We start from the raw sequence: 113446 nt of genomic DNA, 5'->3' as shown, positions 1-113446 counted from the left end.
GGGGTTTCCCAAAGATTTGTAGTGGGACCTGTGCTGTTCAACATATTCAAAAATTATCAGGAAAAGGGAATAAGCACTGAGGTGGCAAAGTTTGCAGATGATAAAAAATATTCAAGATAGTCAAGTCCAAAGCTGACTGCAATGAGTTACAAAGGGCTCTCACAAAATGGGGTGAGTAAGCAAAAAAATGGCAGAGGAAATTAAATGTTGATAAATGCAAAGTAATGCACATTGAAAACATAATCCCAATATACAAGCAAAATGATGGTATCAAAATTAGCTGTTAACACTCAAGAAAAAGATCTTGGAGTCATTATAGATAGCTCTCTGAAAACATCCACTCAAAATGTGCAAAAAAATGTACAATGTCAAAAAAAGCTAACAATGTTAAGAACCATTAGGAAACAGATAAATATAATGCCACTATATAAATCCATGGTACACCCACAGTTCTGCTTGCCCCATCGCAAAAAAAGATATTAGAATTGGAAAAAGTACAGAGGGCAACAAAACGATTAGGGATTTAGAACAGCTTTCATATGAAGAGACATTTAAAAGACTAGGATTGTTCATCTTAGAAATGAAATGATTAAGGGAGGATATGATAGAGGTCTATAAAATCATGAATGGGTTGGAGAAAGTGAATAAGGGAGTGTTATCTATTCCGTCGCATAACACAAGAACCCCAGGATACCCTATGAAATTAATAGGCAGCAGGTTTAAAACAAACATAAGGAAGTACTTCTTCACACTGCACAGTCAACCTGTGGAACTCATTGTCAGGGGATATTCTAGATTTGATTTTGAGAAATAGGGAAGAACTGGTTGAGAATTTGAAAGTGGAAGGCAACTTGGGTGAAAGTGATTATGAAATGGTAGAGTTCATGAGTCTAAGAAATGGTAGGAGAGAGAACAGCACAATAAAGACAATGGATTTCAAGAAGGCAGACTTTAGCAAACTCAGGGAGTTGGTAGGTAAAATGCCATGGAAAGCAAGTCTAAGGGGAAAAACAATTGAAGACAGTTGGCAGTTTTTCAAAGAAACATTATTAAGAGCACAAGAACAAACTATCCCACATAAGAACAGCCATACCAAAGGTCCATCCAGCCCAGTATCCTGTCTACTGACAGTGACCAATGTCAGGTGTCCCAGAGGGAGTGAACCAAACAGGTAATGATCAAGTGATCTCTCTCCTGCCATCTCTCTCCACTCTCTGACAAAGGCTAGGGTCACCATTCCTTATCCATCCTGCCTAACAGCCATTAATGGACTTAACCTCCATTAATTTATCTAGTTCTCTCTTAAACCCTGTTATAGTCCTAGCCTTCACAACCTCCTCAGGCAAGGAGTTCCACAGGTTGACTGTGTGCTGTGTGAAGATGACTTCCTTTTGTTTTACACCTGCTGCCCATTAATTTCATTTGATGACCCCTAGTTCTTATATTATTGAAACAAGTAAATAACTTTTCCTTATTCACTTTCTCCATACCACTCATGATTTTATATACCTCTATCATATCCCCCCCCTTAGTCTCCTCTTTTCCAAGCTGAAAAGGCCTACCCTCTTTAATCTCTCCTCATATAGGACCCATTCCAAACCCCTAATCATTTTAGTTGCCCTTCTCTGAACCTATTCCAATGCCAGTGTATCTTTTTTGAGATGAGGAGACCACATCTGTACACAGTAGTCAAGATGTGGGCATACCATGGATTTATATAACGGCAATAAGATATTCTCCGTCTTATTCTCTATCCCTTTTTTAATGATTCCTAACATTGTTTGCTTTTTTGACTGCCGCTGCACACTGCTTGAACGTCTTCAGAGAACTATCCACGATGACTCCAAGATCTCTTTCTTGATTAGTTGTAGCTAAATTAGCCCCCATCATATTGTATGTATAGTTGGGGTTATTTTTTCCAATGTGCATTACTTTACATTTATCTACATTAGATTTCATTTGCCATTTTGTTGCCCAATCACTTAGTTTTGTGAGATCTTTTTGAAGTTCTTCAAAGACTGCTTTGGTCTTAACTATCTTGAGCAGGTTAATATCATCTGCAAACTTTGCCACCTCACTGTTTACCCCTTTCTCCAGATCATTTATGGACAAGTTGAATAGGATTGGTCCTAGGACTGACCCTTGGGGAACACCACTAGTTACCCCTCTCCATTCTGAAAATTTACCATTTATTCCTGTAATTGCTGGGATCACCTCTAGAGCCCTTTTTAAATCTTGGCATTACATTAGCTATCTTCCAGTCATTGGGTACAGAAGCTGATTTAAAGGACAGGTTACAAAGCATAGTTTCACATTTGAGTTCTTTCAGCACTCTTGGGTGAATGCCATCTGGTCCCAGTGACTTGTTACTGTAAGTTTATCAATTCCAAAACCTCCTCTAGTGACACTTCAATCTGTGACAATTCCTCAGATTTGTCACCTACAAAGGACGGCTCAGGTTTGGGAATCTCCGGGTATGTCTACACTACGGGATTATTCCGATTTTACATAAACCGGTTTTGTAAAACAGATTGTATAAAGTCGAGTGCACACGGCCACATTAAGCACATTAATTCGGCAGTGTGCATCCATGTACCGAGGCTAGCATCGATTTCCGGAGTGTTGCACTGTGGGTAGCTATCCCGTAGCTATCCCATAGTTCCCGCAGTCTCCCCTGCCCATTGGAATTCTGGGTTGAGATCCCAATGCAAAAACAGTGTCACGGGTGATTCTGGGTAAATGTCGTCACTCAATCCTTCCTCCGGGAAAGCAACTGCAGACAATCATTTCACGCCCTTTTTCCCTGGATTGCCCTGGCAGACGCCATAGCATGGCAATCATGGAGCCTGTTTTGCCTTTTGTCACTGTCACCATATGTGTACTGGATGCTGCTGACAGACGCGGTACTGCACTGCTACACAGCAGCATTCATTTGCCTTTGCAAGATAGCAGAGATGATTACCAGTCATATTGTACCGTCTACCATGCCATTGTAAATTGGCGATGAGATGACGGTTATCAGTCGTTCTGTACCATCTGCTGCTATCATGGGTGCTCCTGGCTGGCCTCGCTGAGGTCGGCCAGGGGCGCATAGGCAAAAATGGGAATGACCCGGGGTAAATAGTGAGGTAGCAAATGTCCCTGGGTCATTCCCTTCCTATGTTTTGTCTAAAAATAGAGTCAGTCGTGCCTAGAATATGGGGCAAGTGTACTAGAGAACCAGAGAGCACAGCCGCTCCGTGTCAGAGCTCCAGAGATCCCGCAGAAATGATGAGCTGTATGCCATTCTAGGGGGTGCCCCTGCAACAACCCCACCCGTTGCTGCCCTCCTCCCCCAACCCTCCTGGACTTCCGTGGCAGCGTCCCCCATTTGTGTGATGAAGTAATAAAGAATACAGGAATAAGAAACACAGACTTTTTAGTGAGATAAAATGAGGGGGAGGAAGCCTCCAGCTGCTATGATAGTCCAGGCAGGACATTAAAGGGTAGGTGGGGAGAGGAGACCAGCCTTCCACTGCTATGATAGTCCAGGCAGTACAGAATCTTTTCTTTATACATGACAGGGGAGGGGCTGATGGAGCTCAGCCCCCAGTTGCTATGATGAGGACGGTTACCAGCCGTTCTGTACCATCTGCTGGGAATGACCAGGAGTCATTCCTATTTTTACCCAGGCACCCCCGGCTGACCTCACCGAGGCCAGCCAGGAGCACTCACGGGCTGATGAGGAGAACGGATACCAGTCCTTCTGTAGTGTACCGTCTGCCACCGGGGAGAGGATGCTGCTGTTTAGCTCTCCAGCACCCCGTCTACCAGCAGCATGCAGTAGACATAGGGTGACACTGAAAAAAGGCGAGAAACGATTTTTTTCCCTTTTCTTTCAGGGGAGGGGGGTGAAGGGCATAAATTGACGACATACACCCTGAAACACCCGGGAAAATGTTTTGACCCTTCAGGCACTTGAAGCCCAGCCAAGAATGCAAATGCTTTTCGGAGACTGCAGGGACTGTGGGATAGCTGGAGTCCTCAGTACCCCCTCCCTCCCTCCATGAGCATCCATTTGATTCTTTGGCTTTCCGTTACACTTGTCACGCAGCACTGTGCTGAGTCCCTGCTGTGGCCTCTGGAGATTTTTTCAAATGCTTTGTCATTTCGTCTTCTGTAACAGAGCTGTGATAGAACAGATTTGCCTCCCCATACAACGATCAGATCCAGTATCTCCCATACGGTCCATGCTGGAGCTCTTTTTGGATTTGGGACTGCATCGCCACCTGTGCTGATCAGAGCTCCACGCTGGGCAAACAGGAAATGAAATTCAAAAGTTCGCGGGGCTTTTCCTGTCTACCTGGCCAGTGCATCTGAGTTCAGATTGCTGTCCAGAGCAGTCACAATGGTGCACTGTGGGATACCGCCCGGAGGCCAATACCGTCGATTTGCGGCCACACTAACCCTAATCCGATATGGTAATACCGATTTCAGCACTGCTCCTCTCGTCGGGGAGGAGTACAGAAACTGGTTTAAAGAGCCCTTTATATCGATATAAAGGGCCTCGTTGTGTGGACGGGTGCAGTGTTAAATCAGTTTAACGCTGCTAAAATTGGTTTAAACGCGTAGTGTAGATCAGGCCTCCCTAACATCCTCAGCCGTGAAGACTGAAGCAAAGAATTCATTTAGTTTCTCCACAATGACTTTATCGTCTTTAAGTGCTTCTTTTGTATCTCGATCATCCTTCCCACCCCTGCACGACCTGTTCTGTCCTTCCGATATATTTTGTACACCAGAATGATTGTGTCCCATTGATTGTCCCCACTCCGCCAGGTTTCTGTGATGCCTATTATATCAATATCCTCCTTTAACATGAGGCACTCTAGTTCACCCATCTTATTATATAGACTTCTAGCATTTGTGTACAAGCACTTTAAAAACTTGTCACTGTTTGTCTGCCCTTTTCTGATGTGTCAGATTCTTGTTTATGTGAATGTTTCTTGTCTGATCTGGCCCATACTTTATCCTCTTCCATCCTCTCCTCCTGACTAAAACCTAGAGAATTCTTTATCAATAGACTCTCCTCTAAGAGAAGTCTCTGTCCAATCCATGTGCTCCTCTGCAGCAATCGGCCTTCCCCATCTCTTAGTTTAAAAACTGCTCTGCAACCTTTTTAATGTTAAGTGCCAGCAGTCTGAATCCACTTTGGTTTAGGTGGAGCCCATCCTTTCTGTATAGGCTCCTCCTATCTCAAAAGTTTCCCCAGTTCCTAATAAATCTAAACCCCTCCTCTCTACACCATCGTCTCACCCACACATTGAGACTGGGATGGGTTGCAAGTGCTTTGGAGGATAGAATTAAAAATCAAAATGATCTGAACAAACTGGAGAAATGGTCTGAAGTAAATAGGATGAAATTCAATAAGGACAAATGCAAAGTACTCCATTTAGGAAGGAACAATCATTTGCATACATACAAAATGGGAAATGACTGCCTAGGAAGGAGTATTGCGGAAAGGGATGTGGGGGTCATAGTGGATCACAAGCTAAATATGAGTCAACAGCGTAACACTGTTACATCCCATAATGATGTTTGCTTTTTTTTTGTATTAGCAAGAGTACTGTAAGCAAGACACAAGTAGTAATTATTCTGCTCTACTCTGCGCTAATTAGGCCTCAGCTAGAGTATTGTGTCCAGTTCTGGGTGTCACATTTCAGGAAAGACGACAAACTGGAGAAAATCCAGAGAAGAGCAACAAAAATTATTAAAGGTTTAGAAAATATGACCTATGAGGGAAGATTTTAAAAAGTTGGGTTTGTTTAGTCCGGAGAAGAGAAAACTGAGAGGGGACATGCCAGTTTTCAAGTACATAAAAGGTTGTTACAAGGAGGGAGAAAAATTGTTGTTCTTAACCTCTGAGGATAGACAAGAAGCAATGGGCTAAAAATGCAGCAAGGGTGGGTTTAGGTTGAACATTAGGAAAAACTTCCTGTCAGGGTGGTTAAGCACTGGAATAAATTGCCTAGGGAGGTTGTGGAATCTCCATCATTGGGGATTTTTAAGAGCAGGTTAGACAAACACCTGTCATGGATTATCTAGATCAGACATGGGCAAACTACGGCTCACGGGACCGTCCTGCCTGGCCCCTGAGCCCCCAGCCCGGGAGCCTAGTCCCCAGCCCCTCCCCCGCGGTCCCCTCTCCCCTACAGCCACATGGGCCACACTCTGGCCTGCCGCTCCCGCTGGGCAGTGTGGGGAGCGCAGTTGGCTTTGTCCGGGTGTCATGGCTGCGAGCTCCTCCTGCTGGTAAGGGAGTGGGGAGCTGGGGCCCTGGGGGGCAGTTAGGGAGGAGGGGGTGGTTGGATGCGATGGAAGTTCGGGGGTGGTGGTCAGGGGATGGGGAACAGGGAGGATTGGGAGGCCTGTCAGGGGGAGGGGATGTGGATAGGGGTTGGGAGGGCAGTCAGGGGACAGGGAGGGGTGGATAAGGGGGTAGGATCCTGGGGCGCAGTTAGGAGCAGGGGTTCCCAGGAGGGGGTGGTCAGGGGATGAGGAACAAAGGACGGTTGGATAGGGGGTGGGAGTCCCGGGGGGGCTGTCAGGGGGCATTGGTGTGGATAGGGGACAGGGGGGTTGGATAGGCAGCGGGGGTCCCAAGAGGGGGCGGTCAGGGACTAGGAGCACGGGGGGGTTGGATGGGTTGGATGTTCTGAGGGGGGCAATCAGGGGGTGGTAAGTGGGAGGGGGCAGATAGGGGACAGGCTGTTTTGGGAGGCACAGCCTTCCCTAACTAGCCCTCCATACAGTTGTGCAACCTCGATGTGGCCCTTGGGCCAAAAAGTTTGCCTACACCAGTCTAGATAATACTTAGTCCTGCCTTGAGTACAGGGGACTGGACTAGATGACCTCTCAAGGTCCCTTTCAGTTCTATGATTCTATGTTGTGAAGGCATAAAGTATAACTGGGTTCAAAAAAAGAATTAGATACGTTAATGGAGGATAGGTCCATCAATGGCTATTAGCCAAGATGGTCAGGGGTGCAACCAGATACACTGAGTGTCTCTAACCCTTTGATTGACAGAAGCTGAGAGTGGATGACAATGGATGGATCACCTGATAGCTGCTGTGTTCAGTTCATTCCCTCTGAAGCATCTGACATCAACCATAATACTTAGTCCTACCTTGAATGAAGGGGACTGGACTAGATGACCTCTCGAGGTCCCTTCCAATTCTATGATTCTATGATAGTTGGAAGACAGCAGACTAGGCTTTATGAACCATTGGTCTGGCCCAGTACGGCCATTCTCATGTGGGTTACTCTCAGAACAGTTCACACCTCAGACCAGTTGCTCAAGGCTGCCTACAGACTCAGGCACACATCATTACATACAGGATGTCCAGGTCATGGTTTGAAGTTTTTAAAATATTTTTTTAAACAATCACAAAATCTAAACCCATTATTAAGTTAAGCACTGGAATAAATTGCCTAGGGAGGTTGTGGAATCTCCATCATTGGAGATTTTTAAGAGCAGGTTAGACAAACACCTGTCAGGAATGGTCTAGATAATCCTTAGTCCTGCCATGAGTGCAGGGGACTGGACTAAATGACCTCCTGAGGTCCCTTCCAGTCCTATGATTCTATGATTTTTTTTAATTGAACTTGAGATTCTATAATTAATCCGGTGATGAATCATAGAATATCAGGGTTGGAAGGGACCTCAGAAGGTCATCTAGTCCAAACCCTGCTCAAAGCAGGACCAATCCCCAACTAAATCATCCCAGCCAGGGCTTTATCAAGCCTAACCTTAAAAACTTCTAAGGAAGGAGATTCCACCACCTCCCTAGTAACCCATTCCAGTGCTTCACCGCCCTCCTAGTGAAAAAGTTTTTCCTAATCTCCAATCTAAACCACCCCCATTGCAACTTGAGACCATTACTCCTTGTTCTGTCATCTGCTACCACTGAGAACAATCTAGATCCATCCCCTTTGGAATCCCCTTTCAGGTAGAAAGCAGCTATCAAATCCCCCCTCAATCTTCTCTTCTGCAGACTAAACAATCCCAGTTCCCTCGGCCTCTCCTCATAAATCATGTGCTTCAGCCCCCTAATCTTTTTTTTAAAAGAACAGGAGTACTTGTGGCACCTTAGAGACTAACAAATTTATTTGAGCATAAGTTTTCATGGGCTACAGCCCACTTCTTCGGATGCATGGAATGGAACATATATTGAGGAGATATATATATCACACACATATAGAGAACATGAAAAGGTGGGAGTTGTCTTACCAACTCTGAGAGGCCAATTAAGTAAGGAAAAAACACTTTTGAAGTGATAATCAAGATAGCCCAATACAGACAGTTTGATAAGAACTGTGAGAATACTTACAAGGGGAGATAGATTCAGTGTTTGTAATGGCTCAGCCATTCCCAGTCCCTATTTAAACCTAAGTTGATTGTATCTAGTTTGCATATCAATTCCAGCTCAGCAGTTTCTCGTTGGAGTCTGTTTTTGAAGCTTTTCTGTTGCAAAATTGCCACCCGCAGGTCTGTCATTTTCGATGACCTCTGCTGGACTTTCCAATTTTTCCACATCCTTCTTGTAGTGTGGGGCCCAAAACTGGACACAGTACTCCAGATGATGCCTCACCAATGTAGAATAGAGGGGAATGATCACGTCCCTTGATCTGCTGGCAATGTCCCTACTTATAAAGCCCAAAATGCCATTAGCCTTCTTGGCAACAAGGGCACACTTGACTCATATCCAGCTTCTCATCCACTGTAACCCCTAGGACTTTTTTCTGCAGAACTGCTGCCTAGCCATTCAGTCCCTAGTCTGTAGCAGTGCATGGGATTCTTCTGTCCTAAGTGCAGAGTCCAGAGACTCTGCATTTGTCCTTGTTGAACCTCATCAGATTTCTTTTGGCCTAATCCTCTAATTTGTCTAGGTCCCTCTATATCTTATCCCTACCATCCAGCATATCTACCACTCCTCCCAGTTTTGTATCATCTGCAAACTTGCTGAAGGTGCAGTCCACACCATCCTCTAGATCATTAATGAAGATATTGAACAACACTGGCCCCAGGACCAACCCTTGGGGCACTCCGCTTGATACTGGCTGCCAACTAGACATGGAGCCATTGATCACTACCCGTTGAGCCTGATGATCTAGCCAGCTTTCTATCCACCTTATAGTCCATTCATCCAGCCCATACTTCTTTAACTTGCTGGCAAGAATACTGTGGAAGACTGTATCAAAAGCTAAAGTCAAGGAATAAACACATCCACTGCTTTCCCCTTGTCCACAGGGCCAGTTATCTCGTCATAGAAGGCAATTAGGTTAGTCAGGCATGACTTGCCCTTGGTGAATCCATGCTCACTGTTCCTGATCACTTTCCTCTCCTCTAAGTGCTTCAGAATTGATTCCTTGAGGACCTGCTCCATGATTTTTCCAGGGACTGAGGTGAGACTGCCTGGCCTGTAGCTCCCCAGATCCTCCTCCTTTCCTTTTTTAAAAGATGGGCAGTACATGAGCCTTTTTCCAGTCATCTGGGACCCTCCCGCCAATCACCATGAGTTTTCAAAGATAATGGCCAATGGCTCTGCAAACACATCCACCAACTCCTTTAGCACCCTCGGATGCAGCACATCTGGCACCATGGACTTGTGCTCGTCCAGCTTTTCTAAACAGTCCTGAACCACTCCTTTCTCCACAGAGGGCTGGTCACCTCCTCCCCATGCTGTGCTGCCCAGCGCAGTAGTCTGGGAGCTGACCTTGTTCGTGAAGACAGAGGCAAAAAAAGCATTGAGTACATTAGCTTTTCCCACATTCTCTGTCACTCAATTGCCTCCCTCATTCAGTAAGGGGCCCACATTTTCCTTGACCTCTTTCTTGTTACTAACATACCTGAAGAAAGAGAAAGTTACTCACCTTGCAGTAACTGAAGTTCTTCAAGATGTGTCCCCCTGTGGGTGCTCCACTCTAGGTGCTGGTGCGTCCTGGCGCTGTCGATCGGAGATTTTCGGTAGCAGTGCCTGGTTGGGGCACATGCACCCAGATGGTATCTCCCATCTAGTTGGAATCTTCCTGAGTTTGTGTGCCCCACACCCTCCTCAGTTCCTTCTCTACCGTGGAGAGTCATCACAGTGCTCCAAAGTAGAGGGGAGGAGGACAGGGAGTGGAGCACCCACAGGGACACACATCTCGAAGAACCTCAGTTACTGCAAGGTGAGTAACTTTCTCTTCTTCTTCGAGTGCTGTCCCTGTGGGTGCTGCACTCTAGGTGAATGTGTAGCAGTACCCACTATGGCTGGTGGGACTTTGGAGATGCGGCAGGGAGTACTGAAGATAGTACTGTATGGACTACTATTGTGTCTGCCGTGGTGTCTTGTGAGAGGGCATAGCGTTTTGCAAACGTGTGTTCAGATGACCATGTAGCTGCTTTGCAGATATCAGAAATGGGAACGTTGTGTAAGAAGGCAATGGATGCCGACATGGCTCTAGTGGAATGAGTTCTAATGTCGTCGGGCGGTTGAAGAGTCTTTGCACGGTAACAGGATCTGATGCAGTCAGAGATCCACTTGGATAGACGTTGTTTAGAGATAGCTGTGCCTTTTGATCTTTTGGCAATGGAAACGAAGAGTCATGGAGACTTGCAAAATGATTTAGTCCTGTCTAAATAAAAGGCAATTGCTCGCCTGATGTCGAGAGTATGCAGGGTTGCGTCCTGCGGAGTTTTGTGAGGTTTGGGATAGAAAGTAGGTAAATATATAGGTTGGTTGAGGTGGAAGGTCGATACCACCTTAGGAAGAAATTTAGGATGTGGTCTCAAAGTGATCTTATCTTTGGAGAAGATTGTGTAGGGAGGGTGGGCCATCAGGGCACTCATTTCACCAACTCTCCTTGCTGATGTTATGGCAACTAGGAAAGCTACCTTCATGGACATATGGAGATGAGAGGAGGTAGCCAAGGGCTCAAATGGAGGTTGCATGAGAGCATGAAGAACGGAGGTTAAGATTCCATGTAGCCACTGTTGGGTGAATTTCAGGGTAGAGATTTTGTAGACCAGAGAGAAAGCATTTAATGGTGGGGTGTGTAAAGAGTGAGTACCCATCCAATAGTTCATGGAAGGTGGTAAGCACCGCTAGGTGCACTTTGATGGAGCTGAGCGAAAGTCCGTCCTGTTTTAGTTTCAGGAGGTAGTCTAGAATGTTAGGGAGGGTCACACGTTGTTGGGTGCTAAATGTTTATGTGAGCACCAAAGAGCAAAACGCCTCCACTTCTGAAGGTAGGTTTTACGAGTGGAGTCTCTCCTACTGTGCAAGAGGACATATTGGACTTGCTCGGAACAGGCTAGTTCATGGGTTTGGAACCATGAAGGAACCAGGCTGTGAGGTGGAGCTTTTGGAGCTGGGGGTGAAGGACTCGTCCGTTGTCCTGGTAAAGGAGGTCTGGCCTGTTGGGGAGAGCCCGTGGGTGACGGGAAGACGTGCAGAGAAGGTAGGGGTACCACGTCTGTCTTGGCCAAGCCGGGGCAATAAGGATGACCTGGGCCTTGTCGTCCACGATCTTCCGAATAACCCTGTGTAGTAGAGGGATAGGTGGGAAGGCGTACAGGAGGTAGTTGTTCCATGGGATGAGGAATGCATCCCCTAGGGATGCAGTCCCGAGTCCCGCCCTGGAGCAAAACGGGGCATTTTCGGTTTCGGGTCGTGGTGAAGAGATCTATTGACGGGGTGCCCCAGTGGGAGAAAAGCTGTTGGAGTACTGCGGGGTGCAGTTCCCATTTGTGTTCTGTCGAGAAGTGCCTGCTGAGTGCGTCAGCAGTAGTGTTGTGGCAGCCTGGTAGGTAGGAAGCGATGATCTGTATTCGATGTTGTATGCACCAATTCCATAGTCGAATGGCTTCCATGCAGAGGGAATGTGATCGGGCTCCCCCTTGTCTGTTTATGTAATACACACATGCTATGTTTTCTGTTAAGACTTGCAGGTATTTGTTCTTTATAAGGGGAAGAAAGTGAAGGCATGCTCTCCTTACTGCTCTGAGCTCTAAGAGATTTATGTGTAGATGCGTCTCTGATGCAGACCACTGGCCTTGTGCCCTGTGTTCCCCTAGATGTGCTCCCCAACCAATCAGGGAAGCGTCCGTGGTGAGCATGAGCGTTGGGGATCGTTGCTGGAAGGAAACCCCTGTGCAGAGGTTTTCTGGACTTGTCCACCATTGTAGGGAAGTTATAACATTGGGAGGAGGAGTTAGCAGCATCCCTAAGGGATGTCTGCTGAGTTTGAAACTGGAGTTGAGCCAGCCCTGGAAGCATCTCATATGTAGCCTGGCGTGTTGAACCACGAAGGTGGTAGCTGCCATGTGACCAAGGAGCTGTAGGCAGATTCTTGCTTGCATCCTGGGAAGAATAGAGAGCGTGCGTATGAGCTGCATGATAGAGAGAAATCTGTTGTATGGGAGCGAGGCCCTGCTCAGGGTTGAGTCGAGATGACCTCCGATGAACTCGATCTGTTGCGTATCAGGGTGGATTTTTGGATGTTTATTTGGAGGCCTAGGCTGTGAAAGAGGCAGATGGCGAAATGCGTGGCTTGAAGTGTCTCGCCATAGGAGTCGCCCTTGATGAGGCAATCGTCCAGGTAGGGGGAAAGTGTGACCCCGTGTTTGCAGAAGTGAGTCACAACCACGGCTAGGGTCTTGGAAAAAACTCTTGGAGCCGTGGAGAGTCTGAAAGGAAGAACTCTGTATTGAAAATGATCCTGACCAATTGTGAATCGTAGGAAGCGTCTGTGAGCTGGATGAATTGATATGTGGAAGTAAGCATCTTGTAGGTCGAGGGCTGTGAACCAGTCCCTTTGATTCAATGCAGGTATTATTGTGCCCAGTGTGACCATCTTGAATCTTCGTGTCCTCATGAATTTGTTCAGTCGGCGTTGGTCTAATATAGGCCTCCATCCCCCGGTGTTTTTTTCTGCATTAGAAAGTAATGGGAGTAGAAACCTGTCCCTTGGTGTTGCGTTGGCACGGGTTTCACTGCGCCTAGTTGCAGAAGGTGAGCCACTTCTGTGCAAAGTAATTGCTCATGAGAAGGGTCCCTGAAGAGGGACAGGGAAGGGTAGGAGGGTAGGATATAAAAGGGATGGCGTAACCAGTCTGAACTATTTTGAGGACCCAGCGGTCCTGTGTAATCCACTGCCAGGCATGTTGGAAATACTGGAGGCGGTGGCCAAATGGACAAGGAAGTGGTGGAATCAAGGGGTGGTCGTGCAGACCCTCGACCAACATTTCAAAACTGTTGTTTATTGCTTGGTGGACAGAAGGTTGGGGGGAGACGGTTGGGAGAGGTACTGGTGCTCTCCACGCCAAATTTATACATTGGGAGTGAGAACAACAAGATAACAGATATAGCCAGAGGGGGACGGTTAGGTGTAAGGAAGACGGGGGGGACGGATACTAGATCTACAAGTCATACTGGAAGTACTGTGTCCCTACCGAGTTGGGTGAAAAGAGTGAGAGGAGCCCAACAGAAAAAATTAGGATGTTTGTTCACCAATGCGAGAAGCTTAGATAACAAAATGGAGGAACTGGAGCTCCTGGTCCAAGAATTGAAACCGGATATCGTAGGAATAACCGAAACATGGTGGAACGGTAGCCATGACTGGAGTACAGGTATGGAAGGGTATGTGCTGTTTAGGAAAGACCGATGCAAAGGTAAAGGTGGGGGAGTAGCATTGTATATCAATAATGAGGTGAAATGTAATGAAAAAACTAGCAATGCAATGGATAATACGGAGTCTGTCTGGGCAATGGTCACATTGGGGAAGAAAACTACCAGAGCCTCACCCGGGATAGTGATTGGGGTGTGCTATAGACCGCCGGGATCTAGCTTGGAGACGGATAGAGAGCTCTTTAATGTTTTTAAGTAGGTAGGTACTAATAGGAACTGCTTGATCATGGGGGACTTTCACTTCCCGGATATAGATTGGGAAACAAATGCTAGTAATAATAATAGGGCTCAGCTTTTCCTAGACGTGATAGCTGATGAATTCCTTCATCAAGTGGTTGCTGAACCGACGAGGGGGGATGCCATTTTAGATCTGATTTTGGTGAGTAACGAGGACCTAGTTGAGGAAATAGTTGTAGGGGACAACCTTGGTTCGAGTGATCATGAGCTAATTCGTTTCAAAATAAATGGGAGGATAATCAATAGTGCATCTGAGACTAGGGTTTACGATTTCAAAAGGGCTAACTTTACTAAATTAAGGCAACTAGTTAGGGAAGTGGATTGGACTAACATATTTAGGGATCTAAAAGGCAGATGACGCCTGGGGTTACTTCAGGTTGAAGTTGCAGGAGTTGTCAGAGACATGTATCCTGAGAAAGGGAAAACGGCTCGTAGGTAGCAGTTTTAGACTGAGCTGGATGAGCAAGCGTCTTAGAGGGGTCATTAAGAAAAAACAGAAAGCGTACCAGGAGTGGAAAATGGGAGGGATCAGCAAAGAAACCTACCTTATTGAGGTCAGAGGGTGTAGGGAAGCAGTGAGAAAGGCAAAGCGATGGGTGGAGATGGACCTAGCGAAGAGGATTAAAACCAATAGCAAAAGGTTTTTTAGCCATATAAATAGGAAGAAAACCAAGAAAGAAGAATTGGGACCGCTTAAAACTTTAAACGGAGTGGAGATTAGGGATAATCCTGGAATGGCACAATATCTGAACGAATATTTTGCCTCGGTCTTTAATGAGGCTAATGAAGGGCTAAGGAATAGTGACAGAGGGACCGATGGGAATGAAGATATGGGGGTAGACATCACGGTATCTGAGGTAGAAGCCAAACTTGAACAGCTTAACGGAAGTAAATCAGGGGGCCCGGATAATCTTCATCCTAGAATATTAAGGGAATTGGTGAGTGATATTGCTAGCCCGTTAGCGATAATTTTTAATAAATCTCTAAATTCGGGGATTGTACCGTTTGACTGGAGATTAGCTAATTTAGTTCCTATATTCAAGAAGGGGGAAAAAAGTGACCCGGGTAACTACAGGCCTGTTAGTTTAACATCTGTAGTATGCAAAATCATGGAAAAAATCTTAAAAGAGAGTGGTTATGGAGCATGAGGCCGATGGCAACTGGGATAGATTACAGCATGGATTTATGGAAGGTAGATCGTGCCAAACCAACCTGATCTCCTTCTTTGAGAAAGTAACAGATTTTTTAGACAAGGGAAATGTGGTGGATCTAATATATCTGGATTTCAGTAAGGCGTTTGATACGGTACCGCATGAAGAATTACTGGTTAAATTGGAAAAGATGGGGATCGAAATGAAAATCCAGAGGTGGATAAGGAGCTGGTTAAAGGGGAGACTGCAGAGGGTAATATTGAAGGGGGAACTGTCAGGTTGGAGGGGGGTTACCAGTGGAGTTCCTCAAGGTTCGGTTTTGGGTCCGATTTTATTCAATCTATTTATTGCTGACCTGGGAACCAAGAGTAGGAGTGGGCTGATAAAGTTTGCGGATGACACCAAGTTGGGAGGTATTGCCAATTCGGAAAAGGATCGGGATATCCTCCAGGGAGATTTGGATGACCTTGTAAACTGGAGTATTAGTAACAGGATGAAATTCAATAGTGAGAAGTGTAAGGTTATGCATTTAGGGATGACTAACAAGAATTTTAGTTATACGCTAGGGACGCACCAGTTGGAAGTAACGGAGGAGGAGAAAGACCTAGGAGTCCTGGTTGATCGTAGGATGACTATGAGTAGGCAATGTGATGTGGCCGTTAAAAAAGCTAATGCGGTCTTGGGATGCATTAGGCGAGGTATTTCTAGTAGGGATAAGGAGGTGCTAGTCCCGTTATATAAGGCGTTGGTGAGACCTCATTTGGAGTATTGTGTGCAGTTTTGGTCTCCCATGTTTAAGAAGGATGAATTCAAACTGGAACGGGTACAAAGAAGGGCCACTAGAATGATCCGAGGAATGGAAGGCCTGTCGTATGAAAGGAGACTTGAGGAGCTCGGTTTGTTTTCCTTAACCAAAAGAAGGATAAGAGGAGATATGATTGCACTCTTTAAATATATCAGAGGGATAAATACCAGGGAAGGAGAGGAATTATTTCAACTCAGTGCTAATGTGGACACGAGGACAAACGGATATAAATTGTCAGTCAGGAAATTTAGGCTTGAAATTAGACGAAGGTTTCTAACCATCAGGGGAGTGCAATACTGGAACAGCCTACCGAGGGAAACAGTGGGGGCGAAGGACCTCCATGACTTTAAGATTAAGCTAGATAAGTTTATGGAGGAGATGGTATGATAGGATAACGGGCTTAGTCAATAGGTCAATTAAGTGCCACACTGGTAAATAGTACAATGGGTCAATGATATGATATTCTTAACCTTTTTTCCAGAGGGTATGGCTGGAGAGTCTTGCCCGCATGCTCGGGGTTCAGCTGACCGCCATATTTGGGGTCGGGAAGGAATTTTCCTCCAGGGAAGATTGGCAGTGGCCCTGGAGGTTTTTCGCCTTCCTCCGAAGCATGGGGCAGGGGTCGCTTGCTAAAGGAGTGGGTGGATCGGCTTATGTGGCCTGCATCTTGCAGGAGGTCAGACTAGATGATCATAATGGTCCCTTCTGATCTTGAATTCTATGAAGGTGGTGGCTTGATTTTGATTTTGTCTGCGTTTGCGAGGTCTAGTACGATTCCTAGTTGTGTCGTATGGTCTGGATTGAGGACGATAGTACTGATGTGTGCGTAGTCTTTGGTAGGGTTGGTATCGTTGTCTCCTGGGAAGAGATGGATGAATGCCCAGGGTGTGCAGTGTCGCTCTCAAATCCTTCATGGTGTGGAGGAGTTCGGTTTTTTTCCGAGAAGAGTTTGTCCTTATCAAAGGGGAGATCCTCCACTTTGGTCTGGAGTTCTTTAGGAATGCCTGACACAGAGAGCCATGAGGATCTGCACATAACCACAGCAGTTGCAGTGGTACGGGCTGCTGTGTCCGCCATGTCTAAAGATGCCTGTAGGGCCGTTCTGGAAATCAGTTGTCCCTCAGACAGGATTGATTTGAAGTCTGCTCTTCTGTCCTCTGGAATGTAGGAGGCAAATTCGAAAAGCTTATTGTAATTGTCAAAATCGTAGCTGGCGAGGAGAGCAGAATAGTTTGCAATCCTGAATTGTAGTGTAGAGGATGTATAAACTTTGTGGCCCAGGACATCAAGGCGTCTAAGGTCTTTGTCTTGCGGGGTGGTTCGATATAGGGACTGTTTGGTCCTCTGTGCAACTGCATCGATGACAAGAGAGTTCGGTGGTGGATGAGAAAATAGGAAGTCTGCGTCCTTTGCAGGAACGTAGTATTTACATTCGGCCTTCTTGCAAGTTGGTACTAGAGAAGCTGGGGTTTGCCAGAGTGTGTCAGCTGGCTCCATGAGTGCTTCGTTTATAGGGAGCGCGATTTTCAAGGGCACAGATGGTTGAAGGATTTTGGGGAGTTTGTGTTGCATCTCCTGAACCTCTTCTAAGGGGATATCCTGACTGAGTGCAACCCTCCTAAAAAGTTCTTGGAATTGTTTGCAGTTGTCCACGGTCTGTGGAGGTGAAGGGAGGACGGCTTCATCTGAGGCTAGTGGAGAGTTAGGATTAGGTGAGTCAGGATATGGTGCGTAGCTCCCAGGCTCAGGAGGGGGTTCAGGCACCCTGGAAGTGGATGGAGCAGGAGATTGAGGCACAGAAGGAGGATGATTGGTAGGAGGATGTTGCCACGGGTACCACTGAGGCCAAGGCATAGGGTAGGAGAACCCAGGTGCTGCCCACGGGGGGGGGGCAAAGTAGGGAAACTGAGGATGCTGAGTTTGTGCCATGACCTGAGGTGGTAAAAAGTGCCTGTGGAGGAGAAGCAGGAAGGGAGAACTCCGCTTGCTGCTGTAGCTCAAGGTCACCATCAGTGAAAGCCAGTTCAGGTGGAGAAAGTGGCGGTTCAAGAAAAGAGTCTTCTGTATCTAGGAGCGGAGAGTGAGGCTCAGGTGGCACTAAAAGGTCACTTTGAGTGAGAAACTGCTGCTCCTGCTCCCTAGGCTGAGCTAAGCCTGCTCTCCGCTCTAGCTCGTTAGTAGGAGAGTGAGACAGAGAGTGTATTGCTGTATTGAGCGTAGAGGTGCCCTGCAGGGGGTCTGCTGCTGGTGCGCGGGTAGAAGAGTGGCTGGGTGTCAATGCTCTTCTTGGTGCTGAGGCTGATTGCGCTGTCGGCACCGCAGCTATTTTCGCTGCTGAGGCAGAGCACGCTGGCGGGACCGGGGCCGCTTTTGGCGCTGAAACTGACTGCGCTGTGAGTACCGTTGTTAATTTTGCTGTCGGTGCCGAACACGCTGCTGGCACCGCGGCCGTTGTCGGTGCCGAGGAAGAACGCGGTGCCGGTGCTGTAGACGAGCGCGGTGCTGAGGAGGAGCGAGGCGTCCGCGCCACAGTTGTTTGCGGCGCTGAGGGGACCAAATCAGCAAGTACCCTCCCCGCGCGGGAGGTCAGGTCTCTGCCTCTGTGCTCTGTCAGAGCCGTTGCTGAGGCATTAGAGGAGGCTGAGGCAGCTGTCTTTCCTGCTGTCAGCACAGAGGGTAGGGATCTCACAGGAGACCCCATACCCTTGTTAGAGTCTCTTCTGTGAGACTGTTGTGCTTCTTGCCTCCACTCCAGGGAGGGTGAAGCGACACTCCCCACCGGTTCCGATCTGGCTGGGGAGCGTGTGGGAGCAGGTTCAACCTTTCCCGTCTCTGACAGCGGCTGCAGGGATTTTTCCCATCATGATGATTTTGAGCCGCAGATCCCTGTCACGACGTGCTCTTGACTTGAGGCTCACACAATGTAGGCACTTCGCGGGGATGTGGGTGTCCCCGAGGCACCTCACACAATGTGAGTGGCCATCTGACCGTGGCATGGAGTCCTGACAGGCGATGCATCTTTTGAATCCTGAAGTTCCTGGCATCATGAATTAGAGATGGCCGAGGAGAGTGAGACAAGCCTGAGGGGCTTTTTTTTTTTTTTTTTAAACTAAGTAACTAACTATGTAACTATACTAAAGGAAGGGAAACAACTGGGAAGTAATTAATAATTATTTCTATGTTCTTTGTTACTGTTTCCTATAGAGACCAGGGAAGAGAAGCAGCACTGCCCCGAGTCCCGTCTTCAGCCGAGGACGGCTGAGAAGGAACTGAGGAGGGTGTGGGGCGCACGCACTCAGGAAGATTCCAACTAGACGGGAGATACCATCTGGGTGCGTGCGTCCCAACCAGGCACCGCTACCGAAAATCTCCGATCGACAGCGCCGGGACGCACTGTCACCTAGAGTGGAGCACCCACAGGGACAGCACTCGAAGAAGAACCCTTCTTGTTACTCGTAACATCTTTTGGTAGCTGCAACTCCAAGTTTGATTTGGTCTTACTGATTTCACTCCTGCATGCCTGAGCAATATTTTTATACTCCTCCCTGGTCATTTGTCCAATCTTCCACTTCTTGCAAGCATTTTTTTGCGTTTAAGATCAGCAAGGATTCCACTGTTAAGCCAAGCTGGTCGCCTGCCATATTTATTATTCTTTCTCCACATCGGGATGGTTTGTTCCTGCAACCTCAATGAGGATTCTTTAAAATACAGCCAGCTCTCCTGGACTCCTTTCTCTCTCATATTATTCTCCCAAGGGATCCTGCCCATCAGTTCCTTGAGGGAGTCAAAGTCTGCTTTTCTGAAGTCCAGGGTCTGTATTCTGCTGCTCTCCTTTCTTTCTTGTGTCAGGATCCTGAACTCGACCATCTCATGGTCACTGCCTCCCAGGTTCCCATCCACTTTTGCTTCCCCTACTAATTCTTCCCTGTTTGTGAGCAGCAGGTCAAGAAGAGCTCTGCCCCAAGTTGGTTCCTTCAGCACTAGCACCAGGAAATTGTCCCCTACACTTAAAAACTTCCTGGATTGTCTGTGCACCACTGTATTGCTCTCCCAGCAGATATCGGGCTGATTGAAGTCTCCCATGAGAACCAGGGCCTGTGATCTAGTAACTTCTGTTAGTTGCCAGAAGAAAGTCTCATCCACCCCATCCCCCTGGTCTGGTGGTCTATAGCAGATTCCTACCACGAGATCACCCTTGTTGCTCACACTTCTAATCTTAATCCCAGACACACCCAGGTTTTTCTGCAGTTTCATACCAGAGCTCTGAGCAGTCATACTGCTCTTACATACAATGCAACTCCTCCACCTTTTCTGCCCTGCCTGTCCTTCCTGAACAGTTTACATCCATTCATGACAGTACTCCAGTCATGTGATTTATCCCACCACGTCTCTATTATTCCAATCACATCATAATTCCTTGACTGTGCCAGGACTTCCAGTTCTCCCTGCTTGTTTCCCAGGATTCTTGAATTTGTGTATAGGCACTTAAGATAACTTGCTGATCGTCCCGCTTTCTCAGTATGAGGCAGGAGTCCTCCCCTCTTGTGCTCTCCTGCTCGTGCTTCCTCCCAGCATCCCACTTTCCCCACTTACCTCAGGGCTTTGGTTTCCTTCCCCAGTGAACCTAGTTTAAAGCCCTCCTCACTAGGTTAGCCAGCCTGCCTGCGAAGATGCTCTTCTCCCTGTTCGTTAGGTGGAGCCCGTCTCTGCCTAGCACTCCTCCTTCTTGGAACACCATCCCATGGTCAAAGAATCCAAAGCCTTCTCTCCAACACCACCTGCATAGCCATTCGTTGACATCCACGATTCAACAGTCTCTACCCTGGCCTTTTCCTTCCACAGGGACGATGGATGAGAACACCACTTACGCCTCAAACTCCTTTATTCTTCTTCCCAGAGCCATGTAGTCTGCAGGTCATTCTTGGCAGTATCATTGGTGCCCACGTGGAGAAGCAGGAAGGGGTAGTGATCCGAGGGCTTGATGCGTCTTGGCAGTCTCTGTCACATCGTGAATCCTAGCTCCTAGCAAGGAGCACACTTCTCAGTTTTCCCGGTCAGGATGGCAGATAGATGACTTAGTCCCCCTGAGGGGAGAGTACCCGACCACCACCACCTGCCTCCTTTTCTTGGGAGCAGTGGTCGTGGGACCCCCATCCCTAGGACATTGCATCTTGTGCCTTCCTATTGGTGGAGTCTCCTTCTGCTCCCTTCCCTCAGATGTATCACCTAGTCCACTCTCTGAATTAGTACCTGTGGAGAGAACATGAAAATGGTTGCTCACCTGTATCTGCATTGCTGGCACATGGATGCTCCTTTTTCTTCTTCTGGAGGTCACATGCTGCCAAATTTCTTCACCGTCCTTGTGTCCCTGCTGCGCAGCCTGCTCTGATTCAGGATTCCAGTAACTAGGGCTTTAGGCAGTTACCTAGAGTGCTATGCTTCAGTGCAGACCTTGGAGGCCCCAGGCACATTGAGGCTAAAGGCCTCAAGCATACACCTGCCTCACCACATGTATCAATGGTGACACTTGGGCTTTAGGGGGATATGCTCAGAACTTCCACACCTCAGCAGGCCTACACATTATAGTCAGGGCTACAAGGCACAGGCATTATGAATGCAGTGTGTGCTGTAGGTGGCATAGGTGCTGAGAGGCATTGAGTTGGGAAGTGCTACAGGGACAGCAAGTGGTGCAAACGTTGTGGGTGAGGCAGAAGGTAGTAGTGTAGTACCTGTGTGTGGGCCAAGCGATGCCATGAGTCAGAAGGAACTGAAACAAAACACTGCAGAAGGTATTAAGGCATAGGCAGTTGGCCTTCAAATGGAGCTTAACTACCAGTGCCTCAGAGAGAAAAAGATATTTTGGAAGCTAGAGGAATTACAGCTGGTGCACGCTATGGACAGCAGGAATCCAGTCAACATTTTGTTTTTAGAGAAACATTTTAATGTAGGAAAGGTTTAACAGCTTTGGGCAAAGGTAAGATTAGTAATAGAGTAAATACATATCTAATAAGTATAAAAATTGAAAGGAAAAATTAAGGGCTGGACTGGGATAGAATATAAGTTAAGGTATTTGATAAAGAAAAATATAGTGAGTGAAGGGTTGAGAAAGCAATAACCTGGGAAAAGTGATGAAAGGTTTTGTTTTGGGTCTGGTGTTTTTTTGTTTTTAAATGTATCATCTCACTTATTGTCTTCATTAGACTGAAAAGCTCTTCTGGGAAAGTACCATTTATTCATGTAATGCTCATACCATGCTGCTATTATTGTCATAAACATCAGAAGACAAAAAGTCACTCACAGGTTTTTGGCTTGTCCCACTGCTTATGCTTTCCAAAAATTATTTTAAAATGCTGTTTACACCGGGAGTTGTTTTTCAACCAGGGGTTCGGGGCCCCCTGGCGGGGGGGGCTGTGATCAGGTTTCAGGGGGCCACCAGGCAGGGCCAGTGTTAGATTTGCTGAGACCCAGGGCAGAAAGCTGAAGTCCTACTGTGTGGGGCTGATGCCCAGGGCCCCCAGACCTGCCACCTGGGGCTGAAGCGTGAACAACTTAACTTTGTGGGGACTCTGCGGTGTGGGGCCCCAGGCAACTGCCCTGCTTGCTACCCCCTAATGCTGGTCCTGGCTTTCATATGCAGAAAAACAGTTGTGGCGCACTGGCAGGGCATGGAGTTTTTGTAGCATGTTGGGGGGGGGGGCCTCAGAAAGAAGGTTGAGAGCCCCTGGTTTACACCCAAAATTTAAACACAAGTATTTTTAGTCTTCTCTAGGGAAAAAAATGGCCAAATAATTAATTCAAGCAACATAGTGATGAAAGCCATTTTAATTGATAGGGATAAATATTAGGGAGGGAGAGGAATTATTTAAGCTTAGTACCAATGTGGACACAAGAACAAATGGATATAAACTGGACACTAGGAAGTTTAGACTTGAAATTAGATGAAGGTTTCTAACCATTAGAGGAGTGAAATTCTGGAACAGCCTTCCAAGGGGAGTAGTGGGGGCAAAAGACATATCTGGCTTTAAGACTAAGCTTGATAAGTTTATGGAGGGGATGGTATGATGGGATAGCCTAATTTTGGCAATTAATTTGGCAACTGATCTTTATCAGCAGGTAAGCATGCCCAGTGGTCTGTGATGGGATGTTAGATGGGGTGGGATCTGAGTTACTACAGAGAATTCTTTCCTGGGTACTGGCTGGTGAGTCTTGCCCACATGCTCAGGGTTTAACTGATTGCCATATTTGGGGTCGGGAAGGAATTGGCAGAAGCCCTGGAGGTTTTTTGCCTTCCTCTGCAGCATGGGGCACGGGTCACTTGCTGGAGGATTCTCTGAAGCTTGAGGTCTTCAAGCCACAATTTGAGGACTTCAGTAACTCAGACATAGGTTAGGGGTTTGTTACAGGAGTGGGTGGGTGAGATTCTGTGGCCTGCATTGTGCAGGAGGTCAGACTAGATTATCATAATGGTCCCTTCTGACCTTAAAGTCTATGAGTCTATGATAGAAAGTCTGAAGAAACAGCAGCTGTATTGTGGCTTGGGAAGGTCTTGCACTTAAACCATGAAAAGTGCTTGACCTTAAAGACTAAACTCAGCTCTACTACGGGCGGCGGGTCGCTGGGGGTTCGATTTGGAGTTCGAACTATCATCGCTGATCTCTGATCTGCGTTAGTTCAAGGTGAGCTCGAGTTCGAACTCCTCTCTACTCCGCCCTGGTTGGAGAGTTAGAGGGAGACGCCTTGGGAGTTCGGGTTCAGCGGCGGCTGCTGTGGGAGACGAGTTTCGAGAACTAGGTAGTAAAATTCAGCGCTCGCTATCGTAGCTGGCTGAATTTACCCCCCCCTAGTTCGACCCCCATTCTTAGTGTAGACCAGGCCTCAGAGACAAAACACACAGTTTTCAGTTTTTGTTTTGGAATTTTTCATTCCAAGTACACCCAAACTAACTGTTCAAACAAATGTACAGATCAAAATAGGATCCAAACATTTATTGTAATACTCATTCACTAAGAATGTGAATATACACAGAACAGCTTCATCAGTATTACTTTTACATTTAGGTTAACATTTGGCAAGTCCAAACGAAACAAAATTGTTTATTTTTGTTTCCTCACAATGCAAACAAATAGTAAACTGGGAGTTTCAGAGAAGTAACGAGGAGGCAGCAATGTGGGCAAATGAGAACCCTTCATCTATCATTTGTAGCCTGCAATAACTTCTCCTCACAGGCCTGAGGTTTCTCGCATTCTACACAAACAGCAATTCAGATTAATTATAAAGCTCTGATATTATTTGCTTATTTGAACAAAAATATTTAACAGGTATCAAAAAAAGCAAAGCAGGAGGAAAATGGTTACTGACATAAAGGGATGATATCCTACAAAGATGACAAAAAGAAAGGGTAGTCTTATAACCAGACAAATAAACTAACTCAGAACTGGGAATAAACCTAGTCCTTATTCACACTTGTTGATTCATTAATTATAATTTACTCCAAATTATAGTCTATCTTGACTTTTCCGCCCCCACCCCACCCTTTGTGGCCTGGTGATTTTGTATATTATATACTTTTAATGAAATTCAACATGTAGAAAAAGAAGTAATGCTAATTTAGCCAATATTTTCTATAGGAATCTAATTACAGAACTGAGAGAGGAAAAAAGTACAATAGACGTGGTTAACTGTCATATCTTCATCAGCCAACACAAATCAAGCATGGTGAGGTTTGAGTCCAACCCTTCAACATAATGCACAGCAGCTGTGCTGATGGAAGCCTGTAGTGCTGTAGCCCTGCAGTGAGCAAATAATTAAAGATACAGATTCATTCTATATTTAGTTACGAAATTAACTAAAACTGATAAGGTCTGGGGGAAAGGAAGGCATTAGAGGCGCCTTGGCTCAACAGCACTGTATAATTTTGAGTGCATTTATGCTCTAAAATGATCCTCCCTTAATACAATCAACTTAAAACTAGCTGTTTACAAGAAGCTTTATCTGATACAGGGAAGGATACCGCTTTATTTCCCATCCACCCCACTGTGCCTTCATAGTTCTATTGATCTTTTACTTTGAAACAGACCTCTTAAACATCTGAAGGATTGTCTTTTGTTTATTCTTGGTCAACAGTGATTGGATATCCTTTGAGTCACAGCTGTTGACACAGTTCAACACTTTTCCTCCTCTGACACTGGGCGATTTCATCTGGAGCTTGCTGGGAGGCTGCCAGTTCTCATTGTGGGAGCTTCTTCGCGGTTTCCGATGACTAATTTCAGCTTGGCTCTTGGGAGATGTCAAGTCACTTGCCATCTTATTACTACCTCTCCCAGTTGGAGATTCCTCCAGACATGGAGATGCTTTAGGACGCAGAAGGTACTCATCTGGAGAGCCTTTCTTTCGGTTTAATGTCTTTTGCTCCCTGTTTATCTCTCTCTGAAGTTGCAGAGCCAGGAGCCTGTCTTGCTCCTCTTGCTTATGCCTCTCATAAAGCTGCTTCTCCAAATCTATATGCATTTGCACACTAAGATCATTTACCTTCTCCTCTTGGTCTTCATAAGTTTCTGGAAAAGTTTTCCTCCTTTTATCAATCAAGCATGAATCAACTGCTGATTCAGTTGGAGATTCCTGAGATTTTCTTTTTGGTGTCTCCTTACTGTTCTGTAAGGCATTTTGTTTCTTTCCTTCAACTGAGCAGTTTGCAGCCACTTCCATGAGATTATGGGATGCATCCCTGTTCTCTAATTTGCCAGACGTCACAGAATCAACTGCTTCCTGAAGAGAAGAGCTAGTTTCTGCACATTTTTCAGAGTCTATGTTTTCTGTACATGTAGAGTTATCGTTTTCAAAGGCACTTCTGGCTAACTCTCCACTGGAAGAAGAAAGTCCAGTATCAGGCCTTTCCTGTTTTGTGACACTGCGAAGTGCATTTGTAATTTTATCTACCTGATAGTTTGCTCCTGACAGACCTTCCCACTCAATGGGATGAGACCCCACTACAGGAGAGGTATTTAAATAAGTCAGACATGATTCTAAAAATGAATCCTTAACATTTCTGTCTTGAACAGTGGAGACAGTTTGTGGAGACAGCGTTGGCATTTCCTCGCTATCCTTTTCTTGCCACATTAAGATGTCATCTTCAGTGCTATTATTTTCCTACAAAAAAGATAAGGCAAAACTGAAAACAAACCAATCAAATACAGCTTGGCGAAAAGTTAATCTTCCATAAACTTTTACTTCTGTTCAGAAATGTTTATTGTCCTCTGATAAGTTTTTATATAAATAGAAAATCTGATAAAATAAAAAGCAAGTTTCATTTCTGTTGGCCGCATTAGCTCCGAAAACTAGAGGGTATTAAGCTGGATTCTTTTCTGGCCTGTGCACCAACAGAACTATTAACCAAGTCACCATTGTATAATCCTTGTTGGGGATGATGCACAAGTCAAAAAGAATAGAAGCTTGCCTTCCAGATGCCATGTTGAGTTTGCAGTTAGAATATTTTTTTTGGTCAGAAAAGTAAATGTCTCATACATAAGGAGAAATTACTCCTGCTTAGCAGACCTCAACAGTGAATTTTCTGGCTCCAATACTTGGTATCAGAGAATCAGAATACATATTCGGATCTTGCAATTTTTCACAGAGTAACAAAAATATATTTTGCCTAGTCAGTGATACAGATTGGATGAAATGCTTTCTAAGGCCATTTCTAAAATTCTATTTAAATACAACCTTTACCTTTTTAAGATGCCAGTGTGTTCATTTTTATGGTTATAAATGTACTTCCAATCTATATACCCTCAACAAAAAGAAAAGAACCTGCAGTTACTAATAAATAGTGCCATATATAACTTCAATATGGAGACATGGATTACCATAGAAAAGGAGTTATTCCTGCGTTTCTCTGCTTTTTTAGAGAGCGACATTGGTACTGAGGCACAAGGCGGCTTTGGAGATAGATACCTTAAGGGGGGGGGGAAAAAGCATATATTAAGACAAAACTTGAAGCATCAAATTAAAGTTTGAGAGTCCTCCACATTTCTCTGAACCTTCAGATCAGTGTAGGTGAGTGTCCCACTATTATCTTCCACATTATCCTGGGCTGAAATACTCTAACATTCAGTAGATTCCAGTTACCATAGATTACTTAAAAAAAAAAAAAATGGTATGCCAAAAAAGTAATGCAGTTCACTACTTGAATCTAAAGACTAAATGATAGCTTATTTTACAAATAAAAAATCATTTACCTATAGTCATTTTGAAGGTGATTTATTGCATCAACAAGAAACAAATGTTTGGCATTATACTTTCCAAGCCTCCTTGAAGCCATGAGAAATAGTTCATATTTACTTTAAAAGGCAACAGAGATTACGCAGTGTGGCTACCAGTCACAGCTGGAGGACCATAAAGGGTCAAGGTTCTTTGATCCTAACTGGAAGACTGGATGGCATACAAGTCTATAAGGACTGAATAACACTTCTCTGAAAAAGTGAACTTAAAAAAGAAAAAATGTTAACAGAAACTGATCTGCCAGGAACAGAACTAAAGTTGAGTAACAAAAGGGGCCACAGTGATAAAATTTAAAGAATATATCAACATAGAATAAATTCAGGTTAAGTAGGCCAATGAGACTACAATAGGATATCGAGGCAGAGCACAGTGATCTTAAAGTGAGGTTACAGTCGAAAGAGTCAACTATGCAAAGGCAGCACTTGTTATTCAATAGATCTATCTGAATGTGTCAAATCTGATCTGTTTACTGACATTTTCACTATTTGCATTGCAGCTACGGGAGAACAAGAATGATTCTATTCTTGGCCATACATCAATAGAATTACTAACTGAGCTCCAACTGCAGAATCTCTATTGCTATGTCATCTCAGAGAAAAAAAACAGCTTGACTTTCAGATTCAAGGTTGAATTTGCTCTCCTGACAATTACAAAATCCATCTTTTTATCTGTTACCTGAGCAAGTTTGATAAGGAAGTAGTTGAGAGAATCAACACAGAATGCCAGTGTGCTCTTTTACAGTGGTACTTTTCTAAGTTTAGAGTTTAGCCACACTTAGTTCTTTCCAAACTAAAAACCCTATTTCTCCTTTCACATGCTGTGTATTTTGTCGAAGTGTACCAACAAATCTTGGACAGAAAGCTGGATTACTTACCTTTGGATGTCTCCAGAGTTGCTTGATTTGTTTTTTGTCTTGCATGAACTAATTGGAGATGGGCCAGACGTGTGACTGTTTGCAAGTAAAGGAGTGCTGAACATGTGTTCATCGGTAGACTTGTTCTTTAATGCCAGGAAACATACAGAAATTAGACATAATTGAAAATAAGTGTGCTTCTGTAAACAGGATTAGTTATTTGCATGAATTCTTTGGAGCGAACAATAAGTATAGATAGGGAACTGCACTCAGCATGCATTAAATTTATCTGGAGGCAGTGGTATCAGGAGAAGAGTTTTTCATTAGTATTACCACAAAATGGCAGGTTATATCAAATACAACTGAGCTATGTACATCCCACATCTATATATTTTTCAATGGTTAGGATTCTTCTAAGTTACTCTCTCTCAAACACTGCCATTGCATTTTCCACTCCTAAGCACAGGCTACAGACATTAACCTCCTCCAAAAAAGCGTTTTTTAAATGATGGGAGAAGAGAGGAGCTCCTGGTATTCAAGAAGGTGGTTACTATGGAGGAGATTTTAAATCAACTACTGGTAAACAGTGTATTTTAAAAGTGGAAATTTTTATTCTCTCCTCTTTTTTGTTGGATTTTAAAACTCAATGCTCAATAAGTTATTTAAAGCACTGAATATTTAATGTTGGGTTCCAATCTAAAATTTGAAGAATTTTTTTGAAATTCTTCATGTAACCCCCAAGGAGATTACATAGATTCCTGGAGCTCTGTCTGCTGGCCACTCAGGGAGGAGGAGCCAAAGCAAACTCAGAGTCTGCCTGGCAACCAATAGGAAGTGAGATGCCCCTCCCAGGGAGCTGAGGAGAGGGGAGAAGCATTTTGAAGAGGCGGGAGCCAGTGAGGGCCAGGGCAGGACTGGTTGTGTGGGGATCTGGTGAGTCCCAGGCCTGCAAGCAGGGTTCCCCCTGCGAACTGGCCTCTAGGGACCCGACCACAGATCCCTCAGCTGGGTTTTCCTTCCCCACTGGTGATTCCCAATTGGTAGCATTTGCTGAGAAATTTCCCCAGCCAGGCTGGGTTCATCTCCAGCTCCCCTGGTGAGACTAGTCACCATGTGGTCAGCTCTGCTAGTCCAGGGAAGCTGCCTGCTGAGTATGTGACTAGAGGTTGGGCTAGGAGGCTACAGTTTGGATGTTAGGGTAGTTGTATAACCTACACCTTGAGCCCTGCGCCCCTTTGTGATGAGGGGAGATCCTAGGACCAACGCAGCCTGATTCCTGCTTGAGGAGGATCCCTGACAGCAGACAGCAGCCCCTCTGCAGAGGCTGAGGAGTCCAGCATCATCTTCAAACCTGAAGATCATTCATGGAGTTCGTGAGTGCACTGTCTTTAGTTAGTTAGTCAGGGAATTTGTTTTGGGGACCCTCTACTCCCTGAACTGTGTCCTCAAGCCAGGGAGTAAGGGTTTGAGGATTTTATAACCTACTGCTTATTACACCTGTGGAGGGATTCACCACCTCCTCCCACTTGTGGGTCCTTTGGGCTGTACTGAATCCAGTCAGCCACACTGCTAAACCACTGCAGAGAATTTTATAGGTCATCAAGGGCCCCAGCAAAGAACGCGTACCAACAGGACACTAATTTTAAACTTGTTACATCAAGTCACGGGTATTTTAAGTGTGGGCACCGGTGATCCTAAAAATAGTGTTTCACCCTGATATGTTGTATTTGTTGCCTGTTTAATATAATTGTCGTGTTGAATATATTTTTATGTGTTGTGTTATTTCTTGGAAGTCTTCAACTATCTGGCAAGTAAGTGGGGATTCCTCTGTAGTTAGAATTTTCCGCCCAAGCTGCCCTGGTGACCCTGCCAGGAAGGAGCGAGGGGGGTGGAGGCACCACCAAATAATTTCATAACAAAAAAAGAAAATAGATTCACCCTGCTGAGTGGGTGGCAGAATCCAAAAGAACCCAGACCTGTCCATCAGAACCTGTAAGCGGATTGCCATTAAGGAGGTAATCAGGTGGAGAGGGGCGCTACATTCATAAGGATTTTTGCATATGCTCTGGAAGATATAAAGATCACTCACTTTGAGAAACACACAGTCCTAATACCCCCTAGAGCCAAACTCACCAGATTGATACTCAGCTCCCATGCCAGCTCTTCATCTTGTTTAAGCTGTTCCTTCATCTCTCTTTGCCTTTCTTCTGCCAGCCTGTGCGCTGCTTCTTCCTCTGCTAACAGCCTTTGAATGTACTCCTCACTTGCTTTGCTCTCCTCTTGTTCATGTGCCCACCTCTCTGCCTTCACCTATAAGAGAAGTTTTTTAAAGATCTCAAATTAAATTTCAAGTGAACCTGCAGACAACACAGTGTTACACTAGAACCTATCTATCTTGCACTTCATTAATATGAACGTCCCATAATTCACAAAAAGGTACTCCATGTTTCTCAGCAAAAATTTAATAGCAGAGTGCTGTGAAACTTCACTATTAAGACTTCACTAATTTTAGCATATATACAGGATGCAATCTAGGATACTATTAAGAATTAAAGCTTCAGTAATCAAAAGAATTAAGTACACTAATGAGCTACTTTTTGGTTCTTACAAAACTGCATTTGTAAACTTGCTAATTTGCAAGATTCAGTGACTTGCAAAGGGTCTCCCAGTCAGTGTGAAAAGGTTATCTGCAGCGAGAATTCTCCAACTACGTGTATCTACAGAAAACCTTGAGAAAAACATGTGCCCTTGATACAACAGACTGGAAACCATCCATATTGCAATGACTGCTGAAGCTGTTCATTCTCTCATACAGCTAATCATTTAATGCAGGGATATGGAAGACGGAATAGCACTCATCTCTTTCAATTCCTTTCTAACCCTTTAGAGCACTAAAAAACTCTAACATAGTAGGGTGGATGAGTGTGGCTCTCTTGATGCAATATACTGAGAACTCCAGTTATGGGTTAAAATCTTTTCTTCCTTTAGGAATTACCTCTCCAGACTCTCTTTCTCGGGAGATCAGCCAGCAGAAACCACTACAGTCAGACTAAAGGCACTGTGTTTGTTCTGCATTACCAGGACTACAGACTGGAAAAGCTTGAACTATAGAGTGGAGGTGTAGAAGTGGCCCAGGGAAGAATATTTTAAGGTGCTCTTGAGTGTCTGACCCTGGCAAACCCTTGTAGGGCTCTGGGCCAAAGACCGGTGGAGTGGGAGGGCCCAGGCTCCCCTACCACCCTCTAACCACTAGGCACCATCTCTTTCAAGTGCCAGCCATTACAATCCTTCTCCATTCTTCCATTAATGCCAGCCTTGACATCCCTATAATCTCCTTCCACACATACTGTAAGAGGAAGGTCGCACATGATCACTGGGCTCGCTCAACTTCCTTGTTGCCATAATGAAAAACAATGCAGCCATCAGGAAAAGGTGCTACAAGAGCATTCAGACATTGGTTCAAATTGAAAACTCTATAAGCTTTATTAGTACCATGTTTAATTCCATTTAGAAGGGTCCTAAAGTCGAGAGTAAAAAAGAAGCAAGTGATCAAATAATTCCTGCACTGAGCCCAACAATTTGTGGTTGAACAAGAATATATCTTTAGAGAAACATCCAATCTTTATTGAAAGATAAAGATTGAGAAGTAGTCACATTCTCTGGTAAACTATTCCAATGGTCACCTACACTAACTTAAAATTGTACACCTTATTTCTTGTTTGAATTTGTATAGCTCTGACTTCCAGACATTTGATATTGTTATGCCCTTGTGTGCTAGATTAAAGAGCCCAGTAGTATCAAATGTACTCTCCCTGGGTAGCTTCTTATACATCATGATCAAGTCACCTCCTAACCTTCTCTTTAATAAGAAAAACTGAACTCGAGTCTCTCACTGTAAGGTGTGTTACCAAACCTCAAACCATTCTTGTAGCTCTTTCCTCCTCAATTTTCCATTACAGCACTAAACTTACTTTCTATTTTAAAACAAAGAGGAAAAAGTTATTCTAATTAAATAGTCAAACACTGGAGTCATTCTTTACATACAAGATTCAAATAAATCCATACTCAAGGCAGTCACTACTTTAAACAGGATTTTCTAGACTTACCTTGCTAATCTCTGCCTCATATTCCTGTCTCAGTTCCCCAGGCTTGCTTAGCTGATGCAGTGGTTGGGATATACAAACTAATCCACATCAAAAAAGAAGGGGAGTGTGGGGAAAACAAAATGATCACTTTAAATAGCTCAGATTTTTATAGATTATTTTCATACCACAGCCCATTACAATTTCATATTATCCTAGTTTAACTTAAACCTAAAACATGCAGAACACAACCATATCCAATACTGCACCTTAGCTCAATTGTGTCCACCTAGTGGGAACATACAGTATGTTCCAATTCGTTGAGAAAGCAAATGAATCTCTCAATCACTTCCAGCTTCCTTCACCCTCTATGAGGAAAATGACCAGGCTTCCTTACACTGTAGGATAGTGCCACAAGAAATGTAAAGATCTTACAAGCTGACCTTCAAAGGAAAAAAAAAGAAAAAGTCTGTGCTCTCTTTTGTTCTTTATAGTACACCTCTACCTCGATATAACACAACTTCGGATATAACGCGGTAAAGCAGTGCTCTGGGGGGTGGGGCTGCGCACTCCGGTGGATCAAAGCAAGTTTGATATAATGTGGTTTCACCTATAACGTGGTAAGATTTTTTGGCTCCCGAGGACAGTGTTATATCGAGGTAGAGGTGTATATAAAGACAGCCTGAAATGTGTGTTGCTCTGAAGCTCTTTAACAGGATTCTCACTCTTGGGTGTAAACATTTTTGACAGGATAGAACTCTCAAAGCCAATGTGTTGCAGGGCTTCACCCTCACATATCAGAGGGAACATTCCCATCCTGGACTGGCAGTGATACAGTTCACTGGCGTCCTCAAATGTCAGTTTCTTTTTCAAACAAATGGAAGAAATTTATCAATTCACAGCTGTACAAATAAAGCCACTCAAACTCTGATGGCAGTGAATGGACAAGTGAGATTCCTGTAAGAATATTATTTTCAAAGAAGCAAAATTAAGCATGTCTCCCTCCTTCTTGATGAAGGATATGATGCCCTGATTACTTGTTTGAAACTTCTGGGATATCAGGCTCTGAAGGTTCTCAGAGCACTCAGTACTGTCCTTATTTTGCAAACAATAATGTGCAGGTTTTATCAGTGCAGCAAGTTTATAGCATGTGCCTATAATTTTATTACTGCTTGATCTAGTGTGTATTGTTACTTTTTTTATTAAATGGGACATTTCTTGAGCTACTTACTTTCCAAAAGTAAGAGTCCCGTAATTTCCTTTTTTAAAGATACCATTATTATTATTTAAAGGTACCACTCTTGATTAAGTAGCTTAAGAGATGTCCCATTTAATAAAACATTCTCACTAGATCAAACAGTGATAACATTATAGGCTCCTGCGCAAACAAACCAATTTGATCTTTATTTAAAAAGAAAGAGAAACCAGGCCCTTTCAACCGCGTAAGGTAAATACAAATGTTTCAAGGATACTCTACCACAGGGGTAGGCAACCTATGGCACACATGCCGAAGGCGGCACACAAGCTGATTTTCAGTGGCACTCATGTTGCCTGGGTCCTGGCCGCCGGTCTTGGGGGCTCTGCATTTTAATTTAATTTTAAATGAAGCTTCTTAAAAAAACCTTATTTACTTTACATACAACAATAGTTTAGTTATATATTATAGACTTATAGAAAGAGACCTTCTAAAAACATTAATGTATTACTGGCACGCAAAACCTTAAATTAGAGTAAATAAATGAAGACTCGGAACACCGCTTCTGAAAGGTTGCCGACCCTTGCTCTACCATCACAATATATTTTCAAATTTGGCTCTCTCTACACTAATACTTTTATTCGCAAAACTTTTGTCGGGCAGGGGTGTGAAAAAAAGAAAAAAACCACACAACACTCTTGACCAACATAAGTGTCAGTGTGAACAGTGCTATGTCAGTGCGAGAGCATCTCCTGCTGACAGCTCCCGCCGCTTGTTTGGGGTAGTTTAATTATGCTGGCATACAGCAGCTACACAGGAGACCTTACTACTGTGCTGCTATAAGATCTATAGTGTAGACATGGCCTTTGGCTCAGCTAGAGAAAAGAGACAGAGTGGGATATGACAATATCAAAATTACGAACTATATGTTGTATAGAATCCTGCTGTACTGCATTCCAGACAGCTGCCCTAATTTGAGAAAGGTGTATAATATCTTGTTGAAAGACCATCACTAAGCAATCTGGGGCCACTGACTCAGAACAAACACTATGGAACAATGGTCTCTACACAGAGGGAGGGGCCCAAACATGAGAGTCGGATCTGGAGTTTCTGAATTTGAGCACATGGCACAGAGACAGAGGCCTTATTGAAGAGCTGGGTTTTGCTCCGTGCAAGGGGCTGACAACACATATGGAGGACTTACAGGAGAGGTGGCAGGAGGGACTCTGCCCAGCCTGAAATGCTGATGAACCATGGACTCACATGAAGGGGTAAACTCAGACTAGGGGCAAGTGCATCTCATTACTTTGTTATTTTCAAAGATATGTAATGCTCAAGTGTTTTAAGACTAAAAGTTACTGTGGCTAAGAAATTCCTTTGCTAAGCTTGTTTCCAGCCATGTTGTCTTTGAAGGAGTTAAACTGGAAGCTCAGAATACCCACAGTCACGGAGTGTGTGTAAGCAACTGGGAGCACAAGCAGTGCTTGATTACAGGAGGGCTTGGGGAGTCGGCCGTACTACCTTGTGAGGCTATCCCACTTCTGATTTATTCAAAGGCAGCAGGGCAGCTGTGTTTTGCCCCCTTACTTCTCCCTGAGTGGCCAGTAGCAGGGCTAGGAATGGCAGGGAGAGCAACAGCAGCAGGTGCTGCTCCCTATGGCAGGAGGGGGGCATTTCAAGGAGAAGAGACAGTCTACAGAGAGAATGCTGCTGGGAGAATGGGCCCCAGCACTACCACTTCATGGGGGCACCGTGAATGTCCTCCGACCGCAGCTGGTCCTACTTGCCCAGGCTCAGCGCTTCACTGGCAGATCCCAGGCTCTGATGCCCTGCTCTGCAGAAGCCCTTTCTCCCTGCCAGGAAGCACAAGGCACTGCCCAGTGTCCTGGCCAGCTACTTGGAAGAGATTGGCTCAAGCCTGCTGGGTCCTGTCTTGACCACTCTTCCTCTGGCAACAGGCTGGGGAAGAAAGATGGGAAAGAGTTGGGGGACTGGGTGAGCCCAGGGGGAGAGGGGACCATCCCTTTCTAGGAGCTCTAAATTGGGGAGAGGGCCCGTGGGATGGGAGGGGAGTCAGAGAGGAAGGAGGGTCAGAGATGGGAGTCAGGGGGAGCCAAGAGTGAAATAAGGAAGCTAGGGGGTGTTGGCTGGGATGATTTAGTTGGGTTTGGTCCTGCTTTGAGCAGGGGGTTGGACTAGATGACCTCCTGAGGTCTCTTCCAACCCTGATATTCTGTGATTCTATGAAAAAGGTGGGAGGATGCAGGTTAAAAGCAGAGGCAAAAGGCAGATGTGGGTATAATGGTCAGTGGCAGGTAGAAGGGATGCTGTGGTGGGTGCAGAAGGGAGAGTTATTAGTGGGGGCGGGGGCGGAGGCAGGTGGGTAACAGATAGGGGAGATGGGGATTTAAGGGTAGGGCAGGAGGGCGAATTAGGAGTAGGGGAGGCAGGGGCAGAAGTTAGGGGGCAGTTAGGGGTAGGGAAGAGGCAGTTAGGAAGGGGAGGAGGCAGGGCAGAAGGCGGGGGCTAAAGGCAGAGGGGAGAAGACAGTTTTGCAGCAGCAGTAGTTTAGGTAAGACAATATGCCTATAGGCCTTTTCTTATTTTAACATTTTCACTCTGTTTACTTTGTTCCTTTGGATAAACACTTTGTTTTGAAGAAGCTGATTTGAATCGCTCCATTTACCTATTTGTCACTAGTCTTGAAGAGAAGTCTTTAGCAGCAGTGAAAACCTAGATGACCCTGCTAGAGCAGCATAGTTCGTAAACAGGGACGCTCTGACCTGGAGACCTGGTTTAACAATGGAATGACTTGCATGCAGGATTCCAGCCTAAGAGCAAGCCTCTCACTTGGAAGGGTTGCCCATGGAAGCTCAGTGATAGCGACCAAAGGTACAGTTCACCGTGAACCATGACAAGTATCCCATACCCTAAGCTGAAACAAATTTGTTTCATCTCTCTCTGATTCAGAGATCACTCACATAAGGCTACTCAGGTTAGGATATATATCTGCAGATCCTCTTGTGGCAAAAAACCCTTTGATATCAGCGTATGACAACCAGAAAATTCCACAGGGTTTCTCCAGAAAGTTGTGATAGTCATGATGTTTTCACATGAATAAAAAAAATCTGTATAAAACAGTCACACATAGCCAGGAAAGCCAATTTAATACCAAGAGACAATTGGTGTTCCTGTTGCAGGCTTTACTTGGGGCCAGCGGGCCTAGTGGGCAGGCTGCAGTTCAACAGTTTTGGGATTCCCTTGTCAGGCAGTCTGAGGGCCTGGTTGTCAAGTTACAGTCCATCATCCCCCTGTGCTTCCTGGGTTCTCTCAGTCAGCCACCAGCGGAAGGAAGTGGTACCAAGGCCCTCCCCTTCCAATGGGAAAGTGGTGAGGAGGGAGTCTCAGACCCTCTTAGCTAATACACTAGACCAGCCTCCACTGGGCCACTTCCTACATCTCCTGTTCTTTGAGCAGGGGATTGGACTAGATTACCTCCTGAGGTCTCTTCCAACCCTAATCTTCTATGATCATCTGGGGCTTCCCAGTTCACTATCAGTGTCCAGTTGTTTCCTCTTCTCGGGGTGGGAGAGAAGGGAGTGAGGCCCCTGCCCTCCTGGTCAGCTCTTACTCCAGTCCAGACCTTTCCCCTGTAGATCGCTTTGTGCCAGAAGCTACAGGACCTTACCCCTGGGGGAATTCTGCGCCACTGCGCAATGCAGAGTTCTGCAGAAATTAATGTTGTGTGTCCAGAATTTCTTTTCACCCACAAAAATGGTCTGCAGTGCAGCTGGCTGCCACTGGGGTCCACTGGACCTGGCAGAGCCCAGCTTGCACATAGAAGATACTTCCCATCACAATCCCCTGAGCAACAAGTCTGTCTGCTGATATTTAAATACAGAAGAGCAAAGACACTGAAATAATTCATTGAAAATCCTGAGGAAACCTCAGGAGTAAATAAAATCAACTGATGTCACTGAAAGCGTGCAGCCCTCCAAAACTATTTGGTTGGAACTTCTAAATTGAATGTGAAGTTGGAGGGTTAACACCCAAGGCTGAGAATCCTGATGATGGTGTCTAAAGAATTTTTTTCACCTTATTTTTCCTGATATTTCTAAGGTATGTCAAGTTTGGTCTTCCCTGGTTTGACTAAAGAATTCATCATGGTTCTCCAACACATATTGATCATAATAGAAAGGATTGGTGTGGATGGAGGAGAGTTAAATCATTGATATTAACCTTTTCTCCTAAATATTTTACTTAATTAGGCGTCAAAACAACTAAGTTTTAAACAGTCTAAGGGCAAGTTACACTTAAAATGCTACACCGGTGCAGCTGTGCTGCTGTAGTGCTAAAGTGAAGATGCTCCTACACTGACAAGAGAGCTCCCCAAGGGAGGTAGCTATGTTGTCGGTCGATATACCTAAGTTGCTCAGGGGCATGGATTTTTGACGCCCCTGAGCAACATAGTTATTCCGCTATAGGTATGTAGTGTAGACCTGGCCTAAATAAAAATCACTCTAACTCTCAGTTAACCATTTTTCACTTCCTTGTGATTGTGAGGTCAATCCTAGTAGTTGTCAGAACCCTGGGCTCGAACAGATACCCACTGTTTTTGGGAAGCAGCCTAGGCCATCATGCCACACTGACACATTAGATTACATGGGAATTCACAGACTTGGTGGGCCAGCTTCCAGGGTTCCAAGACCTGCTTCCTGACTGGCCACAGGATCTTGACCCTGATTGGTTGGTGACTATATATAAACTTACTGCCTCCCTTTTGGCCTTGTCTGAGCAAGAAGCCATTGCCTGCTAGTTGCTACTCAGACCCCCGTGATCTTGCCTTGCCCCACCTGACCTCATCTGGCTGCCTCGCCCTGACCCCAGCACCCTCCTCACTGTACCTTCCCCCTGGTACAGTGGGAAGGTACACTAGATCTTCCAGCAATCCCTTGTGTTAACTCTGACCACCACTTGGGACTGCCCATTGACCTGCCCAACTCCCCGCCATGACAGTAGTCTATCCAGCAGTCTCCCAGGCTGTGCCTACTCTAAGAAAACTGGAACCTGGGGTCAGTAAAATGTAGACAGGGTTAAAAATACCCAAGCCATGTAATTCACACTACACTGGTGATCAAATAAAAAGACTGAACCACCATTTACAGGCTCCTCTATTACCATTACTGGTAATTTTCCTTGCATAGACAAGAGGCCCATTTTTTGTGTAAAACACAAAACAGAAAAACAAATGTGCACTTTTGAAAAAACAAACATACATGTAGCTTGCCTTCTTTATATTTACATAAAAAAGGGCACAAGCACATTTCTTTCCTTTGCAAATTACCTTTAATTTCCCAGATGATTCAATAATTTAGCTGCGCCAGCAATTACTTTATGATCTCACTTCATGACATCCAAGCTCAGTAATACCAATTACTTTCCTACAGCACAAACAGATACAAGACAAATGACTTTTACTTACTGTTCTCTTCCAGATCCTGTCCATTAACTCTGCGCTGGCATTCTTCTGGGTAATTCTTTTGAATCCTTTCCCACAGTTCCCAATTGATAAGAGTATTTTTGCGGGCATTATATCGTGCCCAAGAAGAGACCCACCGGCGGCAAAAAGGACAGTACAGACTTGCCTTCTCTACTGTCAACTGGAAACAAGAGTTACAGAGTGTGTGGTTGCATGGCAGGGTCACTGGCTCCACAAAAATGTCCATGCAGATTTGGCAAAGACAGTCAGTCAAGGAAAGAGGAGCCTCAGATTTCTTTGACATTTTGATTCCAAGCAAAAGAAGGAGGTTAATGCAACATCAGTACCTGCAGTCAAAACAAAAACCACATTTCTTACTTGGTACTATCAAGAATACAATTTAAAACAGAGTTTTAAATGTTTGCTGAATAATGTAGAAAAAGGCTTGAGCTATCAAAATGTGTGCTTAATCAGCTATTTCTGTTCATCATCGCCAAGATTCCAGATTTGCAGAGTAAACTAGAAAACCTTCTCAATGGCATTTACCATTCTGAAATGACTAAGACTACATCAGCAATCCATGTTACACAAAATGCTTGGAAATGAACTGCAAAGTTTTGAACAAATCCTGAATGCTCTATTATAAAATTCCAAAATAGGGGGGGAAAAATGTATGCAGGGCTTGAAAATTTACATGCATCCACTAGCTAGGGTGAAAAATACCTTTCCCAACACACCCCTTTTCCCCTACAAAGATATGCCCCTTGCAACACCACTTGTGGGATAGGGAGCATGCTTAACACGCAGGTGAGAAGACAAGCCCATTGGCCCTATTTCCCCAGCCATCAGTTCAAGGACAGGGAAGGTATTGGCATTTCTACCAGGGTGATTCCTTTAATTAAATGGCAGATGAAATTCAATGTTGATAAATGCAAAAGTAATGCAAAGTGGAAAACAATCCCAACTACACATACAAAATGATGGGATCTAAATTAACTATTACTAGGGCCCAACCAAATTTATAGCTGAGAAAAATGATTAACGGACTGTGAAATATGATCTCCTCTGTGAAATATGGACCCTAGCCAGCAGCTCCTATCCTGCGCAGGGCTTCAGATGCTAGTCCCCACTAGGGATTGAAACAACTTCTTCCCCTCCAGGGCCGCTCCCAAAGAAGGTCAGATGCACCTCTGGGATTCTCCCCAGCTGCAGGAAGCTCCACAGCTCCAGCTGTTACACCCTCCTTCCTTTCCCAGAGGCTGCAGCTCTAGTTGTCACACACACACCACCCAGGGGAGGCTGCAGCTCCAGCTGTCACCCCTCAGTGTGGAGACGCTGCAGCTCCAGCTGTCAGCCCGCCATGGGGGAGGGAAACTGCCGGAACCAGATCTATGGTAACTCATCCCCCAATACCCTGCAACCCTCACTTCTTTGCTGCTGCTGCTGGCGGCTTTAGAGATGGGTGCCCAGGCAACAGCCTTCCTCTTTGGCTGCCCAGCTCTGAAGACAACGCTCCTGCCAGCAGCACGGCAGAAGTAAGGGTGGCAATCCCATGATCCCCCTACAATAGTCTTGCGACACCTACTCCCTCCCCCCAACCGCCTTCTGGTTTTGGGACTGTTATGATTACAACACCGTGAAATTTTAAATACAGTAACTCTTTACTTAATGTTGTAGTTATGTTCCTGAAAAATGCAATTTTAAGCAAAATGATCTTAAGCGAATCCAATTTCCCCATAAGAATTAATGTAAACAGGGGGAATTAGGTTCCAGGAAAAATATTTTCACCAGACAAAAAGATTTTTTGTTTTTTTAATATATATTATATATACACACACACATATGCTCCAAAATGTCTGTCAATCTATAAGGTGCCACAGGACTCTCTGCTGCTTTTACATATACACAGTATAACTTTTAAACAATTTAATACTGTACACAGCAATGATGATTGTGAAGCTTGGTTGAGGTGGTCAAGTCAGAGGGTGGAATATTTCCCAGGGAATGTCTTACTGGTAAATGATGAACTAGCACATGGCTGAGCCTTCAAGGGTTAACACACTGTTGTTAATGTAGCCTCACACTCTACAAGGCAGCACGAATGGAGGAAGGGGAGACACCATGGCAGAGAGACAGACAGACACACACACACCTTGTATGAGAGAGAGATATGCATTGCCCTTTAAGTATGCTGACCCCCACTCTAAGTACACTACCTTTTTAAGTAGATAAGCAAGTTGAGACAGCAGCTGCAGCCAGCAAGCTCCCTCGGTCCTGAGCCCGGTCATGTCCCTCCCCTGTTCTGTGAAGATGGAGTAAAGGAGCAAGGGGCAGGAGACTGATTGGGGGGGGGGGGGAGAGACACCCTGATATTAACACCTCTCTTCCCCTCCTCTGCTCTCCCCCCGCCCACCGCACAGCAAGCAGGAAGCTCTTGGGAGCGGCTCCGAGGCAGCGGGCAGGCAGGAGCAGCACACAACAGCGGGAGGAGGGATAGCTGAACTGCCCGGCAATTGATAGCCTGCTGGGTGGCTGCTGCACAGGGAACTTAGGGGAGTGGGGCTGATAGTAGGGCTGCCAGTCCACCCTGGTTCCAAGACCCCACCAGCTAGTTCCAAGGGGCTGCTCTTCTTGCAAACAGTGGACAAAGCTGGCGGCTGCCAAACAACGTTCTAAGGGACAAAGAGTCCTGTGGCACCTTATAGACTAACAGAAGTATTGGAGCTTAAGCTTGTGTGGGTGAATATCCATGTCGTCGTAGTGGGTATTCACCCACAAAAGCTTATGCTCCAATACTTCTGTTAGTCTATAAGGTGTCACAGGACTCTGTAGCTTTTTACAGATCCAGACTAACATGGCTACCCCTCTGATACTTAACGTTAAGTAAAGCCTTTCCAGTTTACCTGAAACACATTTTTCAAAGAAATCACAAGTACATAATCAAAATTAAGCTAATATTGCTCATGGCACCTTCAACATTTGAGTATTTGCTAACAGAATATTTCTTTTTGCATCTGTATCCTAACGTTATAATTGTGTACACAGTTGGCAAAAGTATCACAATTGTTGCTTTGTGTTCACAAACTTGTGTCTTCCATTAGTCAAGGTTTCAAAGCATTGCATCCACATGTCCTTTAAAAGTTGCTACTAGTACAGTAACTCCTCACTTAACGTTGTAGTTATGTTCCTGAAAAATGCAACTTTAAGCAAAACCATGTTAAGTGAATCCAATTTCCCCATAAGAATTAATGTAAATGGGGGGGGGGGGGGTTAGGTCCCAAGGAAATTTTCTTCACCAGACAAAAGACTACATATATATACACATACATATTGTGACAAAGTTCCTCCTCTACCTTGGTGGGTCCTGCGCTTATTGGTAGATTTGCTCGCCTCAGAGATTCACCATGTGGGTCAGGAAACAGCCCAGAGACCTTCCTTTCCGGTAGAAGTCACAGTCCAGGTTAATTCCTCCTGTGTCTGATCAGAAGTTGGGAGGTTTGTGGGGAACCCGGGCCTGCCCTCTACTCTGGGTTCCAGCCCAGGGCCCTGTGGACTGGAGCTGTCTAGGGTGCCTCCTGGTACAGCTACAACTCCCTGGGCTACTTCCCCATGGCCTCCTCCCAACACCTTCTTTATCCTCACCACAGGACCTTTCTCCTGGTGTCTGATAATGCTTGTACTCCTCAGTCTTCCAGCAATAGGTCTTCTCACTCTCAGCTCCCAGTGCCTCTTGCTCCCAGCTCCTCGCATGCACACTATAAACTGAAGTGATGTCCTTTTTAACTCAGGTGCCCTGATTAGCCAGCCTGTCCTAACTGATTCTAGCAGTTTCTTCTTAATTGGCTCCAGGTGTCCTAATTAGCCTGCCTGCCTTAGTTGGTTCCAGCAAGTTCCTGCTTGTTCTGGAACTGCCCCTGTTACCTTACCCAGGAAAAAGGATCTACTTAATCTGAGACTAATATATCTTCCTGCTAACACTCTCCTGTAGCCATCTGGCCTGACCCTGTCACTCACTCACTATCTATCTATATACACACACACAATAAGTTTTAAACAAACAATTTAATACTATACACAGCAATGATGATTGTGAAGCTTGGTTGAGGTGGTCAAGTCAGAGGGTGGAATATTTCCCAGGGAATGCCTTAGTGCTGAATGATGAACTAACACTCGGCTGAGCCCTCAAAGGTTAACACGTTGTTAATGTAGCCTCACACTCTATAAGGCAGCACAAATGGTGGAAGGGGAGACAGCATGGCAGACAGAGACAGACACACCTTGTGTATGTGAGAGAGAGAGAGATGTGTATTGCCCCTTTAAGTATGCTGACTTCACTCTAAGTACATTGCCTTTTTAAGTAGATCATAGAATCTTAGACTTTAAGGTCAGAAGGGACAATTATGATCATCTAGTCTGACCTCCTGCACAATGCAGGCCACAGAATCTCACCCACTCACTCCTGTATCAAACCTGTGTCTGAGCCACTGAAGTACTCAAATCATGGTTTAAAGACTTCAAGGTACAGAGAACCTTCCAGCAAGTGACCCATGCCCTGCGCTGCAGAGGAAGGCAAAAAACCCCCAGGGCTTCTGCCAATCTGCCCTGGAGGAAATTCCTTCCTGACCCCAAATATGGCGATCAGCTAAACCCTGAGCATGTGGGCAAGACTCACCAGCCAGACACCCAGGAAAGAATTCTCTGTAGTAACTCAGATCCCATCCCATCTAACATCCCATCACAAGCCATTAGGCATATTTACCGCTAGTAGTCAAAGACAAATTAATTGCCAAAATTAGGCTATCCCATTACACCATCCCCTCCATAAACTTATCAAGCTTAGTCTTGAAGCCAGATATGTCTTTTGCCCTTTGCACAACTTTAAACAAGCATGTTCTCTAATTGATCAGCAACGTAACAACAAAACAATGTTAGCCTGGACGACTTTAAGTGAGGAGTTACTGTACAGGACCTCAGTTTTATTATCACCTAAAGTTAACCTTCAGTATTGTTCTGTGGATCAACAATGGTTCTTGCTCAAAAGGATAGTTTACTTGCATTCATCTGGTTGACTACCTAGGGCTAAAAAGCTGAAATGAAGTAATCAAAACTGAAAAGCCTGAAAAAAAGTGAAATGATATGCTGCATACCTTTTGTTGTCCAGTATGATTTGTGATATTTTTATGGACCATCCCATACCTTCCTCACAGCATTTTCTGTTTGCTCTAGTAGTACTGTGGAACACAAAATACATTTCACAGGCCCTGATTTAAAAAACCAAAAAAAACATATAGATCACTGATACTCAAACTAAGGATCAGGAGCACAAGCAGCTCTCCTGCACCTCTTTGCAGCACATGATATCAAAGCATCGTGTGATTTAATTAACAACCAATCAGGATGCACTTTTACTATGTTATTAACCAATTGCAGTTGATAAAATAATAATACTGTGTCATTTAGTTGTGAGAAAATATATCTATATATTCAAAATAGTAAATGAAACAATGAATTCACACTACGGTGGCTCTTTTGGGTAATGCTGATTGCTAATTTGGCTCCTGAACCATGGAGGTTCGAGTATCACTGATACAGATCAGAGCAGAACAAGTGACAATATGTAATAATGAATAAGTGTTTTGTAAATGCTCCAAGTTACAAAAGCTTAAGTTTAAGAAACCTCTCCCAATGATCTCCTCAGAACTACAGGGAACATTTATATAGGTAATAGTTAATCCATTCATCTTGGATCCAGGACACTCTGGCAACTAAAGAGGAGCACATAGAGACTGTTGGAATATCAAGTCCAATAACCAAGCTTTGGACATTCTGGGATGCATGCTATGAAATGCAGCACTCACTTTCAGAAAACATTATTTCAAAGACATGGAATGGACAATGATGGAAGATACTACCAACCACCTGACCAGGATGGTGATAGTGACTGCAAAATGCTCAGGGAGATTAGAGAGGCTATAAAAATAAACAACAACAATAGGGGATTTTAACTGTCCCCATGTTGACTGGGTACATGTCACCTCAGGAGGGGATGCAGAGATAAAGTTTCTTGACATCTAAAATGACACCTTTCTTGGAGCAGTCCTGGAACCCACAAGATGAGAGGCAATTCTTGATTTAGTCCTAAGTGGAGCACAGGATCTGAACCGCTTGCCTAAAAGTGCCACTGGGGCTATTAAAAAAAAAAAGAACCAGTGAGAGGCAAAAAGGCATCCTTTAAAAAGTGGAAGTTAAATCCTATTGAGGAAAACAGAAAGGAGCATAAACTGAATATCAGGGTTGGAAGGGACCTCAGGAGGTCATCTAGTCCAACCTCCTATTCAAAACAGGACCAATCCCCAAATAAATCATCTGGATTACTGTGTCCAGTTTTGGGCCCCCTACTACAGAAAGGATGTGGACAAATTAGAGAGAGTCCAGCGGAGGGCAAGAAAAATGATTAGTGGGCTGGGCCACAGGACTTATGAGGAAAGGCTGAGGGAACTGGGGTGATTTAATCTGCAGAAGAGACGAGTGAGGGGGGATTTGATAGCAGCCTTCAACTACCTGAAGGGGGGTTCCAAAGAGGATGGAACTAGGCTGTTCTTAGTGGTGACATCACAGAACAAGGCGCAATGGTCTCAATTTGCAGTGGGGGAAGTCTAGATTGGATATTAGGAACAACTATTTCACTAGGAGGTGGTGAAGCACTGGAATGGGTTACCTAGGGAGGTGGTGCTATCTCCATCTTTAGAGGTTTTTAAGGCCTGGCTTGACAAAGCCCTGACTGGGATGATTTAGTTGGGGTTGGTCCTGCTTTGAGCAGGGGGTTGGACTAGATAACCTCCTGAGGTCTCTTCCAACCCTAATCTTCTATGATCTTGGAGTCATTGTGGGTAGTTCTCTGAAAACATCCACTCTATGTGCAGCAGCAGTCAAGAAAGCTAACAGAGTTGGGAATCATTAGGAAAGGGATAGATAATAAGACAGAAAATATCACATTGCCTCTATATAAATCCATGGCACATCTGTATCTTGAATATTGCATGTAGATCTGGTAGCCCTATCTCAAAACAGATATTGGAATTGGAAAAGGTTCAGAAAAGGGTAACAAAAATTATTAGGGATATGGAACGGCTTCCATATGAGTAGAGATTAATAAGACTGGGACTTTTCAGCTTGGAAAAGAAACTAAGAGTGATGTAATAGAGGTTTATAAAATCATGACTGGTATGGAGAAAGTAAATAAGGAAGTGTTATTTACTCCTCATAACACAAGAACTAGGCATCAACAAATGAAATTAATGGGCAGCAGGTGTAAAACAAACGAAGGAAGTATTTCTTCACACAACACAGTCAACCTGTGGAACTCTTTGCCATAGGATGTTGTGAAGGCCAAGACTATTACAGGGTTAAAAAAAGCTAGATAAATTCATGGAGAACAGGTGCATCAATGGCAATTAGCCAGGATGGGCAGGGATGCAAACCATGCTCTGAAGTGTCCCTAACCTCTGTTTGCCACAAGCTGGGAATGGGCGACAGGGGATGGATCACTTGATGATTACATGTTCTGTTCATTTCCTCTGAAGCACCTGGCATTGGCCAATGTTGGAAGACAGGATACTGGGCTAGATGGACCATTTGTCTGATCCAATATGGCCGTTTCTACATTCTTAAGTGTAGAAGATAATCTGCCAGATCTGCTGGGCTTCTTTTCATTTTATGATATACAAGGAGAATATAAGAATATATAAGAACCTGAAGCATCCCTACACTACCATTAGAATAGCATTGGAAAGCACCTAGAACCGTGGTCCTCAAACTTTTGTACTGGTGACCCCCTTCACACAGCAAGCCTCTGAGTGTGACCCCTTTTATAAATTAAAAACACTTTTTTATATTGAACATTATTATAAATGCTGGAGGCAAAGCAGGATTTGGTAGTGGAGGCTGACAGCTTGCAACCCCCTGAGGGGTCACAACCCCCGTTTGAGAACCCCTGGCTTAGAAAGTCCATAGGTCTTTCTGCGGTACTCTCAGCTATTTCACTTTTGTATACACTGACAGGAGCAACGTATCGTGAGCCTCAAAGCTTCACATCATAGTAAATGTGAATTGTTACAATTGACTTAAGCCTCTTCAAGCTGGTGAAAGAAGCTTATACCAGTGAGCAAGGACACTGTCTCCTGTCATTTGATTCTTTGTTAAAGGAAACAGATTTTGTATATTTTTTGTAACAAACAGAGCTTCATCCAAGTTACCTGGCTCCATCATCAATTTCTCCTCCTATCTGTAATAATCTGCAAGACCCCAAATCTTTGACTAATTGCTCAGGTCAAAAGGACTAATAGAATGCTCAAAAAATAATGAGAAGAAAGGAAAAATAAGGTAGGAAGGTTGTGCAAAACCTTCCCTGATGTGATGCCAGTGCACTTGGCACTGCACAAAGAATGCAGCCCTGGCTCCATAGATTATAATCTAAATCAGACAAATAAATCAGCTTTGACTCAATACATAGTCTCAAAGAGGCACTGATTAAAAATCCAAAAGTAGAATAACCAATAGAAGGCTTCAAAGAAGACATTTTAAGGAAGAATCAGAAAACAAAGGGAAGTAGCTTGGCACATAAGGAGAGAGGAAGAGTTTTCTGAGTAAATGGAAGTTTAAAAGAGAGGGAATACAAGGAAAAGCAAGTTGCTGTGCTGGGACTTGAAGAAAATAAGCTTGAACTTGATGCAGAATGTGAGAAAAGGACAGTGAACAGGGAAGTGACACAATCAGAGCAATGAAAGAAGTGTAATTTTCACAGTAGCATTTTATACAGACTGGAGGTGAACAAGGTGAAGTCTGGTGAGGAGTCTATAGCAGATGATGCAAGGGATAACCAACACACCGACAAGGTCTCTAACAGTAGGTGTTAAGGATTTTAGAGATGCTGTAAAGCTTAGCTTTAAGGATACAGATCCAAATATTTTGGGCACTGTTCATTTTTTTTAAACAGGATAAATAATTTTTATTTGATCTTTTAAGTGCAACCTGTATTTTATGTTCACACTTCAACAGTTGAGCAGATTTGTTGGTAACTATTCAACTGATTCATTTACAGAAGACAGGCTTTAAGAGGAGTCTATGCACATGTTGCCATTACAGGTGACTGAACTATTCAGTGCCAGGATACCTGAATAAATGGACTCTCTTTTGATGAATATTTAAATGGGCAAAGCAGGAGAAAAGCATTAGATTTAAAAGACGTTCTAGTTTTGGATTTATAAGGATTTTTCTATAAAAAGCACAGCTGTGTATCCAGTATGATGTTCAGATTTATAGGTGTAAGGCACAGAGTGCTGTGATGTAAGTGCCCTTGAGGGCTGCATTGGCATCTCACCAGCAGCTGGGGGTTTGCTCCCCATTCGCATTTTTCAGATGCAAGCACTTGCCTGTATTTTTGACCACATGAATAAGAATGGGGTTTCAGCAGTTACCCCTCACTACTCCTCTTGGCCCCCCTCCCATGCAGGGCCTCCTTCCCCCAACCTGCCCCTCACCTCCCAGTGAAGTAGGGTTACCAACTTTCTAATTGCACACATTTGAACACCCTTGTCCTGCCCCTGCGCCCCACCCCTTCTCCAAGGTCCTGCCCCCAACTCACTCCATCTCCTCCTCCCTCCCCCACTCATTTTCACTGAGCTGGGGCAGGGGGTTGGGGTGTGGGAGGGGGCGAGGGCTCTGGCTGGGAGTGCAGGCTCCAGGGTAGGGCCAGAAATGAGGGGTTCAGAGTGCAGGAGGGGGCTCTGGGCTGGGGCAGGGTGGTGGGACCAGGGATGAGAGGTTTGGGGTGCAGAAGAGGGCTCCATGCCAGGGGCAAGGGGCTCAGAGTGTGGGAGGGGGCATGGGCTCTGGGCTAGGGGGGCGTTCCAGGGTGGGGCCAGAAATGAGAGATTTAGAGTGCTGGAGGGGGCTTAGGGCTGGGGCAGGGTGTTGGGGGACAGGAGAGGGTGCAGGCTCGAGAGGGGGGCTCAGGGCTGGGGCAAAGGTGCATTAGGGGGCACAGGCTCCAGGAGGGAGTTTGGGTGTGAGACGGGGCTCTGGGCTGAAGTGTGGGAGGGGGTGTGGGGTGCAAGTTCCAGGAGGGATTCTGGGCGTGGGAGAGGGCTCAGGGCTGGGGTGTGGGAGGGGATGCAGGATATGGGCATGGGAGGAGGCTCAGGGGTGGGACACGGGAAGGGGCTCAGGCTCCGGGACAGGGTAGGGGGTTAGCATATAGGGTGTGGGCTCTCGGAGGGAGTTTGGGTGCATGAGGGGGCCCAGGGCTGGGGCAGGGGTTTGGAATGCAGTAGGGGGTTCAAGGTGCAGGCTGTGGGCAGGCAGCACTTACCTTAGGAGACTCCCCAGAAGCAGCAACATGTTCCTCGGCTCCTGGGCATAAGGGCAGCCAGGGAGCTCTGTGCGTTGCACGCTGCCTCCACCTACAGGCAGCACCCCCGCATCTCCCATTGACCATGGTCCCCAGCCAATGGGAGCTGCAGAGCCAGCGCTCAGGCCATGGCTGTCCCTCCACCTAGCAACCAGATGGACATGTCGCCACTTCCGGGAGCTGCACAGAGCCAGGTAGGGAGCCTGCCAGCCAGGGCCATCCCTACCAATTATGGTGCCCTACACAGTCCGAGCACTTATTCCCCCCACCACCACCACCACCCGAGGGTCTGGGCTATGCTCAAGGCCTGCAGGGCCAGAGAGGCAGAAGCTGTGGGGGGCCACTTTGGGGGGCTCCACAGGCCTAGAATGACCCAGGGATTAGCAGGGGGCCTGGCATGGACAGCAGGAAACAGAACAATCTGGCCGCAGCCTGCTCTGCTCCACTCCCCCCACCCCAGCCGTGTCACTTGGGGGAGGGGGAAGGACCACCCCCCGCACTCACTGGCAGCAAGAAGTGGAGCAACACATCTGGGAGCTGGCAGAGTGGAGAGCTGGGGCCAAGTTGCTCTGCTTCCTGCCGCTACTGGTGAGTATGGGTTGATGGGGGAAGAGGCGGAACGGGGGGGTGGGGAGGGAAGACTAAGAGGCAAGGTGGAGGGAGTTGTTCCGGGCCCCACACCCCGCTAGGACAGCCTTGTCCCTTGCACTGGGTGCAGCCCAGGGGGGTGAGGGGCAGCAGGGGGATAGGTCTGGCTGCTGGAACTTCTGCTGCCACATATGCAGCACGTAGCTGTCTAGGGCACCATGAAATTTGGGGCAATTTGGTGCCCTAGACAACTGCGTATTCTGCATATACCGAGAAATGGCCCTGCTGCCAGCCCTGCACCAATGGGACTTTTAATGGCCCAGTCAGCAGAGCTGACCAGAACCACCAGGTCTCTTCTCAGCTGGGCTTTCTGGTCAAAAACCAGACACCTGGCAACCCTGGCAACTGCCCGGGACCCTCCCTGCCTGTGCCCCCAGTGCAGGGGCCCAGAGACCTGTTACTCCCAGGAAGCAACATAAGCTGGGTCTGAGGCCTCCACTATCCGCCGCCGCCCCAGCGCTACGGCCCGATACTCACCGCCCGCTTGAGCCCGAGGCCGCCCTCACTCCTAACCCTCTCTCGGGGTCAACCAACTGACGTCATCACGTCAGGCGCGCGCGGCCCTCACTTCCGGATCCCGCCGCCACCCGTCTTCCCCTGGCGCGCCGGAGGGCGGGAGCCGCGGCCTCGCTTCCAGAAGCGCCTCACCGCACGGGAGCGGTGAAGGAAGGGGAGGCCAGGCCAGGCCAGGGCTCCTGAGAGGAAGGGCCGGGCCCTAGCCCCGCCCTCTGCTTGCCTGGCTTCGGGCGCCCGGCCCGGCCCGGCCCTCGGCGGCGAGCAGAGACCTCTCATTTCAGGCAGGGCGGGCCCAGGAAAGGGAGCGCGGGGCTGAACCCCGCCGGCCGTGCCTGCTGCCGGGAGAGGCCAGGGCCGCGCTGGGAGCTACCTGCTGGGGAGGCACGTTCAAACACGGCTCCTCGTTGACAGGGATTCCCCTTCCTACACCCAGTCTGGGCCCTTAGCCTGCTCTGATACTGCTGGCCGGGGGGAGCGGGGGCCAGGCTATAGCTTGATTTTAGTCAGGCTTTTGTCGCAATCTCACATGACATAATTAACTGACCAGGAAAACGTGGACTAGGTGAAATTACTATAAAATGGGTGTGTAACTGCTTGAAAGACCATACTCAAAGTGGAGTCATCACTGGTATGTTAACCCTAACTACAAGGAAACTCTTAAATGCCCGCCCCCCATCAACAGCCACTTAAAGTATCATCTTTAGCTGGAATTAGAAACTTTTAACATTTGATGTAAGGGTATTATGATAATAATGCAAATTTTTAGACCCCATGCAAAAAAACCCTGGCAGATTAAATTATTTTTCTGGTAATTGGCAAATCTTTAGAAAACCTGGCCAGGACTGTCAAATACTGGCCAGATGGTAACCCTACCTGCAGGGGTCAGGCCAGGGTCCAATACTATTCAATATTTTCATTAATGACTTGGATAGTGAAGTGGAGAGTATGCTAATGAAGTTTGCAGTGAGACAAAGCTGAGGGGTTGCAATCACTTTGGAGGATGCACTTAGAATTCAGAATGAACTTGCCAAATAGGTAATTGATCTGAACTGGGACCAGTGCTATTCAACATATTCACTAATGAGCTGTAAAAGGGGGTGAACAGGGCCATGGCAATGTTTTCAAATGACACAAGTATTCAAAAATTTTAAGTCCAAAGCTTACTGTAAAGAGTTACATGGGGAACTAACAAAACTGAGTGACTGGGCAACAGAATGGCAGACAAGCTTCAGCAATGACAAGTGCAAATAATCTCAATCTCTCTCCCTTTATATAAAATGATGGCTTCTAAATTAGCTGTTACCACTCTAGAAAGAGATCTTGGCGTTACTGTGGATAGTTCTCTGAAAACTTCAGCTGTGTGCAGCAGTGGTCAAAAGGGCTTACAGAATGTTAGGCGCTATTAGGAAAGGAATAGAAAAGAAGACATAATATCATAGCACCAATATTTAAATCCATGGTGCATCCACACCTTGAATACTGTATCTAGTTCTTGTCTCCATATCTCAAAAGGGATATAGTGGAACTGGAAAAGGTTCAGAGAAGGGCAACAAAGATGATCAATTCTATAGAATGGCTTCCATATCAGTAGAGCCTAAAATGATAGGGCTGTTAAGATTAGAAAAGAGATGATGAAGTGGACATATGACAGAACTCTATAAAATAATGAACAGTGTGGAAAAAGTGAATAGAGACATGTTACCCTTTCCTACAATACAAAAACCAGGGGTTAGGCAATGAAATTAATAGGCATCTGGTTTAATACAAACATAAGGAAGTACTTTTTCACATAAGACACAGTCAACCTGAAGAACTCATTGCCATGGGATGTTGTGATGGCTAAAAGTATAACTGGGTTCAAAAAAGAACTAGATAAGCTCATGAAGGATATGTCCAGCAACTAGCAATGGCGATTAGCCAAGAGGGTCAGGGATATAACTCCATGCTCAGTGTGACCCTAAACCTCTGAATGCCAGAAGGTGAAGACATGGGTGGATCTCTCCAAAATTGCCAGTCAGAGTCAGGATACTGTGCTATATGGACCATTGGTCTGATCCAGTATGGCAGTTCTTATGAAATCAACAAAATGACATTCAGTAAAGACAAGTGTAAAGTACTACCCTAAGGAAGGAAAAATCAAATGCACAACTACAAAATGGAATAACTGGCCAGGGTTAGTGCTGCTGAAGAGGATCTGAGGGTTATAGCAGCAAAGAGTCCTGTGGCATCTTATGGACTAACAGACGTATTGGAGCATGAGCTTTTGTGGGTGAATACCCACTTCGTCGGATGCTTTTACAGATCCAGACTAACACAGCTACCCCTCTGAGGGTTATAGTGGATCATAAATTGAATATGAGTCAGAAGTGTGATGAAGTTGCAAAAAGGACTAATATCAGTCTGGGGTCTATTAACAGGAGTATCATATATGAAACGCAGGAGGTAATTGTCCTATTCTAGTCAGCACTGGTGAAGCCTCAGCTGGAGTAGTGTATCCAATTCTGAGCGTCACTTCATAAAAGATAGGGATAAACTGGCGTGAGTCCAGAGGTGAGCCACAAAAATAAGAAGTTTAGAAAACCTGACCTATGAGGAAAGGTTAAAAAAACTGCACAAGTATAGTCTTGAGAAAAGACTGAGGGGGACCTGGTAAATCTTTAACTACATTAAATGCTGTTGTAAAGAGGATGGTGATCAATTGTTCTGCATCTCCGCTGAAGGTAGGACAAGAACTAATAGGCTTAATCTGCAGCAAAGGAGATTTTAAATTAGATATTAAGAAAAACTTTCTAGAGTAGTTCAATTCTGGAATAGGCTTTTAAGGGAGATTGTGGAATCCCCATCATTGGAGGTTAAAGTACAGGTTGGACAGACACCTGTCAGGGATGGTCTAAAGTAGGTTTAGTCCTGCCTCAGGATGGTGGACTGGTCTTGATGACTTCATGAGATCCCTTCCAGTTCTATATTCCTAGAATTCTGTGAAAATACTGATTTTCCACAGAGCAGTACACACATTAAATGGTAAACCAAGGAGTTTTATTATAAGAAATTAGTGTTTGTTTCATACTACAGTTTACAGCTTTCATAGACATGCAATGAGAATACAAAGTAGAGCAAAGCAGATTTTATGCTGGAAAATGTTGTCGTTTGAACTCTTCAGCATTATGCAAGTGTCAAAATATTTTAGCTAAGAGACAGAAGAATCTTTCTGTCCCTCCCAGCAGCCTCTGGCTACACATTTGCATGTACATACTGAGCTTGTATATGATGGTGATGAAAATCTTATATGACTGCTGTATTGATTCTGGGAATCTGCCTGGCTTTTCAGACTCATGATACACATTGGTGTGTCATGGTTCAGAGCGTTTGTACATACGGATCTGTGTGTTGATATACACATGCATGAGTATGTAATTGCATGTTTATGTAGGAACCAGTTTAGGTTGTAAGCTTGTTTGTCCTAAGTGGGCAAGGGAGTTTAAGAAATCTGCCACATAGGTTATTTTTGGACAAGGGTTGCTATCTTTTTTGGATCCGTCTGTGCTCTGCGAGTCTCTTCCACCTGGACAGCACACAGCAGGCTCTGTCGAAGGATCTGGTTCTTCACCACCTTGGTTATCATCGTGCTGATATCACTGGTGTACTTTTGCCTCTGGTTAGCTGGGTAATACTGTGCTTCAGAGCAATGTATGATGAAAAAGGTGCATAGAGCTAAGACATCTCCTTCCTGCAGCCCCAGCATCTCCAGCACTGCTTCCCACACCAGTCTAATTCTCTGGTTCTTGCCTTTGCGCCTCATGACAGAGGCTAAGGTGGGGAGGCCTCCCGCCAGATCTGGCAGCTTCGCTCTGACACAGGAATGCAAGCAGCAAAGCATTTCACTGACATAGCTGTAGAAAAGATTTATCTCCACTGAAGTGAACCTGCCACAGAGATGGAGACAGAAATCACTTCTCAGACAAAAATACTTCCCATATACTTCAGTTTATTCCCATTTAGTTAATAAGTGGAGAATTCTGGTGGTCTGTAACCAGGGCCGGCTCCAGACCCCAGCGCGCCAAGCGTGCTCTTGGGGCGGCGTCCCAGCGGGAGGGCGGCAGGCGGCTCCAGCGGACCTCCCACAGGCGTCCACCGGAGCCACGGGACCGGTGACCGCTACAGCGCCCCCTGCAGCGTGCCGCCATGCTTGGGGCGGCGGAAATCCTAGAGCCGCCCCTGTCTGTAACCCCAGCAATCCCTGGTAATGCAGCCATCACATCACAGTAAACCTTCTACTTAAAAGGCAAACACACAGTTGTCATTTTCGTATCTGAAGGGGTGTTGTCAGGTTTCTTATAGTGTAGATGAGCTTGAATTTGAATGAAAAAGTGCGTAGAATTTCCATTTCCCTGAAGTCATTGTTAAGGTCAATTTCAGGGATCACTAGTTCATTTTTCCCAATGTACTTTTTATAGCCTTTTACAGTTTGACTAAGACTCCTATTGCATCTAGGGAAAGAAAGAAAGAAAGAGCTCCTGTCCTGAGTTTAATTATTCAGCTGAGTCTAAGAATTAGTTGGTTGAAGGCAGCCTTTTGAAACAGATTCTGCTGCTGCAGCTGAGCTCTGACCAGATCAGTTACCACAATAAATGTCAGGTTTCAAAGTAGCAGCCGTGTTAGTCTGTATCCGCAAAACGAACAGAAGTACTTGTGGCACCTTAGAGACTATCAGATTTATTTCAGCATAAGCTTTCATGTTCCACTCTATGCATCCGAAGAAGTGAGCTGTAGCCTACAAAAGCTTATGCTGAAATAAATCTGTTAGTCTCTAATGTGCCACAAGTACTCCTGTTCTTTTTACACAATAAATGTGTATACCTTAGATGTTTAGTGTACCTTTTCTAGTGTATACCTTAGACAATTTCCCTCTAGGCTTCCTGGAGGAAAAATACAAAAAAAAGTTTAAAAAGAAAGAAAAGATTGTTTTGCACTTGTGCAATAACACTGATCTGAACAAGTGTTTTCATAGAATCATAGGACTGGAAGGGACCTCGAAAGGTCATCTAGTCCAGTCCCCTGCACTCATGGCAGGACTAAGTATTATCTAGACCATCCCTGACAGGTGTTTGTCTAACCTGCTCTTAAAAATCTCCAATGATTGAGATTCCACAACCTCCCTAGGCAATTTATTCCAGCGTTTAGCCACCCTGAGAGACAGGAAGTTTTTCCTAATGTCCACTCTAAACCTCCCTTGATGCAATTTAAGCCCATTGCTTCTTAACCTCTGAGGATAGGACAAGAAGAACAATTTTTCTCCCTCCTCCTTGTAACAACCTTTTATGTACTAGAAAACTCATATCATGTCCCCTCTCAGTCTTCTCTTTTCCAGACTAAACAAACCCAATTTTTTCAATCTTCCCTCATTGGTCATGTTTTCTAGACCTTTAATCATTTTTATTGCTCTTCTTTGGACTTCCTCCAATTTGTCCACATCTTTCCTGAAATGTGGCACCCAGAACTGGACACAATACTCCAGTTGAGGGGCCATGCAGGGAAGAGGAAGTCCTCTCCCTCCCCAGCCGGCCAGGACTGGCAGCTCCTAGCAGCATGGGGAGATCAAACTCACCTCCACCCGCCAGGAGCCTCCTCTGACTACAGGAAGCTCTGTGGCTGCTGCCTTCAGAGCCCAGCTCTGCAGAGTGCAGAAGTGAAAGTGGTAATTTCGCCAGCTCCCTACAACAGCTTTGCGGACCCCACAACCCCACTTTGGGTCAGGATCTTCATCATTACCACACTGTGAAATTTCATATGTAATCTGAAATTGTGAAGTTGACCAATTTTAAAACTCTGGCTGTGAAACTGACCCAAAATGGGCTGTGAATTTGGTAGGGTCCTACATATGTTCTATTAAACTTAATACCACAACACCTAGAAGAAAAGAAAAAACATAGTATTTTGGGGACTATTCTGGTTTTGTTTCGGTTTTTAGTTGATGTTCAGCTCCTAGAGTAGTAGATAGTTTTATTTAGGTTTCTGCAGTATCAGAATCATACACCCAGTTTACTGATGGATAAACTGAGGTGCAGAGAGGTTAAATGACTTGCCAAGGTCACACAGCAAACCAATGTCTGTCCAGTGTTCTCACTCAGCTCCAGTTCCTGTTCTAACTAAAGGCACCAACTAAGGAGGAGAAGCTTAAGGGACACTCCTCCTAAAGGGAGTGAAAAGTTCTGAAAAGGATGTAGAATCTAATATTTTTGTTGTACTTGATTTTTCTCCACCAGAGCGATCCTGTTTCAACTAAAATCATTAGGTTCAAGTATGTGTTTTATGAAGTGCTATTTCTTTTTGTTGCAGTTATTGATATTAATGTGATATGCCTCCAGCTAAAAAATTTGCATTCATTTTTGAATGCAAATAATTTATTTAGGCCAAGATTTTCAAAAGTGGGGGGCCCAAATGTGAGCTCTGAAATCCATATTTATACCCCAATTCTGCAGAGGTTTAAGTATGTGTGTAATTTTACTCAAAAGTAGTCCCATTGAGTTCAGTGAGACTACTTATGTGCCTACAGTTACACACCTGTAAGTTTTCATAGGATCGGGTCAGAGGTACCTAAATAGCCTGTTTTTCAAAGCACTGTGCACTTACAGCTGCCACTGCTTTCCATGGGAACTGTGAGTAGTTCCGGATCTTTTAAAAAAAAAGCCTGTTATTTTGATGTCTAAATATGATTATGGGAGCCTAACTTCAGGCACCAAAATGTGAAAGATTCGGCCTTATTTGCTAGCAGAACAAAACCAGGGCATTAATAAGATTCTGATTTTTGCTGCTTATAGTAGGACACAGTTATCTGAAAGGTTTTGAAAGAGCATTTGGTGTCTCTGGTATTCTTAGAAATGGTGTGGGGTTTTTAAAGTTATAATAATATTTAGTGCATATTTAAAATTTCTTTAGAAGTTTTTTCACTTGGAATGGAATTTGCCTTGCATTTGCTGAGATCAACAAACTGTATTCTCTTGTGGTAAAAGGCAATTCAAAGCCACATCCCTGGATATAGAAAGAAAGTTGTATTCTTTTCACTCAGTGTAGCCTAAACCCATTCATCTTCACAGGCACATATAGAATGTTACACAAGTTTCTCAATTCTCTAGTCTCCCAGCTGATGCATGGAGGGGAAACTGAGCTGTTTTTTTCTTCTGTGGCTCACCTGTCCTCCAGTAAGGATATCCACATCTCATCCTCGCCCACCTGCTTCTCCAGAGTTTTATCCTGAAACTGCAGCTTCTCTGTCAGTTTCTCCATGGCAGAGTTCAGCTCTTTGAACTGAGTCTCCACATTCTGCAGCCTGTTTTCCACCCTGTGGAATATAAGAACCAGAGTCGTCATTAGAATCAGCATATCTGAACTTCTGCACTGAAAAAGGGCTCCACTTCTGCTGCATTATGACTAACTTCAGATCCAGTTTAAGATTCCTTCATTTTACTTGGAAGTCATTCTGACTCCTTTTGAAGGTGTTTGCCAGTTGAGCTTCAGTTGCTTGATGTAGTGTGGTGCAGAATTATATTGTAGAATGAATTATATTGTAAAAATAAGAATGGATTAAAGAAATGTTGTATGTACCTTTAAGCAGAAATAAGAAATGTTGAAATACAGGTGCCAGGAAAAGAAACATTAGGCATAAACAATGGTGCTAATGGTGAAACATTAACAGAAGATGGGTAATAGTTAGTAAGGAAATAAGATATGCATGCCTAGCCCAGGTAAACTTATCTGATTCTGCTTCCTTTGTTATCTTGTTAAGTTCTCACCCTTTTATCTGTATAAATAAGATAGTTTGTGTCTTGCATGGTGCTCACATTATCTGGGTGTTATTAGCAGAGCGCTGTGCTCATAAAACAGAGTGGTCTGACAAACTGTGAGTCCTGAGTCTAACTTTGACAGTGGGTACCTTTAGAAGTAGTCATCACATAGTCTTCTTCAAAGACAGTCAAGGTTATCTGAATTAATGTATCAGACACCCTCATTCTTATCATAAGAGATTAAATATCTACTAATAATGACCTATGAAGCTCAGTCTAATCACATTGAGGGTTTCATTTTAGGACCCAAATTGATCCTACATAACACTTAAATCAGCCCTGTATAAAACCTACCACAAACATATAATAATAGCTAATACTTCAATAATACTATACTTAAAACCAGCCTTTTTCTTGCCTCCCTCAGTACCATGGCTGGTGACTTCCTAGTTCCTACTAACTCTCCCTACATAGGTGCTAGAACTAGGGGTGCTACTACACCTCCTGGCTTAAAATGGTTTCCATCATATACATGGCTTATAGGGTGGTTCTATGGCTCTCAGCACTCCTGTCTCCCTATTGCAATGTTTTCTTTTTATAGGAACTTTTTTTCCCAGCATGCTTTTCTAGAGATGGCTCTTTAAATATGGCAAACCCAAGTAGCTGCAGCACAAAAAAGGGTATTTTGTAATTGGTAGCTGTATTGGTCTCTCTTCCAGCTAGTAAGTGCTTGTTATGTTTTTCCTTCTGATTTCTAAGAAAGTGGTATATTTTCATATTTCCTATGAATAATATAACTAAATGAGGTATCTTGATTTTGAAACAAAGAATCCTGTGGCACCTTATAGACTAACAGACGTTTTGCAGCATGAGCTTTCGTGGGTGAATACCCACTTCTTCGGATGCAAGTGGTGGAAATTTCCAGGGTCAGGTTTATATATGCAAGCAAGAAGCAAGCTAGAGATAACGAGGTTAGTTCAATCAGGGAGGATGAGGCCCTGTTCTAGCAGTTGAGGTGTGAAAACCAAGGGAGGAGAAACTGGTTCTGTAATTGGCAAGCCATTCACAGTCTTTGTTTAATCCTGAGCTGATGGTGTCAAATTTGCAGATGAACTGGAGCTCAGCAGTTTCTCTTTGAAGTCTGGTCCTGAAGTTTTTTTGCTGCAGGATGGCCACCTTAAGATCTGCTATTGTGTGGCCAGGGAAGTTGAAGTGTTCTCCTACAGGTTTTTGTATATTGCCATTCCTAATATCTGATTTGTGTCCATTTATCCTTTTCCTTAGAGACTGTCAGTTTGGCGATGTACATAGCAGAGGGCATTGCTGGCATATGATGGCATATATTACATTGGTGGGCGTGCAGGTGAATGAACCGGTGATGGTGTGGCTGATCAGCCACACCATCACCGGTTCATTCACCTGCACGTCCACCAATGTAATATATGCCATGATATGCCAGCAATGCCCCTCTGCTATGTACATCGGCCAAACTGGACAGTCTCTAAGGAAAAGGATAAATGGACACAAATCAGATATTAGGAATGGCAATATACAAAAACCTGTAGGAGAACACTTCAACTTCCCTGGCCACACAATAGCAGATCTTAAGGTGGCCATCCTGCAGCAAAAAAACTTCAGGACCAGACTTCAAAGAGAAACTGCTGAGCTCCAGTTCATCTGCAAATTTGACACCATCAGCTCAGGATTAAACAAAGACTGTGAATGGCTTGCCAATTACAGAACCAGTTTCTCCTCCCTTGGTTTTCACACCTCAACTGCTAGAACAGGGCCTCATCCTCCCTGATTGAACTAACCTCGTTATCTCTAGCTTGCTTCTTGCTTGCATATATAAACCTGACCCTGGAAATTTCCACCACTTGCATCCGAAGAAGTGGGTATTCACCCACGAAAGCTCATGCTGCAAAACGTCTGTTAGTCTATAAGGTGCCACAGGATTCTTTGTTGCTTTTACAGATCCAGACTAACACGGCTACCCCTCTGATACTTGATTTTGAAGTTTCTCCATGTGATCTCTATCAGAAAGTTTATATTATGAGGTGCTATTGTGTTGAACTTATATCAAAACACGTGGAGGCAGGGAGCATGCTTTATACTCATTCATTGCTGTTCTGTAGATGTAAAGGAGTGGAATATGCTGGTCACCATCCATTTTGATAGTGTTTCTCAAGAATAATTTAGGGTAATTTAGCTTAACTAAGATCCCAATTAAATTGCTCCCCTGACGTGCAACTTTTGGGTCTTTCTAGCATCTTGAAGCTGTTGAAACACTTTAGACTGAAAGGTTTTTTTGCCTAGGTTTCATACAGATAACAAGAGATCCCGCAATGGGCCAAGTATTGATTCATTAGAAGTTCAGTTAACCTTGATTTATTTTTTTTAATGGAATGAACTTCAGGCTATCTTGAAAAACTGTCTATGGCAACTAACAGCTATTGAATTGCAAGACTCTGTTCCATAGCAGTATGGTCCCTGGATATTCTTACTCCTGTTTTATTTGTTTTACGATAATGCTGAGGAGCCCAAGTCATGGACCAGGACCCTATTATGCGAGGCACCGTATAAACACAGAATGAAAAGACTGGCCCTGCTCCAAAGAGTTTGAGATCTGTTGCATTTGGTGAGCTCCCTAGACTAAAAGTATAATTCTTTGCCTTACAAATATTACATTTCCTGGTCTATTTTTTCATCTTTGTCTGATGTTTTTGAAATGCCAAAATATCTAGTAATTTTCAGGTCATAGGATAATCAGTCTCTTTTCACTTTAGATCGTAGGAACAATGCATACTCAAACCTATTAATAGCTGATTTCCACACCCTTTTTTTCTGTAATATATAATGATAATTTTTTTGGCAACTAACTTCAAATAACATTTTGCGTTAACCATGCTTACATCTCATTTTACTCCCTTGGGAGTATTCATAAAAGTGTAAACGCTTTCGTATAAATGTTTGTCAAAAGGGAATTTTAGGCCAGTAACAAGATTTGTTTAATCACAAAGGAAATTTATTTAATGAGAAAATGAAATTCATGTTGGGCAGAAATAGAATTAGCTTACAAAGGTCAGTGTAACTCATTTCAGTACCGTGGATCTTTGTCTCCTTCTAGTGGCTGGTTATCACACTTATTTCTTAATGTAATAGTCAGTACATCAGCTCCGTAGTCCAGGCCCATGCTATTAGCAGTGAAGGTTCAAGAGTTCAAACCCTACTTATATGAAGGTATCAGAGAACAGGAACAATACTATGATTTAAGTGACTAATCACACAGCTCACAGATTGGATACTCAAAGGAATATATGTCAGCAAACACTTTGTGTCACGGAGTCACCGGGTCAATGCTCTGGAACTACTCCATATGAAGCCAGTCAGGACTCTGGGGGAGCCTCCTCTCTCTGAGCATAATGTCTCCAGGGCAAGAAGCTTACACAGCTTCAACCTTCGTGGGTCTGACCTTGGAGCATTCAGCATCCCCTTCCACACTGTGTGCTTCCCACAGCGAGTCTGCCCAGGCAGGGCTCCTGGGGAAGCCAGAGGGCCCTGCATCTCAACTCCGCAGTCAGACGTGACTCTCAGCCAGCCAGTAAAACAGAAGGTTTATTAGTCAACAGGAACACAGTGTAGGAAAGAACTTGTTAGAACAGAAATCAAAGACTTTCAGCCAAGTGCATCTTGGTGGGGAAGGAAACCCAGAGCCAGGGCTCTGGTCCTCCCCTTGAATCCCAAGCCAGCCGAGACTGACTCGCTTCCAGTTGTCTGGCCCCTGCCCTTCCCATTGCTCCTCCTCTGGCATTTGTCTCGCTTCCTGGGCCAAGCGTCACCTGGTCGCATCCCCCTCCTGGGTCTCAGGTTATGAAGGGGCGGCTATAGCATCGGTGCAGGCAGCTGGAGCAGCCTCCACAAGTCACACCCCCTTATTCCCACCACCTAGACATTGGTGCAATACATAGGGAAACTGAGGTACACACAGCATTCATGCAAAACAGTAAGACTCACATAGAACATAAGAAAGGAAAATCCCCACTTTGTCAACAATCTACAGCCTGAAACTTATTTAGGTAACATTTGTTGGAATACATGAGCAAACATATTTGTAAGAGTCAGTTTGTGGACAAGTCAGAGATAAAAGGCTGAGTGAATTATGCATTACAGATTGTAATGGCTCATTGATCGAGTTGGGTGAATGAAGATTCATGGTTTCTGTTTTCACAAACTTTCTTCTACATAAATGGTGAAAATGGCCAATAGATTTAATTATTGATTAAAATGGGTCACCACTGATGCAATAATGTCTCTCTGTTGCCTTTAATATCTAATAATGTTGCTTTAATATTCCTTGGCTTTTCCAGCCATTTTTGTTCTTGGGAGAAACAGCTCCCAGCCTTTAAGCTACTTATAGATGTTTTAAACCACCTTCAAGCCAAAACTGAAACATTCACAAGTGTCCGCTCTGAAAATGCCAATTCACACTGCAGTGACCACTTGAAATTATAAAGTGGTTTTACATTATTATGATACATGGAAATGACCATTCATTAATAAGAGCAAACCCCAGGAAAATTTTGCATCTTGAGTCTTTGGGGAATAGATCAGCTCTCACATTGCCTCAATATTCACTTTGCCAATGAAAATGTATTCCCCACTCATCAAAGGATGGTGGTAGGTTATTTGATTTTTTAAATAGCTCACATTTCTTTGGGTTCCATTAAAAAAATTATTACACTTACACAAACTGATGCAATTACAAATGTAGGCAAACATCAGGATGGCATCCACATATAGCAAACAGAAGAGAAGTCCATTAGTGGCTTTTAGAATGGGTAAGGAATGGTGTCCCTCGCCTCTGTTTGTCAGAGGGTGGAGATGGATGTCAGGAGAGAGATCACTTGATCATTACCTGTTAGGTTCACTCCCTCTGGGACACCTGGCATTGGTTACTGTCGGTAGACAGGATACTGGACTGGGTGGACCCAGTATGGCCATTCTGTTCTTAATGTAGGGCAGGATGGTCCTGTGTTTAAGACACAGGGCTGGCAATCAGGAAAACTTGATTTTGTTACCAGCTGTGCCGCTAAACCTCTGTGATTTTGGGCAAATAAATTAACTTTGTGCCTGTTTTTAATGTAAAATGGGAGTAGTTATATTTCCTAATTTCACTGGGGTCTTATGGGAATGTGTTAATAATTGCGAGGTACTCAGATTATAGAGTGATGAGTTTCTTTACTTTTTAAAAGTGGTAACCAATGAGGTTACTACTAAATTAATACCACCTCATGTCAATCTTGTTCTGTACAAGCACAAAACAAATCCTGATCCGTTACAAGAAAGCTTTTAAAACCTTCCTGCTGCTCTTCCTGTAAATATACAGCACTGCACTTAGAACACATCCAGTAAAAACAGAGCTCACATTCTTATGAAGGTTATTGAGCACTATATACAAAAAAGAGGCTTTTTAAAAATACGTTATTTAATGCTCATGTTTTTTTTCCCTTGAGTTTAGATCCTTTCTAGAAAAGCAGACACCCTCATTTTTATTACTTTTAGAGCTAAGCTATAAATGTTCATATTCCCAGTCATCACTGTCACAAACTCATGTATAACACTATGTCCCACACACCACCTCTTTATCCTATTTTCATGACATCAACCATACACTTATGTCTTTCCTTTGCTTGCTCCTCACTCAAGACCTCAATTCTTCACAGGCTTCTAAACACCTGTCACTTTTACTGTAATGGGTAATGTTATTCACAGAACCATGGAACATCGGAATTTCCATACCAGTCAGACCTATAGTCCAGTGTCTTGTCTCCAGTAGTGATTGGTACCATGTTTCAGAAGAAGGGCAAAATTCCCCATAATGAACAGTGGCAGAATACCCCACTCTAAGGAAATGTTTCTTACCAACCCCATTATCTAGTGGCTGGTTTATGCCCTGAAGCATGAGGGTTCATAGCTCTATATAAATGTAAATGAGGTAAATAATTCCTGACCTTGTAAAGAGTTATTCACACAACTCACAGCAGATTCTTACACTTTCTACTGAAAACTTACTTGCTCTTCTCTTTCCACATCATTCTGTGTCTCTCTCTCTCAGCATGCATATTTCTCTGTATAGAATATATATGTTAAGACACACGGTCCTCAGTCCTGTTCTTAGATATACAGGGGCATGCCGCCTTTTCGCTAATTTGTTACAGCTGATTTAATAGTACAGTCAGTGATCTTGTGTAGCGGGAAGATTGAAGCACTAGTTAAATCAGAGAAACTGGAGAGCTCATGCTGTATTACCCAATTTTGCCAGTAGTGGCCACTGTGTTCTGTTCCTTTTGTTACCTCTTCCTCCCAACCCAACTCCACCTATATGTGTGTGTTCACACGCTTGTGTCCTGACACGTAGACAGTCTTTTCCCCAGAGATCTGACAATCTTCTTTGTTAATTGTCTCTATAGTGTCTAGCACAGTGAGGCATTGATCTTTGGGAATCCTTTCCTAGGCACTTCCATAGTATAAATAATGTGTATACAAATATGCAGATGTTGAGATATTAGAAATGTTAATTGAAATACTGCATCCTAGCCGCAATAATATATTTGTTTTACAGCAGCCACTTTTACTACAATCTTTATTTAAGCAGATACCAGCTTTACACATACTCAAGCCTCCCTTGCTAGATAACATTTGCACAATAATGTCAGACCTGGGATTCCCGTATATATACTTGTTAGTAAAAAGGGACTATATTTTACCCATCTCCAGTAACTATAGGAGCATTTTCAAATCTTTTGTTTTCCCTTCCCTTTAATTTTAATATGAACTGTTAACTATTTAAATTAGAAAAATAGTCTGCAAATTAAAGAAAGTGGTTATATGTGACCAGGCAATTGATGAGAGACACAATATGAAGTAGAGTTTCCTCTGTGAGCTGCCTTCCTTCCTTTTTTGTCTTTTGAATCCACTGGGTTCTGAGCTCTTTGCTTTCAATGCAGGGGTCGGCAACCTTTCAGAAGTGGTCTTCATTTATTCACTCTAATTTAAGGTTTTGCGTGCCAGTAATACATTTTAACATTTTTGGAAGGTCTCTTTCTATAAGTCTATAATATAAAACTAAACCAAACTATTGTTGTATGTAAAGTAAATAAGGTTTTTAAAATGTTTAAGAAGCTTCATTTAAAATTAAATTAAAATGCAGAGCCCCCCGGACCGGTGGCCAGGACCAGGGCGGTGTGAGTGCCACTGAAAATCAGCTCGCGTGCTGCCTTCAGCACACGTGCCAGAGGTTGCCTACCCCTGTTCTAACCTATCCTGGGCCTGGGCTCACCTAAAAACACTTGTTCAGAACTGGACCTTATCAGAACATTAGCATATGATTGAATATGGAAACATTAGAATTTCCTGCTGGCCCATAATCAAATTGCAACTTTTAATAAAAGAGATTATTTATGATTGGGGGTCAAGTGGTTGCATTCAGGCTGATGGCAAAGCACTCGTGCACCCGGGCCACAGGGTTAAATGCCTGCAAACTATACAAAGGCTTGTTCACAAAACAGATGGTTGGTTGTTTTCAGAGATAAAGGAGAAACAAGGACACTCCTTGTGATCTGAGACCCATCAGCCTCTAAGTTCATGTTTATACCCCCTCTATTTCCCATAAAGAATTAAGAAACAAGTACAGGCTCATCTAATATACAGACCTGTCACTCCAGTAGTTGTTAGTTTCTTCCCTTGCCCTATCTTGCTATAGCCCCTTCCCAGCACAATGGAGCCTTGCCTTGTTCCTCCTTGTAGTACTAACACACATAGTCCTTTGTGACCTGTTTAGTGTCTCGTTCAGGGAGTGCAGAGATATGGCCTCTTTGGTCATCCTCATGGGGAACAAGAAGAGAAGAAATGCAATTTTAATAGGCTTGAATCTTCTCTCATGGGCAGTCAGCAACAGCACGGACAGGAGATCTGACTTCTGCTAAAGGTCACTTTGCACTGAGGGCTTTTTATAGCCAGTACATCCAAATATAGTTCAGACACACACAAACATATGTCCACAAACATGTTACTTAATGAATTATGAATTTGGTGCAGCTCCTCAAACACAAACACCCCACTTATCTTTCTTTGTATATGAATTACTCTTATTTAAAGGTGATCTGAAAAGGGGCTTGTGCCCTGTTCAGCTTCTTCCTGATGTATTATTTTTATTACTGTAGCATTTATGCATGAGAACTCCACTGTGCTAGCTGGTGTACAAACAGAACAAAAATACCTGGCTTTTATATAGACAAGGTGGGTGAGGTAATGTCTTTTATTGGACCAGCTTCTGTTGGCAAAGAGACAAGCTTGTCTTTTGCCAATAGAAGTTGATCCAATAAAAGATATTACCTCACCCACCTTGTCTCTCTAATATCCCAGGACCAACATAGCTTCAACACCACTGCAAATTGCTTTTATATAGTGCTTTTCATATATAGCTCTGTAAGTGCTTTACAAAGGTGGTGTGATCAGCATCAGTTACACATGGGGGAACTGAGGCACAGAACAATGTCCCCAAGGTCACCTAGCAGGCCAGTAGCAGTGCCAGGAATAGCACTCAGGTTCCTGGGGTCACAGTCCAGTGCTGTATCCACTAGACCACACTGCCCCAAAGAGCTTACAATCTATGTATCAGACAAGACACAACAAATGGGGAAATACGAGACAGTATAGGTCAGCATAATAGGCGGAGTTTCAACACATCAGCAGTCTAACTGCTGTCACGTTTTCTGTAGGCTCCATGACAAAAGGGAGTCTGACACAGATTTGGATGAGAGATTTGTGGATGGTTACAGGGAGCTTCTCCCAAGTGTGAGGCATAGCATAGGAGAAAACACAAAGGAACTTTTTAGAAAATGAGACAGGTGGACAAGAGAGGCTGGCATCATTGGCCAGCTGGGGATGGGTGTATAAAGAAGGCCTGAAATGTATTTACAAAACAAAGTGTGGCTTTACATCAAAAATGCACATACTATCTAGCTTGGAAAACTGACGACTGGAAATTTGACATCACAGGAATAAAAGGTTTATTACTGCACTAGTTTAACGTGAGTTGATTGCCAATAAACTTGTCAGCTAACATGTTTGTCCATGCTACTCTGGACACTACAAACATTTAAGTGCTAGCAGACTAGCATCACTATATCTGAAGAGAGAGAGAAATGTGATTTTTTTATAATTTTTTATTAATCTCTGGCTCTCCTTTTCATCCTCAAACTGGAGGCTGGGCCCTACCATACCTGTCCCGCCAATGAACTGTAGTGGTGCAGAGAGATAGGAGGAGCCAGCATGGGGCTGTGTGAGTAAAGAGCCAGAAATGAACACAAATTGCTAGCCCTAACATTGTGCACCATTTCTTGCTCTTTTTCCTTCTCTCCTACCTGACTTTCATTACAATGTCATTTTCTTTCAGTTTTTCTCCCTTTTATTTAGTTATCTCTTGTCTCTCCTCATACCACTTTTCTACTCCCCACCTTATTTCTTGTTGCCCCTATTCCCATAGCTTCCTGCACTGCTATGAGAGACTTTAACTCTATTTTTTGAAGTGGTGAGACACTTCCTAATTGTTAAAAAGTTAATTCCAGAAGTGTGTTGACTGTCTTTCTGCTCAGAATATGAGGATCACAAAGATGAGAGCAGCACAAAGATTCCCACTGCTATAGAGATGATACCCTTATACCTTGAAATGCCTGTCAGATGTGCATTACTTTGTCACCATGGAAATGTTTGAGTACTAAACATTCAAAAGCAGAGGATAAAAAACAAGATAAAGCATATACAATTGTAAGGAATCTTTTAATCTTTACTAATGCATAAGATGTGACGGGTTCAGTCACAGAGACCTCCTTGAGACTGTCACCTGACGTGCTGAAACTACCTCTGAGCCCATTTTCCCTGCCAGCTTGGGACTCCAGAACCCTGTCTTGTTGAGCCAGACACGCTTGCCTGCTGCAAACACAGACCCAGGTTTGAACCACGTCCCCCAAAAGCTGCAGACTTTAACCAAAACTGCTCAGCAGGTTTCCTATCTCCAGCAGCCAGACTCCCAGCGGGATCCAAACCCCCAAATAAATCCGTTTTACTCTGTATAAAGCTTATACAGGGTAAATTCATAAATCGTCCGCCCTCTATAACACTGCTAGATATGCACAGCTGTTTGCTTCCCCAGGTATTAATCACTTACACTTAATAAAATCACTTTTGTTTATGAGTAAGCATAAAACATAGGATTTAAGTGGTTTCAAGCAATAACAGACAGAACAAAGTAACAGGTTTCAGAGTAGCAGCCGTGTTAGTCTGTATCCGCAAAAAGAACAGGAGTATTTGTGGCACCTTAGAGACTAACAAATTTGAGCATAAGCTTTCGTGGGCTACAGCCCACTTCTTACCAAGCAAAATGAAGCAAAACATACAAGTCTAAGCCTAATACATTAAGAAATTGAATACAGGTAATATCTCACCCTCAGAGATGTTCCAATAAGCTTCTTTCACAGACTAGACTCCTTCCTAGTCTGGGCCCAATCCTTTCCCCTGGAACTAACAAGTTCTTGTTAGTTCCAGCTCAGGTGGTAACAAAGGGGATTTCTCATGACTGCAGCCCCCTTTTATGGCTTTGGCACAAGGCGGGAATTTTTTGTCTCTCTGGGTCTCCACCCTTCCTTCTCAATGGAAAAGCACCAGGTTTAAGATGGATTCCAGTACCAGGTGACATGTCCTGTGAGACCCCAAGTCTCCATTCTTTCTGGCCTGACTCTCAGGAACACACGAAGGCTTACTAGTAAACAGCCATTTACAAGTGATTGATTCTGAAGCACCCTTAATGGTTTCCACTTAACATGTTTACATTAGTAACACAAGTTTATATCTTATTCTAACTCCAGACATAGAAATGATACATTCATACAAATAGGATGAACATACTCAGTAGATAAGCTTTGTAATGATATCTTACAAGAGACCTTTTGCATAAAGCATATTCCAGTTACATTATATTCACACTCATTAGCATATTTTCATAAAGCATATGAAATGCAACATCATGTGCAGCGGATTGTTTTGGTAGCCAGAGGGGAATGTCTCCTAAGTATTTTAGTTACAGTCTGGCTCTTTTCTTACGATAGAAGGACAATCCATCTCTCCCATTATCTTACTGGTTGCCACCAAAAAAGCTTCTAATTGACAAACACAAATTAACTTTATTTTAGTAATGTCAGATTTAATACTTCAAAGTTCAGTGTTTTTGGCAAAGATCGCTCCTTTACATGTATAAAGGATGAGAAGGAAATAATTTAATTGGTCAGATTCGTTTCCAAACTGTACAGTAGTGCACTTTTAGCACATTAGTGATAAAGGACATCCTGGGAAAATAAACTTTCTGAATTATTTGCACATCCCATAAAGGCCGAGAATTTATTTAATAACTTCAAAGGCACAGGATTCACATTTGGTCACCTCTCCCCCCCGCCCCAATCTGTAAGCTAACAATCCACCTAGGGCAAGAGCCTGCTTTCCCTATTCATGCAAGGAGCCCTTGAAATTAGTAACACTATGTGTGTAAGGAAGACAGCAGCATTTGGCCCTCTGTATTTTTATTATACTCTGCATTTGAGTTATAAAATGCTCAACTTCACATTTTTCACAGCATATAGGGTTACATAGGATAGTCATACAAGAGCTAGCAGGAGCACAAGTAGCACAGTGATGGAGAAAGCTTTTATTGAAACAGATTTAAAAGATTTTTTTCTTCTCTGACGCATGAAATCAGAGGACAAGCCAAGTTAATAGCTGTTAACATTTCCCCACACCCCCTAATGTTGTTCCAGTCTGAAAGTCCCACTTAATGATGAACTTTAGATCAATTTAGCTAGTTAACCCCTTCAGTAATTATTCTTAACTATATTAAATTAAAAATAGTTCAAACATGCTTGCAACCCACAATTCAGTTGCCGCAGCTCAGATAATTACAGTATATGTCTAATTCAGGCCTAAATTGCCAGAAATGTTGAAATAGGGAAAGCAAAGAACTAAAGAGGTAAGGAGGCAAAGCAGGAAAATCAGTCGTTTTGTTATTGTGCAGGGGTTTTGGAGGACTCCAGTCAATTACACCTTCAGCAAAGCTTACCACAGCCATTGATTTAGTTTTTACAGAAAAGGCCACCATTTTTCTCTCAGACTGAATACCTTCTTTCTTACAATGTTTGCAGACTGAAACATAAAATTTTACAACCTGCAACATGAGGCTGCAACGCTGAGGTGTGTGCTCATTTCTGAGCCTGCAATTCCTCTCAATCCATTTCAAACAAAGTCACACTTATATTCAAGATGCACCATCTTCTGACCCCACAAGAAAATATTTACAGTGAAGATATGCCACTATTGAAAAAGATAAAGTATTGTTACTTATGTGCATAATGTGCCACAGCAAATTCCTGGCCACTTCTATACATGCATGGGGGTTGGGAATTATTTAAGCTACAGGAAGTTTACTCTCCATGGTAAAAAAAGAGGAGAGTGCTCTGTAGGGAACCAGGTTGGCCAGCTCACAACAACCCAAAAAACTAGCTACTTGCCAAGATTTCCTTAAACAATATGTGTCTAGGTTTCATTCAGAGGATATACAGATATACAGCTGCTCTGATCGGCAACTAATACCTTCCTGAAGCCTTTGATCTCTGCATATGAAATCCAGTTCACCTTCTCTCCATGTTCTATGCTTAGTTTTGGTAAAATTCTGGCATGTTCATTTGTAACCATTGCGTTGGGCTCTCCATCTCTCTTAGTGGAAGCTGGTGTTCTGGCCTTCCTCCTGTGGATGGATTTCACAGGACTCTTCAGTTGCTTCCCAGCTTCATTGCTGACATCCCACAGTAACACCTTTCCATCATTTCCTCCCGAAAGCAGCCAATATACTTCTGGTAGAAAGAGGACCTGTGACACCCCCAAAGTGTGACCCTTAAACCCCAGCTCCTGTTCAAACTTGACACCTGTTACCCTGAAGATCCGGATTTTACCGTCTTCACCTCCACAACCAAAGATGTTGCCACATGCTGCAACAGACAGAGAATGGGCTAGGGGAGGGTTAAAGAACTGGCCAGCTGATTGCTGTTCCGCTCCTTCTGCTTCGTTCTCCTGCAGGGTCATGGTCCACAGTGGGCGAGCCTTCTGTAGGTTCCACAGCATAACCTTCAAATCAAACCATAAAAAATGACTTAGCACTACAGCTGCTGAAACAGCCTTCCTTTGGATAGTTGAGACTCAACTCTTGAGAAGGTGGAAGTGGTGAAGAAACCACTCTGAATGCTTTCAGAGGCATCTGAGCAGCAGTAGCCATGACACACTGACCGTTTTAACTATGTAACTGAAAAAGGAACACACCAGTGTAATGGGGAATGAGAACAGAACAGACGCTTTCTCTGCCACCTTTGGTGACCCATTTTATTTCCTTTTCTGTAAATGGGGAGAATGCCTACTTCATAGCAGGGTTGATGACTTTTGTAGATAATGCTGAACATATTTAAAACATTATATAAGAACTAACCAATTTTCATAACAACATACAAACAGTTCAGGGGAATCCAAGCCTCTGTGCTCTGGACCCCCAGGGTGTTTCAAGTTCCTGGAGCCTGAATGGAGTCCAGCCACTGCCCCAAATCTTTGAGTCCCTTCACCCTCAGGGGGCAGACCTTCTATCTGTCACCTCCTTCTGAGTGTTGGAACCTACTGTCCAGCTGCGTAAGCCCCTCTGGGTGCAGCACTGACCCTTCAGACCCCCTGATACTTAAACACACCCCTCTCCCAGAACTCGACCCAAAGTGTGAAGCTTCTGATTATATTTGAACTCTTCCAGGAGCAAAATTGTGAATGCTTAACACATACTGGTAGAGAGGCTTTGCACTGATTCTAGCACAATTGCTCTTTAACAGATAAAGCACAGGAGGCCACAGATCATACAAAACAAACATATGAAATGGCAAGATCCCTCACTTGCTAGCTTGCCCTTTCTTTGGGGTACCGTCTGGGTCCAGGAAGGCATGGTGTTACAGGGTGAGTGCTCTCTCCCTCAGACTACAGTAAACGGCCCCCAACCCCAGCTGAGCACACCATCCTCTGCCCTTCTCAAAACTTCAGCCTCCCCCATTAGGTAACACCCTTGCCAGCTTCCCCACATGAGGGCAAACCCCCGTCAAGTGACTTTGTTGCCATGACTTCCCTCGCTAAGCAGCTCTTCTGGGCTAGGACCAGTGAGTAGTTTTCCTGTTATTGGGTAGTCCTAAGTAGTCAACTACCCTGTACTGTTGTTCTGCCCCCACCTTTGGAATTTTTAACCCAACATGGAAGCAAGTACACCATAGAGAAGTCAAAAGGCTGCATGTCCAAAATGGAGTTTGCAGCCTGACAGACACATAGGGTTTGTAATTTCACACACAATCCATGAATTATACAGATATAGTCTCAATTTATCACACCACAGTATTTGCTACCCTCAGTGTAGCATTGTGCTAGTGCATGAGAAGTGAAACTGACTAGAAACAGGCCAGTCTAGTTTCACTAGCCAGGCTGAGTAAAATATAAAAACGAAACACTAACAATTTTAACAGGTAGTGGCCCTTCAACAGTAACCTCCTAAATTTCCAAAACAGCACACAGGGATTTACCTGCATGGTTCCCATTATCAGCTGGGGGGAGGGGACCACAACTCAAATTCCATACTCACCTCACTGAATATTTGAGTTCATCTTGTATTGTCTTTTCAAATAAGTGATTAGAACCGTTTCCTGTACTATCATCATCTGGTGAGAACACATCTCCAGATGATAAAATTTAGTAAGACTCTACCACCTTCAGAATCCCCATATTGAAATAAATATGCTTCCAAATGGGGCATTATTTGACTTCCAGTACTGCAAGTCAGAATTATGGATGAGCCACCAACAGGGTTAGTGTGTTTGTTAGGTGGTAATTCAAACAAGTGATGTTCCTGAGCTACAGGAGCACAAGGAAGCTTCAGAAACTGCAAAACATCTATTCTCTTCCTCCACTCTACTCTCAGCATGTGAGGAAAAAGACACATAAAAGGACAAGACTCGAGCCAAAATTTTCAAACTTGGTGTGTAAAGTTAAGTGGCCTGATTTTCAAAAGTGCTGAGTGCCTACACCTCCCATTAACTTCAACTGATTTTTTGGGTACTCAGCACTTCTGAAAATTATTTCTCAAAGTACCTAAATATAGATTTAGGAACTTTAGGCAACCAGGTTTCCAAATCTTAACCATTGTATAAAAAAAGTCAGCCCTCTCTGAATTATGAATTCTAAAATTGAGATTTATAAAGAACACGACCACCTTAACTAGAACATGACAAATGTGACAGTGCTAGTGGAAATTACTATATATGCAGCTAAAGTCATATGAGGAACAATAAAAGCTGTTTTTTCTCTCAAAACTTAGAGGCAAATAAATAAAAGAGCAGTGACCTGTAGAGATGGCTATGCCCATCCCAGGTGTATTCCATCCCTCAGGATATCCTGGAAATAAGCATCCAGTATCAGGGTTTGAACCTGAAAACCCTTATATACAAAAGTAGTCCTTTAACATCAAGGGGCCTACTTGCATGAGTGAGTCTTTGCAGGACTACAACCTAATAAGCTATCAAAACCTGGGTATTGCAATGTTTGGAATATTGTTTGCATTAAGTTTGTATCAGTCCCCAGTGGACTATGCCTTCAAGAACAAAAACAGACCCCAGCATCACTATGCTCAAAGAATAACCTGAGTCATGTTTTACCATTAGAGGATTAGTAAAGGGTACATTGTCAAAGTTAGGGTTTACTCCCAAACTTACTTGCCTCCTATCTTTTTGCAAAGTCCTCGTGATTCAGTAACATTTAAATATTTTTTGTTAAAAAAAAAATCTAGTCCTAAATAGTAAACTTAAAATAAAAGTTGGAATTTGAAGTGAGGTAGAGAAAGGACAAATTAAAAAAAGTAATTGATTTCATTTAAGCTTTCAAGAGGTTATTAAAACAAAGGAATAACACATGGAATTTTAAACAAACCCCTTGTTATCATTGTACGTACCAGTCATGTGTTTTTTTACTAATCTGTATGTCAGAATAGTAGTATCAAAAGTTAGCACTTTTCACAAACCACTCACAAAGTTCTGTTTGCAATGTTTAATTGGTCCCTTGGGAAAAGTCAATATGCATAAAGAAAAACAATGATAGTTGATGTGGTGCAAGCTCTCTACAGCCACCTTGTCATGATTTATCCCCTTTCTCCACACCAGACAGAACCTCTGAGTCTTGGCTAATTTAGGCTTTGGGTGATTTGACCTGTGTTCTGTTTGCTGACGACAGACTGAAGTTCTCAGCCACAACTATCCAAGGGCTGTCCCTCTCTGTCTTAGGCTAGTTGCTTCTTTTAGCTCTGCTGCCACTTCTCACACCACCCCCCTTGACAGAATACTTTTAATTCAGTGACACTCAGACCTCAGTGGTTCAGGAGCCAAATTAGTGATCAGTTATGACTCTTTTGGGTAATATAGTGTGAATTAATTATTTCTTTTACTATAGTACTATATATTCATATTTAAACAGCACGATGGCAAATACTTTGGGGTTTTTTATATATATAAATAATTATCACAGCAAAATTAGTGACTAAGTATTATTTTATCAACTAAAATTGGTTAATAACATACTAAAAGTGCATCCTGATTGGTTAATCATGAAATCATAGTATTTTAATATGTGCTGAAAAAAGCCACAGGAGACGCATTAAAGAGCCACTTGCTGCTCGCAAGCCTCAGTATCACTGCCCTAATTCCTGCTTTCCCAACTCTTTTATAATAAAGGAAGGCAACAATAGAAACAATGTAACTGCTGTGCAGAAAACAGCATTATGAACATCCTTACTACACTGCTGGGGCCACATTAACTATCCTAGACTGGAAGAGAAGTACAGCAAACATCTAATTACTTGTATCTGGTTGATATTTAAGTTCTATAGCCATCATCCACCATCTACTATAAAAATCACCTTCATGTCCAGTCCACAAGACACAAGGCTTTGAGGGCGCTGAGGTCGAAAGGCAACAGAGGAGCAGATGTTTGAATGCCTCCTCAAGGACCGGCTGACTTTCTTGTTTTCCAAGTTCATAATTTTTATTGCCCCAGAGTCATCTGCAGCAGCCAGGACACTGTCTGTCTCATTCACTGACAGGCAATTGATCTCTTCCTCATTCAGATGAAAGCATTCAACTGGCCCCTTAAGAGATCTGACATCCAACATGCTAATGGTTTCACCATGGGAGGTGTACAGCCTGCTGGGGTAGGTGGGAGAGAACACAACACAGGTGACATCATCTGCCCTTGGGAGCTGTATCTGTCCTAAACAAAACCCCTCTTCATTCCAGATTGTGAATTCTCCTCTCTCTGCTCCGGAAGCTACCAGCCCTTCTTTGTTTACATTCAAGCACAATATAGAAGAGGAATGTCCACTAGTCCACTTGACTGCCATGATACTTCAAGGGAGTCTGTGTAGGAAAACAAGTTGATGTTAGGGAAGGGTTTTTCCTACTACAGTAAAAAAATTAAGAAAGCATGCTTGGCTGACACAGTAACATGCACTGGATGAGATGCTAGTGTCCCTAAGGTAAAACGGACACCTGTATAGGTAAGCACATTAATTGGGACTTGGGCTCAAACCGTATTGATATTTTGCATCATCCTCTTGCTGCTCTATTGTGAGAAGTGCTGTGTCCGGTACATGAACTAAACTAAATCACCTTTTGCTAATCTTGAGTAGCTGTCTAGGTGGAAGTTACTTCAGCTGCAACCCCTGCAGCAGGGACTGTCTTTTCATTATGTGCATATAGTGCTCAGCACAATGGGGGTCCCAGTCTCTGACTGGGGTATCTAGGTGCTATCACAACACATAAGTTAAACTTTCTATTGCACTTACTGAAAAGAGTAGGGGGAAAATCTCAGGGCTTGTCTACACCCTCAGAGTAGAAGCAGTGCAGCTGAATTACTGTAGCACTTAGTGAAGATAATACCTACACTGACAGGAAAGTTTCTCCCATCTGTGTAGGTACTCCAACTCCCAGAGAGGCAGTGGCTATGTTGATGTGAGAAGGCCCCTCTGTCAACATAGCACTGTCTACACCAGGAGTTAGGTCTGTTAACTGTCATTCAGGGGTGTGGTGTTATATTCATAGATTATTAGGGTTGGAAGGGACTTCAGATCATCTAGTCCAACCCCCTGCTCAAAGCAGGACCAATCCCCAACTCAAATTCCCCAAATGGCCCTTCTAAGGATTGAACTCACAATGCTGGGTTTAGCAGGCCAATGCTCAAACCACTGAGCTGTCCCTCCCCCCTAAGCTCCTAGTGTGACCAAGCCTTAATATCCTAGCCAACACTCCCTTTTCATAAAACAAATTCTTATGTTCCAAGCTGTGTGAAAAGCTACAATTTAGAGCATGACTACTTCCTCTGACTACACAGTCACTGAACTGCTTTGTAAATCACACAGATACCTAGAGTAAGAAAAACTGCTGTGTAAGACAAAGTTCTTTTCTTCCTAAACAATAAACTTATTTTGATAATGGTGGGGTTTGCATGAAGTACCATCATCACTGTAAGCAGAACAATGAAAATAGTTTAGCTATATACAGCACTACCCACATAAGCAGAAAGGAAACATACAAAGATGAGATATGGAAAAACTGAAATGAAAAGTAAAAAGGACTCCACCGGGGTGAAGGCAGAATGAGGTAAATTGTTGGAGTTGGGAGGAACTGAATTAATTGAGGGATGAAGTGAACAAGGTTTAAATTTAAGATCAGAAGGCGAGAAAGTAACCTGTGGTTCAGAGCATTTGAGAGAGAAAAGGTTGAGGAACTTTCTTTGGTGCTTTTGCTGTTGAATTTTCAGGTAAGAGAGACCAGCATCTAAAACTACAAAAATGTGATGTGCAAAAAACTGTGTTCAGCATTTTTCTAAAGTTGCAGGAAGCCCCAACGGAGGAGGAACTCAGCACTTGGGTCAAACAAGCAAAAAGTTTTAGCTTACACAACTGATAAGAATTAGGTCCTAAAGCATGGCTCCCACCAGTTCCCAGCTTCTTCTGTGTGACACCACTGCCTGCAGTCTGCTGGTACACCTGTCCTGGAACCTCACTGCCAAATCCCCTCTATGGGCAAAGGAAGCCACTTTGAAAAAGTGTGTAGTTTCTTTAAAAAAAAAAAAACCACCTTGCTAGTATTTAAAAACCCACACATTTTAAAAAAATGTAGGTCTGTAAAATATTTTATATTTTAGTATAATAGGTTATAAAGAGAACTATAAAACCACACTGAATTCCTTATACATGGCATTTACTTTACTATAGAGATCCGTGGCTGGTCCAGACTTCCTAAGGCCTGATTTCAAGTTAGCTAATGTGCTTGATGACCATGTTTACCCTTATTAGTTGGAGTCATCAGCAAGTATGTCTAGGGCTCTGCTCCTGCAATTGGATCCACCTGGAAGGACTCTGGCACCTATGAGAATCATATTGTAGGCTGGGGCCTAAAATTGTTGAGGCTTTTTAAACAGCTTTACATGTTATGGTTCAAACAACACAATATATTAAATATTTCAGCAATTTGGCATCCCAATCCAAATTGTGGTAAGAAGCATCGCCTCTATTTTAAGCCAAACATGATTTGTTCAAATTTTGTGGTGGAGGCAAGGATCAATGCTGTTAAATATATTAATGGTTTTAAACTGTAAAGTCTTGGCAGGAGATTTTTTTTTAAATTGTACAGCACATCTAACAAAGCTCCTTGTGTGCATGCAGAGGTAGGAAATGGCTGTAGTGCATTGCTTACAGTTGAGGGTGGCAGCCATAAGTAAAGCCCCCTGCTTGGGGGGAGGGGGGATGAGGAAGAGGGGGCAGCTATAGGCAAACCTCTCCCCTCCTCCCCCCATGGGATGGGTGAGAATACATTTGTGTGGAAGTGGCTGTAGACAAAAGCCAGTGATGGTGACTGGGGATAAGGAGGGGTGTAGGAAAGTCCCAGGGGGTAAGCAGGAAGAGGGGTGGCTGTATGAAAGGACCAGGCAGGTATGGCTGGACAGAAGACCAGGAAGAGGGGGTGTTTGCGGGTGGCTGTAGGAAGGCCTGGGGTGTGAGAGGACGACGACAACATGGGGGAGGTTAGCGGGGGGGATGGTAGAGAAGGCCCAGGGGGAGAATTAGCGAGGGGGACGGGGACAGGGTGGCTAGAGAGAAGACCTGGGCAGGATGGCTGGAGGGCAGGGGGAAGATGGCTCGAGGGGCAGGATGAGGGGGGTGGCTGAAGGGAAGGCCCAGATGAGGGAGAGGGGGCTGGAAGTAAGGCCTGTGGGGCGGAGGGGGAGGGGGCGGGGTGGCTGGAGGAGATAGCTAACAGAAAGGCCCATGTAGGGGGAGGGAAATAGCTATAGGGAAGGAGCAGACTAGGTGCTCATAGGGAAGGTCCGGGCAAGGGGCCTGAAGGGAAGGCCTGGGAGGGAGTGCGCGGGGGACTGGAGGGAAGGCCGAGGGAGAATCGGGGGTGGCTGGAAGAAAGAGCAGGGAGGGATGAGCAGGGGGGGCGAGGGTCTCGAGGGACTGAGTGCAGGAGGGTACGCGGCGGAAGGGCCCAGCGGGGAATGAGCCGGGGAGGGCGGTGCGCGGCGGGAGGAGGGCCCGGCGGGAATGAGGGGGAGCGGTGCGCGGCGGGAGGGCCCGGCGGGGAATGAGGGGGAGCGGTGCGCGGCGGGAGGGCCCGGCGGGGAATGAGCGGGGAGGGGGAGCGGTGCGCGGGGCCCGGCGGGGAATGAGCGGGGAGGGGGAGCCTGGCGGGGAATGAGCGGTGCGCGGCGGGAGGGCCCGGCGGGGAATGAGCTGGGGGAGCGGTGCGCGGAGGAGGGCCCGGCGGGGAATGAGCTGGGGGGAGCGCTGCGCGGAGGAGGGCCCGGCGGGGAATGAGCGGGGGAGGCTGCGCGGAGGAGGCCCGGCGGGGAATGAGCGGGGGGGGCGGTGCGCGGAGGGAGAACCCGGCGGGGAATGAGCTGGGGCGGTGCGCGGAGGGAGGGCCCGGCGGGGAATGAGCTGGGGGCGGTGCGCGGAGGGAGGGCCCGGCGGGGAATGAGCGGGGGCGTGCGCGGAGGGAGGGCCCGGCGGGGAATGAGCGGGGGCGGTGCGCGGAGGAGGGCCCGGCGGGGAATGAGCTGGGGGTGGTGGTGCGCGGAGGGAGGCCCGGCGGGGAATGAGCTGGGGGCGGTGCGCGGAGGGAGGGCCCGGCGGGAATGAGCGGGGGCAGTGCGCGGAGGAGGGCCCGGCGGGGACTGAGCTGGCGGGGGGCGGTGCGCGGAGGGAGGGCCCGGCGGGGAATGAGCACGGGCGAGGGGGACTGGAGGAAAGGCCCCGGGGATAAGCAGCCCCCACCGCGCCGCTCGCTCTCGTCCGTGCGGCGGGGTGAGGGGAGGGCGCGTTACCTCTAACCACACCAAACACCCAGCTTCCCCGTATGACCCGCCTGTTCCGGCGCAGCATAATTACGTCATTTCAAAGTATTTGTGTGTGTCCTCTGCAGCCAAACTAGCGTACGCTGCGGCGCATGCGCTTCCGAGATCCTAGACCAGCTCTACCCTTAACCAACATGGCGCTCGGGCTGTCAACCTCTCCTCGTACAAAGCAGCAGTGACAGCTGCTGTGGAGAATGCGGGGTGGGCGGTCTGGGCGTCGCTCACGGCTCTGTTCCCGCGGTAAAGTGCGGCACTCTGGACTCTCAGCTGTGCCCCTCCTGCCCAACCGCAGAGCTCACTTCCGCCCGCACTTGTCCCCAGTCGGGGGAGGGCAAACAGCTCGCGCCGCCCCCCCCCGTACTGCCGGTTCCCGCGAGGCTGGCTAGTGCGCCTGGCGCCGCCTCAGGGGCTGGTACGGCGGCTCGCGGAGGGGGCGGCGGCTGTTGCCGACCGGCCGGCCGGCGCCGGGAGGAGGGGCGAGCGGCCGGTGCGCGCCGCCTGAGGCGATGGCGGCGGGCGGCGGCTGCGGCGCGGGCGCGGTGGGGGGCGCGGGCTGGCGGCTGCCCGGGCGGGTGCTGGAGCTGGTGTTCTCCTACCTGGAGCTGCGGGAGCTGCGCAGCTGCGCGCTGGTCTGCCGGCTGTGGCACCACGTCCTGCACGGCGACGAGAACAGCGAGGTGTGGCGCAGCCTGGCCGCCCGCAGCCTGGCCGAGGAGGCGCTGCGCACTGACATCCTCTGCAACGTGCCCACCTACAAGGGCAAGGTGAGCGGGGCCTGGCCGCAGGCTCCCGGCGCCGCGGGGGCAGGGCTGGCGGCCTGTGCTGTGCGCCGGGGTCACGCCAGGGCCGAGCGGCCCCGGCCGGCGCTGTCCGCGCACCCGGGCACTGCAGGGAGGGACCCTCCTGCCGCACCCGCCGTCCCGGCCCCAGCGCTTCCAGAGCCGCTATCTACTCCCTGAAATGACCCTTCTCCACCTTCGCCTTGACAATGGAACTGGCCTGTGGAGAGCAGGTTTTCCCTGGCTGCGCCTCCCCCCCGCTTCCATCCCCCTGTTGGAGAATGGCAAGTAGATCTGGTGTTGCTGAATTGTCATCTTGCAAGGAAGGCTTGTCTTAAGCTGCCGCCATTGGTCCTGCCAGCTGTTCAAAGCAAGTCTGGTCAGCTGTGCTTAAAATACTCTGCACAGCCAGCAGGCTGGCTCCAGTGCTGTGCCCTGGGAAGCTGAAATCGGGCTGACTATTTGAAAAATTTCCCTAATATAGACTGGGCTTTTAATTGCTTGTCTTACAGGTGCCCTCCACTTCGTACCATTCCCCTCAGTCCTCTCTATTGCGCTCTGGCAGGGGCCCAGGTACTCTGGTTCGTTACTCTCTGGGGTCTTCAGCCAGTAAACCCACTATCCTGCGCATAGGTGCTGACTCTGGGGGTGCTCCAGGGCTGGAGCACTGATGAGAAAAAAACAGTGGGTGCTCAGCACTCACTGTCAGCCCCACAGATTAGCTTCCTCCCTTCCCCCACAACCCTCCTGCCTGCCACAACCAGCTGTTCAGTGGTGTGCAGGAGGCACTGAGGGGGGAGAGAGAGGAGCAGGGGCATGAAGAAGTGGAGGGGAAGGCAGGAAGGGTTGGAGATGGGAGCTTGGGGGAAGGGGTGGAGTGCCGGGGGGGGGGGTCGAGCACCCCTTGGGAGCTCAGGAACTTGTCACCTCTGATCCTGCGTGCTTTTGCATCTCTTCTATACTGTGGTTTTTTAAAAGTTTGAAATGTGGTGGAAATGAGGTGTAAGATGTTAACGAATTAATTCATTTTATGATTATTCCCTCCACTCAAAAATCCCATCTCTCTTTCTGTGGTTTTAGGTACGGGCCTTTCAGCATGCTTTCAGCACCAATGACTGCTCCAGGAATGTGTACATCAAGAAAAATGGATTTACATTGCACCGGAACCCCATTGCTCAGAGCACAGATGGGGCAAGGACCAAGATCGGTTTCAGCGAGGGTCGTCATGCTTGGGAAGTTTGGTGGGAGGGGCCTCTTGGCACAGTGGCAGTAATTGGAATTGCCACAAAACGGGCTCCCATGCAGTGTCAGGGCTATGTAGCACTGCTGGGCAGTGATGACCAGAGTTGGGGATGGAATCTGGTGGACAATAATTTGCTACATAATGGAGAAGTGAATGGCAGTTTCCCACAGTGCAATAATGCACCAAAATACCAGGTGAGTGAGACTAAGCACCAGCTAGAGAGGCTCTAAGCATTTGTGAAGAGCTGTCCTTCAGGAATTGTCGGTCAAGAAAAAGACTTCATTGCCTAATAAGCCATAACACTGTTCTTTAATATGTCCCTTTTCTATTATAAAAATGTCTGTCTCCTAAACTGGTCTGACATGGCAACATATACAATATGTTTACCTTTTGAGGGGGAAAAATTTACCTTATTATCTTCTTTCTAATTTACTGGTTTATTTTAGATTACATCACTGTATGGTGTACAGATTCTGGATCCTACGTTGTCTCCTCCAGTTAGAATTAAATTAATCTTGTACCTTTCTTTTCTTAAATCTTATCTGATATTATCCTGCATTCATACAGTTCATTGAAAGGCAGCAACCTCTTTTCTAAAACGTACTAGAGCATTCTAAATGTTTTAACCAGGGATTTGTTCACTACTAACAGGGCTGTGTTTGATAAGCATTATGTCTTTTTGGTGCATCCCAGCGTTAAGTGTGCTGAGTCTAGTCAGTAATTGGATAGGAATTCTCCAAGGAAATCCTGAGTGATGCAGAGGTGATGTTTATTCAATAATTGATATTCTTAGAGGGGACATCTTTTGGATAAGACATAATATTGATGTTCAGATAACTTGCCATAATTAAAGAATGTGTGGCACTTCCCCGCCCCCCCCCCCTAAAATAGTGGTATTTCGCTTTGGCCAAATTCCACTTTTGGGTAATGACATTCTGCTTACTAGATTTTCTGACAGTACAGCTTCAATTGAATACACTATAATTCCCGACTTACACTGTTATGTAGTGTTGTGTGATGTTCCACTTCAGCTATGGCTGCATTTTAGTGGGTGAACATTGTTTAATTTATATTTATATACAATATTCCTAAGTCCCCACACTAAGTAAAGTTAGCTGTCTGAGTGGTATAGCAAACGTGATCTGTATAATGGCACTTAAATTTAAAAAATTGCACTTTTCTCTGAAACATGTATCCATGACTTTTTATGAGTAAAACATATTACTGTAATTTAAAGATCAGAGAGACTTTTTTCTGTAGTTACTTTTGTGCCTTTGATAGCACTATGTATAGTCACTCTACCTATTTACTTTGTGTGGTCAGTTTCCCTTGTTTGGGTCTTTCACACCCTAACAGGAAAGGACGGTGAGGAAGAACTTAAAACTATAGCAATGGTCATGGAGACTTAAGGATATCACAGAGACAAAACTGCTTTGATCTTAGTTTTTAAATTGACTTGATTTCAAGTTGATGCCTCTTTAAAGTATGCTTGAATTAAGTAAAGCCTGTGAGATCTTTCTTTTCATAAAATAAATACTAAAAAGTATACATTCTTAAGTGCCCTCTTACAAATTAGAGGTTAAAGGAGACTATATTTGAGGGTGGCTTGATTCTTCCACAACATAGAAGCTTGTGTAATATCATGTTACTGCTTGCTGTTGGGAGCTGTGTACTTATTTAAATTTAAAATCATGCTCTAGGTAAATTAACTGACATGCAATATCATGTTTATATGCTGATCTGTGATTCTCCTGGCGCATTCAATGTTTATTACTCTCATATATATTTTTTCTTTTGGCAAAAACAAATGGGGAAAAGTCTATACATAGTTTTGAAATTTCCTGCTCTATCAGTAAATAAGAGTGTAATGCTGATCTTCAGAGTGCATGCTTGGCAAAAAAAAAGTGTTTTAGTTCACATGGCATACAGCACCTACTTTCTTAAAACCAGTTCTGTGGCTTTAAAATCTCTCTGCAAAGGCTTTACCTATTTATCATAATGAAAGCTATATTCAGAGTCATGGGAAATACAGGGTGGAGGCCACTACAAAATAGCCACATACTGCAGAACACTGAAGTAGATATAATGCAGTGTATTAATTCTTACTGCCAGATCAGTCACATGTGAAGAGTCACATTTGGGATATTTAGCATTGTGATTGTTAACTTGAAATTTTCAGTACAGCTATACAGAATCTTGTGAGCATCAGTGAAACTGACATTCCCACAGAAAAATTAATTCATTTTTATTGAGAAACAGAAAAATGCCATTCTCTTAAGGTCTCCTGTTCTACTGTCTATGTGCTAACATTTATTTTATTTCCCTTTTAATTGGTCTCCCTTTGAATATTGCCTAACTCTTCTTCCTATCTCCGTTTGCAGATAGGTGAGAGGATTCGAGTCATCTTGGACATGGAAGACAAGACATTAGCCTTTGAGCGGGGCTATGAGTTCTTGGGAGTTGCATTCAGAGGATTGCCAAAGGCCTGCCTATATCCAGCAGTGTCTGCTGTGTATGGTAACACAGAGGTGACTTTGGTCTACCTGGGAAAACCTCTAGATGGATAACATTGATTGTTTCATTGGGACATCAAGATGTGGAAGATCTGGAGAAGAAATCTGCACGTTGGTTAGAGGGAAAGATGAACTTGAAATAAAGTGTGGGTGCGTGTGCAAGAAACATCCAGGAAAACAAAGAATTGTGATCTGGAGAACCAGCCATACTGCAGGAATTGTTACATTTCCTTTTTCTATCAAACCAGAAAAATCCTCAGGGTTGGAGTTGGTTGATTGGGCAGTTCACACATGCATGTTGCAACAGATTTCATTGCTAAGATGTCTGTGCGTGATCTCAAATACATAAGGAAAGATTTGATAGACGTGCTTGAGGAAACTAACCTGAGAATTTGTAGGTAGCGTGTTTTGTGAAAGACTCCCATTTTAAAACTGTTCCTTCCGGGCCAGTGTGGCTACCAGAGGGGAGAGAGTCTGGCTGGGTTTTATTTATATTTTTTAACATATTGAGAAGCATGGTCTGCCTGGACTGCACTTCTCTTATACAATGAGATATACAATTTGTGCAGCTATTTTAAAGTGTATTTTAAAGGTTGTATATACCGAATATGTGTAAAAAAAAAAAATCCTGTTAAAACAAAAGGTTGGCTTCTTTCTAAACTGGGATATAATTTCTTAAAGGAAAAACCACTACATGGCATCAGAACAACCTCTGTTGAGAGATAGACAACATGCATGCAAGTGTTATAAAGCATCTTGGGATGCTTTTGTGGAAGAAGGTGCTACATCGGCTCATTTGGATGTGGAGAAAGTTTCCATGGCTAGAGCAATTTTTGTTTTTCTGTGACAAAAAGAAGCCCCCCATGAGTTTTATTATGCCACAAATCCTGATCCCTATTAACAAGGGAATGCAAACCTATTTCCTGGGTTGATCTTCCTCTTGATGCAGAAAAACTAATTCATCTTTAAGAAGTCATAAAGTTTATAATATTGTAAAATGAGGCTTTCAAAGTAATATGAAAAACAATGTTGAACTTCCTGGGTCTAGATTTTTATTTTTCTGCTAAAATGTTTTACTAAGGATTCAAGGCTTCCTTTTATTTGACTTAAATTGGGTGTTTAAAAGACAAACAACCCCGCAAATATCCAGGTATGGGCTGTCTACCTACAGCCAAGAGTAGTAAAACTCTCACCGCCCTCTGACAGGAATTCTGGATCAGGTCTACTGTGTGGAGTTTTCACCCATTTCATTTTTCTAAAAACTATTTTTCACAATCTTGTCAGCATTACAGTACTCATGGAATCTGGTATCACAGCCTTCTCAATCAGTTGTGTCCTAAGGAAGTAGATGTAGGTGCTGTAGCAGCTGCTTTCCACAGAGGCTGAAAGCTCAACAGTGGTCTAGGAAACTGCCAGCTTCCACAATGAAAAATGCAAAGTTAGCCTCCAACCTGGCAATAACATCTTAACCTCTAAGCCCTGAGGCCAGCCCTTGGTACTAAAATTTTATTTCTTTTTTTGGTTTGTTTCTCCAAGCTACACAGAGCTATCTTAACTTTTTTCAGGATTATTATTTGAGGGAAGGGGAAGGGAAACATTTGTACAAACTCTTAATTTGTCTGTGCTAGAGAATCTGAATCATGTAATCTCAGGCATATCTTTAAATTCTCTGTGTATGGGCATGAGAGGAAATTCTTAAGTTATTGATTCCATTTTTTTTCTGTTATCTGATTAAGCCAGGGGAAATGGTACAGGTAGTTGTCTGGGGTGCTGTTGAAGAACTAGGTTTTGGAATGCTTTTTACATAATACATAACAGGGTTCTGCCCTGGAACAGACTCTGTTGTTGCTACTTGAAGGGTTCTAAAATATTTATTTGTTTTATGTGTAGTCTGTTACTTAAAGGGAATATCTGTTGAGGTCAGTTTCTCTTGTTTGTTTTTGAAAACAAAATGAACATTAAGAAATGAAAGACCTTTTAAAACATGGAACTGAAACATGGAACAGTTGAATGAAGTGAGACCTGTAGATGTGAAAAACTTTTAGAAAAATCTAATTGTTACAAACATTTACTATTTGTACTAGATTGTAAACTATATATCAATACAGCAGAACATTATGGCATCAATTTAAAAACTGTCCTAAAATGAAAGAAAAACTTATGTTAGATTAATGTGCTTTTTAAATGAGTCTTGGAAGGCGTGGCCTCTGCACTTGTTTATGGAATCCAAGTATATATAGCTAATCCCAAGAACTGTTCCAGAGAATTTTGTTCATGAATTAGGTTTCACTTTTCTTTTTCAGGTAATGCCATGCCCTCCTTCCCTATAAATTAGAAGTGGTGGAAGCTGAACATTCCTTTCCTTGGAGGGTGGGGGGTGGGAAACATCTTGCTTATGTAAACTTGTTATAACTTATTACTGGAGACCAATGCTAGTTGTACAAAATATTAAAATAAACTCTGCTACAACATAAAAGGAAATGTTTGTGTATTGTTATAACAGCATTCAAGGCATGTTGGTGGGGGAGTTGAAGTAGCAATTTTGAGAGTGTTGAATTGGAGAAATTTCATTAAGTTCAACTGCCAAAAAGGTGAGGCCAATAGTGATTGATTTCTGCTGTTTGATTTGTAGTGTGGGCATTTTAAAAAGAGAGAGCCCCTGGCCAATGATTGTAAAGAGTTTGTAACACAATGGTATGTATATGTGCTTGTGTACTCTGAAACACAGGAAATCTCACAGGTGATTTTGACTCAGTTGGGAGCGCTCTCCCTAAGAGCCAGAAAGATGTTGGTTCAAGTTTCATACCAGGAGATGAGTTGATATTTATTGCTGAGACTTCACTGCAGTGTGTGCAGTGTGCACAGAGAGTTCTTTCTGCCACTCTGTGGCTCTTGATGTGAAAGTTAAAGGTTGTGGGTACCTTTAAGGAGAGTGAATAAATGTTTTCCCTCTTAATAAGAGGCTCCAGAGCAGGGGTTCTCAAACTTCTTTTGCTAGGCCCTCCTTTGAAAATATTTCAGGCTGTGATGACCCCCTAAAGTTACCATATTTCAGGTTCCCAAAGAGAGAACCTGCTGGAGGTACAGGGGTGGGGAGCGGGATAGCTCAGTGGTTTGAGCATTGGCCTGCTAAATCCAGGGTTGTGAGTTCAGTCCTTGAGGGGGCCACTTAGGGATCTGGGGCAAAAATTGGTTCCCCTAGTGAAGGGAGTGGGCTGGACTCAATGACATTTCAAGGTCCCTTCCAGTTCTAGAAGATTGGTATATCTCCAATTATAAAAAAAAAAAAAAAAAGATACAGCAGCCACCACTCTCTGGCCACCTAGCTCTGAAGGCAGCAGTGCTGCCAAAAGCAACACAGAAGTAAAGATGGCAATACCATATAATTCCACCCTTACTTCTGCACTACTGCTGGTAGTGATGCTGCCTTCAGAGCTGGGCACCTGGCCAACAGTAAGGCCGTCCCTACCCATACGCAAAGTACGCAGCTGCGTAAGGCACCAGGAACTTTGGGGCACCAAATTTCCTGGTGCGCTGTGCAGTGCTGCTCCAGCCCCTGCTCTGCCTCTTCCCACCCTGCTCCTCCCCTCCCCAAAGCCCCTGCCCTCCTCCGCTCTGCCCCAGCCCCACCCCCACTCTCCTGAGGACTGCTGCAGGGCCAGGCCTGCACTCACCAGCAGCGAGAAATGCAGGGACCTGACCCCAGCCACACCGCTGCTGAATGCTGGGGGGCGGTTCCCCCCTACCCCCCAATCCAGTCCCACCCCCCACAGAGGCCTGCCCACCCCCCACCCTGTGAGGGTGTTGTGTAGGCCCCCAGAATAGCTAAGAATGGTCCTGGCCAGCAGCCACCACTCTCCAGCCACCCAGCGCTGAAGGGAATGCAGAAATAAAGGTGGCAATACCAAGTCGTGAACATGGGTTCATATTTCAAAAATCTGCCCAGATGGAGATTGGAGGACCAAAAAAGAGGTCATGTCCAGGAAAACCTGGATGTTTAGTAATCCTACTTTTAGATGACCAATAAAACATGGCAAAAGGGTGGGTCTTGTGACCCCCCCCCCCCACAATAGCCTTGTGACCTCCTTTTTGGTCGGGACCTCCAGTTTGAGAAATGCTGCTCTAGAGTGAATGGGGATGATATTTGTTATTTATATTACAACAGCTGAATAAAAAAAAATTGAGGCATTTTTACCACTTTTAACTTATCACTCAAAGTTAGGAAAATCTGTTGTCCTTTTATTTTGAGTAGTGTAAATTCGTGGCAAGAACTTGTCCCTTATTTTATGCAGGAGGAACAATCATCAAGGGGATGTTTGCTTACCCTGCTGACACTCATTTCCTTTCAGATCTTACCCTGGACAATTGACTTTATGGCAAGTGCATTCATTAGACGAAGATTTTAGGAGTAATACATTCTCTCACCCATGACTGGTAAGCATTTTGCTATTCAGTACTATACAAACATACTTATTTGTGATGTCTGACGAAGTGGGTATTCACCTATGAAAGCTTATGCTCCAATTACTTCTATTAGTCTATAAGGTGCCACAGGACTCTTTGTCGCTTTTTACATACTTATTTGTGGCTTTCTGATTTTTTTTGCTCATCATTCTTAAAATGATACACTTACTAGGTAGTATCACTAGGAATGGAAGATTTAAGAAACTATGCCGTTATCCCCAAACTAACTTTTCTCTATTATAGATGCTGCTTTTAAAATGGTTTGATTTGAGGAAACTTGTCCCAAATGAAAAGTTTTATGCTCTTTGGTTCATTACATTAGTGAAATATAGTCAGGCACACTAATGTTGAAAATAAATCTATAATCAAAAGGGGTGATTTGGATTAACCGTTGGTAAGTAATTATGAGAGCTCCTTCATCCTTCTATGTTTTTGGATTTCAGGGAATATAAAGATATAACAGAAGGTAAGACCTAGTGGTGGTGCTGGTTACTTGAGCTAACTTTTGTTATGAAGGTACATGTTCTGTGGGATTTGTGGCTGCTTTTGGATGCTCACTTTGCAGAAGTACCCAGATTAACTTTTCTTTGCCTTCGGCTAGGGTATTGGTGGCTTCTTTTAGATGTGGATCTTGCCACAGTCATCTGTAGCACCTCTAGCCTGGGTTACACTAATTGGGGCTACACTTGCTGACACTTTTGAGTATTCTTCTAATAGAGAATGCAGTTCCTTGTTTGTTACTGGTGTCTTACTTGTGGCGCATATTACATGGTTTTCCATGGGGCACTCTTACTTCCAGTTTGCAGAGGCAGTTCAAGGTGTATTTGACTCAAGGCTCTTCATTTTTCGGGTCCTGGTTAGGATCAGAGAGATGGTGTCAAGGGAATCCAACTGAAATCCAACTTAGGTGAAATAACTTGGTGTGTATTTTTGTATAGGTAGTGGCCTCTCAGTTCTTGAGCTCCTCCTCGGTCTGAAAGGGCCAGTATTTGAAGGTCTTTAGGGCAAAGCCTGTCAGTTTACTCAGATTTTCCCCTGAAGAAGCAGTTTAGTGGGGAAGGAGTTCCATTCTATTTTGGAGGAGTTGGAACAGAATTCTTTCAGGATCATGAATATTTTATTAATAGATTTGTGACTTCTGGGTACCCATCTTGCTCTGTCTATCGGGGGGCTGTGCACGTCTTATAGCCCCAGTATCAGGCGGCGATGCAGGGGCAGCACCAGCGGGCTGGGCCCTGCTGCTCTGGTCCAGCTCCGGGCAGAACCTGGAAGCACGGGCTGCACCCGGCGGATTGGCACTGGCACGGAGGCTCCCGGCTGAGAGGATGCCCTGTTTCTCTGTGACTGTTGGGGGGGGGGCAACCCCAGCCCTAGCCCTAGCCCTGCTCTCCTGGCAAAGTCCCGGGCCAGGAAGAGTGCTCATGCTCAGGTACCCCACCAGCAGGCAAGCCACCGCCTGGCCTGTGGCACAGAGCCCCAGAGCTGGGTGGACATGTGGGAGGGGATAGGCTGCCAGGGAGCTGGGGGCAGGGGCGGCTCTAGACATTTTGCTGCCCCAAGCATGGAGGGTCCGCTGGTCCCGCAGCTTCGGCAGACCTCCCGCAGGCACGCCTGCGGGAGGTCCACTGAAGCTACGGGACCAGTAGACTCTCCGCAGGCAAGCCACCCTGCCTGCTGCCCTAGCAGCAACCAGCAGAGCGCTCCCCTGCGGCTTTCCGCCCCAGGCACGCGCTTGGAGCGCTGGTGCCTGGAGCCACCCTTGGCTGGGGGTCTGGCAGGGAATCACTGTCTGCTGTATGGGTGACACTCCAATGCTGTCAGATGCTCTTCTCCTTTTCTCTCTATCACCAGGACAGGTGCTCCTTGCACTCAACAGAGACCACAAGATAGGTATATCTCCATAGAACTGGAAGGGACCCTGAAAGGTCATCTAGTCCAGCCCCCTGCCTTCACTAGCAGGACCAAGTACTGATTTTGCCCCAGATTCCTAAGCGGCCCCCTCAAAGATTGAACTCACAACTCTGGGTTTAGCAGGCCAGTGTTCAAACCACTGAGCTATCCCTCCCGCTTTCTGGAGGTGCGGGAAGGGGCAGGATGCATCAGTCTTCCTCCTCCTGCTTCCCACAGTGTAACTGAAGTTCTGTTTGCTTGAGTAATTAGTGGGCAGATTCTGGTGTAATATGATCTGTGGAAGTAATCTATTAGTGCATTGAAATGATGATCCGGTTTGTCGGCATATATTTCCCCACCATTCTTACAAATGGCACTGGATTGCTCCCAGTGAAAATTCTTTGTTTGGTTTATCTTGAGCACTTGATACAACTTGTGCATAATCTGTTTCATTATAGCTTCCTCTATTTGTGTGTCTTCACACCACAACAGAGGAGGGAAGGGTTTTAAAAGATAGGAAAATATGGCTGTCAAACTACAAAAATCGTCAGAGTGACTTGGTGAGTGGAATAAGTGGAACTACTAAGTTTCTTGTTATAACTAATTAAATTCCAGCTTGTATCCCTTTTAATAGTCAGGTATGATTGGCTCAAAATCTGGGTTAACAATATTGGAGATGTTAAGTAGCTAGTAAACTGACAGGGATACACGTTAGCCCATACCCTGGGGAATTCTTAGTAAGTCAGTTCTTTGTAAATCACAAATAGTCATTTTTAATCCTCTCAGGGAGAGTACAATATCTTATGGCTCTGCTGGGCCCCACTAATGAAGAATGAGGAGAAAGTCATCTAGTATATTTCTGCTGTAGGAAACAAAAGAACTGACTTTTTGTTTTTCCTCACTGTAACAGGGTGCTGGCTCGGAGAAACAAGCCAGGCCCCTGTTAGCCCTGCTCCAGAGGAAGAAGGGTATTAGTTGGGCTGGCTGAGGGGCTATGCCCGAATTACCAGAGTGGATCCACCTGCAGGCCTGGGTAGCCAGCCTGCCCTATAAAACTGGCTAAGAGACAGGAAGCAGGGGGAGACAGGAAAGGGAGGAGTGTGGGCTCTAGATCCCGGCTGGTGGGAAGTTAGTAGTCTCCCAGAGTGTTGGTCTCTGTAAATATCTGTAAATAATAGGTGGTAGGAAAGGACACAAACAGTAAAAGGACGCGGGTGCTGCACTTCAGTTGGTCTCTGACTGTGTTTGTGGAGGGGCCGGGAGCAGGAACCGCTACATTCACCAAGAAAAGTGGCTGTAAGAAATTGGGAAAAATACACACAAGAGCTACAATGAAATTAGATGAGTTTTTTGGGTCACATTTCAATGTTTGCAGTGCTCATTTCAAGGCAGATGCAACATTAAATATTTTGTAAAGAAAGTAAAGCTGGTTTTAGAGCCTTTATTAATTGTAGAACATTAGTGCAGACACACTGGTTCTAGACCAGAGGTTCTCAGGACAAATTGTTTGGTGGCATCAGAGTGCATCCACCAACTCTTGCTGGTGGCCACTCTCTCACTTTTTCTTAAAATATTTAACTATCTTTAGGAAAAACAAATAAATATGCACATATACATGTCCAAATCATTGTAATTTATGTATTACTAGCTAGTAAGTCTGCTGTGAAAAGTGATATTAACAAACATACAAGTATCACTTTTCACAGCAGCCTTACTTAGCCCTCCCAAGCCTAGGGACAAATTAATCCCTGGATGGGGGATCGAGGGAGGCAGTGGGGGACTGGAGCCCGAAGCCCCTCATCGAGTCTGGGGCCTGCTGCCACACAGCTGGAACCTGCAGATGGAGCCTGAAGCCCCTTGGCTGGAGCCTGCTGCCCCGCCACTCCAGGGCTGAAGCCCAAAGCCTGAGCCTCATCGCCCCTGGGAAGGTGGGGAACTCACCAGCTCTGAGTGCACCCCCTTTATAAATTTAAAACACTTTTAAAATACATTTAACACCATTATAAATACTAGACGCAAAGCAGGGTTTGGGCTGGAGGCTGACAGCTCGTGACCTCCCATGTAATAACCTCGTGACCCCCTGAGGGGTCCTAAGCTCCAGTCTGAGAACCCCTGCTTTATCCAGACATTTTCCATCCCTTGAAGTGTTTCATTTTCTGGCTGGGCTGTTCTGACTAGAGCTTCCCGGGAAATCTAGTGTTGCCAAATATAGGTTGAGTGACTAAGATAAAATGGGTTTAGGCCCAGGTGGCTTAATTTACTACAACTCTAACTTTATACAATATAATCTTCTTTTCCTCATTGCTATGGTATTTGGACACTTAAACTAATGAAAATTAAACTTATCATGAGTACAAAAGCTACCCCCAAGGCTAACTCCATTGAATTCTGCCTCTGTAACTCACTGCCTTCACCTACTGTGACCTGAAGAAGAGCTCTGTGTAATCTTGAAAGCTTCTCGCTTTCACCAACAGAAGTTGGTCCAATAAAAGCTATTACCTCACTCAGTTTGTCTCTGTAGTATCCTGGGACTAACATGAGTACGACAACACGGTCCCTCTGTGGGATGGAGAACTCACACTTGTGCTCTGATAGGTAGACTGTTAGGGAAAATAAATTCCCCAGTTGAGAGTGCTTCTATGGCCTGACTAACTTTGGGATACTTGTCCTGGAGGGGAAAGGTCTTTTGATGTAGAGAAGGAGGTGGTACTGCGAGTTAATGTTGTTACTCGTATCCATGAACAGTAATGGATACGGTAAGACACTGAGACTGGGAACTGTTTTAATAAAGGGACATGTATCAACATGTAAACAAACCTTCCTCCATTCCTTCTTTCTGCCAGTTATTATGCTCGTCTTCTCTGGACTGAGCATCTGCTAGTTCTCTTTTGCTCACTCTGTATCTTGGTCAGATGATAGACCATGTTCCCTACTTTATTTTTCTGCTATAAATATCCGTCATACACTGGCTGAAACCATTATACCTGGATGGATAAAAATCAATGATTTTTTTCTTTTTAAATCCAAAAAAACCCAGATTTTTTTGATAAAATGCTTTTTGAGGAAAAATCCAATCTAAAGATAGATACATTATAGCTCAAAAATATCTCATCATGGAATAGGGATTATAAATTCTAATTCTATAGTATGAGACAATAGATTCATGTAATGTTTAAGAAGTTTTGTAATTGACTTCCAATAGTTCATGGATTAGAGACCCAATCTTATGGGGTTCCAGGGACTTCTGTATAGATTATTTAGGTTAATCTTTCTAGGTACCCAATTGGACTCAGTGCTCAGTCTAGAAGATACTATCATTGATGCTTAGTTTTGCAGTTCTCAAACTGTGGATTTGTGTCTCCAGAGATAACATGCCTGTTAACAGCAAAAATGTTTTAAAATAAATAAATATAGAGGTGAGAAATAACAGACCTCAACCCTATTGACCGTCTTCAAATTTGTGTACACAAAGTCAATCCCTTACCTCTCTCTAAAAGTGCAAAGTTTCAAAAAGTTCAATAAATAGAAAATTATTGGGGGCAGAATAGATCTGGACAAGGAGAAGAAGTCTGGAGATAAATGTGAGGAAGGAGGGACAGTCAGTAGAAACAAAAGTGAAACTGTTTGAGCAGCATATTCCAGAAGTCTTGAGGTCTTTCTGAGTGTAGCCTTCATTGATTTGAGATGTACCATACCATTCTCTCACTAGAAGGGAAAACCTATAATGACAGCAGGCCGTAAAAGAGACCCGGTTTGGGAATATTTTAATGAAGTTCCTCTACCTTTGCGTAAGACAGGCATGTGTGCAAAATGCAAACAGTGCAACAAAGAAATGCAAGGCCTGATTGCCTGAATGAAACATCAAAAGAAGTATTCCTTCTCAGGAGGAAGCTGTGTTGAAGATGATGAAAGGAACATGTCTGAACATGCAGGATCTTCAGGTTGGTCATCTTTTTTTTTCCGTACTTCTTTCTTAAGGACTGCCTGTCTTCCTTCTGGACTATTCTTGAATTCTCATGTTTGAGCAAAAAATATAGTTGTTACTCTATGGTACTATCATTTTAGATGCAGTTGTGATGAAAAAATAAATACCTGAAATAAACAGATCTTCCTTTTATAATTTCACCTTTAAAGTAGTACTGAGTGTCAGTGAATGCAATGAGTAATACTAAATGAGCAGTATGGTAATAATTAAATAACTTCATTGGCTTATTTTGTTTAGGAGAATCCATCCTCAACATACAGGATTCTGAAGACTATCCACCTTCAAGATCACCATCATTTTCTATAGTTTCAGAGTTATCTGCCAATGACAGTATTTCAATCACACCCTGGATGTCACATAGCCACAGTATATCACCTGTAGCAAAAAGAAAATACAATCTCCATCATCCAGAAACAACCATAGATAAGTTTGTGATAAGAACCAGCAGATTACAAAAAGAGGTAATTGATGAAAAAATTGCCCCGTTTGTTTATGCAACAAACTCTCCTTTTCGTATGATTGAGAACCCACATTTCATTAACATGGTCCAGTCATTAAGACCAGAATATAGTCCACCCAACAGAGCAGATGTTGCAGGCAAATTGCTGGATAACATGTAAGAAAGAGAGAAATTGAGCAGTGTGCAAAAGGTCTAGAGAGTAAAATTGTTAACCTGAGTCGTGATGGGTGGAGCAGTGTCCACAATGATTCTGTTCTATGTGCTTGTGTGACAACAGAAGAAGGGAACGTCTTCCTTACAGAACCAACTGATGCACACACAGAAGAATACTTACAAAAAGTAGCAGTAAAAGCTATAACAAACTGTAGGAAAAAATACAAATGTCTAGTATGCAGCTTGGTCACAAACAATGCTGCAAATGTATCCAAGATTAGAAGAATTTTTTTAGAAGAGAGTGAAGAGAGTCCCAAGCTAATAACATACGGTTGCAGTGCTCATTTGATGCACCTCCTAGCCAAAGACTTCAGTGTTCAAGAAATAAAGGCTAATGTCGTTGAAATTGCAAAATGCTTCCGTAACAGCCACTTTGCAGCAGCTGCTCTGAAAAAAGTGGGAGGAACCATGTTAACTCTCCCACAAGATGTGGGATGGAACTCAGTAGTGGATTGTTTTGAGCACTATATCAAGAACTGACCTAATCTGATGACAGTTTGTGAGCAAAATCGTGAAAAACTAGATGGCACTGTCGCAGCCAAAGTTCTCAACATTGGGCTTAAGAGAAATGTTGAACACATGCTGAGTATCCTGAAGCCTATTTCTGTAGCCTTGAACAAAATGCAGGGAAATAGCTATTCTATTACTGATGTTGTTGAAATTGGGAAGGAACTGGGTGAGATCTTAAAAAAGAGAAATATGCAATGACAGAGTTAAATCACAAGCATTAAAAAATGAATGGGACAAGCACTATCTCCAGCTCATTTTCTTGCAGATATTCTCAGTACTCGGTGCCAGGGTCAAACCTTAACTGTTGAAGAAGAGGAGTTGGCTATGACATGATCATCCAGCAATTATCCCTCCATAATGCCAACTATAATAAACTTCAGAGCTAAGGGTGAACCATTCAAGAAATATGTTTGCTGATGATGTGAACTGGTGGAAGTCACTTAAGCACTTGGATTTCAGAGACTGTTGAAGTGATAATCTCACTTTTAACAACATTAGCTGCTTCTGCCAGTGTAGAAAGAATATTTTCTTCCTTTGGACTAATTAATTCCAAATTGAGAAATCGTTTGGGACCTGAAAAAGCAGGAAAGCTTGTTTTTCTTCTCCAAATTATGAACAAACAGGAAAATGAAGATGAAGATGACTGAGTTAGCTGCAGAAGCCAATATTTTAAGTTTTTCATGTTGAGCTGGCTGACATAGTCAATTTATTTAAAAAAAAATTTCATTTAACTATTTTAGTTTAAAAACAATTTTAACAAAAACAAACCTGATTTTAAAAAACTTCAATGTTTAACTACATTCTGTAAACGGGTCGACTCACCCCCGCGGCGCCTCCTGCTGGTTGCTCTGCGAATTTGGCTCAATCCAGCCCTGGAGCACCCTCTGCAGGCTGGTGATCCACCTGTTCGTAGGCCCCCGTGTCCCTCCCTGGACCCGGTGCCCTTTTACATGGGGTGCTGCCCCCCTAGCAGTAACCCCTTTCTCTCTGGGTCTCCCTTTCTGTCTCAGGGAACCCCCACCCTCTATCCCTACCTTGCCTCAGTATTTGGCTACTGCCAGTCATTGTCTAGCCCCACACTCTGGGACAGACTGCAGTATCAGCCTACTCATCACAGGCAAAGTTGGGTTTGGACCTGCTGCCTTGGCCTACCCCTAGGTTGCCCTCTGCAACCCACAGTACCTGTTGGCCCTCTACTAGGCCACAGCCTGGGGCTTTCTAGGCCGGAGCTCCCCGGCTCCTCAGCCTTCCCCAGCCCTGCTGCACTCAGGTATCTAGTCTCAAGCCCTAAGCAGCCAGGCCCATCTCTCTCTATAGCCAGAGAGAGACTGTCTGGCTTCTGGCTTCCCGGCCTTCCTATAAGGCTCTGTTCCTCAGTTTGGGGCGTGGCCCCCAGCTGCAGCCACTTCCCTAATCAGCTCAGCTTGAGAGCAGCAGCTCTCAAGCCCTGCCAAGCTGTTTCTAACCCCTTAAAACCCCTTCGGGCAGGAGCAGGGTCCACCCTGCTACATATTCAAAAATTCATATGCTTGTTTTGTTAAAAATACTATATATTTGCTGTTGAAAAAAAAATCCAGAATACATAACGTTGTTGTTTTAGTTAAATAAAACAATGTAAATGTCTGTCTGGTGATGTTCTCCTCCTAATACAGCATGGCAAGATAATCCTCCAAATATTAATGATTAACCTGTTGAATTGGAGATATTTAAGAAGTCATTGGGAGGTGAACTATCTGCTTCAATTACCTTGGTAAATGAAATAACCAAACAAGCATTTATTTTCTGATATAGCTGTAAAACTAATCTGAAAAGTTTTCAAAATAAAACACTTAAAAATGTATAGTATGTACCTTCTAAAAATGAAACCTACATCTATCTCTGAGTTGTGAAGAATATGTATTAAGATAACAACCAACAAGAATGCACTTTTATGTAGAAATCATGATTAAATCGAGTCTTCCTGACTAGTGTTTTAAATCACGATTTAAATCAATTTGATTTAAATCAAATCTGCCCTTCTTGTAACTTGTAGTTTAATAATCTTGGGACATTGTGTTGTCTCCATGCTCGTAGGGTCAGAAGGGTCATCTAGTTTACCCCATGCCAAGATGCAGGAATTGTTGTGTCTAAAGCATCCAAGACAGCTGACTATCCAGCCTCCTTTTGAAAACCACCAGTGAAGGAGCTTTCACGACCTCCCTAGCCCTAGGCAATCTTGATGCTGTATGGTTATATCCTCTTTGGAACTGCATTTGGTTCTTCTGCAATGTAACTTTGTTCTGTGAATCCATTAGCAAAATTACTATTCTCTTGTTGAAATCTGCTTTGATGCTTTTTAAATCTCAAGGTCAAGCTTTTTAAAAGTGAGAGCCTAAAGTTAGGCTCCTACATCTATATTTAGGCTCTTAAACATACAGCCTGATTTTTCAGAAGTGTGCTGTGCACCCAGTAGCTCCCATTAAAATCAGTTGGTATAATTAAAAAGGGATTGGGGGGGGATTAATGCAACACCAATATTTTGAGTTGCATATGAGAGTCATTTTTTTCCTGTAGCAATGTTGAATTTGCCACTTTGTCTGCTCATATTGTATGTAGCATTGTATGATCATGCAGTAGGATAATTTCTTGTTAACACCTGTCTCCAAGGGTGCAAAATTAATGTTGCTATGGGAACCTTTGCTCTGAATTTCCTGAATTTTGTGCAGCTAATCATTCTTAACCTGGCATTCTCTTTATGCAGTATTTTTATAGTTAATTTCCTCCTTTTTAAAAAAATGCATTTATCTGAGTTGATTAAAAATAGGAAAATAGTTTTTACACATTTATTTGAATGAATGTTCCTGAAGCTTGGTTGAGTAGGATTTATTTCACTTAAACAAGCCCCTCTTTGCTGCAATGTTTGAATTGAAAATGTTCAAAAACCAAAATTCTCCATGACTGTAAAGGGGAGAGTTTGGTCAAATGAAATACAACTTCTGTCTTACTGTCACAGTTGCAGGGATAGCTGCACCTCTATTTGCTTTCTGGCTTCTTTCTTGGACCTCTTGCCCCTAGTTGTCTCAGGGTACGTCTACACTACCTGCCAGATCGGTGGGTAGCGATCAATCTATCGGGGATCACTCTCCCATCGACTGCTGAACTCCAGCTTGGCGAGAGGCAGAAGCAAAGTCGACGGGGAAGCAGCAGCCATCGATCCCACACTGCAAGGACGCAAAGTAAGTGATTCTAAGGCCTGGTCTACACTATGCATTTAAACTGAATTTAGCAGCGTTAAACCGAATTAACCCTGCACCCGTCCACACAATGAAGCCCTTTATAGCGATATAAAGGGCTCTTTAAACCGATTTCTGTACTCCTCCCCGACGACGGGAGTAGCGCTGAAATCGGTATCGCCATGTCAGATTAGGGTTAGTGTGGCCACAATTCGACGGTATTGGCCTCCGGGCAGTATCCCACAGTGCACCATTGTGACCGCTCTGGAAAGCAATCTGAACTCGGATGCACTGGCCAGGTAGACAGGAAAAGCCCCGCGAACTTTTGAATTTCATTTCCTGTTTGCCCAGCGTGGAGCTCTGATCAGCATGGGTGGCGATGCAGTCCCAAATCCAAAAAGAGCTCCAGCACAGGGCCGCTCAGAGGATTCCGGGGGCCCGGGGTCTTCAGCAGAGGGGGGCCCTTCCATTCCGGGACCCGCCGCTGAAGTGCCCCGAAGACCCCGGTCTTCGGCAGTAATTCAGCGGAGGGGGGCCCCCACCGCGGGTCTTTGGGGCACTTCGGCGGCGGGTCCCGGAAGGGAAGGGCCCCCGCCGCCGAATTACCGCCGAAGACCGAGCTGAACTCAGCGGCGGGTCCCGCTCCGTCTTCGGCGGTAATTCGCCAGCGGGGGGTCCTTCCGCCCCAGAGCGGAAGGACCTGCCGCCGGCGAAGACCAGGAGCAGAAGAAGCTCCTGCGCCCGGCCCCACAAGAGTTTTCCGGGCCCCCCAGAGTGAGTGAAGGACCCCGCTCCAGGGGCCCCGAAAAACTCTGGTGGGGGCCCCTGTGGGGTTCGGGGCCTGGGACAAATTGCCCCTCTTGCCCCCCCTCTGGGCGGTCCTGCTCCAGCATGAACCATACGGGAGATACTGGATCTGACCACTGTATGGGGAGACAAATCTGTTCTATCAGAGCTCCGTTGCAGAAGACGAAATGCCAAAGCATTTGAAAAAATCTCCAGGCTATGATAGACAAAGGCCACAGCAGGGACTCAGCACAGTGCTGCGTGACAAGCGTAACGGAAAGCCAAAGAATCAAATGGATGCTCATGGATGGAGGGAGGGGGTACTGAGGACTCCAGCTATCCCACAGTCCCCGCAGTCTCCTAAAAGCATTTGCATTCTTGGCTGAGCTCCCAATGCCTGAAGGGTCAAAAACATTTTCCCAGGTGTTTCAGGGTGTATGTCGTCAATTTACACCCTTCTCCTCCCCCACCCCGAAAGAAAAGGGAAAAAAATCGTTTCTCGCCTTTTTTTCAATGTCACCCTATGTCTACTGCATGCTGCTGGTAGACGGGGTGCTGCAGCGCTGAACACCAGCATCCCCTTCCCGGTGGCAGACGGTGCAAAATGACTGGTAGCCATCGTCATCATCAGCCCGAGAGTCCTCCTGGCTGGCCTCAGTACGGTCGGCCGGGGGCGCCTGGGTAAAAATGGGAATGACTCCCAGTCATTCCCGGCAGACGGTACAAAAGGCTCGGTAACCGTCCTCATCATAGCAGCTGGAGGCTGAGCTCCATCAGCCCCCCCCCCACTTTCATGTCTAAAGAAGATTCTGTACTCCCTGGACTATCATAGCAGCTGGAGGCTGCCTCCCCCTCATTTTATCTCACTAAAAACTCAGTGTTTCTTATTCCTGCATTCTTTATTACTTCATCACACAAATGGGGGGACACTGCCACGGTAGCCCAGGAGGGCTGGGGGAGGAGGGAAGCAATGGGTGGGGTTGTTGCAGGGGCACCCCCTAGAATGGCATGCAGCTCATCATTTCTGCGGGATCTCTGGGGCTCTGACCCGGAACAGCTGTGCTCTCTGGTTCTCTAGTACACTTGCCCCATATTCTAGGCAGGACTGACTCTATTTTTAGACAAAACATAAAGAAGGGAATGACTCCCCAGGTTGTGAAACAAAGACTTAAAGATCTACCACCTTCAAAAAGTTGCTGTATCTGATTTTTCATTTGTTTTAAAAAGCTCTAGATAAATATGTATATGCTAAAATTAATATCGGCTAGGACGTTTTTTGTTTTGTGGACTGAATGCTGTGCTGATCACACCCATTTTCAGTTTATTCTAGTTCCAACAGCAGAGGGCAGCAAGTTACCAAACAGATCAGAGAAGGCTAAGAAGCTGGAGCTGTGGGGAGGAGGGGAAGAAACCATGAAGCATTCACCAAAGCCAACCTCAAAGCTTAACCAGTGTAATGTGGCATGTACCGCTACGCTCGTTCCTTCTCCACAACAATTTTTTTTTCTTCCTTTTACACTCTGGGTTGCAGAGAATAGTAACTTCACATTAACCTAGAAGTGTTTGACACCAGGCATAATGTCGCATCAGAGTGGAGCTTAGAGCTAAATTATGGTGTTTTGTAGCCTGCTAAATTAGCTTTCTTTTGGTTGAGGATTTCATTTTGTTTTCCACTAGAAAAAATAATTAAAAAGCAATAATTCCCAATGTAGAGCCAGATTAAATATTAACTAGAGAGAAACAGGGTAGTATGAAATCTGAGAGTGGTTTGCTGTTAAGTGTAAAGCTATGCTACATCCCGCTTCTTGATTTGCCTTCAGTTCTGAACATAATCTAGCCAGATCTTACAGTGTTCCTGGGATGTGATGTCTATTGACTGAGAGATTAGGTTGCCGCTCTTCTCTGAGCACTATCCAGCAGATCACATCATCTCATTTTGCATGTATTTTTGATCAGTGTGGCTGTTTGAGCTCTCTACTTTTTCTTCTGCCATTTGCATATGTTAACTATTCAGTACTCTATGGCTAAGTGACAAATAGACACTAGAACCCAAACAAGTAACAGCTTTGTTTTGATCTTCTTTCAGGTATGACATCAGTGGCTGGCTCTCCAAGACACTACAGGGGCCATGTCATACTGCTTTAAAAAAAGAAGAGGGCAAAATTGCAGAAGTTCACAGGGTGACTGGTATTCCTGGCCATTTTTGTTATGATAAAGAGTGCATCAAATAAAATATGGTATCTCAAGTTCATCCTTTTAAAACATAGTAGATTGGCTTATCTTGACTCTGTGGAAGTTGATTTCAAAGCAGCATGTGAGAGGGTGTGAAACTGACTGCCTGAGGTGGAGGTGCTGGGGCAAAGGAGGGCTTTAGAGAGTGAGCACATCTAACTTACTTTCTCAACCTATTCTAATAACTTGATTTTTAATCCACCATAAAATCCTTTTTGTCTGACACAATGTGGCCATCTTGGCCAAAGTGGATAGGTTGCTTGGGATGTATATAGGTCTGTGGGAGGACTCGCTATAATACTTTCACTTCCCTTAGCATTAATGACTCTCTTCTCCTAAAGAGAAGTGAGACCTAAGGGCTGGTGTATATGGGGAAGATGACCAGAATAAACTGTTCTGCTTCGTGAATTAAGCAAAATGGGAAAAAGGCACTCTTATTCCAAAATAAGAGTGTCCACACAGGGAGCTATTCTGCAATAGCTATTCTAGTCAGTTTCCCCAGGTAGACAAGCTCTAAGTGCAGGAAAAGGGTATATGTGACTCTGCAGATGGGAATTGCTATTTTGCCAGACTTGCATTGCTGAATGATGTCAGCAACACTGACTTGTCATTACATTTTGATTCTTGATATTTTAGTATTCAGAGCATTGAAATTTTATGTTAGAAAAATTAACAATGTGTTCCTGCACTAGCATAAATGCTAGCATAAACGGGGTTCAGGAGTTGTTACCACTGTTGTGAAAAGCTGCACTGAGCAGTTTTAGATCACAGTGATAAAAATGCCTGAACTCTGTCTATACTAGCACTTTCACCACTGCTGGAAAATTGATCAAAAATTTTCTAGTGTAGATGCATGCAATCAGAGACCAAAATATAGGATGCAGCAGATTTCCTCTGAATTTTTCCTCAACTCTGGGTAGACCAGGAAAGAGAGTGTATTATTTTCTGTCCTGTACCTTTAAAAACTAATGTATTCATATAAAAATGAATTACTAACTGCTGTCTATATTAGAACAACTAAACTTCCAGTACACCTTACTTTGGTTCACAAGTTATAAGGAAGTGCTAATACTTAAATTCCTATATTAACGGAAAGCTAAGGCATGGTAAATACATTTAATGTTTGAAATTCTGGGCTATCTAGTCCTGTTACATGCATTAGTCTAACAAATGGGACAGGAAATTCATCTCAGTTTGTCACATTCTTATGTTAAGGGATTGGGTTTTGCCTTTCTGAGAAAAGTGGGAGCTTCATCCGATAGAACCAGGGGATTCCCTTGTGCCTCTGCACTGATTGGGATGATTTAGCTGGGGTTGGTCCTGCTTTGAGATGGGGGTTGGACTAGATGACCTCCTGAGGTCCCTTCCAACCCTAATCTGATATGATTCTATGATTGCTGACCACTCTTCCTCCTTCCAGCCTGTGGCTGGACTGATAGGGGCTACTCTGTTGATGGCTGGCCCTACAGCTCCCACTGCCAACAGTGTGATGGGGAAAGGATGAGTAAGTGAACACTAGCAGAGGCAGCATTATCTAACTTGGAAAAGTTCCACATGGGTCAGGTATATTTATGGGGAAGGAAATGATGTCACCTCTGTGGATCTCCTCCCTGACCCACTTCCTCCTGATTTACATTTCAATTTGTGTTCTTGGAAAAAGGAAGGAAAGATGCCACTGAGGTAGCACTGCCCTCTTCCGAGTCTCCCAGGCAGGAAGGGATCTACTGAGTCGCTGGACCCTGCAAAGCAGTATACCTACCCTTTTCACATCAGTCGGTAAAGCAGATGCGGCTAAGCCACTGACCAGCACACACCCGAATGCTGCTGTGGTCCTTGAAGCTTGGTTTTGCTTTCTACTAAGACCTAAATCTGACTTCCTTCTGATTTCCTTGTAGAACTCTTGCTGCTTTTATATGGGAAGACTTGAAGGGTTAAAGGGTGAATCTAGTCTGAGACGTGACTGTAAAAATGATATTGTGGGGCTCTGTCTGTCTCTGTGATCCCAGATCAAGTTTGCTCTGTTATGGATATGACTGGTTCAGTCAGAGACCCACTTGGGACTGTCACCTGATGTGCTGAAATTACTTCTGAGCCCATTTTCCCTGCCAGCTTGGCCTCCAGAACCTTGTCTTGTTGAGCCAGACATGCTAGCCTGCTGCAACACAGACCCAAGGTCTGAGCCATGCCCCCAAAGCTGCAGGCTTTAACTGGAAATAGCTCAGCAGGTTTCCTATCTCCAGCACCCAGACACCCAGCTCCCAATGGGATCCAAACCCCAAATTAAATTAGTTTTACTCTGTATAAAGCTTATACATGGGAAATCCATAAATTGTCCGCCCTCTATAACAATGATAGAGAGATATGCACAGTTGTTTGCTCCCCCAGGTGTAGTAAGAGGAGGCCCTGGGATATAAACCTTGGTATCAGAGGCCCGGTATGAGGCCTAAGGCCTGAACTAAAGTAATGGTCATGACTTTGCTAACAAAAAGCAAAATTAAGCTGTGACCCAGAGGCAGGCCCTGCTCACAGAAGCTGGCAATGAAAGGGCTGATGCTGCAAGAAGATACGTACCTAAAAGGTACGTAACACTAGATATCAGAACATTCACATACTTGCACATTCCACACAGATAACAAGGAACAGGCTGGCCCATCCCAATGACAGGGGCAAAAGGGTAATATGATGGATAGAGTTGTTTTGATCAAACCAACATGTACAAGGTGAGAAGCGGCACCTTGCTACGTAGAAGGGCTGCACCTCAATATGTCAGGAGTAATGTGTAACTTGTTTGTACCTGTGTATAAGAATGCATCCCTGGGGCGGTGTCTTTGTCCGGCCAAGGGGGCAGTGGAAAGTCCCGCCACTGACTGAGCCGAGTCCATTGACCGTGGGCGCATATTCGTAGTATGCCCTGAGTTAGGCTCAGAAACCTACAGGGAACTATTATTGTGTCCAATACGGCAATAAACCTGGTTGACGTGCCTTCGTACCTTACTAGACTCTGTGGTCATTGGGGGTTCTCTTTGGGTCTGCTGTGTCAGCTATCTGCAGAGCTGGGGCAGCACACAGAGGGAGCACACGCACCCAGCTGAGTGATATCAACAAGGAGAAAGCAGAGCACCACACCGGTGGCACTGTAACAACACTGGTGACCCTGACCGCTGATCTGGTGAGTAAGCGAACCTGCCGTGGTAAGAATTGCAATCCAACATGGCAGCAAACCTCGAGCTAGGGAATCCCCGATCCCCCTCCCTTATGATCCCCACGGAGTTTGATAACTCTTGGACCTGCTGGATTGCCAGTAAGGGGGGTCCATATGAATTTAAAAAAGAGAGTGGGGAAACATGGACTGGCATATGTAGAGCAGTGGTAGAAACCGAGGCTCTAAGAAATAGTAATAAAAGTTTAAAAAAAAAAAAAAAAAGAATTTTGCAACTCATGTCTATGGCAGTGAGATGGCTTAGACAGCATGCTGGCATGCTGGCCAAACAAGTAACAGAAAAAACAGGAGAAGTAGAAGAGGCAACCTGGGCAGTCGAGCACTGGAAAGCCCAAGCTCTTTTAGCAGGGCAACAGGCAGTCCAGACTCATGATATGCTCGAGCAAGTAAAGCAGGAAAATAAAAAATTGGAGACAGCTGTAAAAAACCTGCAGAAGCAAAAAGTGCCGTCCCCTGGTGTTCAACGCACTTCAGGTGCTGTTACAATGCCTGAAGAATGGGGACAGATGTGGAAAAAGGTGGCCCTAGTAAAATTAAAAGGTGTCTTGTAAGATATCATTACAAAGCTTATAATCTACTGAGTGTGGTCATCATATTTGTATAAATGTATCACTCTTGTATCTGAAACTAGAAATATAAAATATAACTCTGAGGGCCTATTGTAATTATGCAAAGTGTGGGCCATTAATGGTGGTTTGGAATCTTGATGGCTCCCATCAACCAGGACAATTGACTGTGGGTGGCTCTGTTTGCAGGCAGGCCTTCCTGTGAGTCAGGCTGGGAGGAATGAAGGCTTGAAGTCTTACAGTGACATGTGATCATGTCACTTGGACTGGAATCCATCTTTAACCTGGGGTCTTTCCATTGAGAAGGAGGGGATGGGAACCCAGAGAGGGACAAAGGATTCCTGCCTTATGCAAAAGATATATAAATGGGTGGAACAGAACAAAGGGGGCCATCATGAGGAATCCCCTAGCTACCACCTGAGCTGCAACAAGAGCTGTACCAGGGGAAAGAATTGTGACCTGTCCTGGAAGGTGTCCAGTCTGATGAAAAAACTTACTGAAGCATCTCTGAGGGTGAGATTATCTGTATTCAGTTTGATTAGACATAGGTTTGCGTGTTTTATTTTATTTTGCTTGGTAATTCACTTTGTTCTGTCTGTTACTACTTGGAAGCACTTAAATCCTACTTTCTGTATTTAATACAGGAGTCATGAGAAAACCCCTGCTTACCACCTGAGATGTCTGCTGGAACTAACAAGAACTGCACCGGGGAAAGGATTGGGTCTAGACTAGGAAAGACTCTAGCCTGTGAAAGAAGCTTATTGGAACATCTCTGAGGGTGAGATATTAACTGTATTTAGTTTCTTAATGTATTAGGCTTAGACTTGCGTGTTTTGTTTTATTTTGCTTGGTGACTTACTTTGTTCTGTCTGTTATTACTTGAAACCATTTAAAGCCTACTTTTATACTTAATAAAATCACTTTTGTTTATTAATAAAACCAGAGTGATTACTTTTTCTTATTAATAACCCAGAGTATGTATTAATACCTGGGGGTAGGGCAAACAGCTGTGCATATCTCTCTATCAGAGGGTGAACAATTTATGAGTTTACCTTGTATAAGCCTTATACAGGGTAAAATGGATTTATTTGGGTTTTAGACCCCATTGGGAGTTGGACCTCTGAGCTTTAAAGACAGGTACACTTCTGTAAGTTGCTTTCGGTTAAGCCTGCAACTGTTAGGGGACGTGGTTCAGACCTGGGTCTGGGTTTGCAGCAGGCAAGCATGGCAAACCAGGCAGGGCACTGAAGTCCCAGACTGGCAGGGCAGGAAAGCAGGGGCAGAAGTAGTCTTGGCACATCAGGTGGCAACCCCCCGGGGGTTTCTGTGATCCAACCCATCACACCCACTCCTCCTTCTAAATGGAAAAGTACCAGATTTAAAATGGATTTCATTATCAGGTGACATGGTCACATGTCACTGTAAGACCCCAAGTCTCCATTCCCCATGGGCTGGCCTACACGTACACAGGAGGGCTTTCAAGTAACTAAGGCCATTTACAGCTGTTTGTTTCTGGAGCACCCTTAATGTCCTCCACTTAAAATGTTTACATCGCTGTTACAAGTTTATATCTTATTCTCCTAACTCCAGATATAGAAATAATACATGCAAACAAATAGGATGAATACATTTAGTAGATAACAAGCTTTCTAATGACACCACACAAGGGGTTTTTAGTGTAAAGCATATGCCAGTTATGTCATAAGCATATTTCCATAAAGCATATGGAGTGCAACATCACAATGGAGTCCAACCGTATTTTTTCCCAACTGCAAACTCGTCTTGGATTTTTTGCTGCTTGTACACGGTCAATCAATTAAAAAAAAAACAGTTCTGTGGGTAAAATGATACCATCGGTGATGGCCTATGCGTTCCCATTGCCTTCAGTAGGTGTGCCAAGGTGTTAATGTAGAAAGGAAGTAAACAACTACAATGATGCACAAGAAAGGATAGAACCTATTTCCTGCTCTCGGTTGTGCTGGTTTTGCAGGGCTGGTGGGAGTGGAAAGCAGTATGTTGTTATTAAATGATTGACAGCTTATAGCTCATTTGGTTAGGGGCTAGACAAACATGGGAAGATGCAATCCCTGCTGCAAAGTAATAATCTAAAAAAAGACAAAAGTCAGATAAAGAGTGAAGGACATTTATTTATTTTTTACTCAAGCCAGCAGGTGTAAGTGAATATACATGGAGCAGCAATAAGCACTTTTCAGAGTAGAAATGTACTTTAAATCGGAAGGTAAAGGATTAATGACTTCTTTAAACCTTGACCTTCAGACCTTGGACTGTAGTTTTTCCCAATGGCAAACCCCTCAGAAGAAAGAACTATTGATCCATGAGTTGTTGGAAGCTCCGGAAGCAAAACTGAACACACAGAGCATTTTCTCCTCCGTAAACATTGAGATTTGTTGTATTAATGGGGTGAAAAACATGGACAATAAAATAGGTGTAACAGGGTCAATCTAGCTGCATGTGAATAGAGATGCAATCACAGGACAAGATGGCCACTGTGGTCCCTGTTCAGGCTGCATTGGTGAAGCAAGTGCTTAAAACTGATCATAGACTGAAATCACTGGAGCAGTTAGCCCAGATTTAGAACAGTCTGAATACTGGGGATCCCTGAAAGCTCTGAAACTGGAGACATTTGTAGCACAAAGTTCCACTCTGGATAGGTGTAGAAGTATTAGCACATGTTCAGCAAAGAGGCTTGGAGCAAGGGAAAAGCACTGTTGGATAGATGAACAAAGAGAGAATTCTGGCTGCAGCCAGGGGAAAAAAGACACTCTGAAGTTGCTGGGATTGCTAGAGCTCAGTTTAGACAATTTAAATAAGTTTTTCTTGGAGAGGGAATTAAAGTACCATATCCCTGTTCCCTGCAAAGCTCCAGATAAAGTGACAAGTCCCTGATCCTGCAAAGACTTTCATGTGTAAAGTTAAGCAGTGTGTAAGTCTTTGCAAGATCAGGGACTTAAGTCTTTAATTTTGGGGACTTGGACTCCCATTTAGTAAACGGACAAGATAAAAAAAGAACAAGGTGGTAAATAAGGATCCTGAGACAGTCAGCCAGGAGGAAGAACAGTACCAGAACTCTAACTTAACATCAAGCCATTATTTAGGTCTAGTTTTAAATGTTTTCTCTTAGCTAATGAACAACTTCTTGTTAAATTTGTTTGTATGGGAATATGGTTTAGAGAAAGTATATTTAAACCCATAATTCATTTAACAATACATCTGGCACCTGTGATTAGAAGTGTTTCCAGCTTTGGAAAAAAGGTGGAACTTTGGTTTCTTTTTAAGATATATCTCTTAATAGTGTTACTTAAAATGATTTTATGGAGTCATATTATATCACGAGTAGAAGTATTTTATAAACAATCTCCTTTCCTTAGTGCTCAGATACTATGGTGATGGGCAGCAATATAGATAGGCTTATTGTTGGAATGTAAAGTGATGAGTTTTACGATGCATTGTAATAAGTTATGCTATTTTTCCTCTAAAAAATAGCTCAAAGTGAAAAACGTTAAATACAAAGGTTAATTATAGAAATATTAATTTGCTTACATCAGTCACTAATAAATAAAAATGTGATATAGATAAATTGAAGACCAACTTTGATTTTTTTGTTTTAATTTGGATGTTTCAAAACATGCAAATGATGGTGAATATATTTAATATAGTTTTTGACAGAAAAAGCCTTTCTCCTCTCTACATAGTAACTCAAAATTAGTGAGTTTTGGTCAAATTTACTTTGGATCAGAATTAAGATGGGGAAAAAATAGGTGGTGATAGTTTCCCAAACTCTGCCTACGTCACAAACTTGGCCTTCTTATTATGCCAAGATAAGATAATACAGTAGATATGCAGATCTTCATAATGATTGTTCCTCTTTCTTGCAGGCTCGGATCTCAGTAGTAAAATAGTTACCAATACGGACATTAAAATGATCAGTGTTTGGTTTCTGAGTGAGTATCCTATTGAGGTATGAGAGATTTCAGGTTTTCAGAAAAATTGTTCTAGGCTGTCTGCAGACTCTGGCAGATATCACTGCCTCAAGTAACACTTAGATCATGTTTTGAAGGGTTTTTTTTACAACCGTAAGGGCTAGAAAACATCATGGTTTTTAAATGAAAGCTAAAATTCTAGACCACAAGATAAGGGCCCCAATGCAAAATATTGAGTGGCCAACCAGATCCAGCGTGACATCTGTCTTTGAGCTGGAATCAAACATGAAAGCAGGGATCTACAATGGGTACTGTTGGAACTATACAGCATTTCCAGTAACTAAAAACAGTTTCTCTCAAGTCTAATGAGATGCTGCTTTAAAATCCTTTTTCTTTGTCTCTGAAATGTCCCAGGATCTTCAGTATCATAGAAGATTAGGGTTGGAAGAGACCTCAAGAGGTCATCTAGTCCAAGCCCCTGCTCATGGATCTGTCAGTTCTCTTATTCCTTCAGCTTTGTTTTTCCAATGGACTCTATCCACAGCCAGTTGATAGCTGGCAAAATGCCAGTTGCCAACTAGAACCTCGAGACATGCCCATAATGTTTTGGATCACTCTGAAGGCTCTTGTGCTGTTCTGTTGGACTTCTCATGGATTACACTGTTCTCAGTACTGACGTCAATTTGTGAGTAGATGTGGCTTGTCGATAAACATTTCTATGCATCTAGCTCTTACTTAAATGGGGAGATGCTGATCTGCTTTTTTTGCAGCAGCTACTTGAACTATGGGTGACCCTTACTATCAGAGGTTCCACTTTAGAAGAAATCATGTTCCATACAGGAAAGGAAATAACACATTGAGGCCTGCTAATCAGCAAACAAGGGGCTGCTTCTCATCCAGCCACTTTCTGTTGCAGTTTTACCACCCTATCTGCCTCCTACTCAGCGGTCTTGGTGGGTACCTCACCACAGTGTGATCACTGGGATGTATGCCAGGAAATTCAAACTCCACTATCTATTGGGGTTGTGGTTTCCTGATCTGTTTTAAGCGAGAATTCTGGTAGCTCAGAAGATGTGAAAGCCCCAAAGAACTTGAGTGTGGAGCACATCAAAAGCATGTCAAACTATGACTAGTTTTCAACCCTGTTCAGCGCTTGTGTAACTCAGAGCAGCCCATGGTCTTTGTCGAACACTGTGGCCTCTATCACAACCTCTGGTACTTTAAACAACAGATGTGTGTCTCTTTTCCTTCTTGATTTCTGTTTTTAAAACTTCCTTGAAAATGAAGGAAATGAAACCACAGAACACTGTGTTAAAGTGACAGGAGGGACCTGACTTATACCAAAAAAGAAACAAAATTCAGAGTAAAGGCAATAAAACAAACAACGCCCCCCACCCCCCAACTTAGACACATGCTCTGGCTTAAGCTCATTGGCAGGAGTTTTGAGACCCCCAAGGTACAATCCAGACCAGTGAGCAGCTGTTTCACCCCTGCCCTGCAATCTTGGATGCCTTACAGTGCTCCCACCTGGGCCGCTCACAAACAGCTTGCCAGCATGCAAGTGTAACACCAACAGACCCCTGGTCATCGGTGGGCAGCATCAAACCTGGGACCTATGGAGTTAAATGCATGAGCCTCTACTGCATGAGCTCAAAGCCAGAGGGCTAGTAGGTAAGGCTGTAGAGCAGACTCGTTAATCTCTCTCTCTACACTACAAGAGTAGTTCGAATCAACTTAGGTCGATTCAACTTAAGTCGAATTTGTAGAATCGACTTTACAAAGTCGAATTTGTGTGTCCACAGTAAGGACACTAATTCGACTTTGTGAGTCCACACTAACGGGCCAAGCGTCGAAATTGGAAGCGGTGCACTGTGGGAAGCTATCCCACAGTTCCCGCACTCCCCGCTGCCCATTGGAATTCTGGGATTTCCCTCCAATGCATGCTGGGGGGAAAACTGTGTCGAGGGTGGTCTTGGGTAACTGTCAGCATTCCACCTCACTCCCGCCGGCGGGAAATCAGTTCGCGCACTTTTCCTGTTAGTGACAGCGCGGACGCCACAGCACTCCACTGCGATCATGGAGCCCGCTGCGATCATCGCTGCACTTATGGCCGTTGTCAACTCCTCGCACCTTATTGTACACCTCTTCAACAGTCAGATGCTGAGAAATTGGGCGAGGAGGCTCCGGCAGCGCGGTGAGGACATGAAGTCTCAGACTGGCACAGACCTCTCAGAAAGCACGGTACGCAGCGCCGTGGGGATCATGGTGGCAATGGGTCATGTTCATGCTATGGGACGGCGATTCTGGGCCCGGGAAACAAGCACGGACTGGTGGGACCGCATAGTGCTGCAGGTCTGGGATGAATCACAGTGGCTGCGAAACTTCAGGATGCGTAAGGGCACTTTCCTTGAACTGTGTGACTTGCTGGCCCCTGCCCTGAAGCGCAAGGACACCAGCATGCGAGCAGCCCTGAGTGTGCAGAAGCGAGTGGCCATAGCCCTCTGGAAACTTGCCACACCAGACAGCTACCGGTCAGTAGTGAACCACTTTGGCGTGGGCAAATCTACCGTGGGGGTTGCTGTGATACAAGTAGCCAACACAATCGTTGACCTACTGCTCTTGAAGGTAGTGACCCTGGGAAACGTCCAGGTCATCATAGATGGCTTCGCTGCGATGGGATTCCCAAACTAAGGTGGGGCTATAGATGGGACTCACATCCCTATCCTGGGACCAGCCCACCAGGCCAGCCAGTATATTAACTGAAAGCGCTACTTTTCAATGGTGCTGCAAGCACTGGTGGACCATAGGGGACGCTTTACCAACATCAACGTCGGGTGGCCAGGCAAGGTTCATGACGCGCGTGTGTTCAGGAACTCTGGTCTGTTTATACGCCTGCAGGAAGGTAGTTTCTTCCTGGACCACAAAATAACTGTTGGGGATGTGGAGATGCCTATAGTGATCCTCGGGGACCCAGCCTACCCGCTAATGCCCTGGCTCATGAAGCCCTATACAGGCGCCTTGAACAGCGACAAGGAACTCTTCAACTACCGGCTGAGCAAGTGCAGAATGGTGGTGGAGTGTGCTTTCGGACGTCTCAAGGGGAGATGGCGAAGCTTACTGACTCGCTCGGATCTCAGCGAAACCAATATCCCCATTGTTATTGCTGCTTGCTGTGTGCTCCACAATCTCTGTGAGAGCAAGGGGGAGACTTTTATGGCGGGATGGGAGGTTGAGGCAAATCGCCTGGCTGCTGATTACGCTCAGCCAGACACCCGTGCAATTAGAAGAGCCCAGTGGGAAGCGCCGTGCATCCGGGAGGCTTTGAAAGATAGATTCCTCAGGTTGCAGGGTAACCTGTGACTGTTCAGGTTCTTTACAGAGAAGCTGAACCTGCCCCTCTTTCAGTTACTGTTGACTTTCTTTTGCGGTTACATAGCCCGTTCACCACGTTTCCCCCCTTCAACACACGTTTAAAAATAAAGTTAATGGAATATTGTTAATTAACAACATTTTCTTTACTAATGAATTCACGTTAAAGGATTGAAACAGGGACGCAGACTGTGGTGGGTAGGGTGTGCAGTGATGTACAGACCGCTTCTATACTCGAGGAATGACAGGCTCCTGCCCCTAGAGCGGTCTGCACTGCCGGACTGGTTGTTTCAATGAAGCCTGCCATCCATCCTTTTCGGGACTCTGTGTGCGGGGGCTATGTGGC

At 44.5% G+C, this 113446-nt stretch overlaps 4 protein-coding genes and 1 long non-coding RNA gene across 18 annotated transcripts; 2 read left to right on the top strand and 3 right to left on the bottom strand.

Annotated features, from left to right (window-relative positions):
• Positions 1–23869: 23869 nt before the first annotated feature.
• Positions 23870–50454, bottom strand: RNF168 (ring finger protein 168). Of its 6 annotated transcripts, XM_039489597.1 has the most exons (11): positions 50319–50362; positions 49155–49337; positions 43933–44016; positions 41002–41087; positions 38789–39132; positions 32136–32212; positions 30163–30339; positions 28051–28175; positions 26762–26849; positions 24976–26045; positions 23870–24686 (listed from the first exon to the last, which is right to left on the bottom strand). In XM_039489597.1, exons 5-11 carry the CDS (start codon positions 39087–39089, stop codon positions 24581–24583), a joined length of 1944 nt encoding a protein of 647 aa, XP_039345531.1. In that variant the 5' UTR covers positions 39090–39132; positions 41002–41087; positions 43933–44016; positions 49155–49337; positions 50319–50362; the 3' UTR covers positions 23870–24580. The 6 variants fall into 6 exon arrangements, with proteins under 6 accessions (XP_039345531.1, XP_039345529.1, XP_039345530.1 ...); XM_039489595.1 differs by lacking the exon at positions 49155–49337 and having other exon boundaries at positions 50319–50454; XM_039489596.1 differs by lacking the exon at positions 49155–49337 and having other exon boundaries at positions 41002–41082; positions 50319–50454.
• Positions 50455–53417: 2963 nt separating this feature from the next.
• Positions 53418–80493, bottom strand: SMCO1 (single-pass membrane protein with coiled-coil domains 1). 2 transcript variants are annotated; one of them, XM_039488454.1, is made up of 3 exons: positions 80314–80493; positions 57547–57696; positions 53418–54280 (listed from the first exon to the last, which is right to left on the bottom strand). In XM_039488454.1, the coding sequence occupies exons 1-3, from the start codon at positions 80448–80450 to the stop codon at positions 53857–53859; spliced, it is 711 nt and encodes a 236-aa protein (XP_039344388.1). In that variant the 5' UTR covers positions 80451–80493; the 3' UTR covers positions 53418–53856. The 2 variants fall into 2 exon arrangements, with proteins under 2 accessions (XP_039344388.1, XP_039344389.1); XM_039488455.1 differs by lacking the exon at positions 80314–80493 and adding an exon at positions 65971–66238.
• Positions 68834–80333, bottom strand: WDR53 (WD repeat domain 53). 8 transcript variants are annotated; one of them, XM_039488446.1, is made up of 4 exons: positions 79688–79721; positions 77255–77415; positions 75219–75714; positions 68839–71365 (listed from the first exon to the last, which is right to left on the bottom strand). In XM_039488446.1, the coding sequence occupies exons 3-4, from the start codon at positions 75696–75698 to the stop codon at positions 70778–70780; spliced, it is 1068 nt and encodes a 355-aa protein (XP_039344380.1). In that variant the 5' UTR covers positions 75699–75714; positions 77255–77415; positions 79688–79721; the 3' UTR covers positions 68839–70777. The 8 variants fall into 8 exon arrangements, with proteins under 8 accessions (XP_039344387.1, XP_039344380.1, XP_039344381.1 ...); XM_039488447.1 differs by having other exon boundaries at positions 77255–77375; positions 79688–79706; XM_039488452.1 differs by lacking the exons at positions 77255–77415; positions 79688–79721 and adding an exon at positions 80314–80333.
• Positions 80494–80657: 164 nt separating the features above from the next.
• On the top strand, positions 80658–86827 carry FBXO45 (F-box protein 45). Its single transcript, XM_039488456.1, has 3 exons — positions 80658–80780; positions 81577–81933; positions 84121–86827. Exons 1-3 carry the CDS (start codon positions 80706–80708, stop codon positions 84304–84306), a joined length of 618 nt encoding a protein of 205 aa, XP_039344390.1. The 5' UTR covers positions 80658–80705; the 3' UTR covers positions 84307–86827.
• A 12051-nt stretch (positions 86828–98878) lies between these two features.
• Positions 98879–101941, top strand: LOC120371619. Its single transcript, XR_005584497.1, has 3 exons — positions 98879–98989; positions 101093–101225; positions 101859–101941. It is a non-coding gene; the product is annotated as an uncharacterized LOC120371619 (long non-coding RNA).
• The last annotated feature ends 11505 nt before the right edge of the window (positions 101942–113446 follow it).

The sequence above is a fragment of the Mauremys reevesii genome, linkage group 9 (genome assembly GCF_016161935.1).
Source record: "Mauremys reevesii isolate NIE-2019 linkage group 9, ASM1616193v1, whole genome shotgun sequence".
In the NCBI taxonomy this organism is placed as follows: Eukaryota; Metazoa; Chordata; order Testudines; family Geoemydidae; genus Mauremys; species Mauremys reevesii.
Note: the sequence above shows the minus strand (reverse complement) of the source record. Positions and strands in the feature narration are given on the sequence as shown.

What these genes read in the sequence shown, in the direction of transcription:
- RNF168 (XM_039489595.1), bottom strand. Translation starts at nt 39,089, where the DNA reads ATGTCAAAGAAATCTGAGGCTCCTCTTTCCTTGACTGACTGTCTTTGC. An exon ending in GGGAGCTGAGTATCAATCTG is followed by an intron (nt 28,176 to 30,162) that starts GTGAGTTTGGCT and finishes CTGGCATTAAAG; the next exon opens with AACAAGTCTACCGATGAACA. An exon ending in AACTCTGGAGACATCCAAAG is followed by an intron (nt 26,850 to 28,050) that starts GTAAGTAATCCA and finishes CCCCCCCTTAAG; the next exon opens with GTATCTATCTCCAAAGCCGC.
- WDR53 (XM_039488452.1), bottom strand. Translation starts at nt 75,698, where the DNA reads ATGGCAGTCAAGTGGACTAGTGGACATTCCTCTTCTATATTGTGCTTG. An exon ending in CTTGTGGACTGGACATGAAG is followed by an intron (nt 71,366 to 75,218) that starts GTGATTTTTATA and finishes TTTGATTTGAAG; the next exon opens with GTTATGCTGTGGAACCTACA.
- SMCO1 (XM_039488454.1), bottom strand. Translation starts at nt 80,450, where the DNA reads ATGTCAGTGCGCAGCGCCTCCTCGGCCAGGCTGCGGGCGGCCAGGCTG. An exon ending in CGCAGCTCCCGCAGCTCCAG is followed by an intron (nt 57,697 to 80,313) that starts GTAGGAGAACAC and finishes TATATTCCACAG; the next exon opens with GGTGGAAAACAGGCTGCAGA. An exon ending in ATATCCTTACTGGAGGACAG is followed by an intron (nt 54,281 to 57,546) that starts GTGAGCCACAGA and finishes TCTCTGTGGCAG; the next exon opens with GTTCACTTCAGTGGAGATAA.
- FBXO45 (XM_039488456.1), top strand. Translation starts at nt 80,706, where the DNA reads ATGGAACTGGCCTGTGGAGAGCAGGTTTTCCCTGGCTGCGCCTCCCCC. An exon ending in CATCCCCCTGTTGGAGAATG is followed by an intron (nt 80,781 to 81,576) that starts GCAAGTAGATCT and finishes CTGTGGTTTTAG; the next exon opens with GTACGGGCCTTTCAGCATGC. An exon ending in ATAATGCACCAAAATACCAG is followed by an intron (nt 81,934 to 84,120) that starts GTGAGTGAGACT and finishes CTCCGTTTGCAG; the next exon opens with ATAGGTGAGAGGATTCGAGT.